At 40.2% G+C, this 144179-nt stretch overlaps 1 protein-coding gene across 1 annotated transcript; it reads right to left on the bottom strand.

The window, feature by feature from the left end:
* Positions 1–34561: 34561 nt before the first annotated feature.
* ARHGEF28 (Rho guanine nucleotide exchange factor 28) lies at positions 34562–97176 on the bottom strand. Its single transcript, XM_066569121.1, has 28 exons — positions 97092–97176; positions 89322–89452; positions 86547–86848; positions 83905–84049; positions 82507–82618; positions 78062–78134; positions 77434–77557; positions 75990–76122; positions 75557–75612; positions 73962–74013; positions 73256–73403; positions 73025–73146; positions 72018–72158; positions 71304–71554; positions 70260–70382; positions 69750–69867; positions 68618–68872; positions 67640–67716; positions 66816–66994; positions 66053–66153; positions 64984–65166; positions 62277–62408; positions 61562–61647; positions 58204–58242; positions 58067–58114; positions 55799–56278; positions 52211–52511; positions 34562–35635 (listed from the first exon to the last, which is right to left on the bottom strand). The coding sequence occupies exons 1-28, from the start codon at positions 97174–97176 to the stop codon at positions 35475–35477; spliced, it is 4158 nt and encodes a 1385-aa protein (XP_066425218.1). The 3' UTR covers positions 34562–35474.
* Positions 97177–144179: the final 47003 nt, after the last annotated feature.

Below are 144179 nucleotides of genomic sequence, written 5' to 3'. Positions count from 1 at the left end.
GTCTCCAAGAATTTGGAGAAGTGAAAGAGAAGGAGAAAGAAAGGGTTATTTTATTCACTTACAGGAGTAACTATGAGAGCCCAGGGTGATATGGCTGCACAAAATGCAAATGTCTTCATAGACATTGTTAGGGAAATACTTCTAGTAGACATAGGAAAGTGTTCAAAGTCTTGCACAACACTTTAGTTGGAATATCAAGAACAAGGCCAAAAACTCACATCCTGGAGAAAGAAATTCATGCACCAGAGGTAAAATGAAAAATTTTACTCTGCACGAAGAGACTTAAGAGTTCAATTTGTCTACCAAACCAAGGGCTCTTATGTGATTTAAAATACTGATGACTTAATTGAGTATACAGCCCCAATGTTCCTTTTGAGTTCATAAAACAGCTATCCTTGCTTTTATGTCTTCCTATGGATTAGTCCTTATCTTCTAGTCTTAGTTTCCTCAGAAATCTCTGTAATGGTGGTGACCTGAGGAAAGGTGTGCACCTGCTGGTGTCTGCCTCTGTCTCTGGTAAGGTACTTCCTGTTCTCTACAGAGTTTGGACTTCCTCACGTATCAAACCTGGAAAGGTGTCTGATCTGGTCTGGAATGGTGTGTGGGAAGGTCTCTGGTCCAAAGAGGATGGTTTGAAATCAGATCTGTCATCATATCTGGATTTAGGAAACAAAAACAACCCCTTGGGTAACAGAGGCCTGGCTGTAGGAGATATGGATCCTACATTGAAGGCTAGATCCGAGGCTGTGTTTTTTTATTCAAAGAACATGAGGAGGGAGATCCCAGGGAGTTTTATAGACAATAGATTAATTTCTAAAGTAACCATCTAGGCAAAGGTTGAGGAGGGCTAAAAAGCTCAGACCTCTATTACTTCAACATTTCCTGAGAGCCCTAACCCATAAACTGAAGGTGAATCTGGGGCACAGAGATATTTCACCTTTTGTGTTCAAGTCATGTCACTTAGCATCTGAAAACTGAATCTTTATGAGGCTGTGGAGGAAGAAAGCCAGTGAAAATGAGCTTATTGAAAGGGGTTGTCTGAAAAGATTGATAGGCAGGGCTAAGAGCCTTGTTCCCTAAAGAAACTGAAATAGTTAATTGAAAGGAACAGTTAGACCTTTCCTGGAGACAGGAATACAATCTGTGATGTGACCTGTGGTATAAACAGATGATAGAAGAGCAGCAATGCAAATATATGTGTCCTTGTGCACAGAATCATGTGATGATATGGATCACATCCTCAAAGGACTTACAAGCAAAGACACAGAGGTTGTGAATCCCATATACACATGGGTGTTGAAATGGATGCCCATCTATCTATTTAATCTGTCCATCATTTGGGTTAGCCCTTTGGGGGAAATTCATCACACTTGATCACCACTGGGCATCAAGTTGGAGCTAGTTCTCCAGCTGTCTTCATGGCCAGTGAAAGGAGATGGGTGGTTCAGCATTCCAGGTGGAACAGGATCAGTGTCCCACACTGAGACCAGCCTGCTGTCTTCACAGGTATCCCTGCTGGTTACAGGTAGACCTGGAAAGCCAGCTGAGACACATCCCATGTCTGAGAGCTAACACCAAGGTGGGACTAATGTGCACCTTCACACGCAAAGATCCCAGTCATGGGAACTTGGGCTCCTCTGGGGTCAGATGCTTTTGGGGATTGCACCTGGCAAAAGGCAGGATAGAAAATTAAGATCAGCTTGCTTGTGAGAGATTTCAGGCCAAACAGCTGTGGATCAAAGAGTTTAATAGCTCCATTGGCAAAGATTATAGATTTTTGCATGTTCAGCAAACCTAAACTCTTCATTTAACAGAAAATTTACAAGGTCTCCTGGCGTAGCTGATGGAGCTTGTAAGCTTTGTGACCAGATTAAGCCAATGGGACGTATGTACTATGAGTGCCAAGTAGTTCAGATGTTCCTTTCCATCCTTCAATCTTTAAAACAGAAAAAAATAAAAGTAAACAACTACCATTAAGAGTGAAAAAGAGAGTTTTCAGATCCCAGGAAATCTCAAGAATCAGAGACCCCACTGCAGAAATAATTTTGTCCCATTTATCTTTCTCTCTGTGAGATGTGTTTATCATCAACATGTAGCAAGACCACAAAGATTGTTATTATTTTACAGCTGGCAACATGTATTTAAGAAATATAATTCCCGTTTCAGGGCTTGATTTCTTATCCTGATATTTTCATTGACTTTAATGCTTCACTTTTCATTATCCTCCCATTAGGAAATGACAAAGTAATTATATATTCCAGTTTGATACAGGAGTTCACTTACCATACACCTACTCATTTTCCTGTTTGCACTCATGTAATAGGGCTCAGCAGACATAGATAAACAAAGAGGAGCCCTGCAGATCCAGGAATAAGCCACATATAAAGAAACAAACAGTTAAGCAGAGCAAACTCCTTAAAGCCAAATAATTCTGAGTTCATTTGGTACAAACATGGCAAAAGAAGCTGAAGTACATTAACAAGGAAAATGTTAAGAGGGAACATTATGGGGCTGTTCCACCTACTGTGCATCCAGAGGAGACCCCTGGCTGCCCTGGTATGTGTCACACAGAGCACAAATGCAGCAGCCCTGGGGATCAGTGCAGCAAAAACCAACCATATGGGTGTGTGGGACCCTTGCACTCCAAACATCCCCAGCATCCACTGCCTACACATATATCTGGTGCAAGGCACCCACAGGCTGCCACAACAGTGGGATGTGCTGTGATATCTCAGAAGCATGGATGCTCTGGAGAGTATTTTCCAAGGCAGAAGGCCTTTGAGTAAAGAGTTTGACTGAAAAAAACCACCTGAGAACAATTCACAGGGAAAAGGAATATCAAAGCCTTCAGTGAGCTTAAGGTGGAAATTCTTGTACCACCTTCAGAGGCTGCACACTGTGGGGGTCTGACCCAACAGCCAGGATGGGAAGAGATTAGTGACAATCTTTTCTGTGTGGGCACAGAAGTGCACAGCCATGCAAAGGTGCCATCAGTAAACAAAGAAATGTCTTTTACCTTTCCTTCTTCAACTTTCACCCTTATGAGAGTTGTTTTAAGCTACAGAGTTCTTATGCCTCCTATGACCCTTATGCCAAGGTGAAGCTCTTGCTACAAGAACAACACCCTGAAACACCTCTGGTATTTATGACACATTGCTTAACTTAATGGGGCCCAGGGCCATGGCAGTTTCACAAACACATGATTTTTTTTTTCAGAAGAGATAGTCAGTGTTGGATTCCAGGAGTCAAGGTAGGTGGACATTCTCTGGAAGTGCAAATGTGACTGTAAAACTAAGAACCTCATCATGAGAAATGAGCCATGGTCTTAGTGCTGTGACTTTTGGCTTCTATTTGGAGTATTTTATGAGGAGGAGTAGTAAAATCCCATCAGGCATGTCAGGGTCTCTGAGCCATGTTTAGTTCATTACTGAGTTAGGGCATTCGAATATGAATCTAGGCTTGCATCATCTTTCCCACAAAGACCAGAAAAGATTCTAAGTAGGACTTAGGTTTGAGTTTGCCTTAAGAAATCTTGCTCTTTGACTTCACTGTCTAAACTCTGTTTTGAAGTTATTTTACCACTTTCTTCATATGTGCTTATGTCTACACATGCATATACATTCCTTCTATATATATTTTTAAAGAACTGCCTTCTTTTAATACCTAAAAATCAGAATCTATGCCTGCATATGACAGGTCACAATTGAAGAGCTTGAAAACTGGTTATTTTTATCATTATTTCTCCTGAGTCCCAAGAAAGTTTGACTTTACTACTTTTCTCTTGGACCATCTTTCCTCTGAGCTTTTCTATTCATTGCCCACTGAAATCACATCTGACAAAGGGACAGAAAGTCTTAGTTCCTAGTTCTGATAAAATCTGTAGCTACTTTGAGGAGAAGAATAATTTCTTCAGTAAAGGTGTGTTTTAGGGGTACCAATTCCTCCACCAGCCAGCTTGGTGTTCTCCTGAAGTCCAAGCCCCCCAGATTTCTGATGGGGGGGTGTAGCAAGGAGTTGAGAAGGGAGGACTGGGGAGTGAGTGCATGGAGGGCAGAAGAAGAAGCTGGAATCTTTGGGGGACCATGACTGTGAGGTACAGATGGTGTTGCTCTGAGATAAGGGTAGGCTGTTCTCATGTACTGAAACATACCACAACCTAACCATATTGTAAACATGCGAAGAAAATAGTACCACACTCCCTTCAAAGACGGTGTTATTGTACCTAAACTGTTCCCAGACACTCTTTCTAGTCCACCAAAAAAACTCCCACCTATTAGTATTAGTGGGAACAGACGAAAAATGTACCACTTGGAAGAAATTTTTCTACTTTTGAATGAAGAGGAATTTTGATTTACGTGTATCTTCTTGGTAGGCTGAATTACATTAAAGTGCCTGCTTTCTGTGGCTAAACTTGGAGTTCATTTATATGCAGGCGAACAATCTCTCTTTTTTCAGTATATTTCTGCAGTGGAAGAATAAAAAAATTCTCATCAGATTCCTGACTTCAGCTCTTTTATAATGAAATGTAGTACAAGTGTCTTTTTTGCCCTTCTTTTGAAACAGGAGGGAAGAGGACATTGCTGACTGGTAGATCAACTCCAGATCAAGTCTTTCACAAACAGGGCAACCCAATATTAGCAAGATCACCAATACTTCTGAATTTCTTGTGTGAAAGTGGATGCATTAACACTTGCTATCTCTGATTGACAGGCTTAAATCTTTGCTGTTGCCACTCATGATAAGCTCTGATACCTGTCTGTACATCACTTTCAGCACTAGGGCTCTGCTGCATCAGCACAAAGCTATTCTATTCACAATCATTTGGATCCTGGGCACTTTTTCTCTTAGTGATGTGGAGTTCAGCACAAGCTTCAGTTTTATTTTTTCCCAGGACAGTATTTTTCTCTGGAGACCTACAGCACTCCTGCAGAATCATGGAGGAAACTGGAAACCACTGCCTGCAGCATCGTCAGTGACAACCTTAATGGTGACAATAGGTACCATTATTAGGCATTGAGATGGCCCTACATGGTGACCCTGGGGGATGAAAGTTCAGTGACTTAATCATGGTCACAATGTCACTTAATCACTATCATCACTTGTTCTCTTTCTGCTATCTGTCCACTCTACTAAAATTTCATTATGACTCTCAAAATTCCATCATAGGCAAGTTCATAATCTGTCATGTCTGAATGAGTGGCAGCAGTGTAACTTGCGTAACAAGTTATTTTATTGTTAGTAGTGGCTAACACTTTGCCACCTTTGTTCCTAGCAATGTCTTCACATCAGGTCCCAGGAAAACACCTTCCTGCAGCACCTCACACCCAACACACACATCTCTGGCTGCTCCTTGCATGTTGCATCCTGCCAAGCATGAACATTCCCAGTCATGAGTCAGGCCTCAACACTGTGTGAGAGTTTCTTGAAAAACATCAGTAATCCTTGTTAATTTTATTCTTGAGGAGCTCTTGGAGAGTTACAGCTTGCAACTTGTTTTATAGAAATGTAGGAAGCATTGTTCTTATGTTCCTGTGAATCAGGTTGTCCCATCCCCATAGGAGCCCAGGAGTCCCACTGTTTTAATTGCAGCTGGATCCCAGCTGAAGGCAACAGAGAAGAGCAGAAATCTCCTGCAGCACTTTTTGCTCTGACTGGCTCAGAGGATGAAGGCAAGTGAGATGATATAGTTAATCTTTACTAGGGAAGACTAGAGAGAGGACCCTGAGCTATCTAGCTGCCAGCTAAAGCTGCCTTGGCAACAGTTTAATGGGCAGTGGCCTGTGCTTGAAGGACTTCAAGAAGAGATGTAATCAACCATTCACTATCTTTCTTCTTTCCATTAAGTTCAAAGTACTATATAATCACTTCAATTTTCTTTCAGCGGTGATAAGGCTCAAGCATAAACCACAAAGACTGAACTCTCAGTCAGCCTCCGTGTTTTATCCTGGATTTATCATCAGCTATCATCAGGTTCTGTCTTTCTGCCTGACCCCATATGGAAACTGGCCTCCAAGGAAGGTCAAGTATTCACTTTCATACTCCTCTGTGCTGAAATGCTTTTCCTGGGAAGATTAGATAAAGTAATTCCTTTTCATTTCAGGCCATCTCAAGTAGATGCTTTATAAAAAATCTACATTAAAGCAATTATTTTTCTCATTTGCTATAGGTCTATAGGGTGAGAGGGTCAGGCTATTTTTATAGTCACTGTGCTACGAACAAGGTCCCATAATTTAGTCTGCCTGCAGAAAAAATTAAAATTATCTTAAAAAGGCCTTTCAGGGTATTGTCAAAACTTCTTTCCCATTCACTACCCAGTCAGAATCTTCAATAGGAGTCAGACACAAATCCAGTAAAAGCATTTAGGGTTGTAGTTTAAATAAGCATAAAGTAAGTAAGAATTGCATTATTTCTGCATTTTGCATTGATCAGACATTGATGAAACATAGAGGTAGTGTTAGCAGCAGAGGCTGGGATTTTTCTTTCCCTGAGTCCTCAGCATGCAACTCTTCTCTTGCTCACCAGGAGAGGCTGGGTGTTCCTTGCAGCTGCACCAGGCACAGAGGAGAGGAAAGCACCACTGGTTTTTCCACAGCCTCGAGTGGGAATACTGGCTGGGACAGTCTCCTGAGGTGTGGAGAATGAAGTTTCATACCTCTGTGAAAAAATTTTTGAACATCTCCCTTCCTGCGTAAATACTATTACCACTTGGCTCTCAGTGAGCTCATTGTTTAAAGGTGGGATCATACTTTGGGATGGTTTCTATAATGTGCCTGAAAGCCTGGGGCACCACGCCCTTGCAGGGACTTAAGCACACGGTGATGCTCTGCCTGCCCAGCTGCTGCTCAGCTTCCCAAGGCTGTGACTGGTGCACCTCCCAACTACTATCAGCTTGGCAGTGATACTGCACCACTTTGAATGGTGCTGCTGTTGTGCCTTACTTTGCTGCAGCTCATAGAAGGGGTTTCCACATTTCTATATCTCTGAAGCAAGGTCCTTGATACCCAAATGTCATCCCATTGCCACTTTGTCTTGGAAATTCTCTCTGCACTTTCTGAACTGTTGCCGATGTGAGGACAGGCTCTGACACATACAGCGCACTGCTGCCTTGGCTACACCATGCCTCCTTGCTTGGGGGAAATTTCTGAACCCCAAGGCCATGCCCCCACCTTTGGTGTATGGGGGCACAGCAAAGAAACTGTCCTGAGCAGAAAGGGACATGTATTTACTGGGGAGTGGAAGAGCAGGGTGAAACCCTCTGCTCTGAAACCCATTGTCAAAGGCCAAGACACAGCCATAGCCCTGGAATGAAACCAGTCATGGGGTAAGTATCACCAGCATGCTTGCACACCTGCACACATGAATTGCATGTACACACACACGTGCATTTCCTTCTGTACACACGGAACTGCGATCCAGTACACAGCTGGTGAACCCCACTGGATAAGTTGCACCCCAAAAATGACCTACAGTGTGTATCTTCAAATGAGTGTCCTGATCACGTAGAGAATGAGAGATCTTACTGTAATAACATGAGGGATCTGTGTAACAAAAGGACGAGATGTACAGCAAGGACACAGGGCACTTTAGACTTGCTTTGAAGCAATGAAATTTAATATTACAGATATGGTTGGTAACTCCACCCATTGTTAAGATTACCAGACACTTTACATTGTAAGACGCTCTTTTCAACTCCTTGTACACCAAACATTGCCTGGATTGACATTTATGTATGCCAGATGTTTGCATCAGGTTTCTGCAGTAATGGTTTCTGCAGTTGTATAAATTGCAGAAAGCTGTAGTACAGGCACTTAAAATTACATGACTAGGTGTGTTCATTTCAGCTGGGGTAGTGTTAATTTTCTTCACAGTTGCTAGTCTGGGGCTGTGTTTTGGATTTGTGCTGAACACAGAGTTGATAATACAGAGATGTTTCTGCTGTTGCTGGGCAAGACTTGCAGAGCCCAGGCCTTTTCTGCTTTTGGTACAGCCACACTGGGGAGGGGACTGGGGGTGCTTGGCAGGTTGGGAGGAGATGCAAGTAGGACAGGTGACCCAAACTGACCAAAGGGATATTCCAGACCATGTGACATCATTCTCAGTGTATAAAATGAGGAGGAGAAGAAAGAGTAAGGTGTTTGCTTCCCAAATCAATGGTGTTTGCTTCCCAAATCACCATCATATGTGATGGGCCCTGCTCTCTTGGCTGAACACCTCCCTGCTCATGGAAAGGAGTGAATTAATTTTTTGTTTTGCTTTGCTTATGTGTGTGACCTTTGCTTTCCCAATTAAACTGTCTTTTTCTCCATCCACAAAATTCCCAGCTTTTACCTTTTCAATTCTCTACCCAGACCTACTGGTGGGGGAGTGAGCAAGGGGCAGTGTGATGCTTGGTTTCTAGCTGGAGTTAAACCATGACACTAGGGATGATATCTTTGCATTTGTTAAAAAAGTCTTTCTGAGCCCTTTGCTCTGGGCAACCAAGATGTTGTAACCTTTAGGCAAGATTTGACAAGTTGAATAAGATTGGTTCCTTCCTACACATCTACCTTCTTAGGAAATTGTTCCCAAATTTGTCTGATTTGTAAGTGGACAAAATCACCCCTACCAAATGGAGGCCTTAATTTTATTTATTTATTGTGAAATTCTGAAGACTATTTAAGCAAAAAGTGTCTTGCACACATCATGGTATGCGCACACCTGCAGAGCTCTTGGGTCCCATGTCCATCCATCTTCAGTGGCTGAATGACAAAATCCAGTGGGGGAACAAAGCTCTCATTGTCCCTGCCATGACCACAGACTCAGAACACTGAACACTAGATACAAGCAAAAAAAGACGATCCCTACCAAGATGCATATACTTTAGCACCTGCCCTCACCTTTCTTGAGATGGGAGGGACCTGATAAGACCAAGGAACCTGTTTTGGCTGTGGAACCTGTTTTGGCTGTGGCAGGAGCAAAGGACTGGTTTCCACAGTAATGAAAGATACCCCAGATCTTGGGGACACCACAGACACACTTGCTAATCTGGAATCTCACTCACCTTCATCTTAAAAGAGCCTTTCTTTGTCCATTCTATGGATAAAAGGATACTGCATATTTTTCTGATACTTAGGCATCTTTCTTTAAATCATAGCCTAAATGTCTTAGTGGGAAGTTGGTAAATATTTTTTTCTCACACCAATGCTGCCTTTTAACCTTAGGGAAGAAGCTACATTTCTTGGCTGCATTTATAGGCTGCAGCAATACTGGTAGACTGATTAAAGACAGAATCAGCATGAGGACCTCAAAAAGAGAGACTGGAATTTTGGTGTGGGGAAAAAGTGGAGATGGGGTGAGTGGCATACGATCTAAGACATAAGCTGTCATTGGTCACTATTCATCCTCTATTGGCTGCCAAAAAGTTTAAAATTCATCTTTTATGTAAGGGGATCAAATGAAAATACCTAATGCAAAAAGCAGTGGACTGTAAGGAACACTGTTTTGTCCATCTGGGCACCAACTACTGTGGTAAACCCCATGGATTTGGGAAAGGCACCATGGATGATCTGTACGATAGGAATGCTGACACAGCAGCAAATAAGTTCCTGTCTCCGTGACCCCCCACCCCATAGCCTATCTCTGTAATCCTATAAGGCTATGTTACTTTAACCCTTACCATTGGTCAAATCTGGAACCCCCCGAACCCTATAAAGCCCATTCGAGAGAAGAAGAGCTGTCGCTGGGACCCTTCACAGACTTCGCCAATAAAGCCATCTCTGTGGAACCAGCCAGCGCCTCTCCTTCTCCTCTCTCTGCCATCTGCTGCAGCCTCAAGCCAAAGGCAAACTTACCTAGCAAGCAAGAGCTGAAATCCTAAGAGCTTGCAATCACTATAAGAGCTGATAGCCACCAAGCTTGCTATGGGGTTTGGCCCACGGCTACCGGCCTGAGCTAGCTTAGCCCTCGGGCACCCCATCTCTCTGGGGACTGGGCCCCCAGGCTGTATTGCTCTGCGTAATAATAATGCGAAATCAGAGGATTTATTAAACTACAACATAGTACAAACCTCAGGTACATGGTAACAATATATGTTTTTTCCAACAGTATCTAATTTGCACATTTCACCCTCAAGGGTGAAACACATGTTGTTTCAATAATGACATAGAAAATCTGCAGTAAATTGTCTAGTAGTCCATATACTCAAAACTAAGCCTCTAAACTTAGGGTATACTTCTGATTCTAATTCTGTACTTCAAATTTCCCACTCCAAGATGGAGATAACTCTTACTATTATCCTACAGAGCTAGTGGGAGAATATATTCATTATTGTTTGCAAAATATTCAGGCTTCATTATTGTACGTACCACAGAAAAGCCTATAAAGTCATTAATAACTTCATTCTTGCAGCAGGATTTATAGGGATGAGTAATAAATAAGGTGTAAAACCTCATATTAAATAGCAAGGCTGGAATAGAACACTGAATAATTGCTCACTAAGGGGACTCATCTACACCGTACATTTAATAAAGCATAGGCATATGGGAAAATTAATACAGGATATTCTCAAAATTGTGCATGCTGCATAAGGTAAAAGAGCAACAGAAATAAGAGCACACAGGCAATCTTCATTCTGGCATTTTGTACATTTGGGTTTATTGATAGAACAATCTTAATAATGTGCTTTACCTTGGTTGCTTGTCTGTGCATGTGTTGTGATACAAACACAGAGGAAAAAAGGTCCCCATCAATTTATCACATTATCTGCACGACCTCACCATGGCTAGCCCTGTATTCTTCTGGAAAGCTTTATACAGGGATATTCTATAAGGCAACTCAGGTTTCCAGTGCACTGTGTACGTGTTTAGGTGCTTACCACCCAGAAACAAACATGTGACAAATTTGGTCTCAGCAAATAATAAGGAAAGGCTGTAAAGCTGTAGGTTTTATTAAAAGACTCTCACAATAAGATATCTGACCACAATGTATTTTTCAAATGCTTAAAAAAATATGATTTGTTAAAATTAGAATTTTATCAGTACCTGCTGAGCCAGTAACTTTCCCAGCCCATCTTTGCCTAAGTCAGATTTGCTGGCAGTGGCATTGGCAGCTGCATGCCCAGCTTGAAATGACCAATCTTTTTTTCTCCTGTCTGATTATGGGACTGACATTGGAAATGGGATTTCTTACCTAGGAAAGACATTTTCAACTGCTTTCTCTGGGTGAAAAACCTGCAAAGGAGGGAATGATGGAAGTAATTGATCTCTGTTCCCTGCTTTACCCAGGTGTGGAGGCACAGACAGGCATCAGTGCTGAGGTGTGACATCTCCAGCCAGCACTAGCACAGACAGCAGAATGGATCTGAGCTGCAGGAGAGCATGATATGATGGCTGCTGGGATTCACCATATCTAGGAAATGTCCTATATCTGTGTGGTGTCTCCTGAGTATTACTGATTTAAAGAGAGCTACAAGGTCAAAAACAACAATGGGTGACGCAATTTGGTTTTCTATTCATACAAGCAACCTGCATTAAGCATCAAGAAGGCAAAAAACGTAACACTTCATATATTCATTATGTACACATATATGCATCCACAAAAAGACATCTATATATGTCCTTGTATTTTATGTATAGCACAATCATAGCATGTATCCTGCTAAGTAGGTGGCAAAGTGTACCCATAATCCCAAAACAGGCCAAGGGTATGTCTGGGTAGAGCAGGCAGGTTCCCTACTTCCCAGTAGGGAAGTACCTTCAGCCATGTCATCAGGATTACACGTTTTAGTATCATGGGAAAGCAGCTTGTTAACAATAATGGCAACCTGTAACTCAAGCAGCGTGCTGTAATTAAATAATGACTGCTGCATAAAAGAGCTGAGAACTTTGGCAATGCACAAAGAGGAGGATACTAGCCCTCTCACTGCACAGCCTGGACTTCAGGACTTCAGGAGCAATGAAGTGGACACAGTTGCTGGAGTACACAACCCTAGCTCTCTATTTCTGAGGCAATATCCGGAGATTAATGTGCTGATGTCGCAAAATAAAGGTTCTGAGCAAATTAGTGTAGTGGTATAAATTCAACATAATGTTTAAGATAACTTGTAATGTATCTCCTTTATTGTTGTTCTTTCCTTTAGTTTTTCTCCTTCTATTCTGGAATAAATATTTCATGTTTTTTCTTTGCTTTCATTCTGAATTTTACAGTTCTGATTCTTTTTTTTCTTCTTTTTTTTCCTCTTGTTGTTGATGTCATTGAACTTCCTGCTCTGTTGCAACCTATTTAATTTTCTTTTGTTTTCCTCTCTTTTACAGGTGTGCTTGCATGGTTTCCTCTCTCTCTGGAGATCATGGTTTCAAGTAATACATTTCATGTGGCTCTCACATTGTTTCTCCTTTTTTATTTTACGCCCAGGAGATAAAGAAAATTAGATCTGGAAAACAAAGAAAATATCCAAAGTGATAAATAAACGTGGGGAAGGGCCTCATTCTCTCTGGAGCAACAGCATCACTTCCTAGGAACTCCTGGGCAGGTCCTTCAGGACCAATACAGGAGATGAGGCATTTATAGCTAACATCACTCTCTCCTTATTTTATGAGTTGATGATTGTGGGCTCTTAGTTTATTTCTGAACTAGTTCTCTCAGGATGCTCAGTAATTTATGTTGCAACAACGAATATTTCTCTCCACAGTACCCCATAAATTCACTAATGACACTTCAGCATTTGAAAGCTGAGACCACCAAAATCCTCCCAGAAATATAATTTAATGCCAAACTCCTAACTTCTTGACAGTTTTCTGCAACTTACATGGACAATTTTAATTGTTTAGCCTGGATGACCAAGTCCTGGATGAAGGAAAAAAATCCCTTTTAGATATGTTTAAAACTTCGACTGAGGACTGCTGTTTGTACCAAGATGCACGACAAAGCAGCTGTGTTTTTGTGTGCCTCTACTTAGTCCTTTTTTATCTCTTCACCTTAAGAAAAGCAGGCTATTGTCTATACAACATGACTTCATGTTGTCTCCCTTTGCCTCATGTTCTGATGCAGGTGATGCCATTCATGACAGCTGCCAATTTCTATGACAAATCCTCCCTGACACAATACAATACATCATCTCCACAACACAAAAGATGTGAGGGAAATAAATCTTTGCACTTACTGATTCAATCAGGTGTGTGAGAGATACACAAAGATATGGCAGGCCTTGTATGAGATCTCCATGCAGCATATTGCATGCGGTGTCTAATAAAATATGAAACATTTAATTACAGTGAGTGATTATACTAATTTCTTCAGGACCCCTAAAGCTGTGGTAATTTGATGAGGGAAGATTTGAAAAATTATGCATGAAAGCAGAAATGATGAAACATACTGCAAGAAAAAAATCTCCTACCTCAACAAGGGGACTGTAGTACTTTTTAAAGAAACCTCAAAGTTTTCATCCAAAATTAAAGGCATTTTCTTTAAGAAGAGTGACATGCCTTTGGACCAAGATACAACAAATGCCACTCGTTACACTAACAGGCTTCCGAATGAATCTATTATTTTTCAGTATTAGAACAGTGGTAAAACTGGTGGGATGTGAACTCTGTGTTTAAACAAAAGTATTATTCACTTTAAAGCCTTCTACAGACAGCCTCACTGCATTGTCTCTCCTAAGCCCTGCTCATGCCTTTAAACCATCAGGGTTACAACAAATGTGAGTTACTGTTCCATCACCCTACAGCATATTTTAAATGGGCTTAAAAGAATAGAAACTAAACTACCTAACCTGTCTGGCTACTTTGCAGAAGAGCTGTCTTCCTTGCCAGGGCTCTGGGAATGGTATGGAGGGCTATGAGCTGCTGGGGATATGCAAGACCAGCTTACAATCCTTTGCAGAGGATCTGCACTGATGTGGCAGCTCTGAGGACATGACACCAAGAAGAAGGCAGGGAAGGGAATAGTGGGGGATATTAGCACTGCATTCACTTCTCTCCTTTGATAAGCTTTGCTTTTTGGTCTTCTTCTTGCAAAAAATTACCCAGGACAGCTGCTGCAATTCTAGGAGCAGCACAATCTGTTTCTTGACAAGTGACTCCTAGATTCATGCATTTTAATCCAGCATCAGGCACACAATGGTGTGGCAGGGCAAAACCATAAGCAGCTACAATTTCTTTTACATGACAATATGTTTATTTAGATGAGGAATTTTAAATGGATTTAATTTAATTTAAATTAAATTTAAAGGGAGTGTTGTACATGCTCCTGAAGTAGCCACTTTTATAAATAAGACCAGTAATAGATGGCATCTGTCCAAATGTCCTTACTGCTCATCATCTAGGTACTGTGAGACCCAATCCCTGTTTCCCAGGGTGTCTGAGAGCTTCTGAGTCCAGCCATGTCTAGGTACCTTCCTTTTAACCCAGAGGCCTCTGGCCAACACTTGGATTCCTATTCTCTGTTTCTGAGATGCAGTCCCGCCTCTTCTGAGATGAGCATAAGTTCATCTGAGCTTACAAAAGGCTGAATCTTCTATCCCAAAAAGTACCTTTGCGAGGCCTTGGACAGGGAGAAGGAAGCAGGCATGCAGATATAAATAGCCTTTCCAGAGACTGTGTAAATACACTGTTACATTTCCTTGAGAAATAAACCACTTGAGGTCAGATACCATTACAAAAACCAGTATATCCCTTAAATGAAAAATCTCCCAAACCAGCTACGCTCTCCTCCGAGATCCCTGGGACTCCACAAAGGCCCAGCCTGTCTTCTCCAGTTTGGAAGGACAGCCAAAGCTGTGTTTTATGGTCACCAAGCCCATACATGCCTACGGCCCTAGCTTCCCCTCTGTCCTTAACTTCCCCTGTGCACCTCAGAGTGATACTTTTAGTTGTGTCTCTTTGTCTTCAGGTTGATAATCTTTTATTTTCTCAATTTCTTCAGACAACATGAAGGCCACCTCACCCCAGTTTTGGTAAAACACTATCCCCAAGCCCTTCATCTACTGTAGGTAACAGTTCACACCATCATCTTTGTCCTGGCGAAGACCTGGTCTAGATTGTGTGTCTATGCAGGTTGTTCAGGAAGTGCAAAATACAATTCCAGATGTAAAAAAACTCATTGCACCTGTCAGTATCCACCAGCCTTACAAAAGGGGTCCTCCAAATGCCTGCAGCAGTGTTGTCATTTTAACTTCATTTTTTCATAAAAGATGACAGACTCAAGACATGGGTTTCTCAGCCTGTCTTTTTCATTTGTCTCCTCCATGGGACTTACACAACCTATCTGATACAAATAAAAGGTAAATAAATAAAGAAAATTATACCCAGGTTCTACGCCACAGGCAGTTCTACAGCTAGCTGACCAAAAGATTTTATTACAGGGACTTGAATTTAATCTATTGAAAAATAATTTATGCCACTACAGTGTTTTTATCAGCCATTTTAATGGAATTTGTTATGAAACTAGGAACCTTTTAAAAGTGTGATTTGTCAGATCATATTGGGTGAATTTTTGATTTGTGAATTTATATATAATTTTTCTTGAATGAGAGTAAAAAAAAAAGGAAAAGCAAGAATAAAAATTAAAAAGCAGAATAAAAATAATTAAAGGGAAAGCTTTTAACTTTTCTTTGCATTAAGGTGAGATATTTTTAAACATATGCCTATGGGCATAATATAAGCCTCTCCACAGGCTAGGCTTTTTGGGAATAAGTTTCAGAAAAAAGTGCATTTTACCCGAATGTAGATCAACAAACTTTCTCACTATGAGTTTGACTCACAGATTAGATATACACACTTCAACTGCAAACTTACTATTACTCTATGGTAGTCATCTGTGAATATTGTAGCACTTTTAGGTTGCAATCCTCAAACAAGAACCATGTGGTGGACACAGCTAGCATACACACGCTCTATGACAAAAACCTGGCAATCCAAATATAAAAACAAGAGACAAAAGACATTTAAATAAGTGCTGGCTTCAGAGAGACAAGAGTACACTGTGGATCAGAATCATGTACAGTTTTAAAGAGCTCTAGTCAAAATTTTATCTTGGACTGAAGGAGGTGATTTTGCAGCACAGACATAGCTCAAGAAGCATTGCAGAGCTGACAGGGTTAAATTTTTGTTCCTGGCCAGGCATGCTCAGAGATAAGGGGTGCAGAGAAACAAAAAGGTGGCCAACAGCAGAGCTATATAGAGTGCTGCAGAGGGTTGATGAAGCAGCAGGATGTACCTCACTGGGTAATTAGAGAATGACAAATTGCAAGGTAATCAGAGGAGGATGTTCTAGTTCCATCATTAATATTGAGATATTTTCTTAAAATGAAAAAAACTTTAGTTTAATGGTCTATGAAATAGTTTGTTCTGAGAGTGACCTACTCCCACAGCTCCATGACAGAAGGTGATACCATCAAATTCTTTCATATGAGTTTCATGGCAATTACAAAACAGAGAATAACCTGTAGAGAGTGGCTGTTTTTTAACATTATTTCTTAAACCAGTTACAATTGCAGAAAACACTCTCTCAAATAGATTTTGCTGTGGCTTAATTCCAAAATGGAACATCTAAGGCACATACCTATTTGCCACCATGAAATTCTCTTTCTGAATCCTATCATGCTCTGTTTTCATCCAAAAATTCCAAGCTTTGTGAAAGCTTATCAACAGGTTTCAGGGTGTTGTGATTCTATAATTTGAAAAGTTGAGTGCTTGGTTATTTGTTAGTCATGGGCTTCACTAAGCTAAATTTGCCTTACCACAAGGAATCCACATAGCCAGGCAATTTCCTCCCATCTTTCCATCACATGCCCAGGCACGCACCCAGTTTTGGAAGATGCTGAATTAGTCATGTGACAATGCCTTTGGCTATTGGGAAATAACTCTCACATCTGTTTTCTTGGCATCAGACGAAAAATGCACTTACACATCAGAAACTTGGCTCTTAGGAACATTAAAGGTGTGCACAGTGTTTAAATCTAACCACTGCTGTTGTGGCAGTTTTTTAATGCTACTCTTCCTTCAACTTTGTGTTCCAGCTGTGTTTTTCTCTAGTGGAAGGAAGCCTCACTCCCAACACGAGTGCCTGCTCCTATTAAAGTCAGAAATGAAGATGCCATTACCTTGGGCTAGAATCTCAAAGGGTATAAATGACAGCATAACTTCTGTCTCCACTACGTGGGAGATATGCCAATGCCCACTGGTTGTAGATCTGCCCTTGCAGGTTCATACATCATCTGCTCTGCAGCTTGCTGGCATTCTGGATTCAGAATAGGAAGACATGAAGATGCTTTCTGAGGTGATGAGCACTATGTGGCATGGCTGTATTTACCTTGCAGTGCTAGACAAGCTGCAAGTTGCTGGAGAGTAAGTGATGTCATCTGGGAGTAAAAATCTGTAGGAACTTGCCAGCTCTTTACTATATCAGAAGTAAGGGCTTACATTTCTCTTTCAAGTTCATTCACTCTATGACAAGCCAATGTTGGAAGACTTCAAAGTCTTCCCTTTTTATTTTTGTGGGGATCAGCAGTTTCTCAGCTTGGGGTGGGATGAGTAATCAAAGCTTTGTAAGCATGCCATAGCATTTATGGAGGATATAATTAATACAGAAATAATACACACACATACACACACACACACACACACACACACACACATATATATATATATATCCATGGATGTGATTTCTGAGCTTTCTGCAATCCATATGCAATGAAAGAAAAGCATTAATGTAAAACCTCTCCATGTTTTACAGTCAGAGCTTACTCTTCCCAAAAGCGTAAATAACTCTGTATGATACAACCAGAAGAATGAATCACATATTAATAACTAAGAATTACTGCATGCCTAAGTCCTAATGAATGTTCCATGAATGAGCAAACTCTGGCTCTGAAAATCTTCCTGCCTGCTCCAGTAGCATTTTTGCAATATCATTTCTAATTTTAAAATACATGCAACAGACACTAGGGTGAGTTAATCCAGCACAACAGAGACAAACAGTGTTAGACACACCTTTCCCTCACACCCAGTGTTTGGAGTTTTTTCACCCTGTTTTCTTTATGTCAGATGTCAGCCTTTGCATTTCCTTCATAACAGTTCTTGATTTCTATGTCAATAAGTGCCAGCAGTGGCAAGAGAGAAAATGTTACCCTTTCAGAAGCTCTTTTTCCAACATATTTCCTCAATCCAAATTGGTCAATCACCATTTTAAGAACCATATTATGTTGTGCATCCAGTAATCAAATGTGAAAACCAGTGAATATTTGCAGACTTGTTTCTTGCTTTTTTATTTTCCGTCAAGCATAATACATGTGGTGAAAAGAAATAAATTACTTCAGACTGTCCCTAAGAAAACTAAAGAGAGTTATGTTAGAGGTAAGGACTCATGTTCTGGTGCTTTATGATGATTTAAAATTGTGCAGAAAACTAGAAGAGACTTTTTCTCTAACTGTGTCTCTGTCAAATTTTCAAGAAGGAATCACCATTTTCTCAATCTATACATGTTTTTTGGGAGTGATTCAGTTCCAGCTCCAAAATAGCACAGAGAAGGACACTTCCTCAGGAGGAAACAAATCCGGCCTGGTTTGAGGGGCTGAAAACTGACTTGTAAAACCAGGACCTCAGAGACCCGGCTCAAAGCTTGATCACTTCCTTTCAGGCAAAGGCAAAGACTTGGTCCCTATGGAAATGAATGGCAACGTTTCTGTTGACAGTCTGTTTTAGACCAGAAGAATCATAACTGTCCCCTCATTTTCTAGGCCATCAATCAAATACAAACTCTAATCTGACACAAGATGGGGAAAACCGATAAATTAATTTTAAAAGTGCTCACATGTGTGGAAAGAAAATGCTGATGTGCAGGGCATGCATCCCTGCTCTTAGCAGACAGGTCTGAAGTTCAAACCCTGTTGATAGACCCCAGAACTTTTGATTCAGCTTCTGTGGTAGAAAGTCTTTGTATGGACAGAGGGAAATTGACTCCTGGAGGAAACCAGACTCTGAAATATCAAGGACCCTCTCAAAGGGTCTCCTCTATCTCAGGAATATCACACATCAGGAAAGCAAGAGTACCAGAAGTGATGCCCTGAAGGTGCCAAGGTCATCAAATTAGTGTTAGTATTTTCCAGGAATTTTTAGTCTCTAAAGAGACCTGGTGATGGGGGCAAGCCAATGATAGTCTTCTTTCCTTCCATGGAACTTGTTTGTAGGAGTGTGCCAGGCTCTGCTTTGGGAAACTAGAATGATCCCACAGCAAGGTGGCCTCAGCCCCAAGCAGAACCACAGCCTCACATCCTGGTGATCCCGGACCATGAGCTTACTCAGTTTATCCTCGAACCCATGCAAACTTAGAGGCATGATCTGAGCCTGCCCAGCTGCTTTTTAGCAGAGCTGGGATAACCAAGGACCCGTCAATTCTCCATGAATTCAGGATTTTTAAGCTGTTGTTCACTTCCCTGTAGCAAGGCTGCTGCAACTCACCTGGCCCATCCTCCCCTGGACATTCAGTATGCAGGCACAGCTCCGTGTCTTCAAGGCACAGAAATGTCCAGGTGGAAAATCTGATAGAGAAAGATGTGGGGATGGGACGCAAAAAGGGCAGTAATTGCCTATTTGCAGCATCACATTTTAGAGCTTGGGGATGTGAAGGAGGGGATGCGTGGGCTTATTTTGCACCAAGGAACAGATACACTGCTGAAAAGGCACACTCCTGCCCCTTACTCCTGCTCTTCTAGGTATTAGATGGAGGCATGCTGAAACTCTCAAATCAAGCAATTAATCACATTCCTTAAACATTGTCAACAGGGGCTTGTTTCTCATTAAACTGCCTGAAAGCAGATCTCCTGAAAACCTCCAGAGGAAAATAAGAAAGGTATTTGTTTCCAGGGAGTGTTCAAAGGCAACAAAACTAAAAAACTGCTAAAACAGAAACAATTTTTTTTTTTTGTTCTTCAGCCTGAGATACATTCACCAAGGGATAACCTATGGAGGGAAAGCATTTCAGCAGAGACACTAGTCTATTATTTCATGTCTCCCACCTGAGGTGACAGGAGGTAGCTTGAGAAGAGCCAAATTATTGGAACAAATGTATCACTCTCCAGAGATGTAGATGGGCATGGAGGTCAAAAATAGAGTTACAGGTTCACACCAGCATAAATCAAGGCTGGTCCCATATCTGCTCAGTGAAACATGGTCAGACAAGCAAATACAGAGGTGGAGAGGAAAAGAGAGCAGAGCAGAGCAGAGAGAGAGAGAGAGGGAGAGAGAGCAAGCAATACACTTGAATTTTCATACTTACTCTGTCAGCAGGTCCAGCTGACCAGTACAATGTTGATTTGAATCAGCAGATTCAAATCAGCAGAAGGGAGAACACTTATAGGCAGAAGTATCAGCTTTCTTATGCAAATAGCAGGTTAAAACCCTTGCAGCTAGTGGAAGTACAGGAGGTTTACTGTTGGCTGTGGTTTTTTCTGATTTTTTTTGTTTGTTTATATGTATCCCCTCTCTATTAGTAAAATGCACCTGCTTGTGTGAAAGGACACACCTGCAGGACTTTGAATTAATTGTTTCCCTGAGTGTACCTTATCTCTGTGCTTCCTGAAAAATTGATAGTCTGGCATGCTAAAGAGCTAGGCTGTGATTGGGCAGATAGGAGAGTCTTGGGAAATCCATGTAGGAGATTTCCTGTCTGTTAGCCCTTCAATGGCCCCAAAAACTTCATTAAAGCTTCCCCAGGCCCTTGCTTTTATAGCATTCATGGCCTCCCAGTGGCTCTGTGCTAGGAAGTGTTGCTATTCATCACATTGCTCTGTGATGAATAGGACCAGACTTAGAGATCAGTCATGGGTGCTGAAAACTTTGTCACTATTTGCTTTAGTAAATCAGCTCTTCAACTCTCAAGCATAAAGTGAAAATTAGTTTCCTGTGCTCCTGCAGTTGCATAAAGTTTGTTTTTGCAGCAAGACACCCAGGTCTGCAACCTGCAACCCAAGGGAGGATTAATCATACACCCTATTTCCCACAGAAAACTAGAACTGGTGAGAGAAGGGTCAGACAAGGCATGGCCAGGATGAGTCAGGAATGAGGCAAACCCTGCCCTTCCTAACTCTATGACCACAGAAAGACAGAAAGCATGATGTCCCATATTTCCCTCTAGCACATGGGCCGTTGAATGATACACCACCACTAAACCAGTGCCCATTTTCTCTCTTTCTCACATCTTAGCCCACTTGGGCTTCAAGGGGAGAGGCATGCAGTTATGTTGGCCAGACCCCCAAGAATCTTCAGAGTTTGTAACTGCTTTTGTTTTCCAAATAATTTTTCCTAGCTGTCAAAAGGGAAACTCACCTAGATACTGATACTAGAATATCAAAAGAGGTGGTAACATTTAAGAAACTGAGCAAATGGGTACATCATCCTCAGATGTGGCAGATGCCAGACATACCCTCATTAGCCTTTGCTCTTTCCTTTAGCAAGGTGGGAAAATGCCCAACTTTCATGATTAATGAGAAAAAACATCTTGAATATGTTAAATAATACATCATCTCAGGTCAGTGCAGCACTGACATCCTACTCTTCATAGCAAAGAATAGTAGAGGTGATTTGATTTTCAAAAAACAGTTACTAATTGCTCACTGTCTGTCAAACAGCTCATCATCTCCTCTTTGCTATGCTTTGCTAATTTCTTTCATCCATTCCTAGAGCCTATCCTTAAGCCACCAGCTAAGAACAGTGCAGTACCCAAATGCTGGAGTCTTTGCTCACATGCCCCGGGCCTCAGCAGCATCTCCTAATGCTACGTGCTAAACCCCACTGTAGAAGCTGCACAGTGTGGCAGGAGGAGTCTGAAAATTTTCTCCCCATGCTCAGCATGTGGGATCAGACATTCCTTTTGCTGATGCTAGGTCCAGCTGTCGAGATCTGTCTTTCTGAACTGGCCCCAGCAGAAGTGGCCAAATTCTTTAACCTCCTTGGAAAACCAATTCCTCACACACTGGCCAGCTGGTCATGAAATAACATGACTTCATCCCCTTCTGGCAGCTCCGCATGGTGCTCATGCATCCCCTTCTGGCATCCCCCATGCTGCTCCAGGGAGGCAGAAACTCACCCCTGAGCTGTGGCTGCAGCCAGCAGTCCCAGGCACTCCCTTCAAGGTCAATGGAAGAAGGACTAAATTCCCCTACTGTCTTTGTCACCCCTACGGGTGACGTGTGTGGTCTGGCAATGGCTTTTGTACCACTACTGTTTCTGTCCCTGGTAAATAAGGAGACAACTAAGTATCTGGCTGACACTCTCCCAAAAGTTCCCAAAGGTATTTGTGCTGGGCTCATTAAAGCCAGTGTGACTCTTCCCCTTTGTTTCATTAGATTTCTTTAAAAGCTTAAAGAAAACCCTACATAACCTCAAACTACATGTTGGTGCAAGTGAGAGAACTTGAAATTCAACACTCTGTTTTGAAAATAATTAGTAGGATTTAAATGATAAAAAAGAGGCACAAATTGCTTTGAGTATATACTATAGCTGGTATGCAAAGATACCTATTAAGATCACAGGTTTTCAGCAACAAAGTCTAGGTTAGCTAAGATTTTATTTGGTGAAACAATGTAGACTGATGTTTATCATGTTACAGATCCTTGTTTGCCTTAGGTACAATTTCTATATAGCATGTGAAGCCAAGGCTTGTGTTCTTGAGTCCAAAAAGGATATATTAAGAGAAAATATTGCAGTCCACCTCCTGAATCTACTCTCCTCAGAAGATTAGCAAAATTGAAAATGAAACAGAACAAATCATCGAGAGAAGCAAATCTCCATTTGGGCATTATATTTAAGGTAACACAGATACATATTGTCCTATTCAGAGACCAGTGAGTGCATAATAAAATCCAGGGTAAAGAATGGTGACCACTAGAACTGTAGTCACCATTGATTTAAAAAATAATTCTGTGTAACTGCAGAGGATGTAATTTGAAGTGAGAGTAAAGACTTACCTGTTCACAGCAGTGAACGTATGTTAAATGGCTTCTAAATCAGAATCAGAGGTAGGGAGATGGTAAAGGCTCAAAATGGAACCTTAAGGCTGTAATGGAACAGTACAAACAATAAAGCTTTGATATGATCGTATATGGGATGGGACAGATTAAATTTAATAGCAATTCCCACAAAATCAGAAAGTAATCTTAGTGGAAGGAGTTCTCTAGAAGCAGTTGATCCAATCTCCTTCTCAAAGTATGGCTAACTCCAGGTTAAGTCCTGCAACCCAGGATCTTGGCTACAGACATTTTGAAAATATCTAGGGATAGAGATTGCACTGCCTCTCTGCACAAGCTGTTTCCTCTCTGTACAGTTCTATACCTGGTGAGTTCTATACCTTGGTGAAGTTTTTCTTTTAAATGCTGTAGGAATTCCCCTTGCTGCTGTTCTCATCTGTTGCCTCCTGTCCTTCCACTGGGCAACTCTGTGAGAAATCCTCCTCTCTGTTCCCCATTAGGCAGGTGAAGACAGCAGTAAGATCCCAGCCCAGGTCTGTCGTCCATGGACCAAGCCATTGGGGTTACCTTAGGCTCTTCTTGTGTAGCACCCACTGCGTCCTTCTCTGGACTCCTGAGCTCCAGTTTCCAGTAACTACATTGTGCTGTGTCCCCTAGCTGGACATAGTATCTTAAAATGGCCCAAGTATCAAATGGAGAAAAAATAATTGCTTCGTTTGACCTACTGGCTGCTCCACCAGGGCCCACCACTACTTTTCTGGGTCTCTAGGTCCCTTGGGTCTGGATCTCTCAGATTTCTGCTGCTGTTTAGCATTATTCCAGCACAGATGCAAGGGTTTGAATTTTTCTTTATTGACAAACAGCCCATCCATTTTGATTTTAGGAGTAACATGAGAAGTTATGTCAAAAGTCTTGATAAATAAGTCCAGTAATAAATTTAGTAATAAGTGCCAGGGAAAGAAATTAAGGCATAAATACAGAACATGAATGCCTGCCCTATGTAACAGTTTTAGCACCAAACAATTGCTGAGACATCCCTGGGCTTTTTTTACATGTAAGATGCAAAATGCCTTGCCAATATTCAAGCTCTATTTCAGCCAGTTAGTTTGGATACCACAAACACTGCAGACAGAGCTATATGGCACTCACTACAGCTCATTCTCCCTGCCAAGGCACATAGGCCCCTTGAGGTGGTCACAGCTACAATTTTTCTGGTTTCCCAGCCAGCTGAGTTATACCTAGCTGAAGGCTTCTAATCCTTTTAAAGGTGGTGGTTGGTCTAAGGACCTTCAGACACAGATAATTTCAAGACTTACCATTCAATTACTGTTTCATTCAGGAAGACAGACAAATAAGGACCTCAGGGAAAATACAGACTAATCTGAAGGCCAGGAAGGAAGAATAGTATGTGAGGGTGATCTAATAATGAACTCAAGGAAGGCTTTCCTGAAAATATGATAAAAACATAACAGTATCCCGCTGTGTATTACTAATGAAAGGGGAAAATAGTTCTTTACAGAAAAGATGGCAAGTATCTGTAAGATCAGCCAACAACATACAAAACCCCAGAGCCAAGAATCAGCGACCAGGGCAAAATTTTATTTTGACATTTATCTAAAACAGAGAAAATATCTATATTGTCATTGAAATTAAAGTGGTAATTAAATATACATGTTCAGAAACTATTCACATAAGGAAAGCCTGGAGTAAGAAAGAACACTTTTAATGAAACTGTCCTATGTGTCTAAAGAGACAAGTCTACATGTGCTTATAGAGAAGGTACAGATTTCATTTGCTTCAAGGTTCAGAGCTGGGACAGAGACAAGTGTAAATTTACTTGGATTTCATCACAAATCTGAGGATATTCTTCCTAGATGATTCATTTATCTTCTTACTTCCCTAGTGACATGGTAACTGAATCAATACCTCCAGTCTCTTCCAGTCTTTTCTGTTTAAAAGGGTGTCTATGTTTAATTTAAGCATGTTCATTTGGTCAAAAGCATCCAGCAATTTCTGTGGATTTTTCAGCTTTCACTCAAACATTTATTTTTTCACATTGTGAATTAGACTATACTTTTCTTTCTGGAAAAAAAAAAAAAATTCTAAATCAAAGCAAGAACAAGCAAGCCTCCCATTAGCAAAAAGAAAAACAGAAATAAATCCAGACTCATTCAAAAAGCAGGCTGCAGTCTTTTCTAATTACTTCCATAACCAAGCCACATTTCCCAAGAGAGCATATGAGATAATCCTTAAACATTAAGAAATGAGAGGAAAATGCAGCAGATTTAGCAGGCAAATTAGAGAGTGAAGAGAGTATGGAGTACCTGGAAAAGAAACATGTTTCAGCATTCATTAGCTTGACTATTCTTTCTCACAATCTGGAGAAAAACATCCATCACTTTTCATTCCACAGTCACACAATCAAGTCAGAGAGTTTTACATTGGAAACAATTTTATTTTAAAAAGAAAAGTATTTCAAAACCCTGATTGCTATATAAGCAGCTGGCTCAGGTATAAAAGTTTACCAAGAGTGCCTAGAAAATGAATTCTAAAAATAGAACCCAGGATAACTGTCCTACAGGAATATTTCATTTAGTAGCACTCAGCAAGTTAATATCCTTGCTTTTGCCCTCTACATATTTAGATGAAAATGCCTAATTTTGTCTTACTACTAGGAATGGTAGAAACCCATCTTCTAATCATGAAAGGCTGGAAACTTGTCCTAAAACAGGGAGCTATTGGGCTTTTGCAAAATTTCACCTGGAAGCACTGTGATGACTTTTCATTCACTGTAGGAAATATGTGCAGTTTTGAGAGGTTGATTTCTTTTCCACTGAGTACTCATAGGAAACACTGTGAGCACTTCTTTGCATTTCTTTTTCTAGCAGCTGTGATTCCAGTGCCACCAGGTAGTCACACCGCAACTGTGCCTCCTCTGAGGTACTATATTCCCACTTCTAAAAGCTCAAAAGAAAAAGTTCATATAATATTTTTTCATGGGATAAGTTATGAATTTTTTTCTCTCTCTTGTTTTCGAATGACTCTTTGAAAAATTGGAAACCTCCACATCCCTGTGTAAAGGTAGAGAGAGAACAGGAGTGGCCGTGGAAGAGTAGGTGACCACCACCATATTCACCACCCTCTTTGGAAGGTGTTGCTTCTATATTTGATCCCTTATACCCCAAAAACATTCCCTGTGAAGCTCAGGGCAAGTGCTGAAGTACTCATAAAGAGATGGACATTACTCTCCCATCATCAGGCAAAGCAGAAAAGATTTAACATTGTCTTCAAGGTTTCAAGCCCTGCTATGACAACAATGAATGCTTACTGAGCATAGGAAAAGTGATTTGAAATTTTATTTCACTGCTTCCTTTGAGGTCAGCAGCTCAAACAGACTTCCAAAAACCAGAAAGGAGACTTCATTTTACATACACACTCCTAGAATAAACTATCCCCTTTCTCTTTGTGTGCATAAAATTGTGTATGCATAAAAATACCCCTCAAGGCTATGATAAGTTTTAACTTTATATGATAACATTGAAAGATACTCCTCTTTAATCTTAATCTATTTCAGAGATGAGGTGGCTCTTTTGAATTCCTAAATCTTGTAGTAACAAGGAGGGAAGTTTGTATCATTGATTCTGGCATTCTCATACTAAACATAGTGACTCAGCTAGATGCTGATTTTTGTTGTCTCTTTTTTCCTTTCTTTTTTAATCTGCATTTTTAGTATGTGTAGGGGAATTGCTTTTCATATACCAATAATTCATGTTACCTGAGAAGCTGTCATACACAAATTAAGGTGGGTATCTCTCCCTCTCCCTGTTTCTCACCCTGCACACATGCATGTTAATTACAAGCAGAAAGCACAAATGACACCACATACTTCAGAGCATCTGCTCAGGCCTTAATTAATCCAACCTTCACACAGTCCCCATGGCAACAATGCTCAACAGACTACCCTGATTTAGAATATTCAATCCAGCACTTTACATTCCATATTTTATTCAAATTGTGGCTGCAGAACTACTCCTGTGCCAGCAAAGTAGTGTCAGTGCTGATGTGAACAGAATGAGTCCTTGCTCTACTTGACCCCTCCTCATACATTACCTCATTAAAATGGATAATAGCATTCAAGCTAAGTCACATTAAAGCAGATACACTCTTTTCAAAGCCTAGAAAGAAGTCCATTACCACTTTTTTACATTAAAAAAAAATTCAAGCTTCATAAAATAGATAGGAATGTTTTGCAGTGCATCTGCAACTCATATCATAAAGGTGATTATGAAAATATTTGGAGCAAATAAGAACTTCTTTGGTGTATTTCTTATCTCACTAGTTCTCTTATCTTGTCAGCTTAGGCTCCAAATACATGTTTTGGCAAGGTGTGACCCCCATCATTTAGATGCTAATAGAGGCTGGAGTAAGAGAGGTTGTTCCAGCTAATGGAAAAGCTGCTTATTTCAGTTATTCTGTTGGCAATGGGCCCCCGTTCTCGGTTTTCTTTTGTACCCAGCTACATTGAAAGAGGCACTGAATTGGATTTCTCCATCATGACAGTGCCAGGACTCCCTGCCAGGAATTAAAATCTTGTCTCAGCCCCGCCTAGGGAAGGTAGTCCTGGTGGCCAAAGGTCAGTTGCAAACCATTGCCTACAAGCCATCTTTTCTCTTAGCCAGCACTGCACTGGGAGGCTGTTTAGATAAATCCTCTTAGGCCAGCCTCAGAGCAGGGAGGACTGCTATCTCAGCTGTTTCCCACTGTGCACATGCCCAGCTAGCCCGTTCCTCAGGGACAGCTGTAGGAAGGGGCCAGCACAGGACTCCTGTGCCTGTGGGCCAGGCTCCCTTGGCAGGGCTAGAGCAGGACCTTAAAAGGGGCCCCCCAAAAAACCCCTAAAAAAGCCCAAGCAAGAGCAAAAACAACACCCAACCAACCAAAAAAGCAAACAGGAAAAAACCTCCAAAAAAACCCCTGACAATTGACTGAAGCAGGGATTTTGATAAAACAGTGGATGGGAAGGAGGCAGGAGCAGGCAACTTTAGTCTGTGACAGTGCACAAGTGACAAGCGGATGGAGGGAATGTTGGCTTGGAAAACCTCTGAGCGTTTACATGTCTAACCCTGCCATATTTTTCCTCTGGGTATTAAATTACAACTTTAAACACTGACAGCATACAGAGTTAAAAATAATTATTTCGCTATTGTATGCAGACAACAATGTTGGTCTGAAACTATGCAAAAATTAAATGTTAACCTAAGTCCAGGCATAATCTAATTATTGCTTCCTTTTGAAGTAAGAGGAACAATATTTACTGAGTAAATTATGGACGTCTAAAGGTAAAGCTTGCTTTGAAGATTAAACAACACACATGTTGTTAATTATTATAACCATACTTGACCCTTGTTACTTCGAAAAAATTTGAACACATTTTGAATTTTCACAGAGATGTTGTGTTTTAGAAGGCAGTACTTAATATCCTTGTCAATTGCATTTTATTACATGGCAACATGAAAGAGAGCACCAAATATATGAGAAGGCTGAGTGTGTGATATGTTTAGTGCGCAGTTTCTCTGCAATACAGAGTAAAATCCCCCTTTTAGCATAGTGGGGAAGCCATCCTCACCAGAATGGGGCACACCTGTGGTCTCCCCACACCCTAACATCTCTGCCCCTGGAGAGACAAACCCAGGCCAGATGCTTGCTGCAATGGGCCCAGAGCACCCTGATTTTGTGTTGAGGAGGCAATCGTGACACAGCAGTAGACAGAAAAAGGCAAGACTATCTCCAGACAATGTAATCTCGTTCTCCTTCTCTGCCCACTGTGGGTTCTTGATCCATGAAAATACTTCCTGCTACCTGGCTATAAGATTTTATACCTCAGTCCATCTTTTTCAGCTTTACTTTCATCACTAGAGCTACCTGGTAGTTTAATTATACACTAAATACACATTAACAAAATCCTTAATCAAATAATAAGACATCATTGTTTTAATAATGTAATTTCACAGAATACCTATACAGGTGTTTTTGTCAGTGACTCCCTGAATGCTGTACAAAAGAAGCAGTTTCCACTATTGCTTGTGCTGCTTATTTCTACAGTCACTTATTTTTGAGTCCTTATCACTTTGTCTGACAGTTCATAATCTAACTTTATGTGGAAGTGAAGTATTTTGTCTGAGTCTGTCAAGCTTGGATCCAGGTTTGTATGTTCCAAGTATCTGACATCTCTTTTATGTTCAGGCCCGTCTCTATAATTACTCCAGAACTGTTGATGGTAGTGGCAGAAATAATAGGTTGGAAGCATCTGACCAATGTTTAGGGAAATGTTTCTGCTTATCAGAAGGCAATTGTGAAATTAAGTGGTGAGCATAGTTGACTTCCATTGAATTGAAATTATAGATGGAAGGACTGCATTCTGGTGAATTTCAATAGTCCAGATGTTCTGAACTTCAAATTTCCCAGAAAGAAGAATATTTTGAGTTTGGTGTCTGCAAACCATGCTGTTACACATGATCAGTGTCCTTCAGAAATATGTTGGAAGTATGCCATTTCATGGGGTTTTTAGTTCATGAGACTCCAACAGTCCTGCTTGTAGGACAAGCAGAAGTAACTAACCATTTACCAATAAACTAAACTTCTTTGCCTTTTAGTGGGTCCATATCTCACCCTTGAAAGTTGTTATCCTGATCACTTTGAAGAATTATGCTGTAAATTAAATGAGAACAGCTGGAGTCAGGATTAGAAATTGAACTTCTGCTGAGCAAATGGTGACAGTAAAACAGCAGATGCCTCCTACTCCTGTCAATAATTTCTTTGTGTGAAATATCCTTTGGTGCTCAGCATTTATGTTATATGCCAACAGAGGTTTCCCAAGGCTGCAAGCCATCTCTCACAGGCTGCACACAACCATTCAGCTTCAAGATAGGCACTGAAGGGATGGGAGCCAGGCAGGGAGGTGACCTGAGCAACGCACAGGTTAAGCCAGGGCCCCACCACTCTGCTGTGTGGCAAAGCAGGATTGAACATGCAGCCATGCTTCCAGGCATCAGCTTCAGTGACACCAAATCTCTTGGTCCCACAGGCAGATTTGGTTTTCTGGATTACCAAGCCACCAGCACCATTGAACTGATGATATCCATGTACAAACCCCAGAGCTGGAGCCCTTCCCTCAGCACCCAGCATTTCTCTTAGGGGTCATCCAGAGGAATATCCTTGTAGCTTTCACTCTTGATGTTTTTCTTTTCACTGACAATTCGAGTATGACACTGTGAAAACTTGCCCCTTAATTAAAAGCTGGAAAGAAACCCCAGAGGATAAGGATAGTTAGTCTCCACTGACTGAAAGCAGGAGATGCTCAGTCAGTGCTAATAAAGTTCTTTTTGTCCACTTGGCTGCTTTGTATCCGGAATTTACCTATAATGGCATGTTTTAGCATTTGTTCAACAATACCATGTAGGAAATGGGGACAGTTTTCATTTCAAATGAGACTTACTTACTTTAATCAGAAGCAACACCAATTTCTCACGTTTCTTGTACTACTCAAAAGGAGCACAAGTGGATTCACAGCTTGGCCTGGGCATCTTCAATGGGCTAGACACAGGGAATTCAGACATCCTATTTGTTCACTTGCATGGGAAGGCCAGGGCTCACATTGATCTTCACAAGCTGTCTTCAGTTCATGCAATTATTTACCCATGCTGGTCCTTGTTATTAGCAGTGGCTACCTGGGTGAGTGGAAGGTTCATGTCTCTGCATAGTTCTTGTAGTATGGCTTGGCAGTTTTACAGAAATCTGATAAGAAATTTCCCTTGGGTCTGTTAAGCCTCCACAGGAGAAATTCTTTATTTGAACTTACATACTTCACTGTCCTTTTCATACATATAGGATACTTGCTCTCTCTGGCACTGGAATCAATAGTAGCGTGATACATAGAGGGTTTTTTCTCTGAATAAAAAAGCTTGTTCCATGAAGAAACATCTAATTAGAGTGGACACTCTTCCTGCCTTTTCTACACCCAGAGCAGCTTTTTCATGTTTTTTTCTCTCCTCCTGGTCTCCACCCAGGATATTTTAAGACTCAAGCTCAGAATTTGGTGTGTGCTGCAGACCTCCCTCTGGCCCAACCTTTCCATATAAGAGGTGCAACATCCTGATCTGGGCCTGAGATGGACTGAGGAGAAGAGGAAGAAACTTCAGCAGAGATGATCCATGGAATAAGAAACATAGCTCTCCTGGAATTTGTGAGCCAACTACTGACCTGCATAGAGCTGCTTCCAACTCTGCTCTGCATGTCAGGGAAAAATATTGACATTTCTAGGTGAGATACCTGGATCATTTCACACCCTTGCAAGTTCTTCCGCAATGTGGAAGCCTTTGATGAGCCCCTTGTGTAGTCTTCGATGAGCTCCTCGTAGAAATCTAGTAGATTATTGTCTGATGCACTTTTTCAGAGCAAAGGGCTGGATCGATGCCAACACTTTAGAATAGTGCCAGCCTCACTTTAGAATAATGCCTCTAAGGTTATCCTTTGAGGGTTTTCCTTTATATTGAAGAAATGAAACACTCTTTGACATCAGCCTGCCAAAGGGAGCCTTTATGCAAAATTCAAGCCATTGAATTCAGGCCATCCTCACAGACTTATCTCACTATTTTGCAGCAATTCAGAAAAATCTTTTGGAGGTTAACATGTAGCTGTCCTTATGCCTAAGATTATCAAGAACACTCATAGATACTTTCGCAGTGCTTCTACATACAAATCTTTACTAGGGATGAGAAAACAACAAATGTATCCATTTCCCTTGGAAAAATGAAAGAAATCAACTGCAGGTCCACAATTCTGTAAAAGCAGACATCCAGCCTGTTCCAGTATGCTAATGCTCCACAACCTGTGCTGTTTCTATTTCTGTAATATAAACTGGGCACAGTGAAGGTTTTGGATGGGAAGGATTTGGGGTTGGAATTCTTGTCACAGAATATTCATTAGAAGTTATCCAAACCCTATCCCATTAGTCATCAATAGTCACACTATTTCTCCATTTTGTCATCAAATGCACAAGGAAAACTGTCTCATCTGCAACTCTCCAGTGCTTTCAAAATTCAGCCTGAGCAAGCTGCACGCTATTTACCAAAGTACAATGTCTTTTTCTTTGAAAAAACACCATCACAATGCTAAAAATGTTTTTAGCAGCAATATGGCACATTACAAAATTGGCATCTACTTGATTAGGATGCAGCAAAAAAATCTTACTGACTTTTTTGAACTAAGTGGGTGGCATATAAATTAATGTGGCTAACAGCCCTCTCTAAATAAAATTATTTGTGTTCCTTACATGGAACATCAACATGTTGTTTTCAATCATTTCAGTAAACAAACTTTGGGGAGTTTTGCTGATAGCCTAATCTGTATTTAATGTAGTAATTTGAAAATAACATGTATGACCTTTGTGAAAAATCTTTCAGAAATGCAGCTAAGTGTGTTGTTTACCTCAATACTCAAACAGCATCCAAGTGAAGAATTTGCTTCCTTTTGGCCTCATTCTACAAATGACTGAATGCACAACTCCAAAGGTCTGGATCCAGCACACTGTAAGCTCAAGCCCTTCATTAATTTCTTCTCTACCATTACTGTAAACTTCCTGAAGAAAACATTTGTTGTAAGTTTCTCTTAAAGGTCTTTTAAAGTTGCTTGGTGTGACAACTTCACTAGCACACAACATTAAGGAGAAAATGCTGGAAAAGTCAAGGCATTACAGCAAATAAATCCGTTCTTTGTTAGAAGATAGAAAAAAAAATTTAAAATAAGAAAAAACAAACAAACCTCATCCTGGTACCATGGATATTTGTAGTACAGCAATTGTTCCCTTAATTTAAGCACTGAAATTAATGATTGAATTAGATTCTGAGTTTTCAGAGGCAAGATGCTTTGAGAAGCATAGCAAAAAGAAAACATCATATATGGGATGAGTGAAAAAAAAAAACCCAGGCTTTGCAAGTAAGCCAGCCTCAAAATAATATAAAAAAGGTGAAGAGAATTTCTGAATATATTTTTCTAATTAAATAAGATGACCCAGCATTAATAAATGCCTGGTGGTAACTGAAAACACAGACTGCTAAAATAGCTGAGTCTCACTGGGGCTGTGTTTAAATTCTGCTAAGTATTAAGAAATACCTAAATAATGGACAGAGTTCAGGGGTGCATAATACATCTTGTTACAAAGAGCACCTGCCAAGACCATACTGGCCTATACTTAAAACATTTTCTACAATTAAAATACCTAAATCTAGAGGCCACCTGTTTCCTGCCTTCGCCTTTCTGAAATGCCAGAAGTTTTACTGTAAACACAGGTGAGCAAAATAAGATAGATGCTGCCTGATTTTAAGGGACTTAAAGAATGTGCACAACAGCTGAAGTCTGGGCCAGCCGCTTTTCAGCTCCCAGCCCCTCAATTAAAACTGATGAGAGAAGCAGCATCATCTCTTCCTCTCTCGGTGGCAAGACGCTTATGTGGGAATTCCCACACCAAACTGGGAAAGCAGCAATCCATCCAGCAGTTTGGATTTGACAGTAACCAATACCAGATGTTACAGCCAAGACATAATAAAATGCAGAGAGAGTAACTGTGGAGAAAACTGCTCATTTTTTCTCAATTTCCCATGGGTCTCTGGGCAAGGCACATATCCTGGGGCATACAGCATCGCAAGAAATTAGTCTGGCTACTCAGAAATTTGCCAAAAAGCTGTTCAGGTGGCAACCTTGAATTCATTGCTGACTCTCTGTCCCTACTGCAGAGCCCTTAAGAGAAGGTGGATCCACATTTTAATTTGAATCTCATTGTTAAAAATAAAGAAGATAAAACAGTTCTAGATATTATAAAAGAGGTTTTTGTTTTTTTTTTTCTCTAATAAAGAGACATATTTTCAAAGTGCTGCCAGGTTAGCAGGAGTCTTGAAAGCTGAGCACAGACACCAGAAGCCACATCTGCAGGCCCAGTCTTTCCCTGATGGCATTTGCACATCGTTTAATATAGCTGAGAATCACATCCTGCTCATCACGCCAGGTGCTTAGTTGTTTGCCCAAAATACCAAGTGAACTACTACTCTGGAGGCCAGTAAGATGCAGCTCAGAAAGCTCTGCTTTCAGGTATTCCCTGAAGCACCCAAGTCCCTGGAAACGAATCCTTCTCAGTCAGGACACCCTTGCTGACAAATGCACACATCTAAGAAAGACTCTGCGCCTGCAAAAGACGTTGCACAACACAAGGCTTAAGGTAAAATGGAAACCACTGGCACCTGGGGCTGACCCAGTCAAAGGGGTGGGAGCAATCCTGCATTCCTCTGCTCCTTGAGCTGGGCAGATGTGGGCAGATGTGAGGCAGCTGTGCAGGAGCATGCAGGAGCTGTGCAGCTCCATTTCTGCTGCACCCCTGCCAATGCCATCAGCCATGCTAAGTGGCGATAGGCACATCCTTGGTTTTGTCAGCTGAAATACACAGCTTTGGCTTTGCTGGACCAGCAACACACATCTGCAGCAGACCTCAGTGCAAACAAGCCTGGACACTTTTTTTTCCTCCAGTTTTTTTATTTCTCTGGAGAATCTCAAAATGAATCAAAATTACAGTTTCATAGAAATGCACAGAACATTTATTAAGTTTGACAGAAGTGTATGAATTTTTCAGAAAGACAAAAAGGCACAAAACAGGTTTCTTACCGCCTAAGACAGAGAATCCCAGGAATCTGAAAGCAGAAAGTTATCTGATTTCTACACAGGAAAGCAGTGGAGTTTCAGAAGAGTTCAGTTAACTGAAGCCTACTATTTATCCCCTTTATTTTCTTTTGACTAGTGAGTTGGTTTCATCTGGTAAATTTTAATGTGTAAGGACACTTACTGAAATGAGGAACAGTTATAACACAATAACTGATTTAGTGCATCTCTGCACAGAAATTGGCAGTAGTATCAAAATGGTAATAAGCTTTGGGACATGAGAAAACACCTACAATTATGCAATTATGCTCAGACCATAAAAAAACATCCCCTTCTGAGCAGTTCCTGAGCTAGAAGATAAGGAAAATGACCCACCAGCTAAGGGTATATAGCACATTTCAGCAAAGACTTGAGCCATCATTGTTACATTGCTGTCTTCTCATGTTATATCACAGCTGTTATTGATAGACACTCTGAAATCTCAAGTAGCAGACCCATCTCTCTTAGCTCATCCTTGTAAGAAGAGGACTCAAGATAATCAACACTAGCTTTCACAGTCCTTGGCGCCACCTTTACAATTTCAAAATGTTATGTCTCTCCTGCTACACTTTCTTCTTGCAAAGCATTTGAAATCATGTCATAAATTAAAGATTATACAACAATGGCTTCAAAATAACTTACTTGCTGTATTTATCATGGGGAAAATTTTGCATTCACTATTAAATACTACCCTTAAAGCCAGATGGTCATACAGAGAACAACTACAGAAATTTAGAAAAGCAAACACAGTTGTCTTCCAAAGTGCTACTGAGATTAGAAAACCAAGTTGTCAGAGGTAAACAATCTTTTCCTCTACTCTGGCTCCACTCTCTGCATCCTGCAGGCTCTCAGGCTGGTGGTTCAGCAGCAGTTCATCTACCTGTGGTGTCTGGATGGATCCCTGGTTTGGAAAACTTGTCTGGGAACCTTGGGTCTCTGATGTGTTCAGATCTGTAACACACAAGAGAAGGACAATGCATTTTCTGCCATGCCCCTGCCATCAAAAAGGGAAAATTCTGACTTTTTCATTAGCACCATTTTCTAGTTTGCTGCATCTGTCTGGAAAGGAAAACAGTACTCTAGCACAAATTATACTACAGCCTGGTGAGAGGCACCTTACCCAAAGTTAGTGAAATATATTCAAGTAATAATAATTATTATAAATGTGTAGCCATACTTTACTAAACAGATACACAATAATGGAAAGACATAAACAAGGTCAGAATTGAGCTGGAGGGAAGCACACAGCATATAATCAGTATCTTTGCTAGTAATAATACAGTTGTAACATTAATACAGTTTTCATCATTACACAGAATTTTATTCATAAGCCTTCCTTTTATGGATGCAAAAGAATTAAGTGAGCAAAGTTAAAAGTCTACATGGCTGGCATTTGCATTCAACTTTTTCTACCAAGTTTATCTGTGTTTATTGACATAAACTACCTACTCTACTCTGTCTTGATCTTTTTGGTGTGACGTGGAGAGAAACACTTGCATCCAAACACTAGAACATTATTTCACAACAATCTTGTTATCTTTCCAATTTTCTCCCACAAATGCAGAGAATCAGGTACTTGTTTTCCAGCATTCCACAATGAACACTTCTATGATGATCCATATATAGCTTTATAAACCAAAACAACATGACTACAGTTGGGTTTTATCCCTAGTCAGCATTTTGTAGCACTTTGGGCCCTCAGGACCTGCATCTCAGTACCTGACTTTTCTACATCTGTATTTCTTCAAAGCAACTTTACCATATAAACAAGCTGTGTAACAAAGAATGTGTATCCTCATGCATAGCAATGAAAAATATCTGTAATGGATATGCTGCAATACTTTTCACTGTAATCTTAGCCTAACCAACTTTTCTATTACATCAGGAAGGTTAAATTTTCATTCTTCCCTCTCAAAAAAGGACTCTGTAGAAAGAAAGGGAGATTTGAACTCCTTGGTAATGCCAGAAGCATGCAAACCAAGAACTGGGGCTCTTTGAGCCTTGATCACTCATGCAGAGCTGGAGAGACATTTCATGCTTGCTCTGGTCCCTACTTCTCACGTGTATGTGCAATGGAAATCTACTGTGAAGGATCTATTTGCGTTTTTACACACCATGTCACTTAGCTGGTGGCAATTCATAGTGACACATGCCACATTTGGCATTCCCCAAATATATGTGACTTTCATCAGTCTTGTTTGCTGAGGCAGGAGTTCAAGGCAAAACAAGCTTGCTGGTATCCTGAAAAGCCTAGGCTCTCTGGCTGCTCCCTGGCATGGGCTGTGTGGAGCAGTGTGGGATGATTATGCAATGGGCATGTGGGAACACATCATATCACAGCCTCTGCCTTCAGCATCTTCTCTTTGATATTCTCACAGCTGGAAGGAGCAAACAGGCTTTGGGGCTGCAGCTCCCAGCATAAATCACATGCATCTTATTCTTGCTGCCAAGACTGCACAGTCAATGGCAGGAGCAAGGTTTTTATAAATCAGCTTAGTCATAGTGGGATGACATAGAATGTTACAAAAATTAGTCTTCAATTGTCTTTCTTTTACTGTTTTATTCTGAATTGTTTCAGTCTTAATGAAAATCCAGAGTAAGTCTTGCTTGATTGTGAGTTATTTGCAATACATAACACAGAAGATCTTGACTCCCTAATTAGTCAAACAGGCCTGATTTTTTGAAGATGATGTCTGCATTTATTTCTTTTTGATGATTATATTAGAAAATGATTGCAATTTGCAGCCCACAGAAGAAAGCAAAAATATGTCTGTCTTTATGAAAACTGGATGCATTTGGGTTGTTTATTTATTAAAAAGAGCCCTACTAGCAGAAGTTCCTCTACTTCTAAAGACTTACATTTTTGGGTAATTTTACCCACATTAATATTTCTTTTAAGTCCTGTGAGTTTATTCACATTACCCAAGTTATGTACATAAGAATACCAGGGAGTAAACACTTATTTGAAAGATCTGTTTCCAAAGTTTATGAAGTACATAATTTGAGAAGCCTAATTACAAATTTGAAAATACGCAGAAAAGAAACACCTTACATGCAATTATTTTCCACCATCAAAACTAAATAGTAATTGCTTCGGCAATTAAAACAGTAGCTGTTTCCAAACCCTTTCTCATTAACTGTTATAACTACAAGCAGCAGAGCTGAGCAGCGAAAACTCTCAGCATTCTGCAAAAACAAATCAGATCCTGTCACTATCAAAATAAATGATTTATCACTAGTTCAGCTTCTTTTTTATTTTTTTTCCTAAATATGTTGCATCTGGGAAACCGGAACAGCAGGAGAGCACCCAAGAGGTAGGAGCACAGCTGCGGCTGGGGCACCGAGTGGCTTCAGCCTGGAAAGGTTGTGCTTAATCCAACTGAGGAGGGAAGGGGCTGGTTTTGGATGCACTTCAGGTGGCACTCAACACAGACTCTGCCTAACAAAAGCACAATGTGTCCCCAAGGCCAACACACTCAGGCTGCCATCGGGGAGGGTGGCTGCTGTCTCTCTGCCCAGCGCCATGCTGGAAGCAGCTGAGCCAGTAGAGCAGCTGGTATCACAGGCAGCAGCGTGATGTGCCCCAAGGGTAGTGCATGTGAAGTGTGGAAGAAGTGCTAGAAATGGTAACAACAGTTTTAGGTGAATGGAGACTGAGAAAAGTGGACTGAGCTGCCAGCCAGCCTTGGTTGTTGTAATGTAGAACAGTAACAGCAGCCAAGAAGCCTCCCCTGAGCTCTCTGGTATAGCATGGGGAAACTGAGTTGCCCTTGTCACCAAGCAGGAGAAGGGTGGGAGAAATCTTCCTCTTGAAATGCTCTCCCAAAACAAGGAGGAAACTTCTGAAACAAGACTTGAAAACATCACCTGATGTCTATTAAAGAACTCTGAGAGCTGAGGATGCTTAATAAAAATAAAAAAGGAAAACAAACTGATTATTTGTGCAGACAGCAAGGCAAAGGGGCTGCTATCAGAAAATGACACCCAAGAAGCTCTCCCACGATCCCCTGGCAGCTGGGGCACCCATGGGAACTCCCCAGTCCCTCTCCAGGCCCATTCTCTGCTGCACTGAGGCAAACATCAGAATTCACTATGGATCAAGAGTCAGGCAAATACACACACCATTGGCCTTTTATGAGCTTCCGTCAATGTGATTGTAATTCACCTGTCAAAATGAGCCATAAAATGAGTTCTGTGTTATCCCCTTTGTTTAAATTCAGCATTTACTTACCCTTTTTTCTGCTCTCCTCCAAGCTACCAGCAGACGCTCTCTCTGGCAGGCTGTGTTTGGCTCAACAGCGCGCCCACCAGACCAGCACCCACATCACCAACACCCGACAAAAGCTGGATACAGCCCCTGCCCACACCCTTGCTGCCCGGGCTGGGCTCTGCCTGCTGCCGTGCTCTCACACCCTCCCAGAGAGGACAAACCAAAGGACTGTACTTGGCCATAGCCATCCACTTGCTCATCTGCACTGTTTTTCTTTCACAGTTAGATAAATGAAGAAAATACTCCCTGACTATTCCCAAAGCTTTAACAAAACTGAGCTGTAGCTCAGATCCTTCCACAGTACACTCTTGGCACAGCCTTCTGCTCCCTCCCACTTTTGCACCAGCCAAGAGCTGTCAGCATCTCTCTGTACCCCAGACCCCAGAATTTATGTGCAAACTGAAACCCCCTTCACCTATTTTTCACTTACATAAAAAATATTTCTCCTACAATATTCCAGGTAAGTCTTTCCTTAAGAACAAGCCAGATCCACAACTGCATCATGGATACCCTAGGTAAAAGCGAACAGCAGACCAGAGAAATGCAAAAGTTGGTCAAACACCCAAGGCAAAAAAGGGTGTGCTTGAGACTGGTGACCAAATATTAGGTAAGTTGTGACAGCACTTCAGCCTTTTTGGGACTTGTAGCCTGTGCCACACCTCAGTATTAAATACTCCTAAAGTACAGCTTTTACTCCTTTTAATCTCAGCTAAGACCATTTCATTTAATAAAGAAACCCCAGGCATTACCAGCAGTCTTCCCCACCAATTTTTGCAAAAGTAGTTAGAGGCTGTTTCTAACAAATTCTGCATCTAATCACAAATGAGACACTAATCGTGTCTTATTCACACAGACGCTGTCAAATTCAACACTAAAATTCAATTTTTTTCCCCATTTTCCTTGAGTTTAGGTCAGGTACCATGAGGACAAACATTAGGAAACTGCAGAAAGGCACTCTACTCTTTCCATACTTTTTTTAGACCACCTCAATATAAAAACAATGGCACATGGCAGGCCTGTCGGATGTGGGATCAGTTCTCAACGGAGTTTATAAGGGGACCTCAGATTTTCAAACAAGGTCTGGGTCCAAACTCTGAGAAACGACAGCTCCTGGCTAAAAACATGTTACTGTTGTACAGGAAAAGAAATAAAAAACAAGTAGCATTCTGCATCCTAACTACCCTACCTTTTCCACAGCATTAAGAGACAGGATTAGTAGTATCTCACAAACTGCTGACAAGGTGAAGGACAAAGGAATAGTATTTGCAGGAATCTGAAATCAATACATATGAAAACAAACACAGCCCATGTACCTAGGGGGGCAGGGGACACAAAAGCCAAGTAAACAACTCATTAGTCACACTGATTCTCACCTCCTGTCTGTTGTCATAGGATGTAAGCACTTCCACATCAAATAAATGCCACAGATTTTCTCCTTCACCCCTGCACCCCTCCTCTCTCTCCCCCAGGATCAGAGCTCTTGATGTTAAGGCTAGACTGCACACAGTGAAGATTGTGGGAAGGACAGAAGAACCAAGGCACTAAGAAACACTCCAAACAAAAAACCTCTCAAGTCTCTGTGTTTTGAACAGAAAGCCCTTAGGGTTCCTCCTTCAGCTCTGACCCTGATTTCACAGCACCACAGGATAATTCAAATTGGAAGGGATCTCAGAAGGCCTCAGATTCAAACTCCTCCTCAAAGCTGGGTTAGCTCTGAGGTCAGGCCAGGCTGGATACTTTTTTACTTCTTAGTCATTTCTAAAAAGGAAGGAGAAAAAAAAGGGAAGAAAAAAGGGGGGGGGGGGGGGGGGGAAGGTGGGGGGAGGGTGGAAGGAACGCACCACATGGATTTTGCAGACAATTACCTTGCTGTGACTCTCCGAGATCTGTCACATTGGCCCTCTTTACAGAATAAAAACTGCATAATAAAACTGCATTAAATGAAGAGCGATTTATGACACTTTTAGCAACAAATACGTTGAAAAGTCACAAAACCACTAACATTCTGAATTAATAAATAGAGTTGGATTTTGGTTTTACATGTACTTATAACAACTGGTACCAAGTTCATTTGGACTGACAGCTGACACATCAGCTTCAGGCCACAGCTATTTGAAATGGCAGAGCTGCTCTATTTAATCCCCACACTGGCACTCATGCATAATGCAAAGCACAAGCAGACACCTAACAACCAGTGCTAAGTCTACCGGGTCTGGGATATTCAAAGGAATTCAAGGGTAACAGGCCCTTATTTGCCACCACAGTTCAACAACAAATGGCAGCCTAACTCCCCGTGGGATCCACTGAAAAACCCATTGGCAAATCTCACAGCAGCTCTTTGTCTCTAATGATGCTCCCAGTGGTTTCCATGCAGATTCATTAGCAACAGATAGTCAATTCCCCCGGGAACTCCAAGCACCTCAGCCCCTCTCCCTTTCCTCACCATGAAAGGCACCATGACCAGTTCTGATTGCCTTTTTTAATGCCTACTAAGACTTTCCCAGATTGCAATGGATTTTCCATACTGCAAATTCAGTTGTTTAAAGTCGGTGGAAGAAAGGGAACACCATGCAGTGGTACTGGGCACCTGGAATGCCATGGCAACACCTGGAACACCAGGGCAACACCTGGAACAACCAAGATACTGCTGCTATCGATCCAGAAGAGAACACTTGCTATAGAAAAGTTATGTGTGAGCCTTGATGATTCGAGCATAATTCCCAACAGTTTCACTGGCAGTTGAACATAGCTCACATACCATCAACAAACCAGGCCCTTCACAACTCAATAAAGCTGATTTCACAGCAGGAACTGAACTTGGTACCCGGTCTCAAAAAAAACACTGGGAAAAAATATTTTGACCCTAAAGCTTCCAAGGAAAGAGGAGCCTAATCCATTTCCAGCTGACTGAATAAGTCAAGAAAATCGGTCTGGGAATTGTAATGCTGTTATTTACTTTTGACCAGCCCAACCCTGTGAAAAAGTAGCCACTGTATTTCTTAAGCAAACAAACACCTTCATGAGTAAGACATCTTTACACAAAAAATCCGATGAGAAATTATTTCAGAAGATATCCTACATTAATTAGTCTTAGCATATTTTGGTGCATTTTTTTTACAAGACAGAAAACAGAAGGAATTCAAAGTCTATGATGAATAAGGTCTGAAACATAACTCTTCTCTGTATCTGAATGCTGTATTTTTGATTAGGGTAAAATTACTGGGATTGCCATTATTCTGCATGTTTCTACTCTTTGTGTAATTGCTGGCTTAGGTAAAACAATGCAGGTCCGTTTTCAGGTTTTGCCTCACAAGTCATCAGAGTAGTTTCGTCTAGACAATTTGGACTTAATTCTTGGCACGAGAAACACAAAATACATATTTATTCCAGCGAAATTGCATTTATCGTAAAGTTCCAACTCATACTCCAGGTTTTGGAGTAATGTGATGATGCAGTCATTTTCCTTTTATTAAGGCCCAGTAAACATACTATTTCTAACACTGGTGTTTACCAAAGAAAATATTTTAAAACTAACTCAAGCTCAAATACTGATAGTGTCACTTCAACATCAAATTCATAGCATGCTGATTAAAATTGATTAGGTTGATTAAAATTTTAACCAAGTTACATGGCTATGTTATCAGATGTATTGGTTTTTGAAGCACACGGGTTCTGAGCTATTTTTGGCATGCTGTTTTTCTAATGCATATCAGTAAGAGAGACTTAAAAATAGGTCTGACTTGAAATCATAATTTGTCTGTGCATTAAATACCCACAGTCTCACCTTGGGAAGGCAGACTGCCTGACAGCTGTCTGCTTCTGTTATTATTAATTTATTTAAGTATTAATTCCCTATTAAATTGTCCTTGTGCTCAGCTTTGAAGCTTTAGATGGTCAATTACAGACAAACACGTGGTCCAACAGGTATTCTGCTAACAACGAACACATGTTTTATTGACCTACTTCTTTTCCAGCTCATTAAACACAGCTGCACTCAAATGTTCAAGAGGAAAGAACCATAAAACCCCAAGAACACTCTTCCTACACAGGATCATAAGGAACGTGACCAGCTGCCGCCGCAGGGCCCCTGCCGCACCCAGGGCAGCAGCACACCCACACAGAGCACCTCTCCAGGGACAGGGCTACTCGCCTGCCCACTGGCAACAGTGGTGGGGTAGCACTGAAAACCCCCACAGCCTCCTTTTTCAGGTGTCCAATGCGGGTATAAACTAAGTAGTCTGCAACCATTTCCTCCCAGCCCATCATCTGCTGAAGTCATTTGGCCAGCACGCTGAAGTCAAAACAAATGGCCATCAGTAGGGAATGCTCCTGCTTGAATGTTTAATGGAGAAGCAGAAACCCCATAAAGTTACAGACACAAACAGCACTACCAACGACTCAAGGGACAATGAACCAGTTCCCCTTTCTGCTGCCTGCCAGCACATCCCCACACTTCCCTCACCCACTGTCCCAATTTGCACCCTGAAGATAAAACACTGCAGTGAGGTTTTACCTCCTTCCCCTCCGAAAAAAGAGAAACGGCCCGCGTTAACCCTGAAAAAGCAGTCTCTGGAACATGAAGTCATTCCCTTTGAAACAAAAGGGGACATTTGCACATCAAAACTCCTCTTCTGAACTGTTACCACAGACAGATGTTAGACTGTTGATTAACTCTGGCTCATATTTTATGGACACTCTTTGGTTGCGGGTTGTTTTGTTGGGTTTTTTTTTTTCACTTTGAAATAAACGTGAAATCAAAGACCTTGGCAAAAAATCAATTTAGTACCCAGCGTTTGGCCAGTCTTTCAGGTGCAACATAAAGAAGAGTGCTCTGGACTTTGGCGAACATTTTCTTGAGTAGCAGAAGGGCACAGCTCTGTTACAAAAGCCAAAAGGGTGAGGTAATTTATAAAACACTCAAGTCTCCTCCTAAGCACTTTGGTTTTATAGGGTAATTTCCCAACAACAGACCAGATCCACCACTTCTTACTCATAAAAGCTGACAAGATCAAAACTCAAAGAGACCAGCAGAAGAGCACTAAGTCAATATACAGAATTGCTGCAGAAGAAAAAAATCAGGCAAAGCACCTGCTTCAAATCAATTACATGCTAATCTGACCCTTTAATAGAAGCTGCTGCCGTTGATTAATACAGGAAAAAACACAAGCACGACTACATGAGTGAGCATCTGAGAGAAGCCTCTTATCTATAGTCACAAAGATACTTGTTCTCTCCCAAGGTCAAAACTGAGGGAAATATTCACTACTTTTTTATTGCATATTGAGTATTAGCACAGCCATTTTTATTCATTTTTGGCAGGAAGTATATGCACTCATGTTTTCTTCTTGGAGTCCTTGAAAAAATCAAGAAAAAAATGGAAAAGTTGTACATTCCCCATATTTTGCATTGTAAGCATAGGAATTTACAGTGTGATTGAATATTTTGAAATGAATGCCCTTTTTAACTGTTTGCTAAAAGTTCTGTGAACAGATAACTGCTGTGAAAACAGTCTGCACAAGAGGTAAAGGAAAAATTGTACATCAAAGCCATAAAACCCCACAATTATCAAATAAGCATGTGTGTCCATCCCACGAGTGTGTGGAGAGCACTTGGATCTACTTTCCTCTCTTCTGCTCCCACTCCTCCCGTGTATGAGCAATACTGGTCTTACCCTTAAGCCTGAATTCATCACCTCCTCCTTCTACCTCACCTTTACTACAAGTTTTAAAACACCTGCCTGTATTCATTTTCACTTCAACTCTAAATTGCCTGTGTTTAATGCAGAAGCCTTCCTTAGACCTTCATCCCATCCCCAATGGCAAGTTGCTCTGCACAGAAGACAGCTTCCCTGCAGTTTTTATGTCAGCAACAATTATCCTTATATTTTCAAATTCAATTAACAAAGAGAAAGAAAAAATCATCCTTGCCAAATACCCTGCTTTCCCTGTCTCTCATATACTCTTTATCATGGAATATATTCAATGACTTTTAAACTACATGATTTTTGACTTTTCTACAACAGACCCTAAACAAATATGGAAAAATCATATCTATTTTTTATCATTTATGTCCCAGTTTTAGATCAAACTTCTGAGGAACACTCAAGGAATCTCAGCAGGTGACTGTTGGAAGTCTTCCTATTTGATTAAACTATAACTAAGTTCCGTACAAGCACCAAGGCTCCTCCTCTCTACTGCCCCACTAAAAATTCACAGCCAAAAGAAGTTTTCTACAGCATCTGGCAAGGGGGAACAATATATTCCATGAAATCTCCTCTACCAGTTTGGTGACAGCCAGTGAAATTTATTGGAAGGCAGTTGGGTGCTCCTGTGATGAACACCCGCACAAGACAGACAATCTTCCCCAGCGTCTTAATAAATATTTAACAGCAGATGATGATGAGGAGGTTTCATATTACTAACACTTCATTATTTTTGTACAACATGCTACAGGCCATTTCTTGGAATATGTGAAGTATTATACTAAATAATTAAAATGAGATTGTACTTTTCAAACTAAGCCAGACAGATACACTTGGTGATTCAGCTAAATGGTTTTACAGGGTGTGTTTGCATACCTAATACCTTGCAAAATTTGATCACCCATAAACAGCTTCGCTCAGCTATTAGAATGAATTATTTATTTACACTAGTGCATCTATTTCAGGCACTAACTTCATTACAAAATACATACAAAATATTTTAATGTACTAAAGCAGGGCACCCACAGCCAGGTCTCCACCCACTTCCCAAGGAAAACAAAGAACTCCTAAGGAATCTTCTTAACATCAAACAACCAACAAGACTGCCATTTTGTGGCCCTTTTCCTGAGAGATTACCTCCTCCCCTGCAGACTTGCTATCCAAGTCACATCTCTGCACATCCCAGAGCTGGAGCTTAGGATCCAGTTCACTATGGTTGTCTGACTAAAAACCCTCTGCTCATGGTTTTCTGCTTTCTCCTTTCATCCCTCTACTTCCCTGAAACTTCTACCCATGGAAAAAACACAATACAGGTAAAGAATAAATCTGCATATAAGGGGGATCATCCACAAAATTCCAATTTTCTTGACACCACTAATTCCACTGACTCCATAAACCACTACAATGAAGTTGGTAGAATCATAAGTGTGAGAAGAATTAGAAAGACTCAGCCATCATTCTGTTGCTGTTTAGTAAGTCTGCAGTTAATGAAAGCCTGAATATGGTGTGCAGATTTACATCAACACCAGTGGTACTTCAAAAGACAGGGTCAGGCAATCTTTTTTACTCCATTCATAACCTTAAAGATGGGCACTATTTTAAACTTCCCTCCACAAATGAATGATCTCTAAAGGAGAAGATAACAGAAAGAATAAAATCAGACAGACATTACACAGGATAGGCATTACTTACATTATTGTACAAAATAAAACCAGAATAACATTAGCTGCCTTAATTAAAGGATTATGTTATAGTGCTGCATCTACTGTGGTTATTTTCAGAAATTAGAAAAGTGTTTTGAGATGAGAATATTAGTAACAGAACAACAAAATCTGACTTCTACAGAGGTGAAAAGCAAGTGTTTCTTGAAATATACTATTTGCAGGTGACATATAATGACATATTTTTGACTTTGGTATCACACTGCTATGTGATTTAATCCCTTTTGCCATTTGCTTTAAACAACCAGCAGCGTCATTCCGAAGAGGGAAAAAAAAACTTCCTCTCTGATTCATTTCATCCAAGTATCTCAGAACCATGGAAATCTTCCAGCAGAGCATGAAAATCAGTGTTTTATGGTATGGAGAATTTGCTGTTGCCTATTGCAGAGTCAAAAGTAACAGCTCAGTTGTTCTAATAAATCAATGAGATTTTGAACTTGGAAGATGCTGGTGCTGATGTTCCTCAACTTCATATTCTTATATATTTCCATTTAATTTTATTCTCATTATAACTTGCACTGAGCACTGAATGGGCCCTGTGCTCACCTCTGTAGCCATCTTCACTTAAATTAGTAGGGAAACATTAAACACAGAAAAATCAATTTAGAATTGTTCTCAATGTGGCATCTACTCAATTAAAAAAGACAAAAAATTTAAAGTAGCTCAAAATATGACACCTGTTCAGGAGGCTCCCTGACAAACTGTGAGCTCCGTGGGTCATATCACCCTTTGCTTTTTAAAAATTTCCTTCTTTCCATCTTTCCAAGTGAAAGAAAATCACAAAGAATTCAGTCACTGTGGGACAGTGAAAAAAAATGGCACTACTAAAAATATCATTAGACATACCAGAAAAAAATAGGTTGAAACATATCTTCACATGCAATTCTGCAAGTGGTAGGGGGCTGGCCTGTCACTGACTCAAAAGGATGCTGTTTTAAAGTGTGTGCTCTATGGGACACAGTTACAATCCAGCTTAGAAAAATCAGAAAGAGTTCTTTCAGCAACAACAATATAAAAATTAGCTTACAATGATTACATATGCAGAACTGTGGTGACTTTTTTGGGGGTGTTGCTAATCCTTATTTACCAGGTTCCAAGTGATGAAAGTAATCTTATTTAACTAAGTTCTCCTCATGGTATCCCATCAGCCACTTCCAGCACTGGCAGCAGCAGCTATGCTATCTGAATAAGGCCCTGAGCTACTGAGATTTGCTCCTTGCCAAAATCCAGTGTTGAGTTGGAAGCACAGACAAAGAGCCTGTACCACTTCAGATGGCTTTTTAACACTGTGGTGCAAAGCATATTTCACCTATTTTTTATCACACTTGCATCAGTTTTACATTGTACATATTCCTGACTGCAACAAATTCACCTTAACACAAATATGATAAAAGAGCTGGGCCTATTGTTCTCAACCTCCCTGATGCAAACATAGAGCAGACAGTTTTATGCAATGTCATTAGGCCACAACTTAGGTTAGCTCAGGTAGATGTAGTGGTGGCTTAACCCCAGCCAGAAACCAAGCCCCACACTGCCCCCTCTCTTACCAAAATGACTGGGGAAGGGTGAAAGCAGGACAACTCATGGGCTGAGAAAAAGAGAAAGCAAAGGCTGTGCACACAAGCAAAGCAAACCAAGGAGTTAATTCAGTGCTTCCCATACACTGGCAGGTGTTCAGCCATCTACAGGAGAGCCAGGGCCCATCATGCAGAATGCTTACTTGGGAAGACAAATGACATCACCACAAATGTCCCCCCCTTTCCTGCTTCTTGTCCCCACTTTATACACTGAGCTTGGTGCCACATGGTCTGGAATATCCCTTTGGTCAGTTTGTGTCACCTGTCCTGGCTCTGTCTCTTCCCAGCCTGCCAAGCACCCCCAGTCCGTCCCCAGTGTGGCTGTACCAAAAGCAGAAAAGGCCTTGGCTCTGAGCAAGCCCTGCTCAGCAGTAACAAAAACATCTCTGTATTATCAACTCTGTGTTCAGCACAAATCCAAAACACAGCCCTATAGCAGCCACTGAGAAAAAATTTAACTCTACCCCAGATGAAACCAGCACAGACAAAAATGCACGTTCTAAATGCCATCTAAAGTAACAATGGGTAACCAAAGCAAATGAATCTGATACACAGTTTTAAGAACAGGTTAAACAGAGTAATAGCCATTAGCACAATCTGCCTTAGGGAATAGGAAGGAAATTTCATATAAACTATATGTAGTTACAGGATACTACGCATTGTTTCTGGAATCTTTGCTTTTTCTGTTGCAAATTAAATATTCTACATCTCTAGAAATCACTTACTTTGATGAAAACCACTATAAATAAATCATTTTTCCAAAATCAAACAATCTCATTTGTTTATACTCATATATGTACAAATTTCTGTCCTTTAAAAAAGATTTAAATTACATTAGTCAAATGGAGTCCTCTTTTTGCTCCTTGGGTTTGCATTTGGCTGCTTATGAAGATCACAGGTTTTCCTATGTTCCCCATAAAAAACTATGTTTTTCACTGTGTCACATGTATAGATCCTTCATACTAAATGTCTTAGGTAAAACCTTCCCACATCCAAGTTTCAGCAGTTTTCCAGATATATCACTTTTCAATTCTATTTCTGTAACTACAATGTCTGAATAAATGAAGTTAAGGTAGCAGCAGCAAACAATCTATTCACATGAAAGCTTAAAAGAATTAAACTTGCCCTGATTCCTGAAATCAAAGAGGTGAATTCATAGGTAAATCCTCAGGCATCACCTTGGCTAGTTAACTTGACATGTCAATTAAATGCAAGACTAATTTATTCAATTCTCAGTCTAGTCTGACACAAAACCTATACTTCCCCTCCTTCCTAATTAGCCAAAGTACTTGCTTCTTTCATGCAGATAATTTCATAACCATTACTGTAAAGCATTAACACATTTTTCTTTCAATCATATTTTCCTCCTGTTGACTGACACACCTTTTCTAGTGAGGTTACTTATGCCAGTTTCAGTTCAGTGGGAACTTGCCTGAAGGTCTTTACTGAAGTTCCCTCCCATACACATAGAACAATGATACATAATCATGATGTTAGCTATGGGAAGACACCTATGTTTTACCTTAGGAAATATGAATGGAAAATTATGCACTACAGTAATGTCGCCGTTTCCATTTCTGTATATTTATGAAGCTTAATTGAATACTACTTAACATATGGTAGAATGCAGTCTGATTAACTCCTTGGAAACAAGTTTAGATGGTGCTTCTCTTTAAATAATTTAAGCGGGTTTTTTTGACAGAGCAGACTTCTTACAAAATGCCTAATTCTGTGAAAGTTAATCAAACCCAAGAAATTTCTTTTGTGTACACACAAAACTTTAACTATATATTAGCTCTGGCTATGTATGTATATGGTGCATGGCTATATGCAGTAAACCATACTCAGTATTTGTTTCTTAGTTCTATGTTGACAAATTATTTAAGAATGTTTTTTTAAAGATGATTAGGAAATTTATACACAAAGCTAGGTGGAAAATGTATGGAAACGCACAAAAATGCCATGAAATATTCATCCACGTGAAATATTGAAGATTTTAGCTAACTTTTAAGTTCTTTCCCTCACTGAATTTAAGATGGCTTTCCTTCAAAGTGGTTGGAACTGACTATATCCTGCTGAGGTGTCAGAAAGCAGAGGCAAAAGCTGGAGATGTTCTGAAACTCTGCTAAATTCTCTGGGGAAGAAAACATGACCAAAATTACTCAAGAAAATCAGTTTCCTAGTATGAAATGTTTATATTGTTCAATTTGATTGACATTGCTTAGGAAAAAGCGATTTGCATAATCTCCATGTGCATGGTCCCTTGGGGAAATTCAGTACTCTTCTCATTCCCCAGTCCCTCCCTGTACAGTGGTCCAGATGCAAGACAGAAGCAAGTCTGAATCATGCAGACTCATGCACTGCATGATCAAAGCATAAAATTCTTGTCATCTTCTCAATAACAAATGCAACCATAGAATGTGATGTCACATCTCTCTGGGGGGAGGCTTCCAGCCCTGCCTGCTCCAGCAGTGCAATGGTAGGCTTCACAGCATCATCTGAACCATCAGAATGCTGCAAGGATTTGCTTCACTCCTTTGCATAAGGTGTCTTGTGTCACCACCCAGGCAGTACCTGCACATTTTGCCAACACACCTTGGTCAGACATTTACACTGGCCTCTTGGGCGGGCTCTGGAGCCAGAGTTTGTCCCCAAGAGTGCTGGGACTGCCTTGGTGCCCGCTACCAGGGCAAGATATCGATGTCTACACAGTATGCATTGACAACAGCTGAACACAAAGCTGGTCCATTGTGCCTTGAGACACAGACACTCCACCAGCTTATCTTAGAATCAGTGCAATTTAACTGGTACAAGCCAGTTTAATTAAAAAAGATGCTCTCATGTGGGCTCAACAGAAAGTATCCTGGTTAGTTTCTATCTGTATGTTTGCCAGTGCAAGCTAAGCCACTTTTGAGAGCTTTAAACCCACATATGTATTCCTTTTCAAATTCACACTAACTAAAATGACGACCACAGCCAAACTAGAACGAGTTTCACCAGACTACTTATTTAGGCATTTTTAGAAATATTAATCTCTTTTACTAATCAGCTTGGTTTGCTGATTGTAGTGATGTGACTAGCCTGCCCTACCTTTGGTTATAACATGCTGTTTTGGCAATCCACATACCAAAGACTAGTAAGGTTGTACTGGATGTCTGTTTAATTCATTACAAGGAGCAAGTTCCTTAATCAACGATGTAAGACAATTAACCATTATGCCTGTGTTTTCAATTCCTAAATCTGCTGCCCACTGGTCTTTGCTGTGATCTGACCTGCAAGCTGGTGTGAGAACAGAAGCTATTCTGCACTGCCAACTGCACAAAAATGGGAGCTCAGGCACTGCTGCAGCATTGCCATGTTGTGTCTCCTGAATTTCACAACTGCAGAGAAAATCCCACCAGATCATTTAATCCCTTACCCCAAAAGTGCACCGTTGGCCCCAAGAGTTTTAGCTGTTGTGTTTTTACATCCTGGTCTACAATTCACACTAATGAAAGAAGTTAGATCAAAACTAATATTGTGCAAAATAAGAAATAAACCCCAGATAGTTTAGAGTTTCTCATAAGTTTTTAAGACCTTCAAGGAATTTTCAGTGCACGCAGTGCTCAGATAGGCAGCCTCTTCCACCCATTTTGGTAGCCACCATACGCAGCCTACGTACCTTTGCCACGCAGCCTACGTATCTTTGGGAGTACTGGTAAAATGCAGGAATAAAGAAAGGTAATGCAGCAAAAGTTACTGATGTAACTTATTCAAACATTATATTATTCCTTAGAAGTGATACCACTGTCTGTCCACAGATCTTTCAAGATATTTTCATCCCTTAATGAAGCAAGAAAAGGGTGTTTGAACACTGATTATCATTCTAAGACAGGAAATCAAAAGCTATTTTAACCAGAAATCATCAAGTAATGCACATATGTTCTCAAAGAATCAATAAAATGCACTTGAAGAAGAGTGATTTCTGCTCACAAAAAACAGGTGCAAAAGCATTGGGAAAAGACTGAGAGAAAAAACATTCTGAGTACTATTATGCAGACACAAAAAGGAGTTTTGTGGGGTTTTTCAGTAATTTTTTGTATTTCTGTTCTGCTGTTTTTCTCACCTATCATGAAATATCTTGCAAAGAAGCATGCAACTGTTTTATCAAAATCTCTTGCTTCCGCTACTACAAGCTGTCTTTGTTCCTAGGACTATTCAGCCAGAGAGGGGGCAAACTGCCTGTACTACTTCTTAATTAAATAAAGTATTAATTACCATTATTAAAAGAATCCTTGTTGCTTTTGCAGGAAAAAGACCTCTGCTGGTAAGAACTAGTGGATTTCCACAGTGGACTAGTTAATGCTGGCTGACAAGAAGTGTCCATTTTGAGGTCCACCTGATTTTCACTAGTCTCTGCTACATCAGAATTTGAGATATTCATCCCATACACACCATCCTCATAAATGAGAGAAGAATTTGATCTGTTGATTCTTCTTAGAGACACACACACTACAGCTTCATTGAAGTAGAATGCATTTTCACCATGTAAGCTGTCCAATTGATTATGTCCCATTATCTGCAGAAGGGGAAAAAAACCAGCAAAAAACAAAACACAGAATTTTACTTTCACCTTTGTCAAGCAATAGAACCAGAGAATCACAGAGTATGTCAAGCTGGAAAGGACTCATAAGAATCATGGAGTCCAACTCCCTGCTTCCCACTGTATAAAACTGAAGTGTATGACTATAAGCATCATCCTGAATACTTATAGCAGGATGCAGAAAATTAACTGCCAGACAGAAAGGGGATTCATTGCAAATAGTCATCTAATCTGCCAGAGGTTAACCTCAAAACATATTAAATTTTATGTGTATTGAGGAATAAACAGCAATTACCTAGCAGATCTGGTTTTAGCTCACTTTGAAAGAAGTAATAACTGTGAAGTCACAGATAAAAAAGGACCACTATCTGGGATGCATTGAGCTCTGCAGACTACTTCCAGAGGGTTAATATTTTGCCTCATGGCTAAACAAGGTGCCACTTCTCATATGTAAACCTGTGTACTCTGCAATCCAAAAATAACACTGTACCTCACATAGACAGGCAATCACAGAGAACAGGGCTGCAGCAGTCAAACTGGGGATGGCAAAGAGATTTAGCAAGCAAGCCAAGGCTCCCAAGGGCGGAAAATGCAACTCCTGCAGACTCTTTGTCTGCAGGTGTTTATTAAGGCCAATCTCACAAAAAAAGCAGGAGAATTAAGAGTGAGTTATTGCATTGTTTGGTCACACAAAATTATCTTGGCTGTGTGTAATACAAAAACATTGGGAGGGGAATACCAGCTGACTGACTATCACTCAACCTGTTCCACTGCTGCACTGAGTATGGTAGTGGAAACACAGGAGAAAGACAATCTTAAGGTCTGGATGGATTCAAAGCCATGTAGTCTACTTGAAAAAAAATACAAGCAGACTTACAAATGAAATATTAGATTACAAAAACTACTACTCTCTGACACTCAGCATTGAATTATTTTGCCTCTCTGTACATCTGAATATCCCTGTATCAGACTATTATCTTTCAACTTCCCCTCGAAAGATTTTAGAAGTCACATTCCTTAAAGCTGATGGGAAACTTCAGTTTTGGATTTATCATCCACTTCTTAAGCACTGCCAAACAAGTCGAAACTGTAGCACATGATATGCTAGTAAAAAGTGTCTTCGTTGTTTGGGCTGGCAAGCATATATGGGTAAGTCATGTACACACTGTATTCACAAAAGCCAGATGAAAAGGGGGAGGTCAGAGGCCAATCCTTTAACCCCTCAGGCGGGCACAATCTTAGATGCCAAATGGTTATGGTTGAGTTGCCAGCTGAAAAACTACGGAGGTGATGGCTTGAAGAAAGGCTCTACAGATTTTCTTGTGAAAACAAGAACCTGAGGGGAAAAAGAAGCTGTTTGGGTCAGTGAGTTTTCCATATGTGGAAAAGCCAGGCAAAATGTTTTGATTTTCAGGTGCTTTAGAGGACAGTTATGGAAATCAAGACCACAACCACAAAGCAGGTATTAGAGATAAGAACCAACCTGGCAGGTGAGCACCCAGACAGCTGAGTTCAGAGGCAGACTGCACCCTTCAACTTCAACAAAAACTTAATCATTTTTATTATTAAACACTTAAGCAGTTTTGGGGCTACTTTAAATTGCACCCCCAAATAGTAAGCATCTCCAAGGATTTATACTGTCAGAGATGGTGCCACACACCAACCTCTTCCCCTAGGGGGCTGGTTGTTTCAAGGAACAGGACAGCAGGGCCTGATATGTGGAGTTCACAAGAGTCTGATGTTTGTTACTCCTGGAGGTGCACCTTTTCCTCCCTAGAGCTAGTGGTCCAGGAAAAAAAACAGCAACCAAAAACTTCATTAAGTGCTTTATATGCTTAAGCATTACAATAATTAAATATTTCTACAAGATGCAGAGACACAATGGGTCTTACAAAGACAGTAGTAAAGCAGAATAAAACACAGATTCTCGTATTTATAATTTCTGTCTTCTCAATTAAAAAACACCTGCCTAACTTTGGGTTTTCTAGGTATCTAGATTAAAATCACAGAATGGTTGAGGTTGGAAAGGACCTCTAGAAGACATCTGATCTAACCCCCCTGCCAAAGCAGGGCCACATAGAGACAATTGCCAAGGACCACATCCAGGTGGCTTTTGAATATCTGCAATGACAGAGACTCCACAACTTCCCTGGGTAACCTGTGCCAGGGCTCCATCACTCCCACAAGAAAAAATAGTTTTCTGATGTTCAAAACAAATCTTCGGTGTTTTTGTTTGTGCCCATTGCTTCTGGTTCTGTCACTGGGTGACACGGAAAAGAACCTTGCTCCATCTCTTTTATAATCTCCATTTAGGTGGTTTTTTACATTAAAAGGAGCCCCCATTAATAAGGAATCCCCATTAATAAGAACCATTTCTTCTCCAGGTTGAACAGTCTCAGCCTTCCTTACTGGAGAGATATCCCTAGATATCCCTGCCTCTCAAACAGGCACTTCACCAGACACCCATCTTCCTGTCTCTACCTCCTCTCCACCCCACAGCTCTATGCTTTTCTTGTACTGGGGGAGCCAGACTCCAGGTGTGTCCACAGCAGAGAGGAAGGATACCCTCACTCGACCTACTAGCAATACTTTACTCAGTGCAACCCTAGAGACTATGTGCCACCTTTTTCGAAGGGCATGTTGTTTGCTTATATTCTATACCAGGACTCCCAATCCTTTTCACAGAATCATAGAATCATAAAGGCTGGAAAAGATCTTCAAGATCATTAAGTCCAACCTTTGACCCAACACACCACCATCACATCAACAAAATCATACCACTAACCACCATGTCCAATCACTTTTTGAACACTTCCAGGGACAGTGACTCCACCACCTCCCTAGGCAGCCTGTTTTAATGCCAGCAAAGAAATTCTTCCCAATGTCCAAATCCAACCTTCCCTGTCACAGCTCAAGGCCATTTCCCCTTGTCATCTCACTAACTGCCTGGGAAAAGAGGCTGACTCCCATCTTGCTACAACCTTCTTTCAGGTAGCTGTAGAGAGTCAAGCTGATTTCCAGCAGGTGATCACCAGCATCTACCCATGCATAGGGCTGCTCCTTCTCAAGGGCAGGACTTCACACTTTCCTCGCTTAAACTTCATGACATTCAAAGAAAACGCTAGGATATGCCTGAATCTCAGCTTCCCACATGCTCACTCATTAATTTAAGAACCAACAAAACCCAGAGATCCTGGCCTATTCGTCAAGGCAGGTTTCTAGGCATGCAGTCAGGGGTATAGTTACAATGGGGAAGCACAAACCTCATAGTCCCCTGTGTGTGAAAACAGGTTATTTTGTTGACCATGCTTCCAGTGCCACACGAGTTTCTTCTGCATTTTCATATTGTCTCTTTCCCTCTCCACCATTTCCTGGCCCTCCCGGAGCCTCTCCAGACTCTGCTGGTACTCCTGCAGCTGCAGCTCCAGTCTCTGCCGGCTCTGCTCCAGCAGCTCCTCCTCGGCCTGGCACTCCCGCTCCCGCTGCTCCAGCCGGCCCGCCCTCGCCTCCTGCTCCCGCTGCCGCTGGTCACATTCTCGCAGCCACCGCTGCTGCTCTTGCTGAAACTGCTGCTTCGTTTTGTGTATGTTGGCCAGTTCCACCCTTTGTTTTTCCAGATTCTGATATTTCTCTTGTTCCAAAACGAGGTTCAGCCGAGAACCATGGCTCCGACTGGTCTTCTCGTTCTCTTGCAGTAGTAACCTATGGAGCTCTTTGTGGCTGTCCTGGATAGCCAGTACTGCCTAGACACCACAACAAAATCAGACACAAATGTTTAAATATCAGCATTAATCCATTTCTGTGTTTTTACATAGAATCATTATCTTAAAATGCTGGAACTTTTTTGGGAGGTTATTCCTCAAGCAAATAGATAAAATTATGTGATAATGCCTTTACATAGAGGTATTTCTAAAATAAAACTCAACTCTTTTGAGCACTTTTAACAAAGTTTCTGGTTTACACTTAGTATTATAATACATGTTTATGTTACAGCTGTGCATATGCACTTCAATTACAGCTGGGGTCCTGTTCTGTCAGAGGATGTAAAGCCACACAGGAAAAACGATATTTCATGGTTGAAGAGGGCAATAAGGCATTGGGAATGCTATATTCACCCAAGTATTCCTAACACAGCTGTGACTTCTACACATAAAACTGTATTGTTTCCAAGTGAGTTCACTCTGGCTTTAAGGCTCTCCTTGCTAACCTGCAACACTGCAGTCCAGCTAACACCAGTCCTACCGGCACCTACGAACACAGCCATGTCACCAGGACTGTACCACTACACACACCTGACCAAGGTGTCAGTGCAAGTATAAACCTGCAGTATAGTAATGGTTTCAGGTTTGATGTTCCTACTTTATAGTTGGGAGTTCTATATTCCATCCGTCACAAGGATGTTGTGACACTGTTTGCATTAAAGGTTGTGACATCCTCCAGTAATGCAAAAACAAATAGCTGTGATTAAGAAGAAAGAAAAGCAAGAAAACCCTAGATCTGCTGAGGCACTTATTGCACTATGTTTAAAAGCTGACATGGGAATCTATTTCAGGAGACATTCCTGGAGAACTCACGTAGCCCCACTGCCACATGCTCTTCACCCCAGAAAGCTTTTAACTTCATGCAATGTACCATCTGCACTTTCCTTGACTCTTTCTCCAGTATTGGGTCAGTTCCAGTGACTTGTAAACAGGACAAGATCCTCTGCTTGTTTCTCAGCACCTGACTGTTCATTCATGGTCTGAGCAGTTAAGGCATGATCCTAACCTTACTTTATTGTCCCTATTTGTTTTTCAATTACTCAAAAATTTTTGCGCAAATTAGATGATTTTTATTTTGCTTTTGTATTGTTTCAATACACTTAACTTCTAAGCCCAAAGTTTCCCGGATTATTATGAAATATGCTAAGATCAATAGGGTCTAAAAATTAGGTATACTTAGATGAAACATTTAAAAATAGAATTATAAATGTGCAGCTAAATAAAAAGAAGTAAGTTAAGACATTCAAGCTTAGCATAAAAGAGGCAAATACTCCATACTAAGGCTCTACAGTAAATGTAGTAAGTAAGTAAAGTAAGTAAGGCCCAAAGTAAGTGAGATTTAAGCACCTAAAATGGGCTGAGTTTGCTACCTGAGCTACCTGGCCAAATTACTGCTGATTACTAGCCAGGAGAACAGTCTAATCAAAATACAGTTTTTTCTCAAATAATTTCAGAAATCTGTATGTGGAATGACATCAGTTCAAGTGGAGCCATCATTTTGCTTTCCTGCTAGGTTTTTGGACTGTAGTGACATCCTCTTTTGGGAGGAGGGACTGATCTCCAAGCAGGTTAGTATTATTTAGTTCTTAAAAAGAAACCTACCACTGATGTAGAATAAAACTGTATCCTGTGACAACTTATGCAACAGTCAGAAGAGATCAGGATCAATTAACATAATGTCTGAAAGTAGGACAACATGAAAACAATTCTTTAAAAGTAAATTATTAGGACAAACTAATTACTCTCTGAAATTAGTAGTGGAGTAGTCACCTGCATGCTGTATAAGAGACGGGTTAAGTTCTGGATTGCTTGTACAATCTAGAAAATAAAAGAGAAGGATTTTCAAAGGTTTGACCACTGTTAACTAAATAATTACTACATTCTGTCTGAAGTTTAAATTAACTCACCTCTGTCCCTGTAGATTCTGAAAAATTCATATTTGCTCCCTAAAAGAAACACATGTAGGTTTAAAAAGTTGTTTTAAATTTTAAAGTTGTAACATCAAGGTAATTTTTTTTAAACTAGCGGGGACATGTGGCTAGGAAATGTGTACTGAGTCAACCCTTTATGTGGATATATTAAAAAAGACAGAAGCAACAATCTGTGAAGACGAATAATACATCAATAATGGAGTTCCCATGGAAATTACTAGAGATTCTGAACACAACTGTACAAATAAAACTATTTCATCCACAATTTTAATCCCTTATCAGTAATGCTACACAGAAAAGACATTTCAATTCATTCTTTGTTTACTTGAGAGTTTTTATATATCTGTTGTATATGCAGATTTCTGTATATACAGCCCAATGGGTTAAGATTAATTACAGTAGGATGAAACAGCATAAGAATCTTCAAAATTAGAGATAATAATGTACTAAGAAACTAGCAAGAAGGCATGTTGGATCACAAAAAATGCCTTAGGTACCCTGTGAGATGCTATGCCCAGTACATGCTACAAAAGGCACCAGCATGGTCACTACTGTCCTCTGCAGCAAGGCACAGCTGCTTCACACTTTCCATCCTGCTCCTTTTCTTAAGAAGCTCTCTAAATTTATGGGGTGAAGCTACCCATAATCCCTTTAGCATGAAGAACAGCTCCTCTGAGAAAGATAAGATGAAATGTGAAATGGTGAGGACTGTTTCAAATACAATCCCTTCTGAGACTACACTGAAAAGACTTCCTGTATGACTTTTCCTTTTTTTTTTTTTTTCCTAAAGAAGCTCAGGAGAGTTTGGGGAATATTTGTTTTCTCTCTGATTCTCGTAAGTTCTCTACTGAGTCTCATTTTCCACGACAGAGAGCAAAGCATCTGCTCCATTTAGATGCAATAACTGAAAATGAAAATGAGAAAGACCAGCCCCCTAAACACAACCCAGCACAGACACCCTTGGGGCAAAGGGAATACCAGCTGCATCATTTCCTCCACTACTCTTTCTCTCATTATATCTCTTCAGTATTTCCTTCCACTCCCCCTCCACATCTTCACCTCCTCCTTCTCACTGTATCCCCAAGCCATAGAAAAGCTCAGCTCTCCTGTGAAAGCTGACGATTTAGCATGGATGTCTTTGTGCAGTACAAGAATAGACTCAAGATAGCTCTGCTTTTCCTAAGCTGTATGGTGTGCAGTGGGTAAGGAAGCAGCACAGGGTCAGGAGGGAGAGAAAGGAGATAAGGCTGGAAGTGTGAGGAAGAGTGAAGAAGGGAGAGCCTGCACACTGAACAAGAGCAGGGTTTCCCTCAGGTTTTTAAGCTCTTTTTAACTGAAAATGGATGTGCACAGGGGAAAGGTTTGTCTGGTATTGGCTTGACCAAGGAGTTGCAAGTGGCCAGTCCCAGTGCCCATGGTCACCTCACTGCAGCACCACTTGAGTGCTAAGACATGAGGCTGAGGAAGGCTTAGCTGAGCTGGCACAGCTGGCCCTGCAAGTCCAGCTAGGAGTGAAGCAGTAATTTCAGGTGTTTAACTGTGCTGAAGGCCACCTCTCTGCCTCTCTTCCTGATCACCTTGGTTCAGAGAGATGAAGATGGTCAGATTCCAGGGCAGGCTGCGCTGTGCTTTGAACAACGCCTGGGAAGATACGCTTAAAAGGCAGGAGCAGGGGAGACAAGATGGGGATCACTTCTCACAGCTGCTCACTGGGGAGCCCTCATGTTGCAGGGACAATGCTTTTCCTTCCAGTATCTAGTCAGCATCTAACCTCCAAGCTGGGAGGAGCTCTTGCCCCCCTGTCCAGCTCCTGTTTTTCCAAGCTAGTTGGGCTGAGTCCAGAGCCGTCATCCCACGACCCTGGGACGGCACACCCACCTCCCTGGAAAGCCCGTGCCTTGCCTGTTTTCTTTGCTCATTCTGCCACCTCCTGGTAACTCTGATTCTGACATGGTATCAGAAGATGTGATACCTGCCTTCCCAAACAATAGGCCTTAAATAACAGGATGATGACTTAGAGTGGAAGAGTTGGATGCAAGTCCCTCCAGTTTTATGAATAGGCATAACTTCAAAGTTAGAGGAGCTTGCTGAAGGCCTTCTCCAGTCAAATCCAGGAAGCCTCCAATGGTAGAGACCCCCAAAACCTCTTTGGACAAACATTGCTCCTTGATCATCCTTGCACTGATTTTTTTTTTTCCTTATATACACTCAGAATTTCCCTTGCAGCAACTTGTAATCTTAGACACTTATCCTTTTGCTGCACATCTCTGAAAAAGAAAAAAGCCCAGCTCTACCTTCTCTATAACCCCAATGGCAAAGTTTTCCTGTAGAGCTACTGCAATTTTTAGCGGGCTATATGTGAGCCCCTCCACCCTCTCTAGGTTGGATTCCTCTTCAACTGCTCCCTCACTTTGTTTTCAAACAATTTTTTCTACTCACATTCTTCCTCTTGCTCCCTTCTATCAGCAGTCTGATAAGTAAGATGATCTAGTGCTAAGCATAAGGTGAGGTTGTAGAGAGATTAGTGTATTAGCAAGAGTATTCTCAATATAGAAAACAAACAAACAAACACAGGTTTTAGGCACACAAGCCCTCTTTCAGACCTGATGCAAATACAGTATGTTAATGCTAAACTTTTGAGCAAAGTTTTCTTTCCATTTCAAAGTCTGTATCTTACATTCTTGTCTCTCCCCTTTATTCCTTTTGTGATTCTTATTCTCCACCTAAGAACTACACTATTACGGTTCACTTTATTTTCACACAGTAATTCATGTTGCTTACTCTGCTGCTACATAAAATTTGTCATTCCTAGTCTTGCCCAGAACTGATTTTTGATTCCACTTTTCTCCCCAGATTTGCTTATCAGCTATAGGACTTTGCAAAATGGGCACTTTCTCTTCTCTTCTAGTCTATAATTGCTCTATTCTGTTTTGATTCAAATTCTGAAGCAAGCTGGTGTAAAAACATTCATCCTATCTTATGTGCTTGTTCTCAGGACAAAGTTCTTCCAATGCACAAGTGTTCCTTGCATCAGCTGAGGACTCTGTCACTGCAGGAGACTTTCATCATCCTGTGAACAGGAACAACCCATACAAGTGGTTTGAAAACACTGCCTGCTATTACAACTCACTGATCTCAAGCCTTGCAGAAAAATCATTCTGTGATTGGATTGTTTATGGCTGCTTTTTAAAATTTTATATGCAATTGCTGTGACCTCTATTAGACTGAATTACCTGGATCTGAGTGAAAATCCCCATAAAAATTTGAATAGCATGTACATGCACAGTGCCCAGACTGCTGTGTGCAATGCCGGAAAAAAAACTGTTTGCAATACCTTATCCTCAAGATCAGCACCTGCCATTTCCTTTTCAACACTGAGATCAATTTCTGGTGATTCTTCAATTTCTTTTCTTTCTGCATCTAACAAATAAAGCCCCAAGAAAATTCATAAGAAATGTATCAAAGCATATATTGACTAGAAAAACAAAGAGCATGCTTTTCTACTGCTACTCAGGACTATGAGAAAGTGATTTTTATAGTTTGTAGTTACATAATGGATCCTAGGCTGGGGAAAAACTAATTTGCAAGCCATGATGGCACACACGGCTCAACTCAGTTTTCCTACCTTACAAATTAGCACTATTTCATTTATGAAAGGTTGGAGGTAAGTGTAACCATAACACTAAAAATGCTCTGTAGCAATGTTTTTTACACAACTTTAGTGACAAATTTGTTGTGAGAAATTAATGCTACCCTTTGCAGCTGAAATTATTGGAATATTAATCCCAGTTTTCAACACTCCTGACAATAAGAGAAATGGTCTATATTGCAATATAGACTTGGTGCAGAGCTTAACAACAATGACAAGAAAGTGTACTTTCAACAAAGTTATGTAACAATTTACACTACCTGAGCATTTGCCCAAAGACAACTTCTATTACATTATTTTCTATTGATTCTGTCCTAGACCATGGAGGCTTTCCAAAAAACCAATCTGGTATCAATTATTTTAGCACTCTAAAAATGTAAAAACATCAAATTTTACTCACCACCCAGAACAGATTCCAGTTTTTCACTGGTAGCAAATCTATGCTTCACACTTAATTCCTCAGTACTTTCCTCTGGTGATCTGTCTGTTTCACTCACTTGTGATGTTATTACAGCAGTGTGGAGACTTTCAACTAAAGAGGAAAACATGCAGAATTACAGACATCCCTTAAAGAGCTCCTTAGGGCATGAATGCACTCAATGACATAGAAATGTTTGAACATGGAATAATTTAGCTTGTAAGAGACTTTCAGAGGTCACCTAGTCCTGCACTTCACTAAAACCTGGTCAGTCTAAATTGTGCTGCTCAGAGCGTTGCACAGCAAGCCTTTACCGCCTCCAAAGATGGAAACTTCAAAGTCTCCCTGAGCAATCTGTTCCAATTTTTTAACATTCTCATAGTATTTAATTTTTAATTTTAGTTAATTGGAATTGCCTGTGTTTCATCACAGGACTATTGTCTCTTGTCCATGTGTTCTTTTATTGTCATATGCCTCTGCAAAAATCCAGCTTCTCTGTATCCTCCCATTAAGCTGCTGTGGACAGAAATGAGATCCCCTCAAGCCAGCTACCTCAGCTTGTCTTCAGACATCATGTCCTCCCACCCTATAGTCATTCTGGTGCCTTTCACAGGATTTGTTTTACTTTTTCCATGTCTCCCTTGGCCAGGGAAAGTGCAGCATTTGTCATGGCAGCCCAGACAGGACTCGCCAGGGTTAAGTAGAGGAAGAATCACCTCCCTCAACTTGCTGGCAACTCTCCTCCTACTGCAGCAGCCCAGGAAGCAGTTGGGCATCTTTGGCACAAGGGCAACTGCTGCCTCATGGTCAACCTGCTGTCGAGTAGGACTCCCAGGTCCACTTCTACAAAGGCATTTTTCAGCTCATCAGTGTCCAGTCTGTACCAACATACAGGATTATATCACCTGAGATGCAGGACTTTGCATTTGTCTTTGTCAAATGTCTAAGTGTACCTCTTACCATTTTCCCCATCTGTAGGGGTCTCTCCAGCTCACTGAATGCTCCAGCTCTCACCATGACAGTCATGGGTTTGCTAAGAGTGTACTCAATCCCGAGGTTAACTGCATTAATAAAAATGTTGAATGCTACTGGTCTCAGGATACACCCCCTAAGAGAATCCCCTAATAACATGATACCGACTGGATGTCATATGACTGACCCCTTCAGCCCAGCAGTCCAGCCCGTCTTCCACCCAGTTAAGCAGTTTACATCAATTCAGATGTAAGGACACTACAGACAGTGCAAACAGTGTGGAAGGTCTGACAGAAGTCAAGGTAACCAACATGCACCTTTCTCTCACCATAAAACCTGTCAGGTTAGTTAGACACAGCTTGCCCTAATTAATCCGTGACAGTTGTTCCAAATCATCTTCCTGTCTTTCAGGTTCTTGGAAATGCCTTCCAGGAGGATTATTTCAGAGATGCTGGTGAGACTGACTGTTTTTTAGTTCTCTATATATTCCTTCTTGGAGTGTGAGGCTTGCTTTCTTCAAGTCATCAGGAACCTCTCCTGATCACTGTGACTTTCAAAGTTGACAGAAAACAGCCTCACAGTGACATTGGCCAGCTTGCTGTGCAGCCTTGGACTTATCCCATCTCATCTCATGGATTTGTGTATACCTAATTTGCTCAAGCACTGTGTAATTCTGTCTTTGTCTACTGTAAGCAATGCTTTATTCCCATAGAGCCTGCTATTAGCTCAGGAATTTAGTATTTCCATCCTGGAAAATGATCCCTACAACTGTCTATAATGTAAACAACTGTAAGCTCACAGAAAGTGTTGTAGAGTCCCGAAATCCAAGACATCATCAACATCAACAACAGCGTGAGAGAAAGTGAAAAGTACGGAAGTGGGTAGAATAAGGAATGTAATAAGTATAGGCTTCCATTTCAAGTATTTTCTGTTTCATCACTGACTTACTACCCTACACAAATTTAATCAATTTTATCAATAAAATGCTCTTTGACTTTATAATGATGATGAAGACCAAGCCCCACTGATTTATAGGTTGAAATGTTGCTAGTAGCACACAGTTCTCAATTTAGGTGATGCTAAAATCAGGACTCCATTTACCAGTGCTCCTTTCCACTACGTTTATGAGAAGTTTAGTTGAAGATCCAGCTAGGGAAGGTATCTACAAATACCATTCCCTTCCTTACTTTGTAGGACAGCACTATAGATGGTGCAGCCATCTACCAACATCCTGTTACATGGTAGGCAGAAAGAACAGGACTCGTACAGCAACTGTGGCAGGTGTTTCTTGTTAGAAATTTGATTTGCTCTGTATGTGATCATACAAGATTCTGAAGTGACATCAAAATCAGCCAAGGTGGGTGAAAGTTGGGGACCAGGTGCAATACCATACTGCATACAAGCTCCTCCTCTGCTGTGCTTCACCGAGCTGTACTATGAGGACAGCTAAGAACCTAACACCATGCCCCTGCCTGCATATATTTGATGCTATGCCCTAAACATATCTGTTATTTTAAAATCTGGCAGGTACCATCTCCTGTATCTGACAACAATAAACACGGCAGATTTTTTTTCTATGCCCTTTGGCAATTTTTGACACTGCCACTTCTTGAGACTTGACAGAATTGCAACACAAGGCCACATGTCTGCACTTGGTTACCTTAAAATATCTGCCCAAATGAAGAGCCACCAATCCACTCTTCCCGCGCAAACTCACCTTCTCTGAGCGCTGCTGCCAGCAGTGAACCAGCCTGTGGAGTTTCTCCGGAATCAGGTTTGATAAGCAGGTGAGGTTCTACATGGACATCATCAAAGCCACACATGTCTCCCAGTTCTGCATAGATACGCAACTTTTCTTCTAAATAACTGCAGATTTGCTGGTCCTGGTTACTCAGTGATTCTGTCAACCAAAATTGAACAGCGCAAAAATTGAAAATTGTGCTCATTTTTTATGCTGCAGGGAAAGCATGCTCCCCATTCACCTTTCTAATCTTTATGCCATGTAGGAAGTGCTAATTCAAGTTAAGCTTCTTTTAAATGGCCAGGACCCAAATTCATCCAAGTTCATCCCACAGTCTGTCCAAATGAAAGCTAACATAAACCCCTGCAGAGTCTAGGCCAAAGACCTACCCTAATGAGGTGGCTTTGGCTGCCTTCTCTGGCCCTCATTACTGCTCTTTTCTCACAACAACCTGCTAGCTCTACCTCCTGGAAAAGCACTTGGCTCATGTGTGCTAATAACTCAGGGCCTCAACCTCAGAGAACACCTTCTTTCAGCAGAGGATGTGGTTCTTAATAGGACAGACATTGCTGCAATTTCTCTCTTCATGGCAGTATAAAGATGTGGGAGTTAGGCTTAGGGGCACCAAGGAACCAGAATTTATCCTTATTAGCTATATTTGCAGATAAAAATATTAGCAGCAAAGGACAAAGTGCCATAAACAAGCACAAAGCCACACAATTTTGAAGATTCAAGGTATTTTCACAAACCCAGAACTACCTGGTCCTGATGCTAATCTGTGAAATTCAGTGTTTGTTTTGAAAACATCAATTTTTACTTTTATTTTTTAGTTACAGAAATGTAGTAAAAACATTAAAGTGTTTGGAAAAAATATGCTTCTTTTTTACTACACTCACATTATACCATCAGACCACCTCATCTGTCTCTGCTCTGACTCTACCTGTCGAGCCACTTTGAACACACCAGCCAGTATGGGTGCATGACTAATTCATCCTGAATGCTGAGGATGCTGGAGCTCTCAGAGCAACAGGAAAGGGTGCCACACCTTGATATTTCTGAATTCTGTATGTCTTGGCCTCAGCAATACGTCTGTCCTCATCAGATTCACTCATTTTTACTTCTTCTTCTTCTTCTTCCTCTGGACAACTTCAAAGATAAAAGACAAAGGTGGATAAAGCAAGATCTGCACATCATATATTCATCTTCAATATAATGTTATGTTCACAATAAACAGAACACAACACCAGCACCTTTTACAATAATCCAGAAGCATGCCATTTGTCTGCCTCTTTAAGAAGCAGTAAGTGGACATCAAGCAGACTGAAGGACTCCTTATTACTCTGGTAAGGCTGCACTGAGCAGAGTGGCTGGTGCACACCCACAGGTCTGCTGTCCCAAGCATAAGCTTGGGCCCATCAGAAGCAATATTTTCCCCACCATTCTTAATGACCGGATGCCAAGATAACAAGGCATGAATTGTGATTTTCTCAAAATGGTTGTATGGACACCTGCAGAACCCTGGAAGGCACTCAGTGCTAAAGGCAAAGGTGGGGGAAGGCTGGTAAAATGGCTGGTAAGGATGTCTGAGGAACAGAAAGGGTCTGCTGATTCAGTGGGAAACCAGGAGGAATATGGGAAGTATGGCAGGAGTGATTAAGAGGTTTTAGCACCTTGAGCTCAAAGGAAAACCCAAACTCACAGGTGGACCCAGTACAATGGAGAACAAAGAACATCCTGCCATGAATATCCAACCAACCTCCCATCTGCTTTGGACTACCAGCATGAAAACCAAACCCCTTTTTCCCTACCTTTCCACTGCCTCTTGAATATGCCTCATCCAGTTGTTACGTTCTTCTTTGGAGCTGGTATGAACCTCATACATCTCAGGCCCCACAGATGAAGCACTGATCAGAAACATCCCCCTTTCTTCATTGGCTACTTCTCTTACAATGAGCTTCTGAAGGGAGATAACTGAGGGCTTCTGGTCCTGCAGGAAACAGTCAAAGCACAAGCATAATAAATTACTTTCTTATAAAACATCACACTCTAGGAAAACATGATTTTTCACTAGTCCTGGTATAGCCAGACTACTGAAAGTTCTAAGTAATCAGACATTTTTTAAACTATTCTTTAAAATATGTTACACTGCTTGTAACATATGTCAACAAACAAATTAAGCACTAGATATGTGCTCAAAAGAAAATCTCAGAGGCTCACTGATACTGAGACACAATATTCATATAATGTTTGTATTTATATAGTTTGGGAACTTCTTTCCATGACCTTTCATGTCCTTTATGTGTGTTTACTACTATATTTTCAGTAAAAACTGTTCTGTTTGTTTTATGGAACAAAAAAATTAAAATTTGTATTAGACAACTGAAAGAGCCTGCATTACTTCCCACTTTCACAGTCATGTAAGGCACAACATTAAAGATATACTTCTGTTATTTTTATCCTTCTCCACAAAAAAATTTACTTTTGAAAAGAAATTAAATTTTCTATATACTGACATACAATACCAGGATTTAAAAAAAGCATAAGTTATGTGGGAATGAGCTGGATAAGGACCTAAGTTTTGAGAAAGATACAAGTGCAACATATGTGTTAAAATATCTGATAATATACTCACAACAGCTGCAAAGATGTATTTTTGATCCTTTTCTTGTAAGAACAGTAGTACATCAGTTAGAAGCAGAGCTAAGGTGTCTTAAAATGAGAAATGGAAAATGATGGCTTTTAATTAAAATTAGTGCAATCAGTGTTAAATTCTTACTTTATCTTTATAAAATAAAGGGAGAAGCCCTGATGAAGAAATATCTTGTAGAATCCTACAGCAAACTAAACAAGAAATATCTGAATTAGCCCATGGTCTGCATGAAGCACTTGCACATCCCTGCTTGATATCTCCCAGGAAAGTGCACCATGCTGCAACACAGGCCCGGGAAAAAAAGAAATCCTTGCACCAACAGCAGTAAAACTTCCCTAAGCCTGACAAAGACTATCTCACATAACCTTGCTTTGTCTGTGCTGTAACTCACAGCACAGTATTACACTGGTAAAGGCGTTTCTAGAATAATGATCAACAGACAGCTTTATAAAGTTGTACAGCAAAAACTAGTGTTTTTTCCAAAAAAAGCCCAAACCCTAATACATGATTAACACCTAATACTTGATTAAAAATCAAAATCTGAGCTTGCATGTAAAAATTGTGCTCCAGCCAATTGTGGCTTCAGAATTTATTTTCTACTAGGGATGTCTCATTACCACTGAATTGTTAATAAGCTATTTTCAATGGCAAATACTGCAAACAATAAAAATGTACAAGTGAAAACATAATATTATGAAATTAAATTGAAAAACAAAAAACTTGAAGGAGGGGATTGGAAGAAGAAATGCAAATGGTAATGTATGTGAATTTGTGTTCTTACGCAGTTTACTCACAGCTTCTGGAACTGATCATCCAGAAATTAGTGTGACATTGGCAATATCACTACCTCAGACATTCTTATTTTCAATATAGCACAAGAAAGTATTTTCACTCTTTAACCATCTTTGAATGTTATTTGCAAATAAAGAGTTAAAGGACTTCACTGCTCAGATAAAATACCTTTGAACCGACCAGTTGCTGTCTTCCAATACACTAAGCCTTCATGAAGAAGTATCCTCTCTTTCCTCATCAAGTCTTGCTTCCTAAAAACATGGCCATTTTTCAGCTTTGTGTATGTTTTGTTTTCAGTTCTACAGAGAATTTCCAACAGCTTTTGCTTTTTCTCATACTCATTCACTTTCAAATCTACTCTTGCTATTATATCCTTAATTAGACGAAGGGCTTTGCACAAGTCTTTATGTTCTTCTGTTCCTTCTGTATGAAACAAAAAAAACAACATGACATTAGTCACCATGTTCAAGAGAAGATATAATTCCTTGATTTCTAGAAACAATCGGCATGATGCAAACCTTAAATTGATAAATTTGTTAATTTAAGTTGAACCTTGCAACCATTTTACTAGAATTATTAGGGGTATATACCTTTGTCTCACCTATTAAAAGATGGCCAGTACCTCAGATTTATTCATTAGCCAAAAAAACTCATTGAATAGTTTCTGACATATTTATGAGGTGCGAGCACTCAAAAAAAAAAAAAATCAGTGACCAAGTAAATCATATAGCATATTATTTTTCTGCCTAAACAAAGTACCCTTGAAACAAGATTGCAAGTACAAAGGATTTGCATTGTATATGCAACTTTCTACAATGCTCATTTACTGCCCATTTAGGGGGCACTATCTGTAAGTTAATAGTAATTGTAAAAAGTTATACTAAGTTCCAGAGGGCATTCAAGCTTTGCCTGAAAAAACAGAGAGTAATTTACAAAATGTTTGCCTAGCCCTACTTAGAAAAAGCTCCTCCAGAATAAATTCCAAAGGTACACATTATCTGAGCTAGTTCACATACTTCAGTCAAGATCTTTTCCTAAAACAAGTACATTCTTCTGGACTTCTATGGCCTACCTGGCTGGAATATCAGAAATCTTCACCTAGAAGATAGACAAGACCTATATAGACCAGACAGCCCTGTTCAGGTGACATTTGCCTGTACAGTAGGTATTTATGTCGCTCTGGTTGTATCTCAACAGAGCAGTAAATTTAATCTTTTGTGATATTGTAGCTGTGCGAATTCCTTATGTTAAAATTGTGCTAGGATTTCAGACATGAAGCAACACTTTAGCTTTTATTTACCTTTTGAGTATTGCAATATCCTTTCAACCAGAACAGGGTATTTGGTGATTCGCTGAGTGACGAGTAAAATGCATTCAGGGATTCCTCGGCGTCGTGCCAACAGGTTGCTATTTCTCAGCTGCACATATGTAAATATATACCTTAGGTAGTAAATGCATATTAAACCACCAATTGGCTAATAAGAAATATGATCTAAAAGCATTAGAATAAGTTAAAACAAATGCTGGGTAATCGGAACCATCCCCAAGGAACAGCTGCTGTGCTGAGGGATGAGGCATACTATAACAGGAACATGTGTGTAATACACACTGGATGCCAAAGCATTCTAAAATTTGAAAGAAAACTGTGATTTATTAGCTCACTAGTTAAGGAGAAAAAAAATTTTGTCATTTTTATTAGCCATTTAAAGTGAGTTACTGAATATAATTCCAACCCTAAATCTAAGTAATAGCTATGTACCTTTTTCCTGAGCACTTTGTCAGTAGTGCTCATGATTCCACATTAACTTACTTTAATAAAATTCTGGAACTTCTTGTTTTGTTGCAGCTCTTTGAAGAGATTAACAGCTTCTTTCTGATGGCTACAAAACTCTCCATATATTTTCTCCATTTTAGTTGCATTTTCCTCTGAAAACTGAAGAAATTAATAAGTGGATTGTGCTCAACATTCTATCTGACAGGAAAGTGAATTTTAACTAGTGAATTTTGTACAAATAGGGAACTTCTACATTAAGGGTTTATCAAGTTCTCTGAATTTCATTAACCTGTCTGTAGGCCTGTCACTACAGAATGAAAATATGCTAGCTGTTTTTAGGAGCAAGAAGAGGAACGCAGCTGGAGAGAGCACAAGCAACCTCCACTGTACTCTTGCCAGGAACAGCCAGAACATTATAACAGCATTTACTTCATCTCTTTTCAAACACAACCCTCTGAGGTTCATTTACTTTTGTCTAATCTCCACATTGTTTCTAGATAAGCTAACATCTCAGTTCTTTATTTCAGCGGAGTTAAAAAGACTGACAGAAGGTGAAAAGCTACACCTCCTTTTCACAAGGAACTGAGTTGTGAATGCCAAGCCATCACTTAGCTATTCTTCAGCCACAGGAAACACCCTGCAACCACACCTTCCTTACTGGGCAGTATCCTGGGAAGTAACTGATCTGGGATGCCAGATTACTGCAAGAAATTAATGGGTAGTTTCCTTTCCATCATCAGTTCTTCACATCGCTCCTCAGCTGATAAAGTGAATCCATTACTTCCATTTTTTGCAGCCCGTAGTATGACAGCAGCCTTCTACTGCAAACATGACCAAGTTCATCACTTCCCTTGTCACTCACACCACATAGGGAGAAATCCACCCCAAGTTCACACAGCTACCTCACAATAATGATATCTTTTCACATTGTTCTTTCATCCTGAAATAATCAGGGGAGGACAGGTTTTGAATCTTTTTGAGCAATAATTGTCTACCTGCCCACAGAAGTTTTGGAGTAAAAAAATTGTTTAAACTTGGAACTCTGAGCACTTAAAGGATTAACAGAACTGATGCTTCTACCTGCTGCACAAGGATGTCTCCAATTCTGCTGATGACAAAATTACGCTCGCTCCCTGCCGTACATGATTCCTGCCGCCTGTCCTTCATTCTGCAGAAGAATTGCCTGTGCACCTCCAGTAGCTCATCTAAGCAGGGGAATATTCTGTCCACTATGCTGTGGTCAAGCTGCAGTTCTTCCTTCATCCCCTTCCTGAATATTTCAGACATAATGAACAGGGTATGGATGTGATGTACTTCTGTTTGCATCAGCTCTGTGGTATAAAAGAAAAAAGGATAGTGTAGTAATCACCTGAATATTCTGCACACCTTATAAGACAGACTTTAGTCTATCAAATACACAGTCATAATTCCTTTTTGGGTGTGGGCCTCAAACCTAATCAATTATGTCAGCAGGAAGACTTAATTTATCTGGCTCTGACACACATCTCTCTCTATCCCACTGAACAAGCTGTGGTTGTAATAGCTTGAGCTGAGGATCGGATGAGGCCCCTTCTAATTTCAACCATTCTGTGAACAGGCTAGGTATGTCTCTGGTACCCAGTACTATCAATTTCCTTAGTTTAGGAGACATACTTCGTGATAAAAATGTTCTTTGAACCTTCGTGTTGTTTTGAGTTGAAGCATTCATTCTTCTGGCCATAAACCATGTAGGTTCCCTCTCTATTTGATACACCAAATTGCATTTAAACCTAAACACAGCTTTTAAATACTGACCAAATATGACATCCTGCCGCTTGACGACATCCTTTTCTTGCTTGCTACAGAACATTGGATCCACAACAAGACTCCAGGAGTCTGCCTCAAACTCTTCTGCATCTGTGCAGAGATCAGTCCACTGAGACAAATCCACATCATCTATGACAAAATTTGTATTTCTTTAACACCACACATACAAAGAGTAAGGGAAGTCCCTTGGCACATGTAGATCTATTCATATAGGGAACACATCACAGAGATGAACATTACAGGTAAGACTTCTGCAAATGCTGGCACTGTCTTTACTACAGCAAAGTTTGCCAGATGTGAATATTATTACCAAAGTGTTGAATTGCTTTTGTGACAGAAGGGGAGGAGAATAGGTAAAAAACACTCTTCTTTCCTCAAATCATTTTTATAACTCTTTGCTTGCATAAACCTTTTAAAATTTAAAAATAAAATTCAACATTTCCAATACCAGATGTCCAGTGAGTGGTATGTGCACCATCCTACGTGAGTGAAAGCCTCTCAGCTTTCAAATTCACCTACACAAAAAAAATCAATTTCTATTTGCTTCATAAGGCTATGCAGCTATTCTAAGAGCACAGCTTATCATCAGGAGTTAAGAATTTGGGCTACTGAGGAAATACAAGTGTTGCAGGTTTACAGTTTGCAATGGATGCTGTCAACAGAGTCAACTGGATGAGTGCAAAAGAAAAGTGTATTACTGTTCTGTTTCTGCAAGGATGCCAGTACATTTATCCCTGTTACTTTAAAATGGTAATAGCATACTAAAATATTCCAAAAGTTGTAAAATAGTTAGTTACAAGGAAGAAAGGAAAAGTTCTTTTTTAAGATTAATGTGTTTGATTTCATCATTTTAAAGAGGGATGCAAATGTAATTATCAAAAGCAAGTGCTGTTTTTTGAGAAGATGAAGTGTCTTCCTAAATCAGCTAAGGAGTTTTTCTGGTTTTCACTTTCCAATACTAGCTATAAGATGCAACATCTGTGCAATATTCTCACCTTCCATCATAAAAGCATCCATTGAAGAATAGGTCCCTAATGCTTGTAACATCTCTTCAGACTGTGACTTGGACTTCCAGGTGCTAGTCTCAGAATCATGTCCAGAAAATTGTGTAGCTCTTCTAGAGCAGAAATAAAATTACAAAAACCCACATTTATTTCATGGTTTAAATCTTCCTAGAAATCCTGAAGGATGTATTTAGCATAGTCCATTGGCATCTGCCCCTCTACCTTTCCAAACTGGCACTGGGGACACTTTTGGACAAGAGGTAAGGCTGTTGTGAGGCTTCCCTCTTTCCAGGAGACAGTCCAATAGGCACTGAGAAAGAAGGATGCACTGAGGACAGCACCGTCTGTGAAATGTCTCCAGGCAGGGAATCTGTGAGGCAAAGCACAACACAACATTTTGACAAACAATGAGTTTGTCATTGTTTGACAGAGTATGTCATCAACAGCACACTTATACTGAGAAATGCTATCTGGTGCTCATATTGACCTATATCAGGCATCAAGAATGCCCACTTGCCAAGGTACATTACCTCAATGCTCTCTCACACAATATAAAAATATGCCTGTAGGCAATATGGAATAGCCCCAGAGTGACTATCATTTGATAAAGAAATAATCTCAAATCATACATCCTCTATAGGTGTATGAATACTTGTGCACAAGATAAATGACATAGATAGAACTGGCTACTTTTTTTGTTGTTTTCACTGAAGATATAGTAAATTCATACTCATTTCAGTAGAAGACAAATTAATTCAACAGTGATCTCTCAAAAAAAATCCATTCATATTAGAGACACACACCCTTTCTTACAGATATTGAAAGAAAAATTAGAAACAGAGAAATTACATGGGAAAGTTCATGCTGCCAGTCCCAAGATTTTTAATCAAGGCCTACCTTAGAAATGCTAGGTTTATACCTAACTTACTTGTTACACCAACTTGGACCTTGTTTTTACTATGGTATTTCTCCTGGGATTTCTGAAAAAAAGAATTTTTTGAAATCACATAGCTGATAATATATTTAACAATCAAGTCAGTAATTCATTCACATACACCATCACACAAAGGGCTGCAAGAAAGTGGTCCTAAATTATGGTATTAATTCATTCCAATAACTAATTTTATTAGTTATTAGTAGATAATAATATTTTTAAAAAGTAGGATATTATTTGTACTACAATACAAAATTATTTCTTCTAAGCAGACTGAGTTACAACATTCTACTTTCTCTATATGAGTATTGGCTGCAAAGGCTGCAAGAAAAGTCCACATTCAGGGCTTCATACTCAAATAAGATCACAGCATTTGTGGTAGTACACCATCTGAAGCGTGGGTACCAAAGGCAGAACTGCTCTCCCTTCCAAAGTGGACTTTTGCAAAATCTGTACCAAAAGCCTGCTGCACTTGGGCATATACTTCACTTCAGGTGGGTCAGTGAACATTTCCTGCACTTCATTCTTGCTGAGATGAATTGAGGGCTCTTGTGTCCTCTTGCAAGTAACCCACCATCCCCAGGAACCAAAGCTGTCAGTTCAGCAGCCTTATTGCCTAAAGTTTCCCAGAAATTAGTGCAAGACCATGACGTGAAAATTACAAACAAAATTAAACCCACTTGATTTATGTACAGTTTAAGGCTTGTAAAATCAGTATGGAATCACGCTCTCCTTGAAAGCCACCATGATGCAAAACCCAGCTACACCAGAAATGTGCCACGATGATGCAGGTCATTTTTCACATTTGTGAAAAATGACCTGCATCATTGTGGCACATTTCTCTTTGAGTCTCATTTCATTTCTTGAGGGCAGTAGCCCTACACCTGGTTTTCAAGATTATGCCTTTGTTACGATAATCTCACCATGCATGCATTCCTTCTTAACTGTTAAAGTAGTATCCATCAGCTCCAGTGCTGGTTTTGCCCTGCTCAGAAGCAGCTGAACACTGGAATAATTGCCTAGGCAGGCAGCTCTGGAGTCTCCTCTTCCAGAGATTTCCCAGAATGGGTGAAACAAACATCTGCCCAAATTGCTACTTAGAACAAACATCTGCCCAAATTGCTACCTAGAACAAACATCTGCCCAAATTGTTACCAAGAAGTGAGCCAGCCCAAGGGTGGGGAGGTAGATGACGTCACCGGCCAGAACCCCTTCCATCTCTGCTTTCCATTATTCCAAACATATGGAATCCCCCCCGTACACAAGGGTTCTTTCTCTCTGAGGTTTTGAGAAGCCTTTCTTTTCAATCTGTTCTGTAACCCTCCAGGCACACCATTTCACAGTCTGAGCTTCAAAAATACAAACACTCTATGAAACTCTTTTTCGACCCCCTACTAAAAATTGTTATTCAAGCACACAGAGTAAACAGTGCTTGCTCTGTTGCTCACATTAGCCATTCTAACCCCCTTGCAGCCCTTCACACACAGACGCTGGGTCTGGGCAGCCCTTGTGTATTTTCTTTTTTCCTTCATTGTTTCTAGCCCCTGGGAAAGCAAGTATCCTCTAGTAAGATCAGTGTAGGAGGTTACCTTGGTGCACACAGGAGCACACTCCTTGCAGCTTTTATGCACAATCACACTGCAATCTGAAAGAGAAGGTATGTTTGAAAGCCTGGCACCAAACAGGGTCCCCAGTCTGCAGAAAATGTACTCTGAGGCTTCAGTTTTCCCTTTTTCAGGGAAAACTTGATATTCACTTATTAAAATGATCCTCTGGATTCTTTGAGTACAGATATAGGCTAGAAGGAAGTTTCTGCCTAATGTGCTAGTGCTAGGAGATCAACGTTTCTTTCTGAATCTGTTACCTGCTGTCCTTCCTCCCTCTCCCTTGTCAACCTCAGCTCATTACATAAAGCAGGTACATCCCAATGATGACAAGGTTTCAAACATCAGACTGAACCAGGATGTTAGAACAGCACTCAGAGCACTGTAAATGCATAAGTAAAAGCCAGCAGCTACTTACAAGAACACTGCAGTGACTCCTTTCCTAGGAGGGCCTTTTCACAGACCATACATGGGATAACTCCTGGGAAAGTCCCATTTGTAAAATTGTGCCTGGTTGGTTTCTCCTTATCTTTGGTATCTTTATTTTTTGTCTTCATCCCCCAAAAAAGAGGCAGGAAAATAAATGAACAAATAAATTTTTAAAATAAAATAAATAATTATTTAAATAAAAATTATTCAATCTTAAAAATAAAAAAAATATTCCCTTATCAAACCAAATTATTCTAGAATATTTAATCCCTGTCCTGGAAGACTTACAACAGCATACTGTACTCTTATACCCAATATTGATGAAGCTCTAAAATCATATAGGCCTTGTTTTTACTGGCAGCTAGGCCTGGCAGCATTATCAAGGAAGACTGGCAGAAATACATTTAGAAATCTAAAAAGAGAGGAGGGACAAGAAACAAAATTTTAGAAGTGCTGTTCATTCACTGTACACACTGTATATATCCTCTACATGTATATAGCTCATGCCTCTGCAGATAGAGGCGCAGTTATGCAAATTTAGAAAAGTTATCTTTATATCTTAGAAGACATTAGAAACAACCTATTTTTAATGAGTGGTAAAAAATTTAATAAATTCTGCCTATTTTTCCACTACCCTTGTTGGCATAACTATACATATAGCTTATACTTCTAGTTACTGACTGTTATACTTTAGGAGAACTCACAGACACAAGCTGCACAACCAAACATATATGTTCACATGTTCATGGTCAGCTCTGACACTCCTGAAGGTATTGCCTCAGACAAACACCTTCACATCTGTGTTTGTTAGGTTGTCCTGGGGCACAGGAGGGCATACTAGAAAGATCCTGGAGGCCAAGCCTGTCTTTCAAGCTGCTAACTGATGTCATTAATCTAAAATTAAGATGCCTTAGAATTAAGTTACAATATTGTAATCTACCTTCCATAGTAGGACCGTTCAACTGTGCAGGCCTCAATTCTTAAACTCTTTAACACTATGCATTGTTAACTTATGCAAGAATTCCTATTAACTTCAAATAAGGCAAATTCAACTAATTACACCCTAATGTAGGAGTTTACATACTCAATTACGTTTTGAGAGCAATCCCAAGAACAGGCCCATATCTGTTAATTTTATTTAACAAAGAAAATATTTCTTAAATGTAATTCATACATTTAAATATTTGCTAAATCACCACACAGAATTGCTAATTACATCAAAGGAAAGCTGGTTTTTAATACAAATGCCATTTCAGGGTAACCTGCATATATTTTAAATTTAAAAAAAGAAAAGTGAAAAGAGTCTTCCTATGACTTTTGTGGTTTTGTAATAAACAATTTATCTTGACATGAAAAATTAGCTTCCATCTATAATTCATTTAATTACAGTGACATAATCATACATAATAATATGGACATAAATCCCAAATTACCTTGCCTTTATTCCGTGTGCTGGTCATCCTGTTCATTAGAAAGCTAAAAGTCCGACTCACTTTATATTTTTCAGACTCATTTTTTGAGGGTACAACATACTTATTCCATCCCTCTTCCTGAATCCTAAAACAGAGACCAGTGAAAAAATGTTCCTCATTCCTTTAATTAACAGCAACACTCCTTTAATTAACATATAGCAGAATCTGGACAGTGCTTGTTTCACCTAACATTTACAATTACATGCTTTGTTGTGGGTTTAACATATTATGAAAAAGATTGCTATCCCTATACAAAAAGAAGTAACACTTGCCAATAAGCACTCTGCATGTGCAATGTGTAACAAGCTTGCCTATTTTACAGTTGGTATCAAAAACTGCCCAGCTTTTACTGCAGTGGTTTGGACATTCCTACAGTGGACAGGAGCCCCAGGAGCAGGCAGCAGCCCATCCCTGCTTTGCATGTCCCAGTAAATCCCTGCTGCAGGATGCGTGTGGTGAGAGCTGGGTTTGGCACACGGTTTAGGCATGAGTTCACAGAAGCCAGGGGCCTCTACCCCACTGCTCAAAGCCCATGTAGCAGGAAGGTCTCTTGCCCACAGGGCTCCCTAGATGGCATTCTGGCACAGACCTGCTGCCGGCTCTCCGTGACACGCACCCGTACCTTTGTTCCCGGCACTGCTCCGGCAGGCTGTACGTGCGCTCTGCAAGACACAAACAGCCACAGGGCACTCACACTGCAAGGTCATCAGGCTCATTTCAAACTCACAACCTCCACCAAGCCATAAGGCTACCACTGAGGGTTTGCAATGTCATTTGAAAATCAGGAAGGCAAAAACATACATACATTAGAAACAGCTTTTTCCAGGTTAAGACCACTTCCTACTAAGCTTTTAGATGACAGGCTCTGACAGAACTCAGAAGGGTATCACTGAATGCCAGTCCCTGCAGTCTGTTTTTAAGAATAGCACAAATTATTTCTTTTGTTTTTCTTTACAACATAGACTTGAATGACTTTCCCTTCATTTTGCTTTTCATATAATTTGCTATAAAATATCTTAATGACATTATTCTAACATTTGCAGTTACACATCTTATGCAGCTTTACCAAAAAAAAAAAAAAAAATCCTTCTACACAAAGAGGAATACCACTACCTAAAGTATTGCCTAGGATGTTTAATGTTCTACAAATTTGTATCTTCTACAATTCTATGATCCTATAAACAGATGACCCAAGGAGATACTTTTCACAAGCTCTCTAAAAAGCAAAATAAAAACAACTCACTTGGGTTGTTTTGGAAGAAAATAGGCCCAAAACTGTAGAGAACACTACCATTTTCAAATTAAAAGCACTTCCCTTTTGCAGATGTTTCAGCAAAGCTACCACAGGTATGGTTCAGGAAGATACATGCTTGCCTAAGTCAAAGCACCAGACTATGCTTTCTTTGAAGTTAGATACAGGCTTAAACACCCTTTGCTGAATCCACATCTCTTCAGACAAATGCAGACATCAGGTTAGCAAGAGCTAGAATATTTACCAAAGAGGCAGCAAAACAAAAAGGGCATTTCAGTTAGTTGTCAGGCACAATCAGTGCCACAGGAAGCTTCTGTAAGAAATCAACACCATGTAATCATAGGAGATGTCTCATGCAAAACAGCACTATGGAGCTGAGACTTAGAGAGTGCAAGGGCCTGGAGGAGGAATGAACCACTCTTCATGAGCACACCATCTACAGAGTAGGCACAAATCCTTTACTGTTACAGCCTGGTAAAACCCTCTCAAATAAAGGCAGGTAATATGTTTTAAACCTGAGCACATTTTAAAGTTTCCTTTCCATTTTAAAGGATGGTGTTTTGCCTCTTTTTTTCTCATATTTTGTGTGGAAAAAACCATCCTGTTTTTTCTGAATTCATCTACTTTAGCTTAGATTTTTTTGCAATGTGCAAAGGCAGCTGCACCTCCTTCTTGCACAGCTAAGCCCTAAGCAAGATGTCCAAAGTGCTGGCAGCTAGACAGAGGTGAAGGGGGAGGTCTTCCACGTGCAGACTCCTGCACAGGCCCAGACATAATCCTGCTACAGTCCACAGAGATCAGGATGAACTATCTGAGCCAGCTTCTTGGACCAAGCTCCCAGGCTAGTTTCATACCCAGATAAAACTGCTCAAAGTGAGCACAGGTGTGCCTGCCTCACAGTAATCACCACTGCCAGCTGCCAAATACTGTGTTCAATGCTCCCATACTTGCAAAACGCTGGCAAAAAGAGGCACAGTGCAGGAGGTGCTGGTGGAAAGAAGTGCCAGCAGGAAGCTCAGCAGACCACCACCCCTCCCTCCCAGCATTACAATGCATCTATGGTTCAGGCGTAGAACACCCTGCTTCTAAAGTCTGGACAAGAATGGGCTTCCACCTTCTCCACAAAACATGTAAAGGTCCAACAATGACTGTCCCAGAAGGAAGAGGAGAAAGAATGAAAAGGAAATGGACCCAAGCCCGTACCAAATCAGGGCAAGTAATGGTGTCTGGGTGAAACTTAAGGGGCTGTGACACCAAGCAAGTCCCTCAGCTGCGGTGTCAAAGGAATTCTGTTTTAACTTTAAGCATGACACAGGGCTTTACTATTCTGCTAGCTTTTAATTCTGTGAGCTTCTAGCTTTTTCTTCTAGTCTTTTTCACAGACATTTCACCTAAAGCGTTGAATATAAATACTTACAAATACTTTAGGAGATGGATGAAAATACAACATAGCTGCATGCTGCAGGCTGCAATACCTACTCCTCCTTACAAGGTGACATGAAATCATACTGTGAATTTGAGTAATGTTAAAGAAGTTATTTGCTGCACTGCTTAATTCAGTTTCTTCGGAAAAAAGAAGCCTGCAGACATTGTGTATCTCACCCCCAAAACAGTTTTTGAAGTTGTTAAATGCTTTCAAAGTTAATGACAACATTTTCACACTTTTTGTATGTTTCATTCACATTGAATGTCAAAGAATCAGAGTGGTTAGGGTTGGAAAGGATCTCAAGGATCATTGGAGTACTGAGGGAGCTGGCGGAAGAGCTTGCCAGGCCACTCTGTATCACTTATGATCAATCCTAGTTTAACCAGGGACACCTCAGATAACTGGAGGTTTGCAAGTGTGGTGCCCACCTACAAGAGGAGTCAGAAGCAGGATCTGGGGAACTACAGCCTTGTCAGCCTGACCTTGGTGACCTTGGTGCTAGGGAAGGTTATGGAACAGAGTATCTTGAGAGTGATGACTGGCACATACACGACAACCAGGTCATCAAGCCCAGCCAGCACCTCCTGAAAAAGCTGGCAGTTCATGGCTTGGACAGGTGCACTCTGGTGGATAAAAAGCTGTCTGAATGGCTGGGCCCGGAGAATGGTGGTGAATGGAGTTATATCCAGTTTTGAGTCTGTCAGCATCACTGTTCCTTAGGGGACAGCATTGAGGCCAATCATGTTTAGTATCTTTAACACTGATCCGGGTGAGGACATCAAGTGCACCCTCAGTCAGTTTGCAGATGACACCAAGCTGGGTGGGAGTGCTGATCTGCTGGAGGGCAGGAAGGCTCTGCAGAGGGGTCTGGACAGGCTGGACCATGGGCCCAGGCCAGTGGTGTGAGGTTCAACAAGGCCCAGTGCTGGGTCCTGCCCTTGGGTCACAGCAAGCCCAGGCAGTGCCACAGGCTGGGGCAGAGTGGCTGCAAAGCTGCCACAGGAAAAGGCCCTGGGGGTGCTGGTGACAGCAGCTGAACATGAGCCAGCAGTGCCCAGGGGGCCAAGAAGGCCAATGGCATCCTGGCCTGTGCCAGCAATGCTGTGGCCAGCAGGAGCAGGGCAAGGATTGTTCCTCTGTACTCAGCACTGGTGAGGCCACACTTCAAATCCTGTATTGAGTTTTAGGCCCCTCACTCCAAGGACACTGAAGTGCTGGAGCATGTGCTGAGAAGGGCAATAGAGCTGGTGAAGGGTCTAGAGAGTAAGTCATATGAGGAGCAGCTGAGGGAGCTGAGGTTGTTTAGGCTGGAGAAAAGGAGGCTCAGGGGGCCTTCTCAGTCTCTAGAGCTGCCTGAAAGGAGCGTGCAGCCAGGTGGGGGTCGGCCTGCTCTCCAAGTCAACAAGTGGCAGCACAAGAGAAAAGGCCTCAAACTGCTTCAAGGGAGGTTCAGGTTGGACATCCTGAAGGAAGAATTCCCTCATTGAATGGGTAGACCTTGGCGTCATTTCCAACCTTAACTACATTATTCTATCTAGTTCCAACCCCTCTGCCACGGGCAGAGGTGCCACCACTAGACAAGGTTGCTCAAAGCCCTATTCAACCTGGCCTTGAACACTTCCAATGATACAGCATCCAAAACTTCTCCAGTTGTCCACTGTGGCTCACATGTCCTGTCTCTTGCCCTGGACTAGTGAAAAACTAAAGGTATACTGGAGTGAGAAACAAGCTGGAAGGATGGCAATGGACAGGCTTTTTTTTAAATATAACCCATATTCTCACTGAGAAAACTGTGTGTTGTCTTCTAAACATGAAACTATGTGTCTGGAAATAAAGCATGTCAGACACAAGTCATAAAAAATTACAAGCTCCTTTCAGAGACATCTCTGACTCTACTTGATGAAGTGGGTGGGTTTTGCTTCCCAGCCTGTAAAGATAACACAGCCCACCTGTGTTTCAGAGATTGCTTAGGATCTGTGGGAAGCTGGAACCATCTGTCCTCTTTGATGCCCCTTCTGTGTCATTCTGAGCTTCCTCCTGGTCTCTGTCAGACACTTAGCAGGAGGCTAGGGTAAGGATTTTCCAATGAGAGGATTATTGCCCTTGTCTATATTCATTTCTGTGGCTATTGCTCTCTCCATTTGTATGCCCTGTTAAGGACAGTCACTGTATCATGGGGGCATGATGGAACTGTAGATGGGAGAGAATGGAGGGATGATGGTGGAGCTACCATCTAGGAGCTACTACTAGCCCTGAAGGAGCTACCAAACATACACACCAATGAGCTTTGTAAAGTAACATCAGCACTGGGCCTGAAGTAGGCAGGTACTGAATAATGCAAAGCCAGAGAACTGACCTCCATTTGAATCCCCAGCTCCAAAGTCGCGAGGAATGCGAGGTCTTCCCACCACACCTTTGGATGAGGAGTAGGAATAGGAGCGTGACCGAACTCCAAACACTGTGCATTCCTATGAGAAATTGCAGCAAAATGAAATCTTGTGTCATTTTGAACTGCATCAGCAACAAAACCAAAATAAATCAGGAATAACTGACCACTGGCATAAATTTTCTTGGCTTCAAGTTGAATTTTTGACAACTTCATGTAAATTCCTAGGAAGTCTGTCATACCATGACAAATTTTTGTATGCTACAGGAAATAAGTTGTGGGTGCAAGTTTGACTAAGAGAAAAAAAGAAAGCTTACATTCTTCTCCAATTTGGTAACAGGTGACATCCACACAGTATTGCTGGCCATTATTTCTGATGACCAAGCTATCTTCTTTTACGAAGGAAGGCATTGATCTTACTTTAATACTTGAACAACATTTCATGGAGACTTTGGCCATGCCTTAGTAATTACTTATGTCAGAGTTTCCAAAGAAAGGACCTGACCTCTTTTTCTTTTCTCTATGTTGTTTTTTGCTTTTTTAATCATTATTATATTTGAAAACATTTTCCACTTACCAAATCTCTCAACAATAAGACCTGAAAGGAAATCCCCTAATTTTTGATACGTCATTTACACTTAAATAGAGACTATTCCTAAAACTCCTGTAAAATGCTTACCTTATTATTTTTTAAAGTAGCACTATCATAATTAATTTTTTTGCTGAACTCTTTTTCTCCCTTCATGAAATCATTTGCTGAAGGTCACATAAAGTTCTACAGTGGCAGAAAGTGCATCTAAAAAAATCATAAAGAATCTCTGCAAACAAGAAATAACTCTATGTATGTGTCTGAAGACCTCAGAAATTCCACCATGGTCTAATGAAAATTAATGTAGACAGGATACTTCAGAAAACCATAACAAAGAGATTTACATCAATCCGTGGACACCCCAACTGAATTTCCCTGAGTGTAGAAATTGTTTTAAAACAGGCAGCAGGCTAGTTTTACTCTTTACAAACCATTACTCTCTCATATAACTAGAGCTGGTTAAACATTTTCTCGCTAAATATATTTTGGTTAAAAAATGCTGATTCACTGAACCTGAAATATTTCCTTTGAAACATTTCCGATAGATGGTGTGTTTTTTAAAGTTGAGGTAAATCTCTGATGGACACTTTCTTTCCATGGCAGGTGCCCAGCTCAGCCACACCCAGTTTCAGCTTCACAACTCAATGTGAGTAGTCCCTGGAGAGACTAGGACTGCCAGCTGAGAACTTATCTGTCTCCTTCAGATTCAGACGTTTCTCACACAGTTTCAGAGATTTACTTAAAAGGAAAACAATTCAAACCAAGACAGGGTCAAATACCTTGGGCTGCAGACTGGTAGGTAAGTCCAATCCATCTCTGCTAGAAGCCATGGTCTGTGAAGAGCTGAGGGGACGGTAGTGAACATGGGATCTGTCTGACACACCTCCACTTCCATTGTCTACTTCAAGGTCATCGAGACTTGAACTGAAGAAAACAACAAAGTCTTTAACTTCCCTGAGTTCCTCACGGCAATTTACTTCAACCTTAATGCAATAAGCAAAGATACGGCTGAATCCTCTGACCAATGACAGCCCAAAGCACCATTACTATGTCAGGTAAACCATGCCCTAAGGTGTCTCTCAGGTCTGCAGCCACCTGATCAAGGCAGTCAGTTTCCCTGTCCAGGACCCTCTGACACAGTCTCGTGGACCTACAGTGCAGGTATCTGCATCACCCAGGATCACACACACTCCCACCACAGCCAGCTACCTCAGGATCATGAGTTTTAGACACATGCTCAGCATCTCCCAAAAAATGAGATTTTTTTCTTCCAGGCATAAACCTGTCTTGCTTCAAAGAAGATAAGGAGAACTGAGACAGTAAGAGGAACTGAGAGAACTACCTCAGATTTTAGTATACGTGAGTATAGATGGATACTATGTACGTGTGTGTATTTGGAAGATATGACATGGCTGTTAACAGACATATTTTTATCTATATCTGTGACTTCATGACAGAAGATGGAAGAGAAAAACACCAAGAAGAGATTAAGGAGGGTCTTGAGATGGTTCATAAGGTTCAGTTCAAAAGACAGACATCTAAAAACATAGACAGCAACAAGCAGAATGAAAAATCTCTGGCTAAATCAATATGTCAGCCATGTAGAGACTATTTTATTGGAAAGGGTTCCTGAGCAGGAGAGTGCACTAAGGCTGCTCAGCAGTATCAGAGTTTACCAGGATGAGGCCTGTTACCTGCAAGAGCAAGTTCATGGTCTCTTCATCAGAGTGTCTGAAAGGAATGGTTGACTGCTTGCAATAGCATTCCAGCCTTACAACATAAAACTTTAAATTATGTGTGGTATTTCTAAATAGCCAGAGTTCCTACCACGGATAATAGCACAAAAATTCCTTCACACACCACTACTTTTTTGAAGCACAAATTTATCACTACTGTCTGAAACTACTTCCTTATTACAATTCTGGGTACAATATTTTGCAATGTTTCTGAATAACAGCCCACACAACATATCAGAAGCAACTTATATAAATGCATTATCAGTTACTGTCACATGTTAAAATTGAAAAAGCAGTACATGTCTATGTCAACAGACAAGTATCCATGACTTACTGTGTAACTTCTCTAGGGAACTTCTCTGACATAAGAAGCTAGTTTAAAAATAGAATAACATACTACTAGTGCTATTTTATGCCTAATATTTGGATCAATTACATATGTCATATGACATATTAAGGCAAATCACGTGTCTCTGAAAATTTATATACACTCTCATACAAGTGTATATATTTATATACAGTTCTCATACAGGAACCTAACGAAGGTCTTAAAAAGGGTTGGGCTATCTAAAAATACATAGGATAAAAATGTTTCTGACTAGAGGCACAGGAAGATTATAGTATTCTACATGACATCCCTATAGCTAGCAAGAAAAAGCAAACAAAAAAAACTTTAAACAACAACAAACATCAAAAAAGGAGTGTGAAAGAAAACTCTGTCTGACATTTATTATATTATCTGTGTTAAATATTCCTGCTAGTGGCCCTTCATAGTTGCATAAGAAACTCAGAATTAAGGTAGAGAAAATCTTATTGCCCACTTGAAATAATAATTGGCTGGCCCTTCTCTTCCTTGCTGTTTTTACATAGATCTGATGCTCTACTTCCAACTAGTCCTAATACTCCCCAGAAGGTGGGAGCAAGATTCAGATTTCCTCCTGCATAAGAAGGAATCTCATCTATTCAGAGAAGTAATAAAGCTTTTTCATCAAGAAAATTTATTGTTAAATTGTTTAATTTTAAATTAATTGTTAAAAACCTATGTTTAATGACCAAAATTATAGTTCCATCTTCAAAGCTCTCTGCATTTCTGAAGCCATTTGGAGGAGGGTCTTCAGACAAATGGCAGCAAACCTTGTGTACCAGCAATGGAGAAGAAAACAGTCTGAACCTGTCATAAACAGCAGATACACTGTGCACTGTGTCTTTTGAGATAAATACCTATGGAATTGGGAGTAGGCCTTCTACAGGCCTATTTAAAGACTTGAAAGATTCCCAGAGACTTCAACAGATTTTGGATAATTTTCTTAACAGAAAATATAACTGAGGAAAAACCACAGTGAAATTCTGTTATCTGTCAAAAATGCCACAATGGTAGTGACAGTGAAGAGCTGATTCTTTTTTTTTTTATTTTGTTAAGACTATTTGCATACAAGAATTAAAGGTATAAAAGTATCCATTTGCATTCAAGATACATTTACTAAGAAGACATTTTTATGTGTTAAAAATGTCTTCACAGCAATTTTATGAAAACAGATTATTAGGACAATAAATATTAGTGAAGAAAAACAGAGATTTCACCCCAATAATACTAGTTATTACTTCAGATCCTGCTTCACCTTTTTAAACAAAAGGTGGTAATAAATAATCCTTATTCTGGCCATACCATCAAATCAATTCCATACCTTCTTCTTTTCATGTCAGCATAAAGTTGGCCCCGATCCTTAATATATGCATGGGTCTTGATTGGAAGATATGAATCTGCTACATACAGATGAGAAGGTGAAATGCCATGTCTTAATCCCGTGTTTTCTTCTCTTTTTACTGGCCTTTGACTTTCTTCATTTGGGAGATACATAAATTTATCATTCTCCTCAGGGGAGGGAGACAAAGAGTTTGTATCCATCGGGACTGAGTTGGTAGGGTTCAGACACATTTCACTGCTGACACCATCTCCATGAATGTAGTTAGGCTTTAAGTCTCCAGCCTGCAGGTAAAAAATGAGTTCTGGTAAGAGGCAACAATATATTGTTGACATATTGCCAGGAAGCAAGGACCTGAGAAGTTTGCCATTTTATTTATGGCTATATGTTTTGTGGGTTTTTTCCCTATTACTTTCTACACCACATGAATTTAAGGCAATTTACATGACTAAGGGATTCTGAACTTTGCATTATTTTTTTCCCTAATTAGAGCAGCAATTAATTAGTATATCCAAGTCTTCTGAATTTATCACTCATATTTATACATTTTATTAAATGTACTGATACAAATATTTATAGATTTTATTTAAAAATTATCCTTAAGTTGAGCAAAAAATATGCATAATACATTTGTGTGGGAGACATATGGAAGAGAATTCAAACATTGTGCAATTTAATTTATTAAATGCCTATATGATGCCTACACATCATGCACTTTTAATTTTTCAGCACCAGTTTCCTAAGCTTTGAGATAAATATACATGAACTCTGGAAAAGAGTTTCTCGAGGGAAGGAAAGGAAATTACTCTTATTTTTTGCCGTTAAGCAATTTGGGGCCTGAAGCACCTCTCCTTTTGCAAAAGGACAGGAATGGATTTGGAAATTCTATTTTCTCAGGTACAGGGATCAGGATTTAGACTCTAGTCACAAATAATTCCCTGTTGACTCTGCAGAAGATACTAAAATACTGTTAGTCTTTTAGCTTGAGGCAACAGTCATGTAATTAGATACTGAATAATACTAAAAAGTCACATTGCCAGTTAAAACACTCAATCTCCAAAAAGCACCTGTATAAAGGCAAGAATAAAGGAAGGACTGCAAGCATCTCCAAAGCCCTGGTGTTTCTGATTGCTACTTCCTCTTTTCCAGTTCCTCTTGAGATGTGCTTTCATCTCCATCTTAATTCTGCTTCTCTTAGTAAAAGACAGGAAGAGCTGCTGGCATTTTTACAGCAGCCCACATTTGCATTCAAAGTTACAGCACATGCAAGTCTGGAAATACTTCTGTTGTGCTGTGCACATGACATGCACGAAGCTAAAATGCCTTTCCCAGGTCTTATGCAGCTGTTTCTCCCGAAATGTTATTCCTGTCTGGGCAATGTTCCTCCTCAGCACCAGAGGGACCTTTTCCAGCAGCCACTCTGGCTCCTGCTGAGTGGTGCTTATGGGAGAATTTGGCCCCAGACAGCAATTTTAAAAAGCAGAATGTGGCCACATAGCAAGCAAAGGTTAGCAACCCAAGCTGAATGCCTCCTGAGCAATACACTTGGGTAATATCTCCATCTGTAATGGAGATGCAGCTCTGTCCTTCCAACCTCGATATTATTCAAATCAAGGGTTCAAAGACTGCACTTTGTAGTCCCCTGACAGATGCTCACTTATGCGTCATTATTACATACATTCATCTCTTACATTCATCGGTAATATATATTACAGATATATAGATATGTTTATATAGATAAATATATAGATATACTACAGATATATATGTAATCTATACTACATCTCTTCAGTGCATTTTGAACACAAAAAAGTCTCTGACTCAAACTTCCATCTCAGCTGTCACATGAACTGGATCTGCAGCAAATGCACTGGGTGAAGTGTTTCAGGCAATGGGGTAGGGGTAGACAGGAGGCAAAAAAAGGGGGGAAAAATCACACTTGCAACATCTTAGACTTTTAACATTATCTGATAATTTCTTACTCCTATATTCCAACATTCAGGCAAGGGAGAGCTCAAAGCAGGTTACAAATAAATAAACATCTTAAAGCATCACTGAAAACTAGCTACACACCACCAGAATCTGGCATCTCTTTAGCTAGATCAAGCCACCACAAACAAGTTGTGACTAGTCAGACTCATGCCCACATCCTAAATTATCGTATCGGAGTGTGACCATGAAAGAAAGATTCCAAGCGCAACACAGTGATGTAAAATGTCACTTTAGGTCATCCCCAGTGTTGGTGACGAATAAGAAATGGGAATTCTAGTGAGGACCTCCAATATCAGAATGTTCCATGACAGCTGTAGGACATCAACTTCACCTTTTCACCAATGTCTTGTTTTTGTTGAGCCTGTAGGCCTCACTGTGAGCTTATAATTAAGTTCTGAAATTATCCAGCAAATTCATCTGTACTGTGAATGTACATAGAATTCAGAAATCTGAAATGCACACGAACAAGTAATATTGTTAAGAAGCACATGTTGTATAGCTCACAAACACACAGAAGAGACAGCCTGCCTTAAGAGTTCTTCCTGCAGTTTGGGGAGAGTAATTCATATAATTGACTGAATCTGTTAAAAGAGACCTCATATAAAGGTTACAAAACATAGCAGAGAAGAGTAAGATATTACTGGTTTTAATTTAAAATGTTATTAATTGGCAGCACTGCTGACAGATCCAGAAGATCCTACTATTATGCAACTAAATTAACCAAAAATGAAGAAAAATTAGCCAGAAGTTCAAATATAAGCTTACTTGGTCTACTACCATGCAGTTTGCATATACTTCATCACTTCCACTCAGCATGGGAGAAAGTCTGGTTGCAGCAAAGAAAGTAGGGGCAGACTTCAATTTCCTAAGAACATCAAGGGTAGAGTGTCTGTGCTCTGGAAAATAAAAAGTATGGGAAATTTTCCATTAACTCTCAAACCATTTCCTTCTCATGTATATGTACTACCATAAAAATTGCAATGTTAAGCATTAAGAACCAGATCTTAGCATTACAATTTGAGTAATATTTGTGCGACCGCAGCAAAATGTGCTCATTTCATAGATGCCCAACATTTGCTATATGTTCCAGGAAGCCTATAGCTGTCAAGACTCTCAAGGGTACCATAGAATCATTCACATAAATAAAAAATAAGTGTTCCTGTGTATTGGGTAGCAAAAGCTACTATTTTCCACCTAAGTAGAACTTAGCAGAGATTTGTGGTTGCAGAACAACACGGGACAAGATTTATGGGCTGGGAAGAATTGTGCATGATTCTGCCTATACATTAAATGCCTGACATCTGATACATTAAATAAATGAAATACTATTCAATTGCAACCAAATAATGATTCTCCTAAAGCATTCTACCTACTGACAGCCACATAAATACTAATCTTAGACCAAGGAATCAGATTAATGTTCTTAAAACAAAACCAAGCAAACAAACAAAAAAAACAAAATTAAAAAAAACACAGTAAAATTGCAAAAGAGATATAAATAAAATACCACTAATACTGCCTTTACAGAGTGACAGCAATCAAGCAAGACTTGATCCATTAAGAAGATGTTTAGGATGAATACTGCATCTGATCTGCTTTTGAACAGTTTCACGAAAAATCATTAACAGAAATCCAGAGTTTAGTTTTGAAAGTGTGCTTGGGACTACAGGTATTTTAAAAAGCTCAACAGGCTGTGTATTTTTTGCCTTTGAGCAGCAGAAATCTTGTCCTGCAGGCCCACTTCTCTTAAAACTGGCTATAAGAATGAAGAGTCCAGCATTTGGGCTAGGTTATGTATGTACCTCTGAATGTAAAACAAGCAAAATTTAACAAAGCACAAAACCAGGCCGTTGTAGACTGTGTGAAGGCTAAAAACAATTGCTAAAAAAATTGCAGTCATAAAACAGGCTAAAAAAAATTGCAGTCATAATGCAGTTTTCCTTAAAATGCTGTAAGGCAAGCATTGCCATTGGAAGTGAATGGAGACACACCACACTAGCATAAGAATGATGTGAGGAGACTACTGCACCAAATATCCAAAATCAAACCACTCAATAAATTTAATTTGAGTTTGTCTGTTATTGAATATTATTTTTAAAATATTTTTTATGCTGCATCAGAAATTTATTTTCTACTGATGTGCAAAGGAAAAGATACCACCAAAGACTTTCCTCACACTATATTAATATAGCAATGTAACTGCTTTTGGAAGGTCACAGAGCCATATGGCATGGTTTGGATTGAAAGAGAAGTTTAAGAGTTATCTAATCCAACTCCCTAGCCATGCCCAGGAACATCTTTCATTCAATCAGGTTGCTCAAAGCCCATTCAAGATGCTTATAGAAATCAGATTGCAAGAAAATTCATAATAAAAAAATACAACTGGATTAGAAACAACACTTATTAAGATCTGGTGCATTTGTTGCTTTGAAAAAAAAAAAGTCCCAGACTGCTGCCAAATCTGCAATGATACACCACAGCTTTTATTTAATTTTAAGATTCTATCTCATAAAGCCTGAGAAGAGTAACTTCTATACTCAGAGAAAGACGGAAATTCCAATTTAGAAATGGCACAGTATGAATATTTGGTTTCAAGTCCTGGCAGGCCTTGTGGGATCTCATACTATTAAAACATCCTTACGCATCTCATTTTGTTTCTCCATCAATGCAAGAATTTTAACATTATTTTAGTGACTCTCATATTGAGAACTGCTAAAAAGCTGCAAACCATTTCCTTATGTCTGACAAGATTCCAAAGCCTTTGTTTATAAATAATATAAAAGCATTGTTTTCTACAGCAGCTCATCAAACTCTGGCAGCTCACATCATTTGGAAATGTGATTTGGCAAAATTGACAGTACTTTCTTGTGGCATATAAAGCTTTCCAAAGGTTGGTCTTAAACCAACAACCAGGCAAAAAAGTGTCAGAGTCTCCATCACTTCTTGTATGCTTAATGGCTCCTCCAGCCTGCACTCCCTCTCATATACAAACCCGTGGGGTACAACAGACAAGGGTGGTGTACACCTCCAGTGTTAGGCTGGCAAAGGTTCAACACATACCCCTGAAAAACAGCCTAGGCACTAGGGACTCCCACACCACAGCGTAAACCTGACCCTAAGAAGTCAGTTTCTTGATTTCAGCAATACTCCCTACTTCTAGGATGCAGAAACCTCAAAGATAAGGGGGCTGATGTGTATGTCTCAAATAGACAGACAGCTGTGGAGCCAGCCAAGGATTGCCCATAATGACATGCTGTGAGAAGGAACAAGATGTGGCTCAAGAGGTAGGGCAGCACTTTTCTGAGACAAATATCCATCTTCTGGATCCTGGAGATAAGCACAACACAATACAGCTCAAGTGCAGGAAAGAGGTAGAGAAGTAGGCATGGACTGTAGGGAAGGGGTCAAGACATCCCAAGACTGTCAAAGCCCTCTTACCCAGGTCAAGAAAGATCTAGAAAAATGGACTGTCCATGATAACTCATTTGTATAGAAAGCAAGAAACTTAGCTCCTGGGTGTGAAAAAAATTACATAAATAAACATATTTCTCTAAAGCTGGGCTGTACATGAGCCCCAGGACTCTGGACACCCCACTGCCTGGACTGACATTGAAGCCAGGACTGGTGATCTCCCTTTCTTTCTCTCTCCCCCCTCTTTAGTACATCTCCCTCTCTCTCTCCTCCTTTTCAACCTACCTCTTTACCAAAAACCCACTGCTGTGTGCTTACACAGGAGGACACCAGGAACTACCTTATAACATTCTCCACACCATGTTGTAATTTACTACTAAAAATTTGTAAGTTTTTATGGGCTCTCTGACTTTTGCCATTCATTTTGACCATCTATCAGCATCTTGGGTGATCTCTTCCCCTACAGGGTGGGATGTCACATTGGGTCTTCACAGTCACTTAGTGGACTGCAACATCCCAAGCCAGAAAGAACCCAAATCCCCCTTCTAATAATATGTTACATTATTTTAAAATTCTGTACAAGAGTAAAAACCTAAGTAACAAATTCTGGAGAAAGATGCTGCAAGAACAAGCTATAGCACAATATCCTACCTGCAGTATCTTCAGTCTGTAAACCCTTATTAATTAACCACATTAAATATCATATGTTTTCCTGGAGATGCTCCAGTTAGCCTGTGGTTAAATGTGAGATGACTAAATAAATATTCATTGGGGTTTTAAATGGTAACAAATTATTTCAGGCTTCATAGAATGATAGAATTAGGTATGTTGGAAAAGACCTGCAAGATCATTGAGTGCAATGGCAGTATGACCCCACTGTACCTCTTTACTCCCACTCTGCCCCCTCTCCCCCTCAATTTCAAACATGTGAAGGAATGACAACATCAAACTAACTTTGTAACCTGAGAAGTTTAAAGCCTTGCTGAATGTGGGGGAGAGCAATATTAATTACACATTGACTGCACTAGTAACTTATTTCCACTGGAAAGGCCCACATAGTTTAAAAAGTGACAAAATCATTGCAAATGTCCAAATCACACACTGCATTCCTACAGCTTTGCTAACTGCCTCCGGCCTGCCTTGCTGGCTACAAGTGCTCTTGATCTCACAGGGACCATCAGCAGACTTTTCCCTCCAGGTTAACATGGCAGCAGGTAACGGCTCAGTGTACTGGGCACCAGCAGTAATATGCAACAAGACTGAACTTGCCTGAAAGATGAAGCATATCAACAAAATCCATTTTCAAATAAAATGCCTCAAAAATCTTCCCTGATCATTCAATAAGGTTATTCGCATTGCAGATGCAAAAATTCAACATTGTTTGTGAAAAGACAGGACTGCCAGAGCAAACTGGCAAAGGTGTCCCCAGAATGGTTCAGCTTCTGTAAGGTATTGGAAATGGATTTCAAGATGCTTACTAAAGTAAGAATTACCAGAATAGAACAGAGGAGAATTACCTTTGCTACTGAAACAACCTAGCAAGCACAGCTCAACAAGCTATCCTTCTGCCAGAACTGAACACCCTCTGGCTCTACACTGTGATCACAGAAAAATAATAAAGACATGCCTTCTTTTGAAGACTCTGTGGCTCTCTGCCATCTGCCTGATAAACAGTCAAGATAGATGTACGTGTTATTTAGATGTCATGCTGGAAAGAATAATCTCCAAACATGGGTAAAATAAAAGACCTTGATCAAAGACTAACTAAGCACAATTTCTCTTCTCTACGTCTTCTCTAATATTGTAGAGTTACACAGCAAGGTCTGTGTATTCTGCCAGCCACAAAGTTTATACAAATACTATAACTTTAAAGATCATCATAGCAGTAATTAAAAACATAGTTTATGTTGGTGAAAGAAAACGTATAGCCTTGAATGGCCTGTGTCAGAAAATGGCAAGAACACAACACTGTTTTTTTTTATTTTCCCAAAAATCAAAACTTAACTTGTTTCATGGGAGAACACACAGCAAAAGAGCATTTAAATACATCAACATGACCAAGCCAAGAGCCAGGAAAGAAATTACAAATTCCCTTCTCTAAATACCATGAACAGTTTTCAGACAGCTCATCACATTTACCGCCAGCAATCTGAGCAGGGGTTAATGTATAATTGGAAATCAGTGAAAAATAGAGACAGCTAAGTGGATGGGTCATGCAGGACTGCAGAACTACTCCTCTAAAAACAGGTCACCTGAATTTTTAAAAAGAAGTTCCTAGCAGGGGTCCAACTCAAGCAACATGCACATCTACAGAATGAACCATACAATCAGTTTCAGGGGGAGAACTGCACTCTTAATTGAGGTTTCTTAGGCCTTCATTCAGACAGCACAACTTCTCCTGACAGCAAAATTAAGCAAGTACTTAAGAATAAGCCTACATGGAGGATAAATGAGGTAGGCTTTGAAGTGCTATTGTCATGGATGAATATTTAACTGTCTTAAATCTACAAAGCAGAAACTAAAGCACTGTGTTACCTGTATACTAAACAAGGGGGATCAGGCATATAGATGCTGGAAAATAATGCCAACATGTTCAAGATGTAATACCAAAGTAGCCACTAAGAAAAAAATCCCTTGTCAATCTGACTTTTCGTCTTGCTTATCTAAATGTGGGGTCACCTAAATGTGGGCTGTTTTCAATGTAGGATCCACAGTCTTGACTCCCACCCTGAAGAAGGCACCTTACCTACTACACCAATGAATATGCAAACAGAAATAAGTTCGTGTCTCATTTTATAGAACAGTCTACAAAAAAACCCAACAAACTTTCCCATGATATGGGATGTTTGGTTTCACTTCACACCTCTGCATGAGTGGACTCAGTGTGTAACTCCCACCTCCCAGTGAGGTAGGACAGACATATCAGAGACAGATATTCTTAGCACCCCTGAATGTTTTTAAAGCCCACAAAAAGGCTGAGAGAGTCACTGTCTCTGAGCAGGTAGGACTGTGCAGAGCAAGGACTATGCTTGGTGACAATTTCACATAAAATAACAAAATAAATACCTTTGGCGTCTTGCAACAAGGAGAAAATCCTAGATCCTCTCCCCAGTCCAATCACTCGGACAAAGTCATGTTCACATTCCCTGTATAGCCTAATTACCCTTTAAATATTCCATGCCCAGCAGCTTCAGCAGGAGGTGGCAATCTGCAATGATATGTCCCAAAGGAAAGAAGTCTGCACTTGGCTCCTGAAAGACTCCAGGAGTTCAGGGGAAGGGCAGGGGTTGCACACACAGTCTGAAGGGCTCCTGAGCAGCAATGAAACTTTGGGCCTTAAAATGTGAAAACACTGATGTACATGATGGGAAGTGGTGTGTGATAACTTTGACTCTCCATTCCAAAGAGTGGGACAGTCTGCACAGCTCCCTGGCCTCCCAAGAGGAGCAACCCTAGGTCAGGACACCAACAGCCTGATGTTCCAGAGGGGAAGGGTGGCAGTTGAAATGCCATGGCCCAGAAGAGCTGGAGCACCCAGCACAGATACATGATTTCATGATTTGTGGAGTGTCTGGAAGAACCCTGCACTGTTTCCTGCCAGGCACTGCAAGTCTCTTGTTCACTGAGACCTGAAGCCCTGCAGGAATGAAATGCAGGCATAAGCTAGGTGCCCCACACCTGCACACCAGGATCAACTGGTCACGGTTAAACACTTGCAGAAAAAAACACAGATCACGTGCTTAGATCATGAGCCTGCTCTCCCCTTGCAAAGGCACTTCTCCCACCACATCAACACACAGAATTTCAATCAGCCAAGCACAAACAAACCCTTGAACTTTGCCACTAAAATATGCACAGGTACCCAAAAGCACCTTCTTGCTCCAACAACCCCACATATAAGGTCACCTGTGTGTATACTGTGTTGGTATACTATTAGCAAGGACGGAAAATAAGGTGCAATACTGTAACACACAAACACCACATCGATATCCAGTCAAGTATTTTAAAAAGATCTGTCTAAACAAAGGTGAATGAAGGTTAAGTGCACAGCTACAGCATTTACAGATAAAACAAGTCCTCCTTTGAGAAGGAGTAAACACATACTGTGCAACTTGCATCTCATTTCATCTCTGCAAATTGCATGGGCATTCACACACAGCAGAAACTCCTGTGCAGTTGGGAAATACTGGATTTCCTCGTGAAAAGAAGGAATAAGTTGAGGAAGTGCCTTGCACATTAAAACATGCATTCTGTACACATTTTCCACTCTAAACTAGGTCAAAGTCTCAGTCTGTGTAAAAATGAGTCTCTTGGCTTACTGTATTTAATGACACTGATGCATCTTACTTCTCTGATTTGTTTTTTTCCCTTTCTGAAACACAAAAACCCTCCCAATTCTATGAAAGAAGCATAAATCATATTTTTGCCATTCTTTTCTTCATTCTTTTCCTTTTATATGTAGTAAAAAAATTTCTTTCCTCATGAAAACTTCCAATCATAGCTTTTCCTTACATAAACTTACCAGTCAGTGTCTTTGAACCTCCTTAAAACCCCCCTTTCTCATACTGACAGCATTTACAATCCCTACCTCACAAAGATTTCTCCACAAAGAAGGATAATGTCTAACTGTGCAAAGACAGTAACTGACCCATTTCATTTTTCTCTTCATTCTGGTATGCTTTTCTTATAATTACTTAAAAAAAACCTAAAAACCTGTTAGTTGTTGAGGCATAATTGAATTACCAAATTCTCCCTAAGTGAAAATAACTGCAACCAGCAGAACTTTTTCAGCTGCTGCCATCCCATGCAGCTCCAGGGTGTCAGAATTGTTCAGTTAGAGCTACACATACATCAAGAAGTGAAAAAAAAGCTTTAAGAGAGTAAAGAAATAAAAACGATCGTAAAGAACAGTACATAATCTGGAGAAAAAAATACTTTCTTTTTTCTTAAAGAATTCCAACTCCATTATCTAAAAAGGCATTAAAAACAGTGAGATGGACTTTTGATAGGAAAAAAATCTACCTCACACAAGCAGTTTATAGAGCCACCTTCACAGAAGCAGAAAATTAAAAGGAGTCAGAGCTGTAAAGCAAGAGTCATTTAAAAGAAGATAGCTTTTTCTACCTGGTTTGGATGCCCTTCTTCGAATCCTCATTTTAGGTAAGGAAGGCCAAGAGTAATTAAAAGGTGAATCAGAGTCTGAGTCCATTTTTGTGCTAAATAAACAGAGAGCAGATTCCCAAAGTTGCACTTTGTTGTTCTCAATAGCAAGTCAAGCCTAAGAGTAATGTGGAATAAACGAATGGACAAAGAAGGATCAAATTGCCCACTAAACACAGGGGAGGGAGAAGCTGTAAATGTTTGCTCTCTTCAGGCGTCCAGGGATGTAGACAGATCGGGCTGCAAATATTAAAGCAGAAGCAAGAAGGTTGAAGTATGAGAGCTTCGAGCTGAGCTGCTGCATCGTGGTCCAGAACTATTTGTAAGGTCACTGTGTGCCAATGAATCATTAACTCACCTTTCAATTTTGATGCAAATGAAAACAATAGAAGCCAAGTAAGGAATGAGAAAATACTTCTCAAAAGCAAATAAACTATTGCAAAGCTTTGTTTCCATGTTAAAAGTGGGGGTTAGAAGATCTCAAATTAAGGTCAGGCAAAATGCTGGAACTAAGGTAGCCAAAGATGAACATCAAGCTATGAGGACTAATCAATCTGCTGGGCTCTATATCACTCCAGAGCAATACCCCTCCTCTCAGCATTTATAATTTTGGCAGACCTTGGGATGTTGCAGCTGGAAAAGCAGTGATAACTCACTCAAAATCTGTCACTCCCATCTTTCTAGCTTAAATGATCTTAAAACTTAAGTGTCGTGAAGAAAGAGGAGCATTTTTTCCAATAATATTTAGTCTACACACTAATTTCTCCACACAATCACCAAGTTAGACAGTGAATCATCAGGATTTTGTAGAGCTGGCACCTTTACAGCTCTGGTCTAACCTCACTGCAATGCACAATACAGCTAGTGACTAATTTACAACAAATCTTCCATTCTTATACAGTCTCCCCGAACAACTCACAGGCAATTAGTATTCAGTAGGAACTCATTATCCCTTCCCCCAACATCTTTACGCTACACAAACTACATTTTTTTCAAATAGGCTTATATGTGGCTATACAAGAGCTAATACAAAAATAACATGTCCACTGTTTCTTAACCAACTCCAGCAAACATTTCTTTTAGTTACCCCACAATCTATGTGGTTTTGTATTCCACATAAAGGAGAAGAGGGAATGTGGATCAGCTTAAATGTCAGGTTTTGGAAGATGATGACATTTGAGCTTGTTAACATTCCTTACTTCACTTCAATTATTTTTCAGGCTGCTAGGGTCCGCAGCGCTACTTCTGTATTATGTTTCAAGTGATTCTTTGATCCACATTTCAGTCAGAGATAACAATGTATTTGTTGAAGGAAATAATGCAATTCAAATGCAAATTTAATTCAAAACCCATTAGAAAAATATCCATCATATTTTCAGGGATAAAATAATTATACAAGCCCTTCATAAAGTGCATAAATTACATAAAACACAGTTGAAACACATCATTGTTCTGCCCTTCCCTTAACTGAAGTTCTGCCAGCTTTGTTAGGCCTGAAAAGAATAATTCACCCCAGACACTGGAAGCCTTAGACTTTCACTTTAAATATTAGACACTCTCAGAGACTTTGTTTGATTTATATGTATAATTAACAGCCCCAGGGAATTACAACAGACAATGGAAAATACAGGGAGGATATAAATCCATGCTCTAAGCATCCACTTCAAAATATCTCCACTCCCTGGAATGTCAGGTTCAAATTGCACTGATAACTCCCCTGGGCATACAGGAATGCAGGCACTGACGTACTCCTTCCCACCTGCACACCACCCAGGGCACTCGCCTGCCTCCCACCGTGGCCACAGTTTGAGAAATGGATAGTAATAAAGCCTCTGATCAGCCTTCTCATAAAGCAGAGCAGTAGGGCTCAGGAGCTCAGTCCCTGGGTAGAGACTGGGTGCCCGAGGCTAGCTCTCTCATGCCAACACCGCGGGGCTACCATCTAGCAGGCATGGTGATTATCAGCTCTATAGTGATTGCAAGCTCTCAGGATTTCAGCTCTGCTTGCTAGGTAGTGGTGCCCCGGGCTGGAGGCTGCAGCAGATGGAGAGCGAGGAGAAGAAGAAGGTGCAGGCTGTTCCACGGAGATGGCTTTGTTTGGGGAGGTCCGTGAAGGGTCTCTGCTCTTCTTCTTCCCCAACTAATGGGGTACAGTATGCTTCTTTTATAGGGTTGGAAAGGATCCAAGCTTGACCAATGAGTAAGGGGTTAACATGACATTGCCTTATAGGGTTACAGAGATAGGTTAGGGGTGGAGGACAGGGAAACAGGAATTTTCTTTTACTGTTTCAGCATTCCTATTGTTCATATCCTCCATGGTGCTTTTCCCAAACTTATGGGGTTTACTACAGGATAGGACAGAGCATATCAAGGAAAGCCTTCCCAACTATTCCAACAGAGAAGATTTCCCCTCTATACAGTAATTTTCCCTACACAAGTGTGCTGTCTGGCTCATTGGATATATTTAACGCCAACCAGAATAAAAGTTTTCATTTCAGACATGCACAAATGGCAGTGTTCCATGGACAAAGGGCAGTTTAAATGTAGAGAGCTGCTGTAAAATTTCTCACCTTCCAATTTCATCAATTATTCTTTTGTTCTGTTTTACAAGAAATGGTAAAATTTGCTTACTTCTGTGATACCTCCATATGTGAATATTTTCTGCAAATCTGGCTTTTTTCACATATAGATTCAACTGAAAGAACTCACTCTCATTGCCCTTTCTACACTTCTGTTCAGTTTAGGAAGGAGTGACTAGAGCTGAACAAAACACTCACCATGAGGAAATGCAGCCAATGTATTTAATGGCATTAAAATATTTTACATGCCTAGACATTTACTTTCCTGAATGACCTCTGTACACTGCATAAATGTTTGCACTGACTGCTCAGTTATTGCCTGCCCTCCCTTCCTTAAACAAGCTGCGTTCATTTAACATTCTAACAAAAACAAGTAATTAAGATTGTTAAATAATTTTTCAACAGCAGCCCTATTACATAATTCTCAGAGAATCCAACAACTAAATGTCTGCAGTGATAAAACCCTGAACATGCACTCCTCCTGTTTATCATCTCTTTTTTGTCCAAGTTCTTAGGCTTTTTACCTGCACACTGCAACCTCTCCTGAATAGGATCTTGCACAGGAATTTGTCAATGCCAGTCTGAAAGTGCAGATAAATTATCAACCTTAACCCCTACTTTTGAAGGGTTAATAGAATATCACTCACATTACTTGCTCTGTTTGGGCCTTGTGAAAGGCTTCTTTTTTCTTATTTGTAGAACTCCTTTATGCAGCCATGAAAGATGTCATGCTGTTCTTTGCCACAAAGAAGGGCTTTGCCGTACAGTCTTTGACTAAAAATATTTTGTTTCTTGCACTTTGTAGGGTGATCCAACCCACTTTTCACCTGCCACTCCTTCTTTCCAAAGTAGTGGCATTTGCAGGCAGCAACTGAAGAGATCTGACCGCTTATGAGATAAAAGGTGCTTTTAGCTGGAAAATATTAACCTCTCTTTCCACTGACAAAATATTTTTCATAATATATAACAAGATACAGATGGGAAGATAAAGAACAACTATGAGGGTTTATGTGTATTATCTAAGGCTAATACTTTTGATAAATAATGTAATGCCTTAAATTCTTTCAACCAATGCTTACCTAAATACATTCATAAAATCTAAATGTTTTTCAGAGATAGTACAGTGTATTGTCTATTGTCATACCATTCCTGTGGTTCATGGCAAGACATAAGGAAGGAAAGGAATGTCACCACATCCGCAGACTCCGTGCAAGAGCACTGTTGCCTCCCTGCACGTGCAGTGAACAGCACTATGGTACCAAGTGGGTGGGCTGCCTGTCCCCACACACTGCTAAACCACAGCTGGCAGTTCTCTCTCTCAGGCAGAGCAGAAGGGGACAACCCTGAGCCACTACCCTCTCCCCAGATGGAGAAGGGACATATACAGGATGGAAAATGTGGTTAACAACCACAAACAGAGCAGGAGAGGGTCACTTTTGGACACAGGTAGAATGAGAGCCACCTAAACAAAAGCTCTGCCAAAACCACCCGGTTCACTTTGCTCTGGGAATAGTCTCCTCTGGTATCAGCAATGAAATTTATTTCCCCCAGATTGATTCTGCCCCAGGCCCAGTGGAGCCTGCAATCCTTTCCCAAAGTACATCAAAGCATCTGACAAATAAAATGGAGTAGAAAGGGTTAGGTGATCTCCACCACTGGTCTCTGTGATCCACAGGCACACATCGCTTCCCTACCTTCTTCACTCCATTGTTCTTACTAATTAGAGCATATCTTCCCACAGAAAGGATCAGACAATGTACCTACACAAACTATCTGCTTTACCCTACATTAGACTTAAAAAGACTCAGCAAATATGAATGAAAGGCAACTAAAGGAAAACATTACCAACCAGATGCCAGGCACCAAGCAACTGCCAACTGTAACACTATTAGCCCACAACAATGACACAATGGCTATGCAGACTGTGGCTGCCAACATCTTCATAGGTCTCGAAAGATGGCTTGTCACAGACATGAGTTTTACCATTTCTCTTCTCCAGTAAAGACCAGGGTCTTTCCTATGGAAGTCTATACAAGAATAGTTAGAAAAGCTTTGCCACATCCCTATTCTCTCTCTCTCCCTTTCCCAAATCATTGATGAACCAATCACTAAAGAAAAAAGGACCAAGTCCAGATCCTTGAGATCTTAGTTGATAACCTCATTCACCTATTCTTTATGATGCTCCTTATTGCTAAGTTTCTGATGGGAGATTCAGGCATTTTGTTTAAGGAACTGACCTATTATTTTCTTATTTTGCAAGCAGAGGCCTCCCACAAGTAACAAAGCAGTTTGGGATTTAAACTGTTCAGCAGTGGACTTCAAATGGTCCAGGCAGGCAGTCCCTGTCCATCACCACTACCCAATGTCATGGCAGTATTTGGTGGATTCCATCTCCTTCTCCCTCTCCAGCACCCTGTGGCAACCCAACCACACTGCATCACCCCAAGGGGATCAGAGCTGGGAAGGGCAGGGGAAGGAAGAACACAGAATTTCTTGCACTGCATGCTTTCCTTGCAAACAGAATCACAGAATCCCAGGATGGGAGGGACCACAATGGTCAGCTGGTCCAATCTCCCTGCTCAGGCAGAGTCATGCCAGAGCACATGGCACAGGACTGAGCACAAATGGTTCTTGAGTATCTGCAGTGAAGGAGACTCCACACCCTCTGGGCAATCTGCTCAGTGCACAGTCACCCACACAGTAAAGAAGTCCTTCCTCAAATTCCTGTGCATCAGTTTCTGCCCACTGCCTCTAGTCCTATTGCCTGTCACACTGAGAAGAGCCTCTTGACACCCACCCTTTCATAATTTATACACATTAACAAGGTATGTGCCTGTTTTCCATGCTTTCAACCGTGATGAAGCCACAGGTGTCAACAGGATGGAGGATCATAGCCACATCATCACAGAGCCTGCTCCTCCCACTACAAGTTTAAAGCAGCAGAATTTGCACTCCCAGAAAAGCACAGTCCTGGGTGACTTAGGTATCAAAGCCAGCCACATTCTGACATGAGATTAAATGGCCCTGACCACCAGCCCATAAATCTCCTGCTCACATGTCCCCTTCATGCTCTGTTCATCACTCTTCCATTCAAACAGCTGAAGATAAAACTCATACACATTTGGGACCTCTTAGTGTAACAAGTAGATCTTCTGTAGATCTTGTGTAGACACATAACAGAAATAATAAGGAAAAACATAAGATAACAATACAGCACTAGAAACTGGGTCAAGTTTTCATTTACTTATTTGAGCAATTTTTGGACTCTAGCCTGGAAAGAATGCAGAGCAGCTGCTGCCTTCACAGACACTCTGCTGAGAGCAGCAGAGCACCCTATCCATCTCCAAAAGCACTGTTCTAAGACACAGCAAATTCACTGAAACGCTCTGCAATCATGGCAGGCTGCAGAAAAAGCAGAGACAATTTGCGCACACTGCTTTCTGGATTGCTTTAAGCTGGACTGCCAGTCCAGGAGTATTTGTACTTAATTCCATTTACTTCCAAAGGATCTATCTTTTTATCATTCCCAGACAAGGCACATGGAATCACTGTGTTGCAGCAAATCATCCAGACTGAGAGAAGACCATGCTATCTAAATTTCTATCAACTTCCTTACTATTCCCCAGCAGATACATTTCTAATTTTAATGTGAATTACTAAATTAATTGTCTAGGCTACTTCTTTACTGCTTTCTTTGAAAGCAGGGTGACAACTACACTTAGAACACCTATAATAAGAATAACACTGTTATAAATGATAAAAATATGATGTTTGTGATATTGAATGAATGATGCATTCTCCTACAAAGAGGTCTTAGCCATAGGTACCTCTTTTGAAAAACAGTAGTTTGTAAGTAGTGGGACTTCAGGCTTGTTTCTTCGATAAACTAAAAAGCAATGTGCCTTCACAAATTTAAAAGAAACAGCTTTGCACAAACTGTACTAGTACTCCAAGATCCTTGGAAAACACTGACCAGACTGGGACAGAGAAGGGCCCAATATTTTTACAAAACTTAGGCAAGAACATGACCTGTGCCTAGTACTGACTCAACATAGCTCCAAAAAGCCCATGGGCACACACAAAATCTTGGGTTTTGTCTCAAACTCTTTGTGTTGCCCAGTTCACTCACATGCTGCTAGGATTTCACAGCATTCCTCCAACCCAGACCTTTCTGATGTCTGGTTCATGGCTGATGGCAGACATTTTCTTTTTTATATCCTTTTTATAAAACACCAATATCACTGTAGGGTAGCAAGCAAGCTTGGATTAGGATAAGAAGCTCATTAATACTACTTTCACGTGGCAGCGGTCAGTATGCCCTGACTCTTGAAACAACCAGTAAGCACAGCACACATAGAGATAATTTGTCTAAATGACCTCCTTGTCCAGTATTTATTCAGATCAAAAGACTAGCTAGGAAACACAGAACAAATGTGGGTGGAAAGCTCATCACTTTTTTGTTCAGTATCCTGATGAAAAGCTCCCTAATGAAAATGAGAGATTATTTGCAAAAGCAGGAGGACTAAGGGATTAGTCTTCCTTGTTTCAGCTCCATGGAGGCCTGTGAGAGCAGGAACAGGGAACGTGCATATTGCCTCATGTGAAAGCAAACTGAAGTTTGACTTGGACCTCGCTTCTACTGAAGCTGTGCCAGTGACTTGGGTACTGAGTCTACACTCACACTGGCAGACTGTGATGCCAAAAAGTTCACCAAAGACCCACCTCATTAAAAATCAAATTTTCTATGTTTCAGGGAAGACTTCAAGGGAAGGCTGCCTCTTGAGGAGGAAGAAAGCTGAGAAATGTTTTCTTGTGTGCACTCTCAAGACTACAACTGTTTACTTCATAATATATTTTTGGGTTATATTTCACATTTACAGAGTAACTTGACATTAGATACATCCCAGATTGCTCATTTATGTTAGCATGAAATGAAACTGGGTAGAAGACAGGCCGAAAAAAGGTAATTTAAACATCAATTTTTAAAAAGCACCTTTATGGAGGGTTATTTTGTTGAGCAAATTTGTTTGGGATTTTAGGCAGAGGAATAGAACAAGTTCTGGAAAGCCAAAAACCATATGTTTGTAGCATGTTGATTTTTCTTTCTTTATTTATTTCTTCCTTTTGAGGTTAACTTGAATTATAATCCCTCAGAAAATCAAGAGTGGAGGAAACTCCAAGCAACAAGAACAAGCTTGTTTCAATGCCTAATGCTGCTTCTTCCAGATTTCTCCCTAGCTTTCTAATTAAACTCAGTTCAGGCTGTGAGCCTGAACTGTGGAACATTTTCCCCGGAAAATGTGACTTCCTGTATCTTCTGCAGCTCTTAACTATTCTGCAGTTTTCAATATTGCATTGTTCATAGACACTCCAAACAAATATGAATATTTTTATCTACAGAAATAAGTTACTGTCATGTTTAAATGTTGTTTAAAGGTTGGTGCTGGCAGTACTGTGACAGAATAACCCCAAGGTATGCCTCTAATGCAAGGAGCCATGCAAAGATTTTGCAAAGTGGAAGAAGCAGCACAGCTGCAGCCCAAAATGCCAGAGTGCAATTGTCACCATCATTAGCTGCAGTGGTAACTGTCCAATTTTCTTCAGTTGTTGTTTCTCTCTGCAACTTTCAAATCATCTACCTTTTGACTAAAAATTAGGGGTTTTAAATCTTCCTTTACCACAAACTGAACTTTGGCACAACCAATCTGAGTATTTGCATATCTCAAATCATCCAAGTCCTGTAGTGCCTCTTTATCAGCTTGCTCTCTACAGTCCTCTTTCTTTCAGGAAAAAATGAGTTGCAGAGAAAAGATAAGTGATATGCCCAAAGTCTTGGTAGAAATCTGTTAAGGAGAGAAACTGAAGCAGGAGTCTGCAGGTCCTGGACTAGAAATGCTATTCTGGATCACTCCACCTCTCTCAAAGCATACATAAAGCAAAGATAGGATGGAAAGCTGCCAGAAGAATATAAAAAGGACTGCAAACAGAAAAGATCTGCACAGTCTGAATCAGAGAACTCCTGTAACTGTTTCAAATAGGCAACACTTAACACACTAACTTTCACTCTTACCTATCAGTAACCATAAAATTATTTCCTGTAGTTCCAATGTCAAAACAGGCACACTTGACTCCAAACACTTCCAAACACTGCCCTAAAAATCCCAGAAGAAAAAAAAACCACAAAAAAGGAGCAAAATATAAAGCAAAAAATATTTTGTACAGCAAGTACAAAATATAATAAATTTACAGACATAACAAAAACTGCACAAAGGTAAAACTCCAGACAGCAGGACCTTGCTTTTTTCTATCTTAAAGGAAAAAACAATTACCACTTTTAAGTCTTACCCACCATGGTGAGGAAATCTAATCAAAGAAAAGAACAAAACAGCAACACTGAAACCAGATTTTTCAGCATATTTCAGTACAGGCCCACTAGTATACAGAAAAGAAGATCATTATGGCAATTATGTTCTGTTCCTTAAACTGATCTGTGGTTAAATGGAGATTTCTGTGGAATCATGAAAATCAAAGGGCAGACTCTACTAAAAATATTTTGTAGCTGCCTGGTAACACAGTGAACTGCCAAAAACTTGGCATCAGTAATTTTATCTCTGGCAAAACATGGTTTCCAGGAGTTTTTCAACACTGGCAGAGCAAACAGAATAGAAGAGACAGACACTACTAGGTTGTTGGCAATGTAATGTGGAGATCATGGAAATTATTTTTAAAAATTATCATCATCATCCCTTCCTGAAGTTTAGGGGAGATGTGGGGGAAAGCTGTATTTCCTTGGAAGAAAAACTGGGTGTTTGGGTCACTTTTCTTAATGGGAAAGAGAAACTTTTGCAGCTTTACAAATGGACCTGTGAACATAATCTTTCCCAACCAGCTATGAAGTACAGGAAGGAATTAAAAATGTTTAAAAACCCATGTTCTGCTTACACTGTTACATGCCCAGCAGTGACAGCATACAGCTGTCACCTCGTAGACTTTTCCCAAAATGTACATACAGGGTTGCTGATTCTGAGGATGACAATGCCTGGCAATAAAACACATGCATAATATTGAAAGGGGAAAAAAATCCTTTTTTTGTTGCTTTCCATTTATTTCTTTTATTTGTTCTTCCAAACAGATATTGGTTTTCTCTCAGTGTTTCCAGCACATTTACCTTAAATGATAAAAAGGAAAAAAGTCCTTGGGGGGGGGGGGGGGCACTCTGAGGTTTGGTTGGCTGGTTTTGGGTTTTGTTTAGCAGTTTTTTCTCTTGTAAACATTAAACAGATCTCTAACAATTTCCAAAGGAGACAGAAAGAGGGGAAAGAACATGGGCAGGTGTGACTAGTACTGGAGATCTCCCTACAGCCTCTCGTTAAGCATGGTCTAGCATCCTGTTGTGCCCTACTCCTATTCCTCCCATTCACTCCTATTCCTCCCATTCTTAAATAGTGCAAACCCAAAACTCATCATCTTCTTGGCTTCTTATTGGCCCATCACTCCCTGGACTGATATCCCTGGGGCTCTTTAGAGATCCGGGAGGATGAGAAACATTTTGCATAAAAAAAATTGAACTACAATCCTTAAAACTAAACTACAAGACTCACTACTAGACGTGGTGCCTAAGGCAGACAGGTCCCAATCCAAAGATGAAGAAAACAGGGAGAAGGGAGTGTTGGTGCCCTTTTAGCATCCTACCAAACACTGAAAGCCTTCTGCAAAGGCACTTCCCAAACTCTGTGGAGAAAGTGCTATAATGATCAACATGCTTGAAAGGGATGTCTGAGGAAGAACACAGAGAGCAGGAACAGGAGAGCTCTTCCAGTAGTCACTGCTACTTCAAAGGTCCCTTCCAATGAAAACCATTCCATGACAACATTGATTTTTTGGTGAAGATTTCTAAAGCAAGAACCACATAGGAAAAGTAGTGAAAAACAGAAGTGGGGGACTTTGTACCCCCATTCAAAGAGCACTTGCATTCTCATTCTTACAAGTACTCTCTGATTTGCACATCCAGCTACTAGTGAGATTCCAGAGTTTGCTTGTTTCTATTCATTCTTTTTCATTCAATCCCCTTTAGCTGTTTCCCTCTCCCCCACTGACAACTATTTGAATTTCTCTTCTTATCCCCCACTGTGTGCTTTTCCTGCCCAAACCACTGCCATTTAACAGCATTGCCAAGCAAACCTTTTTTTTTTTTTTTAAGAATAGTTTGAAACAATTCAGGGTAAGAAAACTATGATATTCAGCAATATGGTTAAATGAGTCAGGTTAGAACATATGCTGATTTTTACATTCACATAAACTAGTAAAGACAGCTTTGGTAAATTTAAAAATTTCTGGCTGTCACCAAACTATTTCCATCCTTCTTCATCCCTCCCCACTTCCACTTTTTATTGCACACCCAACAGTCCACTCATTCCCTAGCCTGCAATTCAGCCCCATCAGATCTCATACATAGTGCTCACTGGAAGTCTTTCAGGCCCTGCTGAGGTCAAAGGCAAAATCCCACTGGATGTCTACATAATGAGTGTTTTGGCCAACTTGAGTGCACAACCCGGAGATGGGAAAGGACAGCTCACAGCAGGGCCAGCAGCAAGTCCATGCTCCAGTCCTTACACAGGGCAGTCAAACTCTCAGTTACAGAGACTTCTAAAATGAGTAGACCTGATTTCACTGCAGTTTTTCCACAAACAAGTCAACTTCTTAAACAAACTCTAAAGTAATTATGATAAAGAGGGTGACAGAGGGCTGCTTCTTTCTCATATAGGCATTACAACAAGGAGTTTTTCTTAGTTTAATAGAAGATAATCCTGTGCTCAGGACACACTTCATATACACACATGTATGAACACGTATAGGTATATCTACACATTATAATTTTACTTTATATGCAAATAAAATGCCTAATAAAATTTATTTAAATCAAATTTTAAGCACCTAAAACTTGTTCAAATCATAGTCACATTCACCACTCTTTTTGCCCTCTTAGCTCCTCTAAAAATCTGCACTACCACTCCTAACAGTATGAACCATAGCCGAAGTCACTTGCTTGTTCCTCCAAGAGGACTCAGGATCTGATGCATCTGCCCAACCAAGCACCAGAGAATGAGCAGGTCTGAAGCCAGAGGGCCTGGCTTCTATTTCAGCTGTCACAAGCAATTCTGTGCAAATGATGCCTTAGAAGGAAAAAGCATTTCAGGAGTAAGAAAAAGAAATATCAGCTACCATTTCAGGGTGGAGAACTTCTACTTTGTCAGCTTCTAAATTACTTTATGCTCTGTCCAGATGGTATAACAGGAACAAAGACCAGAGCAAATGTGGCTTTCATATTAACAATCCATAATCACTCCCCAGTGACTCCACACACTCCTACACTGAGATGCAGTCCAATACTTTGGTCTTGCTTGACAAAACAGATTTGAACACACGGGCACTAACATCACACATACCTTGCATTTTTGAGCAAGGCAAAGAGTGGTACGGTGTCCTATTTTCAAAAGCACTAAAGTTAGAATGACTGTGAATATTAGGGCTTTTGCTACTAGTCCTAATTCCCTCATGGTGCTCTCGTATTCCCTGTATGGGACAGTGAGAAAATCATCATCAAATAGTTGAAGTACAGGTATTTGGCATAACAGTAACTAAAACAATAGATAACTAGATGCTGATTTAGTGAGAGGTAATAAAATACTCGGCCAGCTTCTTATCTTAGAATTGTCTCTGAGTTTATGTCAGCTCATTTCCCTCCAACATATATCCCCCCTATGCATGCACATCTATCCCCTTCCTTTCTGCACACACCAAGTGAATCTTAACTTTGCAGCACCAAAATCTGCATACAGAATGCCTCCATTTGGGCTGCTCTTTCTGAGCTCAGCACGGGACCACAGGCCACTGATGTCAGAGTGGCATCTCCCACATGCAGAGCTTAGTTACAACTTGATGTGCTTTCCATGAGCCCGTGTTTGTCTATTGCTCTTGTAGCTTTCCACAAGGCTCGAAAATACCTTTCCAGTGGAGTTTCAGTCTATAAATGTGCTGTCTAGCACAGCTGGCTATATTTTCCTACCAGGCCCACAACTCGCTGTGTCATTTAAACATTTCTACAGACTTTATTTTGCCTTCAGTCACATATATGGCTTCAGTCACATATGTTTGCTCTATCAGATATTATTTTCAAGGTGGCTGTTCCCACAACACTTAACACATTATTGAAAAGTCCTGGTATCACAGTACTGTTGGATACATCATCTATGTATGCCAGAGACAAAAGAGGTTCCCTCTTTGACATAGATACAACTGGTTGATTTTCAGCAAGTACTCTGCAATGTCAATTACCTTCACCTCTTTAAAAGAAACTGTCTTGTGTGTAACTGACATAACACTACCTATCAGCAGTTTTTGGGAAGTAAAAAATTTTAATTCTTTCTTACCTATGGCCAACAAGACACTATCTTCATTTTCTTTAGAAGGAACCCCAGAGTCTCGGAAAGGCTAGAAACAGAAAAATTGAGCTACATTTCTGGAGACAAACTGTACTGTATTTATGCTTAGTTGCAAACTGTGCTATAGGCTTTCAGAATTCAGTTCAAGCACTATTCATTTTAGGCATTCTCATAAATGCAATTGATACAGCACGCTACTTCCATATGCAAATGAACTCCAAGGATTCAAATCCTAACCATAATCAAAGAAGACACCAAATTATATCTTACTTCCTATGCAAACTTTGATTTTCAGCCTTTTATAAAGTTTATTGGCTTACAGCCAATATACAGTGCTATGGAGAAAACAGCAATATTTTCTAAGATTAGAAATATTTCTAATGCCTGAGCTGTTCATACCTATAGAAATGTCACAGCTCAGTTCACTCATTATAGGTTCATTATATCCTTTCTGCTAGACCAAAACAAGAGACCATCAGTATGGGACCAGAATCTTTTCCCCCCAGCAAGACTCGTGAGCTGCAACACTCTGCTCCAACACACACTTTCAGTACAGACTCCAAAATGTGTACATACTGCAGATTTAATTCTGAGATATCATGGATTACAATACCAATATGTGAGCTCCAAACAAATGGTCAATCTCCCTCATAGCTGGCAATAAAAATTAAAAAAACCCAAGCAACCAAACAAAAAAAGCCTAAAGAGGTCACCACATTTATAAAAATTACCTAACACGTCAGCTCAGCAATATTCCACTACATTCAAATGTTATTAAAAGAACCCAAAACAACAGTAGTCACTTGGTATTGATATCACTTTTACTAGATTTACCTGGTTTGACCAGATTTTGTCTCTCTCAGTCTAAATTACTATTTTAGCTTCATACCCACCGAGGTACTGATCAAGCTCCTGTTTTAAAGGTACTTAAGAAATACCAAGACAAAGATTTTCTAGTTTTGTAAACAAATACATATAAATAAAAAGCAGAATATAAGACTAGAGATCAAGTACAACTGACAGAAATACAGATGTAATGGCACTTCTCACATATTTTGGTCTCTCCCCAAAGCTGTTTAGATACCTCCAAGTAGATGACAATGCGAACTTGCAGTATTTTTTTGCATCAAGCATTATTCCTGTTTTCATCCTTTTAAGGACTCACAGCTACCCACAAGGTCTCCCTCAGAGACTAACTCCTCAGATGTAAGGAACCATGCTGTCTGAAGGATAAAACTTAAACTGGACGTAGGTCTGGTGCTGACCCCAAACTGGCAGCTGCAAGCTTCACCATAAACACAAGAGCTTTCTGGTCCAAAAGCAGAGCTTGCTTCTGCAAGCCAGCTTTCCAACCCACAACTACATAACAGGTTATTTCAAATAATTATCATCTACACACATAACTACTCCTGCAGCATAGAAATAGCAGGAAGTATTACCTGGCAGGCTAGAATTTATTTCTTAGCTCAGACAGACACGCAAAGGTTGCTTCTTCTCAGCCTAAATAAAGCTTAGCTATTGGTAAAAAGAGAAATCTGTACCTTTGTATCATCCCGGGACAACTCTTCAGAAGCCAAGCTCACAGGACCTGCAAGAGCAAAGTTTGCTGCCTTTCATAACAAGGAAATTCAGTCTGGGTCTGCTTTGGTTTCTGCTGCTGGTCTCTCTCCTTTTTCAGATAGGAAAGGGGACACAAGAAGCACACAGGCAAGCCAGAACAATGGACATGGGCAGCCCATGCATCTCCCCGCAGCAGCAATCCCGTGGGCAGCATGCAAGCTGGATGCACAACAAGTGCTATTTTATTGTCACAGTTATGTTTGGGCTGATTAACCCCCACACACTCAGAAAATCAACAGCTCAAGGACTGTGCCCCACACCAATGCCACAGAGCAGCTGAACTCTGCTTTTCTTCTGCAGGGATGTCATGCATTTTCTGAAATCAGACTTCGCGTTTTTAACCCAAAAAGTAAAAAAAAAATCTTCATTGTTCTCTTTTTTTGTTTGTTTGGGTTTTGGTTTATATTTTCTTCCAAGGGATGTGGAGAAGGAGACAGCAACACCAAAAAAAAACACCTCCCACACTTTTCAAGTTTTGCACAAATGCAGCCTGAAGGACTACTGTGAAACAGCAAAGATACAGGAATGTAAATGAACACAAGCCTCATTCATGCATCCAGGAACATTATTGTTTAGCAAACATATTTTAAAATCAAACGAAACTGAAATCATATAGATAGAGTCATCATGGTAAATATGCTTCATTTTATACTGAATCTTTCAACTCTAGGTTCATATCTGTTCTCAGACATCCTCTTCACTTCTCCAGCTCCAGCAAACAGTTAAACTAAGTATGCTTCAGCAGGCAGCATAGGGTGCCTTGAGGTATATGGAGTCTCGGGACCTTTACTGGCATTGAACGAAGTATACACTCAAGGTTTTAAAAAAAAGAGTTCTATCAATACATCTTGGGAAAAACAATTCAAAGACAGCTGCCCATTACCTAAATCACACAAGTTCTGAGATGCAGTTATGTGCCCATTACAACCTGTTGCCCCTGACCTCTGCAGGGCACCTGGACACTGGCAGGAGTTAGGACTGGGTCCATGCTGATCAGTACCACAGACATTCATTTTGAATTAATCCACCCTCTTTAATTAAACTCCTGCAGCACTCACAAATATACCTCCCCTTGCATTCTAATACAGCACAACCACAGAACACAAAATCCCTGGTGCTCTCAAACTAAACATTCCAGACACCACCTTTCAGCTAGTAAGAACAGACTATTTCTTCTGTAAGTGCAGACACCTACTTTAAAACTTCCATGAGAAGATTTTTCTACAGTATTGACATGAACTTGTCATTATTATTATTATTATTCAGTTCCACAATTGTCAGAAATAAAAAGCCCTTTTCTCTAGACAATATATACTGTAGCAACAATTGGCTTATCTTCCTGGTAACAGTGTTCAGTCAACTCATGGGCACGGAATTTCAAACTCAGAAAAGAGAAAAGAAAAGCACAAACCATAAAATTAGCCAAAATACCACCTACTTCACTTTTTGTCCTGCATCCTGTCAGGAGAATGTATCACTCCATATATTGGAATTTAAGTTGCTATTGGAGATCAAGATAGCAGCATCACCTTACACTGATCCGCTGCTTTCATATGATGGCATTTCACAAGAAATGGAGGAGGTTGGCTATATCAGCCTCCTCTCGTTAACAGCTGAGGGGTTCTGATAGGACAGGGTTTTAAAGGCCTGTTGATCTTGACTTTAGGAGCGAGTAGCTACTACTTCTTGGAACAGCAGCAGTTTTAAAATCTGAGGGGGATACTTTCATGACATGAGTCTGCCAAAATAAAGTCCTGAACTTAGCAGACACTTTATAAAGGAGTTCAGTGCATGCAACTCAGAATGCAGTAAAAAAGCACAATAATTTCATATAATTTTTGCTTCCAGCAGCAACAATTTTAACTCAATCTGGAAAAAAGTTCTTTTGATCTCCTGAGTGCTGGCAAATGGAAATTTTAAGACAAGCCACTAGTCACCAGTAACCACCATTCAGTGATTTTTAATTTTTTTTACTTGGCGGTTAGAAAACAGTCTGCCTTGCAGAAATATGGTAACAGATTAAATATTAAAATATCAGAGGATGAAAAACCTTTGTTAACTAACACCATACAAACAGTAGTTACAGACTTCTCATGTCTACAAGTAGATATCACAGAGCATAGAACATGCAACATGTTTACTACAATCTGTTTGTGTTGGTCCTGAATACTTACAAAATGTACTTACAATACTTACAAATCTGCTTTTCCAGGTGTTGAAATGAATTTTTTTTTAAACATGTGCAAAGTAACTCTGATGCGTGAAGGCACAAAAGTCCACAGCTTCCACTGAAAACACATATAGCTAGGTGTGCCTATGCCAAATATCTCTGGTGCTTATCAGAATCCAAAATGACTGTAGATGTCCTGAACCGGAGACTCTCTCACTCTCTCTCTGGGCTATGAATACCCATTGATGTTTGCATTCTGCTTGTGCAAGTCAGACCAAGTTAAAGCTGCTTTTTGTGAAAAATACGGAAGTAATCATCACCTACAAGTCACACTGGCCAAGTGACTGCCTCATGTAGACTGCCAATGAAGGCCATTCACTTTCTATCCCCACGTAGCAGCATAAAGACCACCCTGATCAGAGTGGAGTGCTCAGGTGAACACCCAGAGTAAGTGCATTTTCACACTGTATCAGCAAGGTCATTCACAAAACCCGTATAATAAATTCTCACTTGCACTTACAATAACAGATATGTAGCTTGTAACTGTTAACAACTGCTTATTATTTCTCTTCTAATTTAACTTCTAATGGCAGAATAGTTGTTGCCTGAAGATGGACAGAAAAACTGGGTATAAAGCTATTTTTTCAGCACTAGCAATGGCAGCATATACATTTAAATTCAGGACTTTGTCCCTATTTTACCCATACTTGAAGTTACTAGCTGATGGCCCTCGAACTAGTCCCCATCCTTTCTTTCCTTGCATCAGGTCCTGGTCCTGTCAGCAGTTTGTGCAGGTGCTCAGATTTCTGCTGCCCTCAAGGAAGGTTGATGGACAACTGATAAAAACTTTTAATTCATTCCTAAGAATCATACATAAGTCCCCAAGCCTCATACTTCTGATGCTGAAGAATGATACTTTTTTGTGATTTTCTCTTCAGCTCTAAGACCTGCTTGCTCTGAGGTACACAGGGAGGTATTTTGGTAATGAAAGAGGATTCTCACCCGCAAGAACAGTCCCACAATCCTTGCAGAGGTAAACTGCTCACCAAAAATAGTGAACATCTAATGGAAACAAATGAGTATTTTGCCACATTAAGAAGTTTAGGCCGGATCCCAGAACTATCTGTACAAACCATTACTCTGCTCCTATCTTTATTAACTTATTAGGCTTTCCTGGAATTTGCAGGAGAGTTCATTCAGTTAAACACTGCCCTCTCCTGGAACCACCTGACATTTTTCTAGCTCTTAAAATGGAATCAGTTAAGGCTTTTCCAGTCACTAAAAACGTCATAATATTCTGTGAACAGTTTCAGTCTGACGCTGGAAAACCAAGCTCTGTGGGGAGTATCATAATTTACAAAACTCTTGTAATGTATGACTTACCTATTCCACTGTTCTCTACTAAGAGGTCTCTAAAACCATATGAAACATGATCTTTCTGAATAAATAAATAGTATATGAATCTGGGCCAACTTTCTAGAGCTTTGAAAGATTGCAACATTATGGAATAAAAACACTGTACCTTCTACAAAGCGTGTTGTACTGCAGGGCATTTTTGGACCTTCCACTGTCTCAACTTCATTTCAATTAATACTCTATAAAAAAAATCAAAATTACAGTAACTGTATTTGATGCCCATGACATTTATCTGAAAACTCAAGAACAAGAACAACTCAAGAACTCAAGTATCGAAGACTGATAAACACTTATGTTATGAGCAATACTAAAATGACAGAGAAATTCCACAAAGAATATTTTATTGGCTACCTTCCAGAGGAAACTGACAGCAATCCCTCAAGAGGAAAACCAATAAAATATTTTTAACCACAGAGAGAAGTCACCTCCTGCTTACAATACACAAAAGATCCAAAGGAACTGATTTGCCATTTGCATTTCACTGCTTACAGCCTTCTTCTCTATGAGAAAAGCAGCACAACAGCTTTGCACAACAGCTCAGCTCCATTCAGAATTCTAGTTTACATTAAAAGCATCCCTGTAAAGCAAGCAATTTTGATGGATAGGTAATACCAAAAGAATAAACTGGGACTAAACACTGACTGCATGACAGACCCAGTCTGGAAGCCAGGAGACATTCCGCTCCCCATGTCCGTAGCCTCTGGCCAGGCTGCCCCCTCACTCAGATACACACCAACTACATCACTCCTGCTCAAAAGGAAGAGGGGGCTGGGATACAGTCTCCTATTTTAGAAATTACTCTCAGAAATTAAAAACAAAGTGGGAGGAAGAAAGAATGGATTCTTTTGTATCCTTTCATCTACCACTCTGCTCGCTTCTAGTCTTTCCCTCTAGTACACTGTGTATTTGCCAACTACCAAGAGCTGCAAACAGAGAAAAAAACATGGTAACCTGAACACAAAATAAAAAGCCAGGGATGACCCTGGGCTGAATACTGCAGCCAAACTAATTTGAAAGCCATGAAGTCCCACCTCAGTGGGGCAAGTTACATTTTTCTTTGCTCATCTCTTGCTGTGCTAGGCAGTTTCCCACTTGAACACCTGTCAGGCAGAAAAAGTCAAAAGAAAGTATTAAATCTGTCCATCACAAGACAAAAAAAATTACTCAAATGATCATAAACTATAATAATCATTTTGGATTATTAGCCTGGCTTGCCCATTCTGGCTTCTTTTATCACTCTGACACATTTCAAATGTATCCATCAGTCCCCAGATCTCACTTCCTCCCACAGAGACCTCTGCCCTGCACTGGCTGTGCTGCCTGCAGCAGCTCAGACTGCCTCACGGATCACCTTCTCCTGCTGCCTAGGTCTCCACTGGAGGTGCACAATGAACCAACCACATCGTCCCACTGGCAGGCACCACTACCCCACAGCAATCTCTGCCCCAAGAAGGTCACACAGAGTTTTGCAATTTCACATTCTTTTTCAGCAATTTCAACTATCTCCCCCATCTCTGTTGCCTAGAGTGGCCACAGGGTTTCCACTTTTTGAAATGCTGAATGAAGGCATGGCTCCCATACAAGTGACTTTAGCTTACTGACAGCTTGTTTTAATTGAAAGAACTGACACAGCAGAGAGTGAAGAATATACTTCAGAAAGATTCATACTTTTCTTGCATGAATAGATGTGCTGCTGTCTGAGCCAATCATCTCACACAAATCCAACACTACATGCCACCATAACTGAGACAAAGCTCCCTTTCTTCAGTTCATGACTTTCTGACTCAAGCATAAAGTAGCAATGTGGTCACTGGTACAGTCTCAAGACACCAGATGTACAGCCTTAGTCTTCTGTAGATGAAATGAATACTCCAGGACAGCAGTAAATTCTACCTCTATTTTAAAAAGACTATGTACTGTGAAATCTCTAATACTTACCAAAAATTTATAATTGCCTCCCAATGCTTTGGATATAACTGAAGAGCTCAAAATTCTTGTTTGCAACAGAAGGAAAATTAATTTTACTTTTGCTTTTGGACATAATACATAGTCTAAAAACAACAGCTTGTGTACAAGAAATTAACTAAATAAACCATGTAATCTTCCCAGTTATTCTGGTCTATTCCTGCTTGATTGAAAGTGCTGCAACACTGATGCTGAGCAGGAGGGGAATAAGGTCCCCCACAACAGAACCTAGACTGCTGCAACTAGAGGAATGGCAAAAGGGGAACCAAAAAATCCAGGACAGTAGACTTTTTCCTGAAGATACCAAATGCAGAATTTTCTAGCTTTTCAGAGTCTTTGAGAATACCTAACATGCCACACTTTCTTTTTCCATTTCAAAGGCTGAATGCAAAAAAAGGACTTTGTGAGTTCAAGAAAAAGGCAATCATATAAATAACAATGCATTCTTGATTATAGTTTTGGTTTTCCTTTTAAGTTCATTATTGCTAATGGAAAAGCCACACACAAATTGCAGGGATTCTGCAAACTACAGAGAAGAACTTTTTTGTATGGCAACAAATCAAAATATCAATAATGTAGTTATGTAAGATTATACATAAGGACTATTACAGTATGCCATGCCTTAAATTTATATATTAAACATAACATCTAAATAATTTTCTAAGTTTAAAAAAATGCAGCATGAAATAAAGGTAACAGAAGGAAAATCAGTGCCCAAATGAGGAAACCCAAAGCTAAGAATGGAAAAGAAAAGCTGAATTTCAAGACCAGAAAAAAAGCCAACTTTTAGTGTGTTTTTAGCTCACTAGTTTTATGTATGTTGTGCAGTCTCAATCTAAAAATACAGGTAAGCATCTGCATTGCTATTAAAGAACTTATACATTCAAGAATTCTCTTTATTATATTGAATCAAGAGATGTTCTGAAGGATAAGACAACAGTGCTTCAGACATTTTACATTAAAATAAGAAAAACTAAACTAAACTCCATATAAAAAGTCTGTATTTCTACTGTAAATAATAGATATGGGTTGGCTCTTGATAAAGGCTCCCAGGCATTACACTACCGGAAGAATGGAACTAAATTAAATATTTCAAGTACAAACATGAATACAATGGCAATGCAACTGAAGACATAGAGATTTCAGGGACAGATACTCCCTTTAGAGTCCACCATGATTAAAAAACAACTTGGGAGGCAAAAGAGGCTTTTACAAAGTTCTCAACACCTCTTAGGTTCCAGCTTCAGACACACAATGTGCTGCACCTACACAAAGTAGAAACCTACACTAGTAATCACAAAATTATACTGGTGATCAGTGACACAACAGCTTAAATTAAAAGGCTACTCAATGAAAACAAATCCAGCCTGAAAAGTCAACAGCTGGAAATCATGAAGAAAATCCATGGTACCTGGTAAAGAAGAGGTCTGTCCCAGAAGTATTTTCTGAAGAGCTTAATGTCTGACTCCAGCAAGTGCTGTGCAGTGTGACTGAACGTCAGCGCCAGATGACTGAACAGAGCTCCAGATGAATGAACAAACTGTATGCAGGCACCCTTGCTGATCTCTGCTCTTGAAATGTCAAGCGACTGACTGCCCTGAAAGCTATAATGACAAACCCTTTTAGCCACAGCAGATGCCCTCTGCACAGGCAGAATGAGAGCGCTGCCACACTGAGCTTCCAGCTCGCCTCCAGCACAACCCGTCAGGACCCCAACATACCCACCGCAAAAACCAGAGTCAGAAAATCTGAAACAGCCACTGAAAACACAGCTGGGCAAACAAAAATGTACCAATGACTCTTTTCAGCCTTAAGAACACAGAGCTACTTCTAGCTATCAACTGGGAAAAAACAATGTTAGCTCTAGACAGTTACTACTTAAAGAAGCCAGAACGAACAAGCTGTGACAATACCTATTTCTCCTTATTGCTGTAAATGAGCAAAAAAGTACCTTTTCCTGTCAATGTTGCCATATATAGCAGTAGGACACAACTGGCAGCTAGCAGATTTGTTATCCCACAAGAGTGAAAAACAGAAAGTATCTCAAGGGAATACAGTATTGTTTGGACATAACAAGCAAATGAGACAGTCATAACATAATGTACTGTACCCATGCTGTATTTTTTTTTAAGCTGAAGTACAGATAAGTCTCACATAAACTACAGGCTGCATGGAGCCAAAACTGAAGGAACCACATATCAAAATAAAAATGCATCCTAAATCTCATGTGTTTCTATTTGCAAAGAAAAGCCAAGAGTAAGAAGGGGTGTCTGATGCTTACCATTTGGTATCCCAAGACACATACATACACCCCATGCACCTCCTCAGGACTGTACAGACAGAGCTCCAGACAGCTGAAAGGTGCCAGAAAGCACTTATCCTTTAAGTTATTTGTCAGTGTGGCCACTCTCTGGCAAAACAGAGTCATAACTGCAGCACTGTCTTTGTTGCTGATTCTCCCTTATTTGTTTGTTCAAACTTGAGCTTTTCTATGGTTCTGTTCGTATATAAATATTTCTTTATATATATTTTAAGGAAGGTCTTTACTTGTTTTTATTGTGTCAGGATTCAGCTGATACAGTGCTGAGAGAGGTACCTGATGGTGTAGCTGGTTCTCTATCATTTAACTATTAATTGATTTCAAATGTAATGAAGGACACAAATAATAAACTTCCTACAACTGTAAAAGCAAATTCACCATTTAAAATTATAATACTGGCAAAAAGCAGCAGAAACCAGCACAAAATAGGCAACTCTCTCCAGATAAATAACAGAACTCCCCACATCCCTTAAATGACAAGACTATTTAGAAAAGAGCAAAGAAAGCATTATACACACTTTGTAAAGATCTCAACAAGTTTGGAGTGTCCATTCTGTAAAAACAAATCTAAGGGTGCTGCTCCATCCTCATTAGGTAATGCTAAGGGTGATGACCCTCCAGGGTGGGCTGCCAAGAACAGGGAAAGCTTAACCAAGCCCAACTTCATCACAAGGTGGAGAAGAGTTTCTCTTTGTTCAGGCTCTTAAAAAAAAACACAGCAAGCAGATCAAAATCATCAGTAACAAACCCCAGCATTTTACTTGCTGGGAAGCATCAAAAGACACTTATTATCATCTGCAGAAATAATATAGCTCAGGTTCAGACCAACAAAATCCTTTTGGCAGAAGATTTTAGGTCTTTCACTGAAAACAGCAGTTATATACTTAATTGCATATGCAGAGCTAAAGAATAGCTAAATACTATATAATTTCTTCCATCAAAGAAATCAGCTGAAATTAGATAATTCCAGCTGCTACTTAATTATTATTTCTCTCATTCTCTGTGTGTAATATGGCACTCAGCACCAGTAAATGTCCCAGTGGAGAAGATAGTTAAAAAGCAATTTTCCTGCAATTTGCCTTGCCTCAGCAACACAAAACATCCAGCAGCACAGCCAAGTATCTAAACTAAAAAATTTTAAAAATATTTAAAAAAGGGATATGATTTCTCAAGGCAGGCTGCTTATCAGGACAGTAAGAAATCGATATAAGCTTATAAGCTATAAAATAAGATACACATACATAGAATATGCTGGATAATTCCTGCTTCTCTCTTCTCAAAAGCTGATTTCATGTGCCAATCCTTCCTCTCCTCCCCACTTTTTAGCACATAATCATCAAGTTCAATGGAATGAAGTTTAAACTAAAGGAGTACACAACCATGACTTAGTCACTAGATGCTGAATCATCATTCACACCATTCCCTGGCCTGTCTACAAGGAAGGATTTATTTGCCTCAATACATATATTCTCAAACAAAAGGTCTCTGCAGTTTAAAGGCAATAAATAAAATATTCTCAAGTGCCACTCAGCCAGTTTCTTACACTGATTTTCTGGTATGAAGTTAAACACAAGGGTTCCTCCATGAGGGTCAAGTATTTAGGGACCATTGCTCTACAGATTTCAGAATAATCAGCTAAAATGTGTTAGGTTTCCAGTGATTTAATAAATGTCACTGAAATTTCCATTTCTTACCCTTCACAGCTTCCTTTTGCATAGCTGAAGGCTGCTGTCATGTCTCAGCCAAATACATCCTCTCGGGATATTCTAACAGAAGAGTTGCCTTCTACAAAGCTGAATGTCTTCTCTGGAGGCAATGGGGGAAAAGTCATTAGCCTCTTTCAAAAATGTTGGACTTAAGAGTGTTATTATATTCAAAAAAATCCTTTATCTCCACATCCCATAGAGCCAGAATTGCAAGGAACTTAAGAAACTTTCCCTACCACTACAGAGGGAAAATCACTGTTGGATCTCCTCTGGTAATACAGTTTTTTATCTGAGTATTTGGTATTGGGTATTTGGTGGAAACCCATCCAGACTTTCTACCTTTCCATTTCAGGTGGAATCAAAACTTCCAGACAGTCAAATACCAGAAAAAGACACTATGCTTCCTTCAATAAATGAAAGAAATTCCAGGCATCAGAGTAAAAGGGAGCTTCAGGGCACAGACTTGAGCACTTTAACAGCCAGCACACCTGAATGTAGTGTCTGAAAACTATTTTTATTGCAGTTTTAACAGAAGTAGACACATTAACAAGACACAGGGAGAATTCTTTATATCAGAATATCACTAAACATTTACATAATATGTACTAAGTATTTGTGGAGCACACATATAAAATGTCACACCACTATTTTTTAAACTTCATCTTACTGTGGCTAGCCAATATGTGACCTGCACCTGCTAGCCCACCTATGCAACAATTTTCTCCATAGGTTTCAGTCTTTAAAATTTTTTCTTGGTCTCCCCATTTCATATTATAGGAAAATATATGTCCATCTGGGCACAGGATCTGCTGTAGGATCCAGAGCCACAGATGAAAGTAATGAATCATGGGGAGTTTTTTTCCTCCAAGGTCTACAAAATATTTCTAATTTCATTCTTTGGAAAGGATGATCATTGCTACATTTTAGTTACCAACACTAACATGATCTATAGTGTTTACACATCTATGAAACAAGACAGCACAAATGTTTCAAAGTTTTTGAGCATGTGCAATCTTTATGCCACTGAATCCAACTCAAGCATTTGCAGACTGCTTTGCTAAATGGAACCATAAGCAACATGGAACCACAGAAATGCCTGGATCAGAAGTAAACTTCAAAGACCACCTACTCCAAAGACCCTGCCATTGACAGGGACAGCTTCCACTAGAGGAAGTTTCTCAAAGCACCATCTAACCTGACCTTGACCAACGCAGCCCTGAAGATCTGACTGAAACCCACTGTTTCAAAGCCCAATCAAACACTACTCATCAAACACCATGGTCTGCTTGGACCTGAGACCCTCTTCTATGGAGGAACATTTAAATAAGCACAGTTAAGGCTTCTCAAAACCTGTGGATGATGTGCTACTTGAAAAATGAGAGACCACAGTACAATTTCCCCCCCAGGCAGATGCGATTTGAACACACACAGCTTCAAATTTCCTCCAAAAAAATAGTCTGTTTTCATCTGATGGAAGCATACCATGTTCTCTCCATTGCAGAGTAATTGAAAATAGGGCATGGTGCAGAGGGAAATCCAGGGGATGCAGGGCACAAAAGCAAGAAAACAGCAGACTGACTGACTACAACGCAACAATCAGCTAGGAGAAGTCTCTGCTGTTTAGACGTGGATGCCTTTCTCATTATACTGCTGTCAGAAGTGAAAAACAATGCTCAAAGCCCGGATCTCTCACTCACTCAGAGCCTAACAGTTCAGTCACAGTATGAAAATGTGTGCCAGTATCTTCCCTTTCCCTAGCTGTATATCTGAATAGAGATTGATAACATCATCTGTGCTTTGCATAGACAGCACTGGCCCCAGTGCTATTTCTGTACTTCAGAGTCTCCCCTGAAAGGACTTCAGCAGACTCAAGGCTGTGCTACCCGTCTGAACCCCAGCAGAAAACCTTGTCTGGAGTCTTTATATGTACACCAGGGAGTTCATGTTTAAATACACAGAAAAATATGTGGTCCAAAATGCAGACCCTGAACAAATATTATGCATTCACAGGAAAAAAAAATAATTTCAGAATTGCTTCTTGATTTGGCATACTGAAACTCTGCTAAAGTCTTGATGTCTAAAGTGCTAACACTTTAGACTTCAAGCTGTGTTCTTCAGATGCTTCCAGGAGACCATACTACACTACACTACACTGTTAGTAACAAGACAGCAGACACACTAATCTAGTTAAAACACATGCAAATACATTATTCAATATTAAGCATGCCAAATATCTGTAGATGTAACCCTAATCCTCAGACTAAATGCATTGAAACAAAAAGGTAAACTTTACTCTGAACATTGGCCTGTGGCCACTGGGTTTCAATGTATACTATAACATAGCAAAAAAAGCCAGATAAGCTTGCTCTGAGGATGATAAGATTAGCACTTTCCCACTCAGCAAAAAGGGAGTCCTTAGATAGCCCTGATGAGGAATAGTCTTCTCTCTGCTCCAACACTGCAGCAAATAAAGTTACTCTTCTGCAAGCCAGATCTTACAAACACTGCAGTATGAATAAGTCTGCTGCAAAAGAACAAGTTTTAAAAATAACAGTAATTAATCTTTGTCTTCTGAAACCGCCATCTAAAACAATAAGTTCTACTATCTCACCACAAATAGTCTAGTAACTGATCTTTATCTGCCTAACCTAACAACCTCCACCTAACCTTATGCTAAATTTGTTCATGGCCAGCTTGAAAGCACACAGTAGCCGAACCACCCAGCAGGTTCAGTGTCTGTTCTCAGCCCTGATATACTTAGTCAGAAACAACACTCACATTCCTCCCCGTCCTTTACCTCTCTAGATGATATGTTTGCTAGGCTACTCTCTTCTTAACAGTCCCACATGGCTTGCCCAGAAGTGAACAGAAACCAATGACATAAAGCAATTACTAATACCTTCATGAAAGGAAAATCTGAAATTTGAACTGTCTACTCTGAAGGATAAATGGAAAGTTAAGTACGCTCTTCAGTACAAGGATTTTTCACCACAAGGGGGGCAAAGCACTGGGACAGGTGGCCCAGAGGTTACGGACTATCTGTCCTTGGAGGTGTTTAAAACCTGATCCTTAGCAACCTGATACAACTCCAAAGCTAGCCCTGCTCCAAGTGGAGGGTAGGACCAGATCACCTCCAGGGACACTGGACTTGGTCACCTCCAGGGACACCTCCATCCAAAATCTGCTGTTGTCCTATTCCAGAATCAGCAATACCAAAACAAAAGAAAAAAACACACAAAAAAAAATTTAAAAGACATGATAACTGATAATAAGCTTTTTAAACAGACCTGCCTATAAAAAAAAGATTTTCATTAAAAGATGGCAAAGTTCTGAAACAACAGGAGGTTAGCAATTCTTTCCCTTAAGAACAATTTCTAGTTTCAGTTCTCTACTTTTACCACCTTCACTTATACTCCCTCACTGTGGCAGAACAAATGGCATTTTCCTACACTTCTCACTTTATTTTCCCATACCCCTGGGGAAGAATTCAAGTGTGGCATAAAGGCAGGGAGGAGGGAGCCACAAAGAAAACACAACAGAAAGAAATCTATCCAGAAATAAACCTACACACAGACCAATATTGTGGAAAAAAAACCCAACATAATTCAACTAGATTCTGTGGCAAGCTAGAAGAAAATAAGGAAAAGAAGGAAAGCACAAGACTTCTTCAACATATTCATATTTAAATGGTACAAAATACTATTTAATTTCAATGGTATAAAACGCCATTTTCCATCAATGTACAAACAAAACCACTTCTATGATTTGAAGGACATGCTGCTGGCTGATTCAGACAGGGTCAGCTACTGCAAGGTAGGCGGGGCTGTAAATGACAGGCACTATCAAGACTGTTTTGCATTGCATCCATCCCTGTTTTCCAGCCAAAACATTCTGTTTGGGTTACACAGAGCTGAGCCAAACAGTCTGTTTTCAACATTAAAAAAAATCCTTTTGTTCTTCCTTGCGCCTGAATCCCTTCCTATGTCAAAAGAAACTAACTAAAACCAAGTATTTCTCTCTGACAGAAATGACTAAGCCCCTTCTGGGCTCTGAATCTCATTCATTTCCTGGAAGGAGACTAAAAACTCCGAGACTGAAAAGCAGGGGGTGACATCAAAACTGGCTAACAAATTCAATTTTTTTCCTGGCTTCATACTTTTATACATTACTACTATTTTTTAATTTCTCCATTAGGAATGAGATTATTTATAAAGTTGTCTCCAGTGCACCCCACTTCTGCAAAAACCCACACAAGTGGTTTTGTTGAGGGACATCAGGCTACAATGCTTGAAGTCAGGTATGTGACAGACCATCTGAGAGCATACCCACGTGAACCAACTCCCAGAGACTGGCATCAATCTACAGAAGAAAAGGAGAGAAGATAAAGGTCCATTGCAAAGGAAGTCTTGCCCCAGCAGTTTTAGCAGCAGGGGGGCTAGAAAAGGCTTCCATCCACCAGCCCCATGCATCATAGAGCCACACCTACACCTTAGATGGAGTTCCACCCGACTCTACTGATTGGGTGACCCCAGCTAGGATGCAAAACACTACAGGAGATGGGTGTCTCTTGCTGGGAGGGATAGTCCTTGTCCTTTAGCACTGTAGCCAAACGCTCCCCCGACGTGTCTGGTGTAAGATACTTGTATTTTGGACACCACCCAAGTGCAGAATACCAGCTGGAACCCCTTTCAGCCAGGAGAAGAGCAGGGCTCTCCAGCCCAGTGCCAATTGAAGGCTGAGGTCTGGGTCAGAGCACAGCTTTGTATCTTCAGCAGCAGAGTGGCTCCAGAGCCCCACTTCTCTATACTGCCTTCAATAGGAAACTTTATCTTCTGTATCTAATCTTAGAGTAATCACTCTCCTGTCACTCTGTGTATCTCCAAGTGCTCAGTGCTTTTCCCAGAAAAGCCTCCTCATGGTCAAAGGGATCCCAAATGCCTCCCTCTGCCATTATTTCCACTGATCAGGAGATGAGAATCGTACACTTGCTGGAAACCCCTAGCTTGAAGCATGCTTGACAATATCTTGCCCCATGCAGGTTTCTGGGTCAGCAGCAGGCTCTAGAAGACACACATCTGCTTCAAAACACACAGGCTAGCATCCTCCTCCCTCTGCCAGGTACAGTTTCCAAAAGAACAAACTCCTACTGGGACAAAGATTTATCTGTTTCTCTAACTTCCGGAATTTTATGACCAAAACACAATTACCTCTCCTCACAAATCTCCCCAAACCTAGACACACTTATCCGCTGTTCCCAGTGTTTTTCTAACTCTGTGAAGGAGAATAGGCACTTTGCACTCCTCTCCATTTCCTTCAATGGGAAAAAAAAGTAATCTAAAATTCCAGCTGAAGAGGAGACACAGACAGAATTTCTTTAATTTACATCAAAACCCTGACATGCACCAGTCAGGTTTGAGCTTGTGCACTTTAGAAGGAATACCAAGTGAAAAGAGTAACATTAATTACAAAGAAAAGGGGAGGGAAAGAGCCATAAAGGAAAAAGTGCCACAGAAAATGGGAAAGTGTCCCCCAAAGGCAGACTTTAAAGCAACACATAAAGCAACATGGTAGCTCAGTTCATTCCACAAGACCTATCCCTAGAAAACAATTACAGTGCATTTAAGAAAAAAAAATGGAAAATCTCCTTGTTCACAAAAGGGAACTAAACATTGTTTCCTTCTCTTCGATCCACAATTAGTTTTCTTAATTCAGGCTGTAACATTATTGCTTCCATTAACAGACAAAAACCTAAAAGAGCAGTCTTCCTCTTGAAAATAACTGTAAATGGTGGCAAAGCTGGCAGCAAGTGTTCTTTGTTTACCAGCACAGTTAAGTAACCCAGACAACATGAACTCACTCTCTTGACAGCACCTCCAAAACAACCAGAAACTAAGATGCCCTCAGTTTCTTGTCCATAAAGAGCACTGCTTGCAAAGTGCCCTCCTGTGCTCCCCTTTGCCTCTGACAGCTGAGAAATGTAAACCTGTGTTTGTCAAGGATAAAAAAGCCATAGAGAAGATGCTGAACCTATGTCTGATGGTTCTTGGGACTGCTGGTAGTGGAAGGCTGCCATAACCTGATGATGCTAAGGAAAAAAAAGAGTTACTTGGAAGCATTTTTCTCATTCAGATTTATTTCTTCCTTCTCTCGCTTTCTCTTTTTAGTGTTTCTTTCCTCCCTTCCCTCTTTGCATCTTTCCCCCTTTTTTTTAATTTTTTTTTGTAAACAAAAATACTGTGGGAAAATTCTCTTCTTTTTTTCTGGCAGCACTAGCAATTTCTTTAGGTTATCATTTAATACTGATTGTCTCCATAAATTCAATAATCTGGTTCAGAAGGAAAATATCCTTTATCAAGGTGCAATAAACAAAATTGGCTTCTCCCTCTCCCTCCTCCCTACCCCTCTTTCTCCTTTCCTGAAACCCACCAACAAACAAATGTCTAAGCATAGCACCTTTGCTGAGTCCCCAGTTTTCTCTAGCACCAAGATGCTGATCTCAGCATCTGACCACTGTGTGGGAGTGAGCAGCTCTTGTCACAGCTGTCACACAGACATCTATTACAAGTCAGGATTACAAAGAGGGTCGTGCTTTCTTGTTTCTTTTGTCCAGCTTCCTATAATGTGGCCAATAACTCCTGACGTGTGCAACTACACTAAGTTCCTGAATTACCTGCAATGCTCTCTAGACAATCTCTTGGCTCTCTTTATCCAATCCTTCTTATACCTTATAAAAGGAATTCAAACATTTTTCCTGAATACCAAAACTCCTATGACCAAAGAGTTCCTCTATCTTTCCATCAACCCTTACATTTCTAAATCCTCATAAAAATCAATGAAGTCAAAAAACAGCAGATAGTGCAATAGTTTTCTCCAGCAACATGTCACTCAAAAGTATTTTTTCCAACAAAAATAGCCCTACAGCTCTGAAAACTGACTGAATCACAAAAGTGTTATGCCCTAAGTAATGCTGGATGATAGCACCCATATATTTTATAACATTCATATTAAAAAGAACATCTTGACAATGTCAAGTGTCAAGATACCTCCAATCTTTGGTACGAGGAGTCATAGGGACAGCAAGCAGGGAAAGTTCTCATTCTACTTCTAAATACTCATAAATTTCTAGATCCTATTTCTCACCCATTTTGAACTTTCAGAGCATGTAGAAAAGTAGAGGGATAATCTTTGATTACCTCACTGTTGAAAACGAAGGACTTCTTCTCATGTGCTGAGCATGAAGCTCTCCAGACTCAGTCCATCCCCTTCTCCCTCCCTGTCCTTCCCCTCTGTGCACAGGCCTCCCTCAGCCACAGAGAGCCCTCAGCTTTGCTTGGCTTTCTTGGCTTTGGGGACAAACAAACAGGGATGGGGACAGCACAAGGAAGCAACTCCAGTCGGTGCTTCTCAGAATCAGGAGAGAGGATCAAAAGGATACAGAAGTTAAAGAAAAATTATACAAACTGCCTAGAGGAGAGCAAAATAGATATGAGGCCCAGCCCAAGCCTGGACCTCAGAGAGAGACACAGGGAAGGAGTAGCCTCCCTTGGATTGAAGGAAAAACTGTCCAGAAAGCTTTCAGGAGTCCCCCTGAAAGGGGGTGGGCCCAAACACTGCCCAGGCGAGTGTCACTGAGAGATCCCACTGTAAATGAGCATTGCTACCAGGTCCCAGGAATTTGTTTTGTTTATTCAGAAACCAGGCAAAAGACCCTGGCTTCATTTAAGTGCAGCATCTGTTGTACAAAAAGAGATGTCACTTCTTCAAGTGCAACTGTGCCCACGAGGCAACCCCACCACAGTATGCTGAAGACGTGCTTGTCTAACACTTCAAATGTTCACAAAGACTCTGTATGGCAATAGGGGCACATATCCCAACTCTTTCGGCTGCAATGAAATTTCATTTATGTATAGCATTTTAATCTGAAAAGTGAACAAAGTATGAAAAATACATAGAAACAAAAAACACAAGATCTATAAAAGCCTTGCAAGGGCAACATATTCTTTTTCCATATAAACACTGCAGTACACCTGAAAATTAACAATTAGCACAACTGAAAATTAAAGAATTTTGCTATGTGGATAGCAGTTGCCCTGGCAGAGCTTACTCTGAGATACCGGCTGAGATGATCTATCACTCTCTGGGCCTACAACACAACCAGGATAACCTTTCCCCATGTTTCAAGCACGTAGGTACCCAGCTGGCTATGCCAAAGCATCTCTAAGTAGCCCTGGCATCCTGCTGATGCTTCTGGGTTGGGTTTCAGCTGATAGTTTACATGTAAGGTGATATACCTTAGATAAGCCTGTGAACAAAACCACAGCTGATTTCTTCATGTTTTGATACAAAGTCCTCACTGCTAAAATACAACAGTTTTTCCAGAAGCTGAGCAAATATTTACTCCACATAAAATGAAACAACTAACAGCCTTTTTTTTCTCTCCTGTCTAGCCAATATTTGAACGAGACTTGGTATTTGGTTTTACAACTGTTTGCAACAGACAGACAAAAAACATTCTTCAGATTTTAAGTTATCTGTCATTAAGAATTAGAAAGATTTAAAATGTGAAAAAAGCCCTTACCCAAAGAAATGAGCTTAATTGACATGTTTTTATTTCCCAAAAGCTTGCATGCATCTCTTTCAGTTTGGCTGACATGGAAACTGACTGTCTTCTAATTTTCAGCAATTTAAAGTACTAAAAGGAAAACAGCCAAAACTACCAAATTTTCAGTGAAAAACATGTGAAGCTATCAAGTATAACACAGTTTCCACCCTCAGCTATAAATCAGCTGACTCTGCAAAAGAAAAATATACTCTTCAGCAAACCCTATCTACAGTTCTTTGTTTGCAATGAAACCTGAAACTAGGAAAATCCCACCTGATTTTGTTATGAAGTTTTTCAGTAGCATAGCCTAACATAATGTCTCACAGGTATTTTCATTCCACTTCCTCTACAACTAAAAAAAAAACCACTTAGAAACTTGTTTAATGATATTTTCCCCACAGAATAACCACAGTCATAAATGAAGGATAAACATTGACAGAACAATGGCAAAAACTATGTTCATTCTGCACACTGGAATGCCTACAGTAACATACTCTCCTCTGACTATTACCTTTTTCTCCCAAGACAAAATATCTCACTTGGTTAGAATTATGGCTGCAAAGCTTCATTATACAGTTCTTGCTTCTTTTAAACAGAGCTAATTATAAATAAAGAACTGCATTCACAGTGAGTCAAGGCAGAAAAACCTTCTAGGGAGACAGAGTTACAACAACCATCCTTTTTAACTCTCTGGGCACAAACCAAATCTCTGATTACCCCTCTCACACTTGGAACAATTTTTCATATTAACCACAAAATAAAGCACAAGAGTAGAGAATCTGGACCAAACAGTGAGATATTCTCCTCTGAACGGTGCACCAAACCACTGATAAAAGGTTTCTAACTTCAAATAAAACTCTACCACCTTCTGGGCAGCTTCCAAGGATGTTCCAGGTTGAAGGCAACTTTTCATAAGCAACAGCCATCATCAAGTCATTATCCAGTGATTGCAGATCTTTCATCCTTAGCCCAAACTTATCCAGCACCATCTTGTGACTACTGGCAGTGACAGGTTCTGCGTGATCAACCAGAAAGCGAGACAACTTGCACATGACAGATTCTCTCAGTAAGTGATGGGACAGCTGCTGAGGACCACAGGTGAGAAACCCACTGTGTACTTTAACAGAGACACAGAAACTGCTTCTTGGTATCCATGGCCTGTAATTATAATCTAAATTAATCACTAACATCATCTGTGTTCAGAAAATACATCAGTTATTTTTCATTCTCATCCGCATCCAAGAGCTGTGGCTGCTCATTCAGAATTATTTTATTCTTCCCTTTCATTACATTGATTTGTCTTAGACATCCACCAAGCATTTATACTGATGAACTTGGATTCAACTAGACTTGAACTGATAGTCCTCCCAATTATACCAACTTGATTAATTCTAGAATCAGTCTTTTTAGGTGAGGGTTCTTCAACCACAGTAGAAAGAATTAAAGATTCTTGGATAAGCATTAAGAAAAATTAGATGCTCTTGAAAAGAGTGGGGTTGTGGCCTGCAAAATTAATTCTGAGTAATACATCTATTTATTAAAACTGATTTTGCATTTGCCCAGGCCAGAACCCAAAAGCTTTTATCTAATGCACTCTTCAGGGTCTTGGCAAACTTGATTAAATGCTGTATCAATTTTATTACTTATGGCTGGGACCCTCCCAGTCCAAGGGAGTTTTTCCCTTTAACCTCATCAGCATTTTGTCTTTCTCTCCTACTCCTTTGACATCTAAGGCAGGGTGGATGCCTAAAAGAGGATATCTAAATGAGGTGCAAGCTGTACCTCTCACTGGAGAGTTAAACACAATGTACTAAGGGCCCAAGTTTAAATTTTCCATTGTGTTCTGAAAAACTATGAGTACATGTGCAATGTAGTAACTGCAGAAGGACGCATGTACTTGCCACAACTAGTTGCTTTTAAAGCGTTCTGTGCTCCCTTATGTGCAATTTGGCTACCATAGAATAACACTAATATCAGCAAGGATATAGTTTAACCTCACATTTTATTGTAATCTGTTCATCTGCTTTTGTCATGATTAAGGGCTGCCTGTAGCCATTGGATTTTGCTCCTCCCCCAGAAGCAATCATTTAACAGTGTCACACAATATGCTGAGATCTTAAAAACAAAATTAAAACCCACTTGGAACAAGCCTAGCATTCTATTTTTCCCAGTTGTAATCCATGACAATTATTTAGCATTTACAGGTTCAGAGGAGTCACTATGTAACAGCAATGAACTTCCCTTTTTTATACTCTGCACTTATTTTCAGACTCTAAATCCCCTTTAGAACACAAGAGAAAACAAGAAGATCCAATTGCACAGGTACTCCACACCTTATTGCCTCCTACTCACACAAATGAAAAGGTCACGAAGCACACAATAAAGGTGACAAGCAGGGTATATGTTACATCCATGAGGGAGACAAGCCCAAGGCAGAGAGCCAGCTGGGAGGCAACACAGATGTCCCTTGTTTCCAGCGAGGCATCCTGGAACAGTTTCCCAGACAATTCTGTACCATGTGCAGCTCCATTAGAGCTCTGAGCATCACAAGCAGGAGGGTCTTGCAAGCCAGGCTGACAGCTGCACCAACAGAGAGCTCAGAAATAACAGGACTTTTTCAGGTGTTAGGATTACCAGAGGCAAATGGCTATGGCACAGAAACAAGTCACATTAAAAATTTCACCATCCCTGAAGACTGCATTTTAATGCACACCCCATGGTGCAAGTCCAGTAAAACTTAATCTGATACTGTGTTCGCATGGATTGCTACAAAAGGCAGGATCACCTATGGAGAGTCAAACTCAACCTGGATCCTAAAGCCCATCATTCAAATCCCTGCATTTTCTCCATTACAGAGACATAAAACAGTTTTATCAAACTGTCCAGTCATGCTGAGCTTTGAAATGGGGTTGGGGTAGAGCAAAGAGTGGAAAAATATAAACATGAACTAAGGCTCACCTGGAGCTATGGACTGAAGAGTGTTGTCACTAACTCGCTCAGCAAACATTATGTGTCTCTTCAGGGATCCATCATAAAAAAAGTAAAACTCAGCATCCACTGGGATGTAAATGTCTTTGTCAAATTTTGCATGTATAGTCACTTGTCCCTGAAATTGAACGTGCATTCTGAAACATCCAGTAAATTTCTCATCTTCAACAGACCCACTGATGTATAATTCAGGTCTAAGTTTATTGTAATCTTCATAACTCTGCTATACACAGGCCCTGATACAGTGACAAATTTTCCATTTCCTACTTCCACTTAGAAAACAAAGCTGGTTTTATGCCAGCAACAGCAAAGCTAATTTTTAAAAATGCTTTTTAAATAATGTCTTTAAAGAAATTTATTTCATCTTACCCCACACAAACACAATTGATTTTTTTATTTAAAATGCATCAGAATAACCGGACCCAAATATTTAGTTATTTACAAAAGCAAGTTTTGTTTAAAAAATTAAAAAAATTCAGAAGTTATTTAAATTACCTTAGACTTCAGTTTTCAAAAAGAAGCACCAATGCAATTCTACAAATGGTTTCAAAGAACACTAGTTCCCAGATATTTGTCTGTGGGTTTCTTTATAGTAAATAGAAAGCAACCGGCCAAGAAAAACCTGTCATACAATAGCTTCAAAAAAGTACAGGAAAAGGATCTAAGAAGTGGCAAACAATAACAAATGCCTGACAAGTCTGTGGGAGGAAATTTAGATCAAGCTGCATTTCCTTGAGGAGGAGGACAGTGTGCTACAGCACAGTTCCTGACTGCCACAGTTGTTCTAAATAAGGCAGAATTGCCCCAACATCTGGCAGAAAGCATGCTACAGAAGAATATCTGAGCCATATTTTCAAAGATGCCTGCCCTGCTCTATTCAAACAGTTACCACAGGACTGACTCCACCAGCTCAATAGATGAGTCTTGTAAAAAACAAAGCACAACACAGTAACACAGAAAATTCTGTGGCTGAAAGCCACGCTTACACCTCTGACTGTCCTTACCCTGCTCATTATAAGCCAAACACTTCACTGCGGTGTGACTCTTGCCACCCTCAACAACTTCACACCTCAGCCTGCCTTCCCCAAGGACATTTTCTTGTCACTCAAAACAATGCAGATTCCGCCTGTGTTTTCCTCTTCAATGTAGACAAATCTAATTAACTGGGGTGGAGAGGCAAAGGCTGGTTTCAAGCACGAAATCTTCCTCAGATAGGACTCTTCCCATAAGGACAAATGTAAACGTTATGAGTTCAGTATCAAAAGCAAACATGCCTATCATCCCCAAACACTGATAACACCCCTTTTTAAGTGGCCTGAAGTGTTATTATAGCTGCAAAGTGTTTCTCCTATTTGTCTTTGGGTTTTGCACTACTATAACCAGAATGTGTTGTTATTATTATTGCAGTTGCTGCTTTTACTGTTGTTATTAAAACAGTCTTTTTTTTTAAAGAAATTATTGTATTTGTGAATAACCATTTTGGTCTGTTGAGTAATAATGTGGGGAGACAGGAATAGAGTAAGTCTCTGAAGATCCTCCACAGTCTGCTCCAGTGAGTTCAGCTGCCTAATAAAGAGGAGCACAGCGAATTTCTTCCACATGGGCGCTTGAGGCCACAACTCCCAAACCATCTCTATGCCCTCTGGACCCCTGAGTCAGAGAAAGTACACAGCCACACATTTTTCATGTTTTCTTTGCCCTAACTATGCAAAACAAGGGAGATATTCTGTGGAAACTTTTCTCACTTAATCAGCCACTGTTGGCGGGGAGAAAAATTCAAGCGAAATTTTAGCCACACTGCTCCTTTTTAAAAAATGCTAACGCAGGTTCACAAAGGACAGAGAAATATCTTAAACTAATTACATTACATAATGTATAAGCATGAGAGAGAATTTCACAAATCCTTGTCTAGAGGAAAAAAGACAGTGGAAAGCTCATGCGTACATAATAAAAAACAAGTTCTATAGAGCTCACTCCTTGCAACACTAAAGAAAATTCAAGTCATGGTCATTTAAGCAAAGATTTTACAAAAAGAAGGAAATTGGCAGCTACCTTGTATCTGGCCAAACAATTAAGTGATTCAACTGGAAAGTCCCAAATTATCCAATAAGAGGTTAAACCCTATATTACAGTATAAGATTCAGAGACAACACAGAAAGTAATAGTGGAATATTATTTTTGATGCTGTATGGTTATCACACCTGACATCAGAAACAGTTATTTTATACAAGTTCCTATCATCATCTCCAGCACTTTCTATCCTGCCTTCAGATATTCCTGTTTCACGTTGCTCCATTCCAAACTATTTCTTCTTTCAGCCGCTGCTGCAACTAAAACATGTATCAGTTTACTTTCAAATTGTCTCTGTGTGAAGCCAAATATATTACAGGATCTATTTAATCACTTTTTTTCCAAAAAGATCACTTGCAGTCCATTCTTGAAAACTCCTATGTAGAAAAATACTTTGAGAAAGTAATTAAAGTTTTATACCCAATCCCTGCAGAAGTATTTATATCCTGAGTCCCTCATGCAAGGTCAGTCCAGCCCCAGGAGCAGGCTGCAGCAGGAACTACCTGAACAGATCTTTTCACCACAGACAAATTAACCCAGAGTCACCGGAGTGGGAGCAATTCCAGCTCCCTTCTTCCTCCTCCTTTCCTAGCAAGGCACACAATCAAGAGGGGAGCAGGCTAGATCTTGCAGTGAGATGCAGTAATTTAGTCCTCCACCAAAGAAATGTCTGTCTGCTTCACAAGGCTTTCATGGAGGTTTTGGGAGATGACACCTTTTTTGTAAAAGCACTGCTTCCTGGCAGAGCCAGAGTGCTCAATCCAGGTTTTCTATCAAAGCATATTCACTTAACTGTTACAGCGATTAAATGGCCTACATAAACAACAATGAAACACTTTTACAGGTGTTCCATGAGAAATTTACACTTACGAAACTCATTTGCCCAGCATCACTGTCACCACAAGTGAGAGAAAGCCTTCTCCACTGCTTCACAACCTGTTCTGCAAGGGATGACCAATGCACCATCTCAAGTCTGAAAAAAACCCCGAGCACTGACTTACTACTAAAGCACAAAGAAACTAAAACTACAGTTATTTGCATTGAAAAGTAAGTAATTAAGCCCTAATTCACATATCAGTACAAAAGAGCAAAATCAACAGAAATAGATTACAGTATACACACCACCTGAAATGAGAACACTGGCTTTTTACAAAATGATGTTTGGTCTGAGTTTGTTCCAGACACTGAAACTGGAAACACATCTCAACCATTTCTTCTACATTTCTAAACATAAAATTTAAGCTTATCCTCCAGATACCAAAACCCAAATGAGATAAGTCACACTGGCACCACATCTTTGGAAAAGTAGCCAAGTACACTGAATACAAAGCAGCTGTGAGAGCATGGATCCAGAAGAGCCATATTCTTGACAATCCTGTGCTAGATGTCTTTGACAGCATTTTCACAGGTTCATTCTTTTAACAACAGCCTAACATCTCTCCCAACTCTTTCCTTGCCTTAATAAGGTTACCTGTATCCTCATAGACTTGGGAAAATGTAACAGAAAGAGCTTGATTTCTACGTGTAGGTATGCTTAAGCATGCTTTCAGGGTCCCTGTGAACCTCAGATAGCTCAGTCCCCACTTAATCAAAGCAAGAGGAAGGATGTGCCACTTCACCATCTCAGCAAATAACCACAACCCCTGGCCACAGCCCATTTCTCAGGTAGGTGTAGGGGAAGGTCCTTGCCTCAAGCTCACACTGTGTTGATTCTGATGGACTTGTAAAGAAAACAAATTTTTAAGTCAGTCAGTCTTACTGACACTGACCAGCCATTATCTTACGTAGATTTACATAGGCATGGCTAAAAAAAGGTATTCATTTCTACACGATCACCACAGGAGAACATGACAACTGGAGATCTCTCAAACACCATTCAGACCTGTAACAGCAGAGAACTTCAGGCACCTGCAGCAACACCTTTGACTCAACCTATAGTCCTCAGCCTAGTGCAGCCAAGAGGAGTTTGACATCGATTTAAAGAAAGCCAAGATTGTCATTGTAATCCTTCAAATAAAAACCAGAAAAGCATACACAGGAACTGGGGAGAAGACATGGCAGTTGGGGGGACCTTAAGTGAGACACAGACTCAACTCCAAACACATTAAACCTGTGGCTGAGGAAGTGTTAGTTTTTGTCTCTCTGGGATCCATAAAGTAAAGCCTACCTTTTATTACCAGGGAAGACACTGTCCTGGCACTGGCACCAGGGAGGAGATTAGCAAGGTTTGTGTTTTTAGTAAGATTTATAGGTCTATGCACTCTTTCAGTGCCACCAATCACGTTTTTCAGACATACATTTTCCCTTGGTTTGTCTAGGGCACTTGAGAACTGACCATGTCAGCTGTGCAACAGCAGGGTCCGCTGAAACCCCTGTCCTGGGTAGGAAACAGCAAAGGCCAGACCTGGGAGAACTTCCACCTCCTGACACTCATCTGATCCTGTTCTGCGGGGGAACAGGGTCTGAGGAATGACCCTGTTCCCTGAAGGGGACTGAGGCAGGCTTTGTGAGGAGAAGAAGGCAGTGTGGGTAGGAATCCCTCACAGCTGAAACACAGCAGCATCCAGGCAGGCAGGAGGGGCTGAAGGTTTGACCCTGGCACTTCCACTGTGCCTCATCCCCAGCCTGCTGCAAGACACTTCATGCCTCAATAAATAACTGGCCATTAATGTGAACTGTGCTTCTTCCATTTTGAAAACCACCATCTTCCTCACGAGGAACCTGCCCCAGCAAAACAGGTGCAGCACAAAAAGATCTTTACAGGACTTCCAGATCCAAGCCACCATGCTTAATTTCAACAATTGCTCTCTATCCATGTATACATAGCCTGGAAAAATCTACTTTCCAGCAGCTTTTTACCAGAAAAATAACATATTCTAAAGTATACTAAAAATTTCCTTACCAAAATAAGCATGTAGCGTAATAGCTTGAGAAGTAATGTTTTACCCAGGGTTTCAAGGATATCATCTCCAAATGTAACAGGACAAACAAATACCAGCTTTGTAATTACATGCTGTAAGAAAAATATTTATGTGCTGGGGTAAAACAATGGCTTAATTGTTCCCAAAACACAAGTCCCAACACACTGAAGCAAATGCAAATCTCCAAGTATTGCCAGCAATAATAGGAATATTTTCCTCTATGGCCGCTGCTACTGGTCACTGCAATTTCACATAAATATTTTTTCACTGTTGAGAAGATTCACTTCAGAAAATGTTTATATTTTACTTGTGCCTGGACAAGAACAGTAGCAGCCATACAGTTTTAATGACCCTTCTGCAACTCACCTGCAACTGTGAACACTTCTACACAAAAGATGTTAAAATAGGGAAATTTTAGCAGTAGGAAAATTCTAAATTAATCCAAATCAATCATATTCAAAATATTAATAGCAAGAAAAAAGTTATAAATATGCCTTTCCAATATTCTGTGATGTTTTTATAGTGTCCACCAGACAGACCTTGTCTACAGACTGCAGCAAATGCAGTTAAGGACTTGCTTAAAAAGCATACACTCCAACTGAATTGAATGCAATGGGATTCAGCACACAACACTGCATTCAGGGAAGGGAAGAACTTACAAACTGAAAAAAAAAAAAAAAAAGGAGCGATAAAGAGATAAAAGCTGAACATTTCTCTAGAAGCATTAGCTTTCAAACTGTATAGCTAAAAATATCCAAAGTGCACCACGGCAGATTCTCCAAACCACATCGGCTTTATGCATCAACTACCTGTAGGTATTTCTTCAGTATGCGGCAGGTTTCTGAGAAATGCAGAGGATGCATTTGCACAGATACCTCCAGCACAAGTAAGAAGCATCACCCCCACAGGTGCTTAAGGCAATACAGTACACAGGAAGTCCACTGACTAGCAGCTGAGGCAGCTCTCTGTTCTTGTCAAAAAAGTGAGAAAAGAAAGCGTTCAGTGACCACCAAATCAAAATCTGAAAGATGCCTCTAGCAAGGCCCCAGCACTATCTTGAATAGAAAAGCACTGAAAGAGAAATTTCCTAATTACGCGAATTTCCTAATAAGCTTCCCTCTTTTGATATGAAAAAGCAGGAAGCTCCTCATTTTGGTTCAGATGCAGTGCCTTTTTTAAAGAAAAAGTAAGTACTGGTAGAAGTTAGAGCCGCCTTTTTGAGTAAGTAGCCCGCATAATCTGGAAAAAAATTAAGTACTCTATTACATCCAAACTGACCACAAAAGTAGACTCCAAGCAAAGAAGGATGGAGGAGATACTGACAAATTAACTAGCTGACTCCCTTGCCTCACAGCAGGATAAAAGCTGCCCAAGTTTACTCCCCAGAGATGGATTTTCCTCACCCTGCTTGAAAACACCACTCACACAGTCCCCTAACACACAGCACTGTGAACTTCCTCCCACCCAAACAATCCCTGTCTGGCCTCTCCCACCTCCTGAGCCTGGTACATACTTTGTGCTTCTTTAACGGCTTAACAAGTCTTTGGCCTTGATCAGGGGAAGAGAGATATGGCCTTGATCAGGGGAAGAGAGATAAAGGATTGTTTTATGTTGTTAGGGTTTAATAGGAGACCATCCTTAAACCATGTGGGTTTTCAGTCAAACTTATTGCAATACTCCCCTTTCAGCGACAGACTGAAATGCATCCACTGTATTGGGAGTTTCTGAAACTGCATACACTGGCTTTTACCCAAAGCTGATGTCTCAAAATGAGTTACACCTTCTACCTCCTCACTAGCCTCAACAAAGGTTCGCTCTCTTCAGAGACACAGACAGAAAAACAAGGGCTTTTGTTGAGAACTGCAAGATTTGCCTCCAGCAAAAGGAATTAGAATCCAACTGAATTAAAAAAAAAAAAAAAAAAAAAAAAAAAACACAGAAGAAAGAAAAAAAATCCTCTAATAAGAAGAAACAAAGTAACAGGTCATGACATACATATGTCTGCAAGTCTCTACACTACTGTGCACTGTTAAGCTGCCTCTAACACTACCCACTTTAAAAATCATGTATTAGACATATGTTTTTCATTCAGTGCACATGCAATATGTCCAGATGCTTTCCAGGTCTTTATTTTCTGTGGCATTATCTTACCACAAAAAAAATTGTCGTCCTCAGTCTTAAGGAGTTTCTTCTGTTTAGCCCCTGTTCCTTTCAACCAGTCCTTTACTCAATTTAAGATACAGCTGGCAGGAACACCACTTCCACGTCACCATAAGCAACATCCAGCCACACTAACCTGACCCATGTCAGACTCTGGGAACACAACCTCATTTTTGCTGAATTAGTGATGGTGCCTGCTGGAGCTACCTAAAATCAGAGACTAGAAAAAATTAAGGGAACAAAAAGTAATTATATTTATTGAAGGGCCCTCAGGTACATTTAGGGCAGACAAGGCCTCCCCAGGGACTACACCCAAAATGGACGATGGGTCACAGGTTTTTTTACTTATGTAAGTTTGGTCTGTTTGTCTTTTGGGGGTTAATCTGCCAATTACAGCTGCAAATAATAAAGTCATTTACCCCACGTTTGCTCCCACCCCCAACTCACTTTTGTCTACATTTCTCAGGGCCTGAGACAGTGAGGAGTCCTTGATCCCCAGGCCTGGAGAGGAATTGTTTTGTCTGACCAAAATGGGAAAGCAGTAACTAACACTCTATATGGAGTTTAGAGTTATACACTAAAGAATTGCAGGATTACAAATACATGAAAAATATTAAAGCTAAAATCCTAAGGCATCAGTGAGAGCATATGATACAGAGCTTATGCTGGCTTTGTGCTTTTTATGGCTGCTCTATGTCAGCAGCAGTATAAGAGACAGTCGTGGAACTGACCATTCATGCAGAATTAATCTACCAGTGTTTTTAAACAATCTGAACTGCAGCGCAGGTCTACAGCAAATCAGCACTTTACATCAAACTGACTTTATTTTCCTTACCTTTCCACCACCAGTCTTAAAGCTGTGTTTAGCTAATTATCAAACTAAGACAGCAGCAAAGTTGGAGAAACATTTTCAGAGTCCTATTTGGTAACAACACAACATAAACAAGTAATAAATAAATAAATAAATAAATGGGATATCTTTTAATTCTGGAAACACTGGATAAAAATAAAAATATCTGGAATGCTTTTATCAGAAAGGAGAGGGGAGAAAGCAGAAGAAAGAAAAAAATTTAAACCCATTGCTTAAACATACATTAATGTTCTTGCTCATCTATCATTGAAAATATCATTCAGTGTTTTGCTGTCAGGGACACAACAACTTATGTTCATGCATAAAGTAATATGGTGGAATTAGGAAGCTTAAGAAAAAGATGTTAACATAGGTCAGAAAATTTCTGCAATAAGAAAATTAACTTTTCTTCCGACATGCAACTGCTGACTAAAAGAAAAGGACTAATCTCTTTCAGTTGACTTGATTTAAAATATACAAATCAGACCAGTTATTATTCTCATGTCCTATGTAATATCAGGGCTCTACTGCTGCAGACACTACACAAAAACATGTAAGCACAAAGTCCCCGCCCAGAAAAATCTCAGTTTAAGGACTGAGGGGAAAAAAATTAATATACCAGTGGAACAAAAATTATCTGCCTGCTGATGGACACCCTTTGAAGCACCCATTCTTTTCTTTCATATCTTTTAAAATAGGTCCCATTCTTTCAGATACATTTTCTCAGTCTCATTCTGGCAGCAAGCCTGCATCCAGAGGCCAGCTTGTGCATACTCTTTTGTGCATCCCCATGCATTCCATGATGGACCTGACCAGGCTCCCAGAGCAGACAATAACAAATTGCTCCTGACTCCAGCCAGAGCTGGACCAGCTCCGTCCAACACAGCTCTGTGCATTAGCAAAGGCATGCTGAAAGGCCAATACAAATTTACATTTTAAACCATACTTATTTTTTGTGTTTTGAAGGCTAAGTAAGGCAGTCATTTCAGCCTCACTGAACAGACAGATAGGCCCAGAATTAGGGCCAGACCCACTGCAAGTAAAGAATGTGAAAGCACAGAATGGGCAAGACAGGCCAGAAACCATCTTCTTTCCACAAAGAGAAAGGCTAGAAGATACCAACTACCTGGCAAGAGCAGCAAATACACAAGCAGTATCCAACCATGGAAAATCATCCCTTTCCACCCCTCTTCAAACATCAACTACAGCATGGAGGAACTGGGAAGGCAGACAGCTTGGGCAAGGGAGACAATCAACTACTCACAATCAATACCTAAGTCCTACTGCTGCTTCCCACTCAAATCATGTAAAATCATACTGGAATAGAGTTTGGCACTCTGCAGACCCAGCCCAGGCTAAGACCATCACTGAGCTTACCCAAAGTCTGAGTTTCCAGGCCCTCAGACATTGTAGCTGCAAGCAGCCTGCTGCCACATCCTACTCTCTGCCTTTCCCAACCCAGCCAGAGAACCCCTCCAAAACTCCCCTGTAGGAATACTTCCATACATCAATACTAACCACCTCTCTCTCTCCTTGGCATCTACACTTTGCCCAGGAAGATGTAATAGTGTCAGAAACAAAACTGTCCCCAAGTAAAAACATTGGAGCAGGGACACAAGAAGAAGGCTTTGTATAACAGAACACAAGAGAAGTTAATTAAGCTTAGACCTTGAGGACTTTAAGCCAGCTCCAGTGGTTACATAGGAGCATGTGATACCTTAGGAGCATACATTTTGAGAATAGTAAGCACCTTGCAGCACAAGAGCAAATGAAAGTTCTAATCTCCAGGAGATCTTGAGTCTTGAAGGCAGGAGCCTGTGCTTCTGCCTCTTCACAGAAAATTAACATCCAAAAGTTCCTTTGGAAAGACAGATACATAACCTTCAGCACCATCTCCTGGGGAGATGAGGTCCCTTTGGTGTCTCCACAAAACTGCTGGGAATACCCCCTGTGGCTCAGCATTTATTTATTTATTTATCTCTCCTGCTCCCATGGGAAACATTCCTAAGGCTCCCAGCAGAAAGTAATTTACAAACTTCTGAGAACACTTATTTACGGCTCTTGGGAGCTCACTACTTCCACAGTATGTTTGCCCCATGGCAGTAAGGTATTTCTTTGCCAATATCAAAGATCAAAGTTGGTTATCAATAACATTTATTTAAAACTAACAAAATCCAGTTACTTATCATTAAATAAGAAGGAATGCTTTTCCATGAGGGAGATTTGTTTCTCCACACTAAAAACTGCTTACAATAGGAGGAACAACTGCCATACATAAATTCTTCAATATCTGAAGAGTGCTTCATCTAATATTTTGCTTTTATCTTTCATCTTTCATGAATAGCCTTTTTTCCATCTATAATGAGACCAGTGTCTTCCAGAAGATTGTGAGGTTTATTCCACATTGTGTCTTAAGTACACAATGGAATTAAAAACTCAGCTTGCTGCTCCTCTTACAGATCGAATTGGCTAAATATATTTTTATTTATATCAGTTTAAAAAAAGCATAATTTAGAGGGGTAAAAGCTACTTACATTCAAGTTCTATTTACTTAAATGATGTATTATTAGCATTGAAAAAAGATGAACTATGAACTGTGTCAGTGTACTCAGTCCTGAAAACTAGATTGGCTTATAAAGAGTAACTTTATAGAGTAGTTAACAATAATTTGCTGCCTAGAACACAGAAACAGGCTCCTCAAATTAACTGAGGAAATGTGCTTCAAATACTTGATTTCCTGTTTCATTACCATTTTTTTTTTAAATCATGGCACCGATGTGTGCCATAATTAGATTTTAATGTACTGCTGCCACCAAAATTAAATACAGAAGAAGTGTATTAATAATGCATTTTCACAATAGGGGAATTGCATAGAGTATTCTTAAAGGATATTTCACAAAAATTATATCAAATCAGCAAGATCCTTGAGCTTTTGGAAAGCATTCCCTCTTAGGTAACAAAACAGAACAGCCATCACTAGACCAACAAGATTACACATACTGTTTTAGATTTGCCAAGAAATTCAGTAATACAGTGTCACACTTCACACTGAAGTGTGACAGTTTGAAGAAGCCACACTGTATGGACACCTGCTCCAGCTGTGTTAACAGCTGCTCACATGGAGTGAATCAACAAAATATCCTATATATAATCTTTAAAAATGTGTATTATAAACACAAAACTGCAGTTACACTCAGATAATGTGGCATGAAATACAAATCTCTCAAAACAAGCATCCTTACC

The sequence above is a fragment of the Molothrus aeneus genome, chromosome Z (assembly GCF_037042795.1).
Source record: "Molothrus aeneus isolate 106 chromosome Z, BPBGC_Maene_1.0, whole genome shotgun sequence".
Taxonomy (NCBI): domain Eukaryota; kingdom Metazoa; phylum Chordata; class Aves; order Passeriformes; family Icteridae; genus Molothrus; species Molothrus aeneus.
The sequence above is the reverse complement of the archived record's forward strand: the minus strand, read 5'-3'. Positions and strand labels throughout refer to the sequence as shown.

Excerpts from the sequence above, each read along its gene's own strand:
- ARHGEF28 (XM_066569121.1), bottom strand. The coding sequence starts at position 97,176 with ATGGACTCAGACTCTGATTCACCTTTTAATTACTCTTGGCCTTCCTTA. Across the intron at positions 73,147-73,255 it reads CCCAGTGCCAGTTTGGAAAG|AAGAGCTACACAATTTTCTG; the intron begins GTAGAGGGGCAG and ends TTTCTGCTCTAG. Across the intron at positions 35,636-52,210 it reads CAAGGATTCTTTTAATAATG|ATCTGAACACATCAGAGACC; the intron begins GTAATTAATACT and ends TGTGTGTTACAG.